The following is a 143,033-nucleotide window of genomic DNA, read 5'->3' as shown; positions in this document are numbered from 1 at the left end:
TGTGGGCTATGTCCTATGGAGGGGTGGAATGCTGTGTCCTCCATGGCAGAAAGCAGAAGGCCAAGTGAGCTGAACACTACAGGAAGTCTTTCTCTCTCTCTCTCTCTCTTTTTTTTGAGACAGAGTTTTGCTCTTGTTGCTCAGGCTGGCGTGTAGTGTCAATCTCGGCTCACTGCAACCTCCACCTCTGGTGTTCAAGGGATTCTCCTACCTCAACCTCCGAAGTAGCTGGGATTACATGCATTCGCTGCCAAGCCCGGCTAATTTTCTATTTTTAGTAGAGACGGGGTTTCCATGTTGATCAGGCTGGTCTATGAACTCCTGACCTCTCAGCCTCCCAAAGTGCTGGGATTACAGGTGCCAGGCCCAGGAAGCCTCTTTGATAAGAGTCATAATCCCACCCACAAGGGAGGAGCCCTCATGGCCTAACCACTTCTCAAAGGCCCCACTTCCTAATATTACCATGTCCGTCATTAGGTTTTCACACCTGAATTTTGGAGAGTATACGTTCAAACCATAGCAATCAGTATTTTTAATTTTAGACACTGTAAGAGGTGTAGCGGTGTCTCATTTTAGTTTTAATTTGCATTTCCTTAATGGCTAATGAGGTTGAGCAGATTTTCACATGCACATTTACCATTTGTATTTCTTCATTGGTGAAATTGTTGTTCAAATCCTTCATTCATTTTAAACATTTGAGTTTCAATTTTCTTTTTGAGAGTTCTTTATATATTTTGACTATAGGTCCTTTATCAGATATGATTTGCTAATGTTTTCTCCCAGTCTGTGGCATATCTTTTTTTTCTTTAAAAATGTCTTTCAACAAGCAGAAATTCTAACTTTTTATGAACACCAATTTATCATTTTTTAAATGGATCCTGCATTTGATGTTACAGTTAAGAAATCCTTTCCTAACCCAAGGTAAGTGCATTAATTTCTTAGAGCTATCTGTAACAAAGAACCATAAATCAGGTGGTTTAAAGCAATAGAAATTAATTCTCTCATGGTTCTGGAGGCTCTAAGGGAGAAACTGCTCCATAACTCTCTCTTGGCTCCGATGGTTACTCCAATCCTTGCCATTGCTTGGCTTATACACCTATGACTCCAATCTCTGACTCTATATTCATGTGGCATTCCCCCTGTGTGTCTTGTGTCTCTTCTTATAAGGACGTCAGCCATATTGGATTAAGCGCCCAATCTACTCCAGTACGATTTCTTGTTAATTTAACTAATCATATCTGCAATGGCCCTGTATCAAGTAAAGTCACATTCTGAAGTTCTGAGAAGAACGTGATTTTGGGGAGTACACTACTCAATCCAATACAGTAAGAAACAAAAATGTTCTTCTATGTTTTCTTCCAGAAATTGTATAGTCTTAGGCTTTATTTTTAGGTCTACCGTTCACTTTGAGTTAATTTTGGTATACTGTATGAGGTATGGATTGAAATTCATCACTTTATATATATATATATAATTGTTCCAGGAACATTTGCTGAAAAGGTGACCCTTTCTCTACCAAATTGTCTCTGGACTTTTGTCAAAAATCAATTAACCGTATACGGGTACCAGTTTCTGGGCTTTCAGTTTCATTGATTTGTCTGTCTTTATATCAGTATCACTGTTGTGATTGCTATAGCTTTGTAAATGTTGAAGTCAGGTAGTGTAAGTTCTCTAACTTTGTTCTTCATTTAAAAAGTTGTTTTTGGCCAGGCGCGGTGGCTCATGCCTCTGATCCCAGCACTTTGGGGGGCCGAGGTGGCTGGATCACGAGGTCAGGAGTTCAAGACCAGTATGGCCAACATGGTGAAACACAGTCTTTACTAAAAATACAAAAGTTAGCTGGGCATGGTGACATGTGCCTGTAATCCCAGCTAATCAGGAGGCTGAGGCAGGAGAATTGCTTGAACCCAGGAGGCGGAGGTTGCAGTGAGCTGAGATCGTGTCATTGCACTCCAGCCTGGGTAACAAGAGCAAGATTCTATGTCAAAGAAAAAAAAAAAAAAAAGCTGTTTTGCTATTCTAGGTACTTTGTATTTCCATATGAATTTTAGAGTAAGCCTGTCAATTTGTACATATATATATATGAGATTTTTGACTAGGGTTGAGTTGAACCTGCAGATCAGTTTTTGGGAAAATTGTCATGTTAACAATATGGAGTCTTCTGATATACAAACATGGTACAGCTTTCTTTTTTTTAGATCTTTAGTTTCTCTTGGCAATGCTTACATTGTGTGAATCTTATACTTTTTTTGGTCAAGTTTGTCTTTATTTCATATTTTGTTATATTGTAATAGTAATTTTTAAAATTCAATTTCTTGAGCTGGGTGCAGTAGCTCACACATGTAATTCCAGCACTTTGGGAAGCCAAGGCAGGTGGATTACTTGAGCCTAGGAAATTGAGATCAGCCTGGGAAACATGGAGAGACCCTGACTCTACAAAAATACAAAAAAAAACAAAACAAACAAACAAACAAAAATCATTAGGCCACACTTGGTGGGTTGCATCTATAATATCAGCACTTTGGGAGGCTGAGGTGGACAAATTGCTTGAGTCTAGGAGATCAACACCAGCTTGGGCAATGTGGAGAAACCCTCTCACTACCAAAAAAAAAATCTATTTCTCACAGTTGATTGCTAATATATAGAACTGATTTTTGTATATTGATCTTGTATTCTGCAACCTTGATAAATTCATTAGTTCTATAGCTTTTTGGTAGAAAAAACTTTTTTGGTTAAAAATCCATGGGATTTTCTACTTAAACAATCATGGTATTTGTCAATAAAGACAGTTTTAATTCTTCCTGTCCAATCTGACCCCCATTATTATTTTTAGCCTTATTGCACTGGCTAGAACAATATTGAGTAGAAGTGATGAGAGTAGACTTACTTGTCTTATTTGTGGTATTATCAGAAAAAAAAATGTATCCTTTCTTTTTTTCTTTCTTTCTTTCTTTTGTTTTTAAGATACAAGCACTTACTCTGTTGCCCAGACTGAAGTGCAGTTGCTCAATCATGGCTCACTGGAGCCTGGAACTCTTGGGCTGAAGCAGTTCACCCCTCTGAGTGGCTGAGATTACAGGTGTGCACCATCACACCCAGTCCTACCTTTTCATCACTGAGTATCATATTTGCTGAAGGCTTTTTTTTTTTTTAAACCTAGATGGAATATTATTAGACACACAGTGGTCTAAATTGCTTTACAATAAAGAAAAATCTCAGACTAATGCATATTTGTGTAGGGGACGTAGAACAATAACATAGTCACTTTGTGCTGACTTTGTTTAAAATTCTAAAACTTTAAAAACTAACATAAAATACACATGAGATTGCATCTGGGAAAACTGAATCAAATTAGTTTTCAGCTTTCTGTGCTTGCAGGGGTGGGTAACTGAATAAATAAAATCCATAGATCACACAAACAGAAAGAAATCTAGTTTAAAACAAGTATACCCTCTTCTAAAGCCTTCTGTCTGCGAAATTTGCAAATGTACTGATTTCAGTTTTAACTTGCTGAAGGTTTTTCACTAGATGCTCTTTTATCTGGTTGAGAACTGATACAATTTGACTGTGTCCCTGTCCAAGTCTCATCTTGAATTATGATCTCCATAATCCCTACGTTTTATGGGAGGGACCCAATGGGAGATAATTGAATCATGGGGGCAGTTTCCCCCATGCTGTTGCCGTGATGGTGAGTGGGTTCTCATGAGATCTGATGGTTTTATTAGTGTCTGGCATTTCCCCTGTTGACACTCATTCTCCCTCCTGCCCCCTGTGAAGAGGTGCCTTCAGCCATGATTATAAGTTTCCTAAGGTCTCCCCAGCCATGTGGAACTGTGAGTCAATTTAACCTCGTTTCTCTATAAATTATCCAGTCTCAGGCATTTCTTCATAGCAGCATGGGAACAGACTTATACAAGGACATTCTCACTTATTCCTAATTTCCTGAATTTTTTTTTAAATCAGAAATGGATGTTAGGCTGAAACAGATGGTAGGTGACAGCTCCCAAATTCTAGGACTTTGGGAGGCTGAAGTGGGAGGATCGCTTAAGCCCAGGAGTTCAAGCCAGGCTGGCCAACATAGTGAGATCCCATCTCTTAAAAAAAAAAAAAAAGATAAAAGAAACAGATGTTAGATTTTGTCAAATACTTTTTTCTGTATCCATTGAGATGGTCATATGGTTTTCTTTTTTAGTTTATTAACTTGGTGAAGTACACTGATTGATTTTTTCATGTTAAACTAATCTTGCTTTCATGATTAGTCATGATCTATTTACCAATTTTTATATGAATGGATCCAATTTACTAACATTTTATTTAAAATTTTTGCAACTATGTTTCTGAGGCATGTTGGTCTATAGCTTTATTTTTTCATTTTTTTTGAGATATTTCTTCTTTTCTAATATAGGTGTTAATCCTATAAATTCCTAAGTACTACTTTATAGCCATCCTAGTGGGCATGAAGTGGTATCTTATTGTGATTTTAGAATCTCGTGTATATTTTGCCACTTAAATTTATCCCACAGTTCTCTAACACTCTGTTCATGTGTAAAAGGTATTTTTTTTTCTGTGTTTCATTTTAGATAGTTTCTATTGCTATTTCATTAAGTTCATTAATCTTCTCTACTGTCTAATCTGCTGAGTTTCATTTGATGTTCTTTTTATCTCTGATATTATAGTTTTCATCTTCAGAAATTTTGTTTTTTTAAAGAAATTTTTTATCTACTTAACATATTCACTTTTTCCTCTATCTTCTAGAACACATGGAATATAGTTATAGTGACCATTTAAAAATTTTTAGCCGCTAATTCTATCCCCTATGTCATTTCTGGGTCAGGTTTGATTGATTTTCTCATTATTTTTCTTTCTTTCTTTTTTTTTTTTTTTTTTTTGAGATGGAGTCTCACTCTATTTTGTTACCCAGGTTGGAATACAGTGGCAGGATCTCAGCTCACTGCAACCTCTACCTCCCGGGTTCAATTTTCTCGTGATTTTTCTGCTTTTACATGTGTTGTTATTTTTTTTAATTGAATGCTGGATATTTTAAATTTTAACTTGAATTGTGCTGGACATTGTTGTATTCCTTCAATAAATAAAAAATAAATATAATAAATAGAGATAATTTTAATTTCATATGTGCTATGGCCTGAATTGTATCCCCCTAAAATTCATATGTTGAAATACCCCCAAAGTGGTAGTTATTTGGAGGTAAGAATCTGGGGAGCAGATTAGGTTATGGGGCAGAGCCCTCATGAATGGGATTAGTGCCCTTATAATAGTGATCTCCGAGAGCTAGCTAGCCCTTCCACCATGTGAGGACACAGCAAGAAAGTGCCATCTCTGAACCGGAAAGCAGGTCCTCACCCGACTCCGAATCTGCTGATGCCTTGATCTTGGACTTCCCTGCCTCCAGAGCTATGAGAAATAAATGTCTGTTGTTTATAAGCTACCTGGAGTATGGTATTTTGTTATAGCAGCTCAAATGAACTAAGACAGCATACTTACAATCAGAAATGTAGAATGTATATCTTTCTTTAACTTTTACACATTTAGCGCATCCACTTAAACATTTTATCTGGCCAGGTCACAGTTTATATTTCTCAAGTATATTGAGAATTTTCGGGGGAATGTTTGATCATTTCAGGGTTTCCTTTTAAGTTTCATTAGTCATGATCAGAGCAGCATTTAGTCTAGTGTTAATTTTTCCCACCTAATTGGTATTACAGGACTCATAGTGGTCTTCTGAACTGATAAATTAGGAGCGTTTTCCACTCTGGCTGTTGGGAACAGGCACTATTGCTAGTTCTGTGTGAACTCTGAGCAATGTTTCCTCTAATTCTTTCAGGTGGTTCTTTCCCTGGCCTCGGTGGCTTCCCCATGCATGGATCAGTAAGCTGAATAATTGTGAGTGGCCTTTTGCAGAGTTCCTGAGTTCTCTGTTAAGCTCTCTTCTTTCTGGTGCTCTGCCCTACAAACTCTGGCTGCCTTGACTTCTTTGGACACCCAGTTCTGTATCCTCAACTCAAGGCGCATTCTGGGCTCTTCCTGTATTCCCTGAGTCAGCAGTGAGGACTGAAAACTTTCGCCAGGAAGCATGCTGGGATGATCAAGAGGCTTGCCTCATTTGCTTCCCATCTCTCAAGGATCACTGTCCTTTGTTGACTCATGTCCGATGTCTTGGGAACTATTGTTGAGTGTTTCAGTTGTTCCGGGAGGGAGAGTACATACAATCCCTATTCTTTCAGTTTAGCCAGAAGTAAAAATCCTCTGATTCAATTTCCTTACCTACGAGTTGTGAATAGTAATAGTACTTAGTGCCTTATAGGATTGTTGCAAGGATTAAGTAAGTTAATATTTGTAAATCCCTTACACAATATCTAGGATATGGTAATTGCTCAATAAGTAGAAGCTTCCATTGTTGTTACTGACGTTATTGTTCTTGTTGTTATTGTTATTATTGTCAGCAAACAACTTCGGATCTATGGGTGGGTTTCTGGGACTCCAGAATTTGCAGTCCCCAGCACAGTGCCTAATGCTTCACTGGTGTTCAATATTTGTACCTTAACTCCTCCATAGCCAACCCCTTCAGCAGATAATCACTTGCCTTTCTACTTTGGAGAGAGCTAGGAATGACCTTTGAGATCTTTAACAGCCATAATTTCTATGCCTCAGAGATCTAATTGATATGCTAATCAAGCAAATTAGCATTTGCAGCAAACATCTTTCACTCCAGATTTATTATGCTCCCTAAATTAATATAACAAGGGTATCCTGAAGACCAAACCAGAGTTTAATTCATATGAATCCTGAGGCTGGTCTGTAGATCTGCTGAGGGAATTCAGGGCAGAAAAGAGAGCTTATCCCTTTTCCTAGGCTAACCATCTGCCCAAATAGGACAGAGAACTCAGCTCTCTAATGAAAGAAAGAACGAAACCCATCTGAAATATGTATTGAAAAGAAATAAATGGTGGCCTTAGTCCCTCAATCCTCTTGATTTCCTACTCTTGCCTTCAGACATCTTCTCTCAGCATGGATGTCATTGGGATCAGATGGCCATCACTCTTTGTGGTCCAGACATCCGCCTGGGTTCTCCTAAAGGCCTGGGGAAAGCCAGTAGTTTGAGGCTTACAGTGTCACCTGAACATGCAGGTTGTGCTCCATGGCAGCCTCCCACAAAGTCTACACCTCAGCTTCCTTATCTTTTCCTTCTCTCAACTTCTGTCAACAGAAATAGGGTCTGCTTCCCAATGGTTCATCTCTGCCCAGATGGTACAAGGACTCAGTCTCAGAGGCTTACTAATGTTGCTAACACTGTCATTGGAAGCAGGGGCCTACTTGTGTTTATTCAACTGCTTTATCTTGTTTGAGAGAAGTACTTTTATTGTCATAAAGAACTTTTTTTTTTTTTTGAGACAGGGTCTTACTTTGTCACTCAGGCTGGAGTGCAGTGGCGAGATCTTGGTTCGCTGCAACCTCCACCTCCTAGGCTCAAGCAATCCTCCTGCCTCAGCCTCCTGAGTAGCTGGGACCACAGGTGCCTGCCACCATGGCCAGCTATTTTTCTTTTTTTTAATTTTTAGTAGAGATGAGGTCTTGATATGATGCCTAGGCTGGTCTCAAACTCCTGAGCTTAAGCAATCCTAATGCTTCAGCCTCCCAAAGTGCTTAGATTACAGGAATGAGCCACCATGCCCAGCGTTTTCTTTTTCTTTTTTATTTTTTTGTAGAGACAAGGTCTGACTGTGTTACCCAGGCTGTTCTTGAATCTTTGGCCTCAGGCAATTTTCCACCTTGACCTCCCAAGGTGCTGGGATTACAGGTGAAGAACAAAAAGTTTTACAATCGAATCAGCAGCAGCCACTTGGACACTGGTTTCTCATAATAGCACTTGAAGTTCATTAACAACTGACATTTTCTCTTGTTTCATCTCTGAAATCAAGATCACCACCAACAGAATTTTCACAAATATCTATACACTGAAAAGAACTAAGTCTAATCCTAAAGGGTATATTAAGGTTGATCAGATATGAAAGGATTCATGACAGGCAGGGAGCATGTCTGTGTTCAAACCCAGGGCCGTAATTTAAGGCCTGAATGAATTATTTTATTCAACAGTATTTTTTTTTTTTTTGAGACAGGGTCTCACTCAGTCACCCAGGCTGGAGTATAGTGGTACGATCACGGCTCACTGTAGCCTTGACCTCATGGGCTCAGGTAATTCTCCCACCTCAGCCTCCTGAGTAGCTGGCACTACAGGTGCATGCCACTACCACACCCGGCTAACCTGTACATTTTTTGTAGTGATGGGGTCTCACCATGTCACCCAGGCTGGTCTCAAACTCCTGGAATCCAGCAGTCTGTCTGCCTCAGCTTCCCAAAGTGTTGAAATTACAGGCATGAGCCATGGCACCTAGCCTATTCAACAGTTATTAAGAAAAGATCCAAAATATAATCTAATCTCAAATGGCTGCAGTTAAACAGGGGATATAAAACAAGGCTGGAAATAATTGAAATTCAGGGCAGAAAATGCTAGAAGCTAGGAAGTGGTATCACATAGTGATGGAGATTTACAACTTTGGAGTCACTTCTGGGCTTGTCTACTGGTGTTGACCTTGACTAGCTGTGTTTCCCAAGTCTTGGCTTCCTCATTTGTGAAGTGGAGCTATGAGAGCAGTTGTGTGAATTAAGTGACACATGATTGCACTCAATACATGGCTCCGAGTCAGCACTCAATCTGTGTTAGCTATTGTTATTGTTTTTCCCGTCCAGAGGAGAAGATCTTAGTTGGTCTCCCAGGGAGGGTTGGAAGTGAACAACTTGGCGGCTCCCTGGGCCAGGGAGAGGGTGGGCTTCGGAACCTGGCACATTCTGCTTCTACTTCCTGCAGGTGAAAGTTTTCGACGAAAATTTGAAATGGTTCTGCTTTCATCTCTCTGGTGACCTGAGCCGCTGCGGTGTGGGGCACACGGAGCTCTGTGGTCCATTGCTTGTCTTACCTTACGCTTCTTGACTATCACAGTCACCCCTGTAGTTTGAGCTCTGACGTGAGATGCCAAGATTTCATATTTCTAGACAACACAGCAATTCCAGCTGCTTCTCTCTCTCTAACTGCAAGCTCAATTATGAATGGCATCATATTTCCAGGGACTGAAGCCGGAATCTTACAGACATCCTTAAGGTCTCCGCTTCCTCCTTTCCTTCACTGCACATCTTTCCCCATTATGCTTCCTCCCTCATTCTGTTCTCGTACCATCCATCAAGTCTTGTCAGTTTGACCTGCTATGTCCTGAATCCATCAGCAGAGCCACCACCCTGTGCAGGCCATCATCTGCAGGTCATCATCCACGGGCCATCGTCATCTCTCCCTGATGGGCTGCAGCAGCCCCCAGCTGCTCCCTCTGCTTCTGCCTTGCTCCTTGTCAAACCTCTATCAGCAGAGAGGATGATTGAAATCCACCTGTGGTCTGCCATTCATAGCTTCCTATCCCACTTTCTTTCTATTCACCTTATATCCAATCTCTCCTTTTTATTCTAGTAGATTTCCAATTTTGCTTAGGGCAGTGAGATGCAGGCAGAAATCTACAGTCTGGGGCTTCTTGGGAGGCTATGATTTTCCTGATTGAAAAGGGATGGACTCAACTGGAACAAAGCACCTTTTGTGGGTCCCTCTTTCTGTCTGGCACACAGATTGATACTTGGAGAAGAAGTCATCTTGACACCAGGAAATGGAAAGTCATGCATTAAGCTTGGTGGAACAGTAAGCTAGAAGGACCCCCGCTTTTTTGAGGACTTCCTGGAGCAGCCACAGTAACCTAGAACTGTCTAGCCCCACACTTCTTGTTATGCGGGGAAAGGAAACCTCGATCTCATTAAGTAATTGCGTCTCAGTTTCTGCTACTGAAGTCACACACAGTCTTAATTGATACACTCTCCCTGCAAACCTCGAGGAGCATCCGAACCACCTGGGGGCACTTAATGCAAATTCAGACCTGTGACCCCACCCCACCAGATCCTCTCCTAAGTGGGTTTGCAGCGGGGTCCCCTGACTGGTATTGTTTAAAAGCCCATTGTAGAGCCCATTACAGGTGGTCCACGGAGGACAATTGGAGAAACACAAAAATTCTGGATTTACATATACTTTTATTTTTATTTATTTTTATTTTTTTTGAGACAAGGTCTCACTCCGTTTTCAGGCTGGAGTGCAGTGGTGTAATCATAGTGCGGCGCCCCAAGTGGCGTAATCATAGTTCACTGTAATCCTGTACGTCCAGGCTGACTCAATCTTCCTGCCTTAGCCTCCTCAGTAGCTGGGACTGGAGGTGTGCACCACCACCACCGGCTGATTTTTTTTTTTTTTTTGAGACAGATTCTCACTCTGTCACTCAGGCTGGGGTGCAGTGGCATAATCTTGGCTCACTGCATTTCTGCCTCCTGGGTTCAAGCAATTCTCGTCCTCAGCCTCCCACGTATCTGGGATTACAGGCATTTGCCACTATGCCTGGAAAATTTTTGTATTTTTAATAGAGACAGGCTTTTGCCATATTGGCCAGGCTGGTTTTGAACTCCTGACCTCAAGTGATCCACCTGCCCCAGCCTCCCAAAGTACTAGGATTATAGGTGTGAGCTACTATGCCCAGCCACCCCCTCCCCCACCCCCAGCTAATTTTTATATTTTTTGTAGAGACGAGGTCTTTCTATGTTGCCCAGGCTGATCTCGAACTCCTGGCTAGCAATCCTCCTACCTCAGCATCCCAAAGCATGGGGATTACAGGCATGAGCCACGGTGCCCAGCTTACAAGGAATTTCATAATTGACTGCTGTAACTTCTTCATCCTCAACTATGACCATTTTCACTGCCTACATTTGCCCACAACTGGTGACTTTACTCATGCTGAGATTCCATGTCCAGAGTCCTTTTCATCTTTCTGTACCGGGGTCCTTCCCAGTCTACAAGATCTAGCTTAGGCATCACCTCATCTGGAGAGACTTCCATGAACCCCCAAGACATGTTTGTTGTCAATCATTGAAAAGCTGTTGGAAAGTTCTGGATGAAGGAAAAGTTCTAGGAGATGGGGAAGGGAGGGGGAATAGGTATGTGTGGTCAGATTTGCATGTCTACCTGCTCCCACTATTTCAGATTGGATGGAGATGGGAAGGTGGAGAAGAAGGCTTTGGGGGAATTTTAAATTTTATTGATTTTTGTTTCAGTCATTCTTTTATAATAACTCCCAGCTTTGGAATCTGCAGCCACAGTAGAATGTCAGCTCCAGAAATTTATTATTTTTAGTTGGCTGTTTTTTCCTTTTCATTTTTCATTTACATTTCAAGAGTTAGAATCAACACCAGACATAAGGGAAGCAATCAGAGAGGCTCCAGTAGAAACCAGGGACATCTCATTAAATCCTTATATTCGCAGGTCTAGCTCTTAAGGGAGGAAAAAACATTGACCAGTTTGATATTTATGGAACTCATTCATTCATTTGATCATTCATTCACTCATTTATTTACTCCCTCATTCTGCACTGATAAGATTCTCTTGGTTATAAGTGAAAGAAATACAACTCAATCTGTCTTAAGTCAGAGAAAGGAGAAATTGACTTATGCAGCTGGAAAGTCCAGGAGTTGAACTGGCTCCCCACATTGGGGGCTTAAATTATGCCTTGGACTGTTTCTAGTACCCCTCCTCCTGTTCCTCCTCTTCTTTCCTCTCTTCCACCTTTCCCTCCTCCTCTTTCTCCCTTTTTCTTTTTCCCTTCTCCCACCTCTCATCTTCCCATCCTCATTCAGACTTTCTGCTTGCGGCAGGTAAAAGAGCCTCCAGTAGCCTTAAACAAGTCTCCTAGCAGTTAACCAACCCAGGCAGGAGAGGTTGTTTGCTGCTGGCGCCAGCCAAAAAGTAGGGAGGACTCTGGTCTGGCTTGCTTGCATGTCCTGGACTAAAACCAATTTCTGTGGCCAGAAGTTTTGGATAGTCTGATTATCTTGGCCTGAGACATATGGCCAGGGTGAAGTGTGAGAGGTCAAGTTCAGCCCCACATATTCACAGGAAATGTGTAATCCTTAAGAAAGAAGAATTCTATTCCCAGAAGAGGGGGAAAGGATACCAAAGAAACATAACAACATAACTAACAGATTTCACTGTTCCATTCATCCATTCATCCTCCCACAGATTCATTTATCTATCTATCCATTCACCTATTTATCCGTTCATCTTTCTACCCATCCATCCGTCTTTCTATCCATCCATCCATCTTTCTATCCATCCGTCCATCCATCTTTCTATCCATCCATCCATCTTTCTATCCATCCATCCATGTTTCTTTCCATCTATCCATCCATCTTTCTATCCATCGCCCCTACATTCAACCTCTCACAGATCCATTCATCTGACTATCCAATCATCTATTCATCCATCCAGCCTTCCAGCCACCCATTCGTTCATCCACTATAAGTTGCCTAAGGCTGCTGCTTTAAGGAGAATCCACAGCATATGAAAAATTGAAAGCACTGTTTTAAAATAATTGGTTTTGTACAGTCAATTGCTGTAGACATCCATGGATTTGCATGCTATAAAGGCAAAGTTATTTGTTTTTAATTATTTTGCAGCATTTGGATTTGTGGTTTAGTGCAATCCCAGCTGCAGGGAAAACACTTGGCTTATGTCACTGCCGTGCCTCACATAGAGCAAGAGATCAGGGTACTCAGGGGGATCCCTATGGCAGAACCATGGAGCCAGCATTGGGATTTGGGTCTTGGAGGAGTAAGTCCCAGGGACAACAGGCATTCACCCTTGTAGCAGGTTGTATAGGGACCCCCAGAATCTATGTTCACCTGGAACCTCAGAAGATGGCCTTATTTGGAAATAGAGTCTTTACAGATATAATTAGTTTAAGACCTAGAGATGAAATCATCCTGGATTTAAGGTAGGTCATAAATCCAGTCACTGGTGTCTTTATAAGAAGAGGGCAGGACACACACAGAGACACAGGAAAGATGGCCGTGTGAAGATTGATGCAGAGATGAGAGGGATGCAGCTGCAAGCCAAGGGAAGCCGAGGATTGCCAGGAGCTACCAGCTGGGGAAGACGCAAGGAGGGATTCTTCCCTAGAGCCTTCAGAGGAAGCGTTCTCTTGCTGACACCTTGATTTCGGACTTGCAGCATTCAGAAGTGTGAGAGAATAAGTGTCTTTTGTGTTAAGTGGCCGAGTTTGTGGTGATTTGTTGCAGGAGTCCTAGGAAATTAACACAACCCTCAGCTTCTACAAAGGATTAAAGGAATGGCATTCCAGTGAAGTTACAAACCAGGGACCAGGCAAGTTAGAGCTACGGACTTGGAAGCTGAGAAATTGCAAAAAAGCAGCAAATGACTAGTGATCCCCAATGTGGTCCCTCCCAACTTTTCACTAAATCGTTATGACTAGGCAGAAAAAAAGAGAAAAAAAGAAAATTTCCATTAATGTAGGAAACTAAGATGAACTCTCAAGTTAACTCCAGAATCTAAGAGAGACTGATTGTAATTCAAGGCCGCCGATACAAGTGGGTTGGGGAAAAAAAAAAAAACCCTGCCCAGGCTTATGTGCAAGGCATACTCTCCTTCTGGTTCAGGCTCAAGAGAGAAGAGCTTTTCAAACTTGAATGCATACAAATCACTTGTGGACTTTGTTCAAATGCAGTTTCTGATTCAGTAGATCTGGGGTGGGGCTGAGAGTCTGCATTTCTCCAGCGATCCCAGGTGAGGCTGCTGCTGCTGGACCATGCCTTGAGCAACAAAACCTCAGAGTACTTTCGAATCAGGCACTGGCCATAGGAGGAAGCTCCAGCTACAGCTGAGCACATAGATGTTCACCAGGTGAAGGCCTGTTTGAATCTGGGGGCGGAATTGAAGTTGTGGTTGACTGTTCTGTACTTACCATTCATAATATTGGAGGCTCCTTTATGGAAGAGAATAATATTCTCCTGCCTATTGACAGCAGGGCTTAGCCCCCTAACTTACTCTGACCAAGTGGATGTGGGTGGTGTCACTTCTGATGGACACTTGCAGAACAGTGCCTGGTTCATCACACTCCCCTTCCCTCTGCCATATGGCTAGCTCTGTCCACTCTTCTATATTCTACTCTGCCATGCTGAGGTTCTTTTGTCCAGTGCTCCCTTTGGTTTTGCCATTAGTGAGCATGGCGGGAGGCCGCAAGCAAAGGAGGGGGGAGAAGAGTCTTGCTCACTCCTGTTTGCCTGCCGATCCTCTCAGTGTTTCCATAGCAACAGCCCTTCCTCCTGGCACTAGGAGTTGGTTCCAGTTTCCAGCCCTCCCAAAGCGAGCCTTATTGCACCACCTGTGAGGTGCCGGTACCAGTTGAGCAGCTCCCCCCTCTTCAGAGATCTGGGTACCAGCTCTGTGTGGCCAGCCCTGCCTCTAAGTTGCTAGGCTCTGATCATCCCAATTTCCCTTCATTCCCCCAAATCCAGGGGTGGTCTTTGCTTAGGATTGATCTTTCCTTCCTGCAGTTAACCCTTAGTGTTCCCTGACCATTCTCATTTGACTTTTCAGTCCTCTAGTGTTCATGAAAACAATTTCCTATATTAAATTCTCTCTGTTAAAGTCATAGTGTGGTTTCTGTTTTCCTGATGCTAATTGCCCAGATGGGAGTGCCAATGGGAGCCTGGGTTTTGGAGTAATGGTGCAGGGCAGAGTCTTAGCCAACCTGTAATGGATGTGTAGTCTGAGTGAGAAATAAATCTTTGTGGGGTGACCCACCAAGATTTCTGGGGTCATTTTTTTTTTTTTTTTTTTTTTTAGTGCTCTACACATTCAGAGAAACTTCTCTAGTAACAAACTATAGAAATGATCCCTGAAAGTATAGTCTTCGGGTCACTTTTTTTTAAATGTAGCATAATCTAGCGTATTTTGATTAATACAGAAGTCACAAATGTCACATTCCCTACCTGGGGCCCTAAGGAGAGGATTCTCGCCCTATACCAGTAGGCAGAGAGTGGTATCCAGGGCAAGTCATACTCTGACAATTTTACAAATATTCCAAAGTCTGGACGCATTTTGCTGTGTTTGAGATTGCATAAAAGAAGAAAAGAGCCTAGGGCTTAGGTGTGAGTATTTTTATTATGTAAAGAGTTCTTGTAAGTAAATAAAAGACAAACACTGTTGTAGAAAAATTAACAAAGGTATGTATGGAAAAATGCTCAATTTTTTCAGTAATCAAAAAACATTTTTTTTAAGAGTCAGGGTCTCACTATATTACCAGACTGGCCTCAAACTCCTGGGCTCAAGTGATCCTCCCACCTCAGCCTCCTGAGTAGCTGGGACACAAAACAAATATTGAAGTCATGCAATACCAATATTAGGATTGAACTGTATCTTCCTTCGCCAAAGAAAGTGAAAAAGATATGCTGAAATCCTAACCCCCAGTACCTTAGAATGTAACCTTATTTGGAAATATGCAAATAGGGTCATTGCAGATGCAGCTAAGATGAGATCATACTGGAGTAGAGCTGGCTCCTAATTCAACATACTGGCTTTATTTTTTTTTTTTTCATATGCAGTTTTGCTCTTGTTGCCCAGGCTGGAATGCAGTGGCACAATCTCAGCTCACTGCAACCTCTGCCTCCCAGGTTCAAGAGATTCTCCTGCCTCAGCCTCCCAAGTAGCTGGAATTACAGGCATGTGCCACCACACTTGGCTAATTTTTGTATTTTGAGTAGAGATGGGGTTTCACCATGTTGGTCAGCCTGGTCTCGAACTCCTGACCTCAGGTGATCCACCCGCCTTGGCCTCCCAAAGTGCTGGGATTATAGGTATGAGCCACCGCACCCGGCCAATGAGTGTCTTATAAGAAGCTGGCCTTGTGAAGATAGGTACACTCAGGGAGGAAGCCGAATGACATGAAGGCAGAGATTGGAGTAAGGCAGCTGCAAGCCAAGGCTCGCCAAAGATTACCAGCAAGCCACCAGAGGCTAGGAAGACACAAAGTATTATTTCTATGCAGATTTCAGAGGCAGGATGGCCCTGCTGCTACCTTGCATTTCGAATTCTAGCCTCCAGAACTGTGAATAAATTTCTGTTATTTTCAGTACACAGTTCATGGTACTTTGTTAACGGTAGCCTTAGGAAACACACGCAACTATTTTTTCTTTCTTTGCTTTTCAAATTGGAAAATAATAAAAAGAATAAGTTCCCCAGGGCTTAGCAGAATGTTCATGACAAGTGGGTATAGGCGGCACTCTCATATCCTCCTGGAGGGAGACTCTACCTGTGAAGTGTTTTTGATGGGTATTGGCAGAAAGTATCAATAAGAGCCTTTAAAAAAGAATAGACTTGGTGAGCTGTTATGTTTCTGTGAATTTATCCGAAGGGTTAAGAAGACAGAAGACTGTTAGAGCTATGTTGACAATAAGAGAAAGTTAAAATATTGAAATGTCCAAAAACACTATCATGATTATCATGATTGCTTAAAGAAATCATGATACATAATATATCGTCATTAAGAATGATATAGATGAATTTGCATTGCCATAGAAGAAGAGTGACCACATATTGTTGATATGGCAGAGACGTTCAAACTATATATAATATATATAATGATAATATCTTTTATGTAGGGAAAGATGTATATATTTACATGCCTACATATGTAAAAAAAAAAAGTCCCCAGGGTTTGGTAAAGTACTTAGCAATTGACACCCAATAAACTGTTGCTGAATGTGTATAGAAAAAAATGAACTGTTCTTTATATTCACAGTTAACACTCCTGTGGCCCCAGATATGTGAGGATTTTCCCTACACAGACAGCTACTATACAATTACATTCTGACACTATCTGTGTAGAGTTAGCACACACCCACAGGTTAAGGGTGCAGTCCTGCACGACTGCCACTCACTTCAGACACCAGTCACACGTCCACATCATCACCTGCGCTTCCAACCAAGCAGCTGTAAATCGGAGGTTCCTACAACCTTCTCCTCGGTTTTTATCTTTGCCAGAGCTGCTTACAGAACTTAGGGAAACACGTACTTATGCTTACCGGTGTTTTATGAAGGATGTTACAAAGGTTACAAACAAACAGCAGAGGGAGAGGTACGCAAGTCAAGGTGTGTGGGCAAGGGTGGCAGCACTTCCGCATCTTCTCTGGACTTGCCACCTTTCCAGAACCTTCGTGTGTTCAGCAACCTGGAAGCTCTCTGGACCCCATGGTTCAGGGATGTTTATGGAGGTTTTATCACATGGTAGATTATTAAATCAGTCTCCAGCTCCTCTTCCCTTCCTGGGGGACGGGGGTAGGTGGCGTGAGGCCTAAAGTTCTGAGCTTCTAATCACGGTTTCATCTTTCTGGTGACCACCTCTATTCAGAAACCCACCAAGAGTTGCCTCATTAGAACAAAATATGCTTCCATCATCCAGGAAATTCTAAGGGATTAGCAGCTCCGTGTCAGGAACTGTGGTCAAAGACCAAAAAATATATTTCTTATTCTAAATCACAGTATCACACTGAATAAATGAATGAATAATTACATAAATAAAAGCTATACATCCAACATGTTTGCATCCATTTTCCATAGTAAGGGGAATTAGGAGTGATGTTTTTCAAAGAAAAAATGTTTTTTTATTCTTTTTGCATCTATTTACATCTATTTTCAAATGTTTATACAATAAGCACACATTACTTCTATAATAATAAGAAAAAAAGAAACGGAATTCTGTCAAACTCTACCATCAACTTATTTTCTGACCTAGGACACCACAACTCCCCTATCTTGCCTTAGAGTCCCCAGCAAGAAATGGAGATTTGGTTGGATGATCCCCCAGGAATCCTCCTCCCCTGGCCAGGTGGAGTGGAGGAGAGGGCAGAGCCAAGGAAGGCTCTACAGCAGAGGAAACAGGAACAAAACGGAACTGGGAACAGAAAGATTCCCCAAGAGCCAGCGAAAGTGTGCAGGGGAGGGACTGCAGTACGTCAGTCTTGTCAGGGCCTCGGAGCCTAAAGGGAGGAATAGACAGAGCTGCCCCAAAACTGTGAGTTTTCCTGGGCCTGAAGCCACATCGCATCTCAGTGCTGGCTGGTAAAAAGCTGACAAAGAAAGAAAAACATCAATAACAACAAAGAAGAAACTAAAAGTCACACAAGCACGTGTTAGATTAAAAGGCCTCAAAAGGTTGACTCTTGAAGGCTCTAAACTCTAAGGCTTATTGCAGCCATTTTGGAAACCAGTCTAGCAGTTCTCCAAATTGTTAACCATACAAGTATCTACGGTTAACAAAGGTTAAACAGCTTGGCAGTTCTACTCCTAGGTGTATAACTAAGAGGAATGAAAACATTTGTCTGCACAAGAACTTATACATTAATATTCATAGCAGCATTATTCATAGTAGCCAAAAGGCGAAAACAACCCAGATGTCCATCAAGTGATGAAGAGATAAACAAAATGTGGCAAAGACCTATGATGGAATATTATTCAGCCGTGGAAAGGAATCAAGTTCCGATACATACTACAACATAGATGAACCTTGAAGACACTACGCTAAGTGAAAGAAGCCAGTCACAGCTGGGTGTAGTGGCTCATGCCTGTAATTCCAGCACTTAGGGATCGCTTGAGGTCAGGAGTTAGAGACCAGCCTGGCCAATATGGTGAAACCCCATCTGTAATTAAAAAAAAAAAAAAAATTACAAAAATTAGCCGATGTGGTGGCAGGTGCCTGTAATCCCAGCTACATAGGAGGCTGAGGCAGGAGAATGGCTTGAATCTGGGAGGCAGAGGTTACAGTGAGCCTAGAATATGCCACTGCACTCCAGCCAGGGCTACAAAGCAAGACTCCATCTCAAAACAAATAAACAACAGAAAAAAAAAAGCCAGTCACAGTAGGCCACATATTGAATGACTCCATTTGTATGAAATGTCCAGAATAAGCAGATCTCTAGAGACAAGAAGTAAGTGGCATTTTAGGCGTGGGGCATTGATTATGGGGGATGATGGCTAGAAGGTATGGAGCTTCTTTTTGGGGTGATGAAAATGTTCTAAAATTGCACAACTGTGAATATATCGAAAAACCACAGAACTATATACTTTAAGTGAGTAAATTGTATGGTACATGAATAATACTCCAATAAAGCTGTTACAAAGAAAAGAAAAGCAATTGAAGTTTCCCTTTTTCTAATTCATGTTATCAGTTCATCCTGCAGAAAGTGTGATTCCAGCTCCCATTTATTCAAGGCATCTCCTATCTTCCAGGCAAAAGTGTTAACTGTGACATGGAATTGGATGACAAGGGATGTGTGGGCCAGTTGCTCCTGTAGCCCCAGCCAATTGCCAGAGAACTGACAGGCAAGTGAGTAAGGGCCTCCTAGATCATTGAGCTCCCAGCTGAGCCTCCAACTGACTGCGGACCCATGAAAGAGCCCAGCTGGCCCACAGAAGTGTGAGCTAAACCAGTGATGGTTGTTGAAGACACTGCTTTTTGGGATGGTTTGTTACATAGCAGAAACCAATGGACCCATGTCTGGTACAAATGTGTAAGAGTTTCCTCCAGGAAATATACCAAGATACAGAGCTGCCAGGTCTAGAGTTGGCATTTTTCAAGTCTACTAGATACTGCCAAGCAGCTCTCCACAGCGGTCGTGCCAATTTCCACTCCCACCTGCCCCATAAGCACATTCTTTTTGCACCACAGCCTTGCCAATACTTGGTAATGTCAGTTATTTTGATTCTGCCAGTCTGGTATGTGCGAAATGGTATCTCAATGTTGTTTTAACTTGCAACTCTCTGATCACAAGTGAGGCTGAGTATTGTTTCCGAGGTTTATTGGTTGAATAAGGTTACTGCCAGAAAAAAAGTGACCTTGGTCAGATCTGTGTTTCTCCCCCTTCTTGAACTGGCACACTCCCAGACGTGTGTTAGTCTTCACTTCTGGAGTCCCCTTCCCAGCTCTTTTACCTGCCTTGTCCTTAAGACTCAGTGCAGGCATTCACTCCTCCAGGAAGCCTTCCTGACTTCCAGCCTCTTTGTTGGGTCAGGTGCCCCCTCCCTGCCCCATCTGCCTTCCTCTATTGGAGCACCCACCTCGTTCTATTGCAGTTGCCTAACTGTCCTTTTAGAGCAGGGATATTCAATAAAAGTTTGTTGTATGAATGGATGAAACTCAAGTTTTGCCTTTTAAAAGCTTAGCCTCCCAGCCTCAGTTTCCTCATCTGTTGAACGGGGATGATACAGAAATCTTGGAGAACTGATATAAGTCTTAAACAAAGAAAGGAACATAATGTATATGATAAAGTAAGCGCTCAATTAATTGAAGCAAGTGTTATTTAGAATAAGGAGGTCTTAATGTTTTTGGTCATGGACTACAGAATTTAGAAAAATGAAACATTGATATGCACACATGTACAAATATGGTGCATAATTTCTGAGACTTTACAGATGCTCTGAAGCCATAAGCCCCACATTAAGAACCTGCAATCTGGCCAGGTGTGGTGGCTCACGCCTGTAATCCCAGCACTTTGGGAGGCCAAGGTGGGTGGATCACGAGGTCAGGAGATCGAGATCATCCTGGTAACATGGTGAAACCCGGTCTCTAAAAAAAAATTTTAAAAAAAGGACGCGCAATCTATTAGATATTTATAAATGCCAATTATTTTTACTTTTATGCCCACTATTAACACCTAATAAATGTTCAATAAGACAGTGCTGATGAAGGAGTTAATTTTGAAAATGGATCAGCAGCCACCCTCGCCCCATGAAATTCCCGCATCTCAGTCCATGGTCAGGCTTTCGTTGTCCATCACTTAGAAAGAAAGAGGACTCCCTGCCAGTGAAGTGACCTTGGCTTTTTTTGACAAGCAAAAAACAGTGGCACAAAGCCTTTGCCACATGACCAGCAAAAGCTTCCACAGTCTCCCTGGGCCGGCCACCCTTCCTAACCTCCCCACAGTCCAGTAAAAAAATCCTCATTTTCTCCAACTCCAAAATCAGAGGAATGTGATTCTGAAATGCAACTGCCATCGCCTTCTTGCTACAGTGCCTTTTAATTAGACAACAAAAAGCCCTGGAGATCATACTGCTCCCTTGTAATGGTGTGTTCCAGAAAATTACTGCCACTGGATTACATTAGAGAAAGATTATTCAAGTGATTGCTTAGGCACGTTCCAACAGCGTTAGGATAGCCCCAGGGCTGTTGTTGCTGTTTTTGTTATTTATTTATTTTTTTGTCATTTACAGAGCAAGGAGCAAATGCATGTCCTTCCGGAAGGTTTTCGATGACACAAACTAGTTTGCATAGAATAAACAGGATGGGAGTGCCTGAGAAGTCATGGCTGGAATTGGGACATAAAGATTTTCACAAATTGGGGGTAGAGGAGGAAGCATCTAACGTTAGTTGGGAATATACATACTATTATAAGCTGAATTATGTCCTGTCTTACCTCATATTCATACGTGGAAGTCCTAACCCCCAGGGTCTCAGAATGTAACTGTATTTGGAGATAAGGGCTTTAAAGAGGTAATTATGATGTTTTAGGGTGAGCCTTAATCCAATGTGACTTATAAGAAGAGAAAATTTGGGCACAGACATGGGCACATAAACAGGCAAAAGACCATGTGAAGACGCAGAGAGAAGGCTGTCTACAAACCAAGGAGAGGGGGCTCAGAAGAAACCAACCCTGCTGACACCTTGATCTTGGACTTCAAGCCTCTAGATTTGTGAAAAAATAAATGTCTGCGTTTAAGTCACCCAGGTGGTGGCATTTCATTACGGCAGCCCAGTAGGGTATGGATCTGTGTCCCCACCCAAGTCTCATGTTCAGTTGTAATCCCCAGTGTTGGAGGCGGGGTCCGGTGGGAGGTGATTGGATCATCTGAGTGAATCTTTCACGGATGGTTTAGTACCGTCCCTTTGGTGCTGTTCTGATGATAAGAGTTCTCGTGAGATCTGGGTGTTTAGAAGTGTGTAGCACCTTCCCCCGTCTCTCCCTCCTGCTCTAGCCATGTAAGATGTGCCTGTTTTCTCTATGCCTTCCACCATGATTGTAAATTTCCTGAGGCCTTCCCAGAAGGCCTGTACAGCCTGCAGAACCATGAGCCAATTAAATCTCTTTGCTTTATAAATTAGTCTCAGGTATTTCTTTTTAATTTTTTTATTTTTATTTTTATAAAGACAGGGTTTCACCATGTTGCCCAGGCTGGTCTTGAACCCCCAAGGTCAGGCAATCTGCCTCATTGGCCTCCTAAAGTGCTGGGATTACAGGTGTGAGCCACCATGCCCCGCCTCAGGTATTTCTTTATAGCAGTGCAAGAATGGACTAATACACAGCCCTAGCAAACTAACACATATGCTGTATGCCAAATGAGTACTTGGCATATATAACTGTATTTCCTCTTCACTGCATCCTCTATTATCTTCATTGAATGGCTGAGGAAATAGAGCCAGAGGGGTCAGTCATTCAAGGTCTTTCAAGCCAGTAAGTGGCAGAACCAGGATTTGAACCCTAGGCTGTCTGAGTCTGTTGTCTGCCACACCTGCCAACCTGCATCAAACTGCGGTGAGGAGAAAAGGCAGTCATTGGCCTATGTGGATTTTGACAGCCTCTTCCAGCATAAACAGTCTGTGTCTTGGTACGCTGTGGTGGCTCCGACATATTTTTAGCAAGCTCTGATGTCTATCAGACTCCTGAAGGAGTGCCACTGTCACTGTGGATCTTTATGGAGTACAAGTGCATCTATAAATCTTTCAGAGCTGTTAGAGAAGGTGCCTGATACTCCCTCAGGAAAAATCAGAACCTGCACCTGCCAATGGATGGTTCTCTGTTGCTCTTAGGATAAGATGAAAATTGCTTAGCCCAGCATTCCATGTCTGTCATAATCCGCCCCTCTGCAGTCAAATCTCTGGCCATGTGTTTGCTACATCTGGTTACGCTGGACTTTCTTCATTTCCTGAACTTACTGCATTCTTTTTTGCCTCTATGTCATTGTTCATGCTGTTTCTCTGCCTAGAGTGTCCTCCCCACTTTGCCCACCTGGTGACCCTTTACTCACTCAAGTGTTCCCTCTTTCGGGAAGTCCTTTTTTTTTTTTTTTTTTTTTTTTTTTTGTGACAGAGTTTCACTCTTGTCACCCAGGTGGAGTGCAGAGGTGAGATCTTGGCTCACTGCAACCTCCACCTCCCAGATTCAAGCGATTCTCCTGCCTCAGCCTCCTGAGTAGCTGAGATTACAGATGCCCACCACCATGCCTGGCTAAGTTTTGTACTTTAAGTAGAGACCGGGTTTCACCATGTTGGCCAGACTGACTTCAGGTGATCCACCTGCCTCACCCTCCCAATGTGCTGGAATTACAGGCGTGAGCCACTGGGCCAGGCCTCAGGAAGTCTTTTTGACCTCACCTGGAAGAATCTGTTGCTTCTTCCTCTGGGCACTTGCTATACTTGGACATTTTCTGTGTGATAGACACACAAAAAATGTGTGTCTGTGACATTTTCTGCATGATAGACACACCCTAAGGGGACCCCCAGCCCAGTGAGTCACACCCATGTATGTTCTCCTCCCCTTCAGTGTAGGCAGACAGGCTTCTAACCCATAGAATGCGGTAAAGGTGATACGAAGGCCCTCCCTTGCTTAGGTTACTTTATGTGGCAAAGACAATGGGATGTTGTTCCTGTGATTGCAGGATGTTGTATAAGGTATTATCTTAGCAGACTAGAGAGAGAGACCCCCTTGTACCTTTCAAGGAGTCAACTAACATGTGCGGACCACATGGCAAAACATTGTGAATAACTTCTTGGAATAGAGAGTGGCCTCCAGCCAACATCCGGGAAAAAGGTGAGCCCTCAGTCATACTGTCACAGAGATGGACTCTGCCATCGAATGCATGAGCTTGGAAGTGGATCATCCCCAAGTGAAGATTTCAGATGAGAACCTAGCCCTGCCAACACCTTGATTGCAGCCCTGCGAGATCCTGAGCAGAGGAAGCAGCTAACCCATGCCCTGACTCCTAACTCATGGAAACTGTGATGTAATAAATGCATATCGTTTAGGCAGTCAAGTGAGTAACAATTTGTTACATAGCTTTAGGTGACTGATACACTGTATTACAGCACATAGCCAGTATTGTTCTTTATATGTTACTACCACTTAGACGAGAGCCATGAGAACAAGAACTAGAGTTCAGCTCTTTCAGCCCACACACAGTGCCTGGCACATAGTAGGCACTTGATAAACTGTTTGTTGAATGAAAAAGGTGAATAGATCTTTAAGGTTCCACCTGGCTTTAAAAAAAGACTATAATTTTAGGATGCTGAAACTCCATTTACTGTGACCTTCACAGAAGGTCAATGAGAGTATTATATTTCCAAGGAATAAAGAAGAATGCAGACAGAAAGCATTCTTCTGTAACAGTTATAGATTCTTTGACACAATTTGCCAAGTAGTTGGGCAAGCTGGGCCCTGTAAATGTAATAGCAATGTCTGCTGAGTGTCTTTGAAGATGGTCAAAGTCAAAAGCAAAAATCACAAAGCTGGCTGAAAGGCAGCTCGGACCATTAGCTGCTATTTGGAACCCAGAGACAAAGAGACATTAGGAGCTCCAAACCAGTCAGAGGAAGAGTCATCAGTCAGCTGTGGAGCCAGGGACAGAATTCTCTATTTGCATCAGCCCAGAACTCCCAGAAAATGTTTCACACCCCACCACTCCACCCCCTGTCCCTCTCTTCTTCCTTTCCCCTACCTCCTCCTCTGCTACAGAAACAAAAACATAATCCTTAGCTAGAGAGGGCTGCAGACCACCACCTCCAATCCCCTCATTGTGCAAATGGAAAGACAGGCTGGAGAGAAGGAACTTGACCAACAGTATCCAGAGGGTCCCACATTACATTTTCACAATGCCCTGAAGACTAAAGTTAAAAACAAAACCAAGCAAAAAGCTTCCTTAAGGAGCAGTGAGAAAATGAGGCAATTCCACGGAAAGTGAGACACCTCACTATTAAATAAAAAGCTTGATGGGAGCTATATAGATAGGCAAAGCAAAGGAGCAAATTTTTCAACGTATTGTACTTATAACCAGCCCAGAGCTGCCCCTTGTTCCATCTTTCTGTTTCCATTGCACAGTTCCAAGCCACTGTACAATGTGCTTTACATGAGTTCTCTTCACTAAACTTCCAGCCACTCCCCACCTGCTTTTTTTTTTTGAGACAGAGTCTCGCTCTGTCACCAGGCTGGAGGGCAATGGAGCAATCTTGGCTCACTGCAACCTCCAACCCCCTGATTCAAGCGATTCTCCTGCCTCAGCCTCTTGAGTAGCTGGGATTTCAGGCACATGCCACCACGCCCGGCTAATTTTCTTATTTTTAGTAGAGACAGGATTTCACCATTTTGCTGTTTTTTTTAATAGATGAAAAAACTGAGGCTCAGAGAGATGATGTGATTCCTCCAATGTTAGTAAGCAGGGATTATTTGACCAAGTCCATCTGCAGTACTGACCATGGTGCTCTGATGCTGAAATGGGTGGGAAGCTGAGGCTCAGATTAGAGGATGCCAGCTGGGAAGCCTTGCCTGGAACCCTCACCTCACACCTCACAATGCTTGCATCCAGCCACTCATCATCACATTTGATGCACACAATGAGACAGCTCCTGACCGTCAGCTCCAGGAGGGCAGGGACCATGGTGGTCTTGCTCCTCCTGCTGAATCCCCGGAATGTAGTCTGGCAGAGCAGAAGGACCTAAGTACCTTCTGAATGAATGAATGGAGTGAGTGCATGAATGGATGCTTCAGTGAACCATGCTGATGTGTACATGGCAAGAATGATTTTGCTAAGGGCATCTCTAATCAGAACCGAGCTGGTGTTGGTGTGAGTGTCCCAGTGTAACCAATACCTAATCCCCTGATTTAAGAAGCTCTTAACAGACTTCGTAGCAATCGGATTACAGCACAGCATGCATGATAATGTCGCCTCCACTGTTCTGCCTCTTTCCAGCCCACAAATCAGCTCCCTGCAATTTAGTTTTGCTATCATAATAGTCTGCTATTCCTTCCAAAGCTGTATAAGAGAAATTGGCATCGATTCTACCTGTGTTACCATAAGATGCAGTCAGAGAATAGACTTTTGAGAACCAACTCATAGCTTGGACACTCAGTTTCCTCATCTGTATAGTGGAGGAAACAATAGTATTTTCAAAGGATCCTGGGGATTAAGAGCAACAATGCCTATAGAGCGCTTAGCTCACTGCAATCACTCAATATATTTTCCTTTAGGAAAAAGCCTGGGACAGGCACCACGGTCTACTGGCAGTGCTATGGGCAAGACAGCAACCTTCTCTGGCCCCTGCGTGTCCCATGTGTAACACAAGAGTGGGAGAGGGAGGAGTCTAAGGAACCATTCAGCAAATTATTATTGAGCATCTACTGTGTGCTCATCCTTGGGCTGAGCACTGGACACAGAGAGATAAAGGAGCCATGGCCTTGCCCTTGAGGTGCTCTCACGTGCTAAGAGCTTTGAGATGTATGTCAAGCATTGTAGGAGCACCTAATATGTGCAAGGCATATTGAAAAACACTTTGTATATAAGAGCACAATCGATATTTGCAGTAACACAGATGACAGCACCATTGTCCTTGTTTTAGAGGTAAGGGAGCTCAGGTACAAAAGCCCTCCATGATTTGCCCAAGGTCACAAAGGTCGTGAATAGCAGAGATGGGATTTGAACCTGGAGATCAACTCTGTGCTCTAACTCCCTTTCTTGCATAAATATCATACGATTCTCCGTGATGATGAAACAGACTCAGGAGATTACACGTAGGCTAAGATAAATACCGGTATCTCTCCTCTTTTTGCGATGTTTTTGTGTTCTTTTTCTTGCCTCTCTTTTATCTCCCTGCACTTCCATCAATATTGTCTGCATTATCTACCACTCATAGGAGTGACTGCTTCTCTTTTCATTGCCGATACCACTGCCACTGACATTGCAGGGAAGAGAAACGTTGTGGTCCTGGAGCAGAAGTGGTAACTCCAGTTGCTAAGGTCCTTTCTCCAGGGATCCCAGAGCTGGAAAATATTCCTCATGACACTCAGCATCAGATAACCTTGAGCCTCTTACTCCTCCTGCAATCAGGCTGAGAACGCTGGGGGTCCCCAGATCCTCTCCATCTCCATCTCTCCCAATGACATCTTCTTGACTAAACCCCTGTTCGTTCCTGTCGCCACAAAATGTCAGCTTACGAAACAGGAATTGTTTGCATGTAGCTTGTTTTAACCTTTGATGTTCCCAGACACATTTTTTTCTTTCTTTTCTTTTCTTTTTTTTGAGATGGATTCTCACTCTGTCGCCCAGGCTGGAGTCTAGTGGCATGATCTCAGCTCACTGCAACCTCCGCCTCCTGGGTTCAAATGATTCTTCTGCCTCAGCCTCCCAAGTAGCTGGGATTACAGGCATGCACCACAATGCCCAGCTAATTTTTGTATTTTTAGTAGAGACGGGGTTTCACCATCTTGGCCAGGCTGGTCTTGAACTCCTGACCTCGTGATCCACCCACCTCAGCCTCCCAAAGTGCTGGGATTACAGGCGTGAGCCACCACACTCAGCCCCAGTTACATTTTCTAGAGAAAGTGTGACCCTCATACCATTCCCATCCATGGGAAAATGTGGTCCTCATACCAACCCCAGCAGAGATACTGAGACAGTTCAGCATTTCTGAGCCAAACACTGGGGGGACCACACAGCACAGGGGTTCAAAATAGGAGCTCTGCAGCCAGAGTGTTTGGGTTCAAATTCCAACACTTCCATTCACGACTTCTATAAACTTGGGTATGGTTATTTCTCTATGTCTCAATGTCCTGTCTATTTTACCAGGAGCATGATGATGATGATGGTGGTGATGGTGATGGTATCTCCCTTACAGAGTAGTGGGAGGATAGAATGAGTTAAAATACAAGTGTTTAAAACAGTTTGACACTCAATAAACATTAGCTTTATTTTTCTGTATGTCCCATTTCAAATCCATCTCCATTGCTTTTAATGGTACATTCCAGAGGATAAAAGGAAAAGAGAGACACCGCCAGTGACTATGAAATACGTAATAGCAAAAGGCTTTTTAAGATTGCCGTAAGGAAGAGGAAAATCACTCACACTATATGGTACTCTGTGAGTTGCAGCATGTTTCCATTTGTTGCACAGAATATGAAACATACAGGTCACAGTTGTCTTGTGGGGAGGCAGGAGGTTTGGGGACCTCATTTTACAGATCAAAGGTGAAGTCCCTTTGCCACATAACTAGTTGAAGGGAAGCTCTGAGACTGGATTCATGATTTTCTGCCTGGTATCCAGAGTGCAGCTCAACTTCTTGGTTAAAACTAACACATAGGAACTAAACCACAGTTCAGGCCTGCCATGGTGACTCGCACCTGTTATCCTAGCACTCTGGGAGGCTGATGTGGATGGATTGCTTGAGTCCAGGAGTTCGAGACCAGTCAGGGCACCATGGCAAAATTTTGTCTCTACAAAAAATTAGCCGGGTATAGGAGTGCCAGCTAACCAGGAGGCTGAGATGGAGGATTACTGTGCCTGGTGGTGGAAGCTGCAGTGAGCCATGATCATGCCACTGCACTTTAGCCTGGGTGACAGAATGAGACCCTGTCTAGAGAAAGAAAGAGAGAGAGAGGGAGAGATGGAAGGAAGGAAGGAAGGAAGGAAGGAAGGAAGGAAGGAAGGAAGGCAGGCAGGCAGGCAGGCAGGCAGGAAGGAAAAATGTCCAACACAAGTTACTCTTCTTCCCTCTGTCTTTTCAACTGCTCCAGTGTGTTCAAGTTTCCAGGAACATTCCTAAGGGAAGGGCATTAATTGGCCAGCGCTGGGGAATATTCATGAACAGTTAAAACTGCCTTTGGTGAAGAAAGCAAACGGAAGCCTGCTGCACGCATGGGAGAATAATATTTTCCCTCTGAAGAGGGCAGTATGCAACCAAGGCCAAGTTGTGTACTCAGGGTTTTTCCAGGTCTTGCAGTGCGGCAGCCCTCAGAAGCCGGGGCATTTGGGTTTCCAAGAGCTTATTTCTGAATGACAAACATATCTTCACACATAAAATAGGATTCTGGAGGTCTGAGCATAGTTACACACTTCCTCTCACCTGAGGGGACACACTGCAAAATGATACTAAGGTGGTTATGCAAGATAGATGGAAGAAACTCCAACGATTTCTTTTTCTATCATCTGCCCTCCCAAACCATCCTCTATGAAACTAAACAATAGCATAGCATCTCAGATGGTCTCTGATGTTTGCAGAAGAAAGTGTTTCTTTTTATACTAAGATTGCATGGAGCCTAGTTTCTGCTGCCTGAAGCAAAACACCTTCTCGAAAACATCCTTTGCACAGAAATAAAACGTTGGGACTGGGGATCTTAGCTCCTGGGATGCATTTATCAAGCCAATCACAGTAATTATAATTAAAACACAAACTAAGTGAAAGCTGAGCATGAAATACATTAGCGGGAAACCTGAACGGCATACAATCAAGCCCTACTTGGTGGTGTTTTGAGGTATATCATTAATACATCTTTGGGGTGGAGAAGATTGATTTTTTTTTTTTCTTAAACATCTTGGTTTAGTCGCATGAAAGGCTTCAACATCAGTTACCAAGGAGGAATAAGGATATCCACTATTAACTGCTAAACTTAGAGCTGTAAGACGGATGTCCAAAGGTAGCCTAATTGGCTACTTTAAAAAAATCTTCCTCAGACACACTGTTAAATCTGTTTATTGAGTATTAATTTAACCCATGTCTGTTTTAGGGAAGTAAAAATTCGAAGATCTTTAGGGAAAATACAGCTTCCGTTCCTAGCCTCAATGCATTAAGTCAACAGCGTTGAGAATCTTTCCGTTCTTGTTAGGGGTTCGTCATTCAGGTATCACCTCTTCCATGAAGTCCTTACCATATTCTCCTCTCCTAAACCTGGGTTCCCACAGCCATTACAACACTTATCACACTGTTTTTCAACCTATTTATTTGATCTTTCTCCCCTGGGTCCCCAGCACCTAGCACATGACTCAGCACAGAACAGATGCTTTAAAAACATTGAATGAAGAGTAACCAAATAAATAAATAAATAAATAAACAAACGAATGAATAAAGGAATGCTCTATCCTTCTGGGTCCAGCACAAACCAACTCCTCCAGGTGATCCTCCGTCTTGCCCTACCCTGGATGGAAGTCAGCTGGCTCTGCAATGGAAATTCTGGAAGAGTTTTAGGAAAAATATATAGGAGAGTAGTTTAGGAGAGGGAGTTCATGTTGGAAGGGATGTGTGTGAGGTAGGGGTGTGTGTGTGTGTGCGTGTGTGTGTGTGTGTGTGTGTGTGTAGCACTGTGAAGCTCCCCCTTTGAATAAAAGCACAGAGCTTTTACTTAGATCGTTTCTGGGGGATTGGGTGGGTGACAACAGACTCCAGGTCACGCCTGGGTATATTTTCCCATTTTGCCTAGGGATAGGAGAGCATAGAAGAGTTTTTTTTCTCCAAGCCACTTCAAATATGTTTATTTTAAATTTCTATTTTGAGACTGTAGATCCAAATGCAGTTGTAAGAAATAATACACAGACATCCCATGTTTCCCTTCACCGAGTTTCCCCCGATGTTGAGACGATGACATTGACATTGATACAATCCACCCACCTTACTCAGATTTCAGCAGTTTTGTATGCACCCATTTGTATGTGTGCGCGCGCGAGCGTGGGGTGCACACTTTATATAATATTTCTGAAAGTGGCTTTTCCCTCGCACTGGAGACTGGGAAGACGGCCAGTCTGACCCGTCCCCGCCACGGAGTTGGCGGACAGCAGTCTGCGCTTGTATTCGTCTCTTGCACACAGTAGGTGGCCGACGACCGTCCACCTAAACCCCTGAACTTGTCGTGGCAGTGCGCGTGCAGGAGGGGGGCGCCACATTGTAAGGAAGAAAACCGAGACCGAGGTGCCCAATATTTTAGAAGCAAAAACCAAACAAACACAAACTTGGCGGTGTCCCCCTAATTGTGAATTAGCGAGCTAATTGCTCCAAAGCCATCCCGGTGCCGGCGCTCGCTGCCACCGCCGAAAAGCGCTGTTTTTTTGAGCCCCGCTCCCCGCTCTGCCCGTGGGATCGGGGACGCGGGGGCTCCTCCCGCCCCTACCCCGGCGTTCGCCCCTTTCTTCCCTGGGGCTGGACTGTTTCACCCCGTCTCCAGGCAACGGCCAGGCGCACCAGGCGGGACGTCATTTCCTGAGGAGCCCGGGGGGAGGGGGCGGGCAGGAGGCGGGGCGGGGGCGGGGCCCGGCCGGGCGCGCGGCGCGGCGGCGTCGGAACTCGCTGGAATACTCGGCCCGGCGGCTCAACAGTTCGCAAAGTCTCGGCTCGCGGCCGCTCGGCTGTGTCTGCGCCCGGGCGGTGCAGGGGCGCGGAGGCCCCCGGGCGGCTGTAACCCGGGGCTGCCCCGGACATGCCGCGCACCCCTTGCCGGACGCCCGCGCGGCTCCACCGCCTACGACTCCCCGGACTGCTCTGGGACTAGAGCGCCCCCCGCCCCAACTTCTGACTTTGGGGTCCCCCAGCCCGTGAGGAACGGGCGGCCCGGCTGGGGGAGCCCCGGGCATGGTGTGACGGGGCGGTCAGGTCAGCTTGGCGGCGCCCCCCGACTCCAGCCACCCGTGGTCTCCGTGCCCTCCGGGATGTAGCTGCTGACTCCGCGCCCCCCGGACTCCAGCCGCAGTCTCCGCGACCTCCGGGCCCCAGCAGCCAACTGCCGCGTGGCCCAGGAACCCGCCGACGTCTGCGCGTTCCCCAGCAGATTCCAGGTTCGCGACCCCCGCCGTCTTCGCGCCTCCGGACTCTAGCAGCGGTCTCCGCGATCCCCTAGGATCCAGCCACTGTGCCCGTGCTCCCCAAACCCGGGCTCCAGCCGTCGTCTCCGCGCTCCCGGGGATCCAGCTGTCGTGCCGGTGCCCGCGAGGGCAGCGCCACCCTCCTCCCCCCGGCGCGCGCCCCGAGCCTGGCCGGGCCTCAGCGGGGAGATGAACGCGCCGCTGGACGGCCTGTCGGTGAGCTCGTCCTCCACCGGCTCGCTGGGCTCGGCGGCCGGGGCGGGCGGCGGCGGGGGCGCGGGGCTGCGGCTGCTGTCTGCCAACGTGCGCCAGCTGCACCAGGCGCTGACCGCGCTGCTGAGCGAGGCGGAGCGGGAGCAGTTCACGCACTGCCTGAACGCGTACCACGCGCGCCGCAACGTCTTCGACCTGGTGCGCACCCTGCGCGTGCTGCTGGACAGCCCCGTCAAGCGGCGCCTGCTGCCCATGCTGCGTCTGGTCATCCCGCGCTCCGACCAGCTGCTCTTCGACCAGTACACGGCCGAGGGCCTCTACCTGCCCGCCACCACCCCCTACAGGCAGCCAGCCTGGGGTGGCCCCGACGGCGCTGGGCCCGGGGAGGTGCGCCTGGTGAGTTTGCGGCGTGCCAAGGCCCACGAGGGCTTGGGCTTCAGCATCCGTGGGGGCTCGGAGCACGGCGTGGGCATCTACGTGTCGCTCGTGGAACCAGAATCTCTAGCTGAGAAGGAAGGATTGCGTGTCGGGGACCAGATTCTGCGCGTCAACGACAAATCCCTGGCCCGGGTGACCCACGCAGAGGCCGTCAAGGTAAGGCTGTGGTTTGGAGAGGAGTATGGGCAGAGTATGGACAGGGTGGCACAGCTTCTTCAGTAACTACGTGCTGTGTGTCCTTAGGCAAATCACTTGGCCTTTCTGGGCTGTGGAGAACATTTGTTTCTTTTTTTTCTTTTTTTTTTTTTTTTTTTAATACTTTAAAACAGGAATATATAGCTTGCAGAGCAAATAGCTGTCAGGCACTGGGAATGTAGTGATGCACAACAGACATGGCCCTTGCCTTCGTGAGGCTTAAAGGCTACTGCTGGTGATAGTATGAAATACTTGAGCAAATGTATGGTTACAGTGTGTGAAAAGGGCTGTGGATTCGTGTGAGCATTAAAAGAGAGAAAAGGTCTGCGTGGCATCATTAGGTGGCCTTTGCTGCTGCCATTCTGTAGGTTTTTTCCCCTGAAAGAAAGTTTTGTTAGCTCTTAAGTGGCCTGAAGAGGCCGTTTGTGTGATCCACAGCGCTCTGGCTTGACCCCGCTGTTTGTGGACCGGGCTGTGTATCCTGGAACAAGTCACTTGCCCTCTCAGGACCCCTTGTTCTCCACTTGGAAGATGGTGCCACTGGACCAGATAAGTGCTCCCTAACCTTTTTGAAAATGAGATTCCTGCCTGAATGTCAAAAATAAATTCTCCAGCCCCTGAGATTATTTGTCCTCTCTGCGGTCTGTTAATTGAGAAAAATAACCTCATCACAAGCTTCCAGGGATTTAATCATGCTTTTTAAAGGAGTGTTTGTGCTTTCGGATCTCACAGCCCAGGGCTACTGAAAACCAGTTGGAGTATGATGGGTAGTGTTGGGTCCAGGGTGGATTCCAGGATCCCTTGAAGGCATTTTCCCCCCTTTCCTCTTCCCCCACCCCCTTTATGTGCAAGAAGTAAAGAGTTTGGGGAAAAGGGATAATAACACCTGCTCTGCTTCTGCAGAGAAGTGCTTCTCAGGGGTTGGATTGGCCTGTAAACCCCCTACTCCCCGCCCAGTGTAGGTGTTTTGAACTCCTGCTGAGGGCCTGCTGGCTACTGGGGAGCTCCTAGGCAGCACAGGCCACGGTTACATCCTCCTGAGTGTCGTTCAGTGACCTGTCTCCAGGTGAGTCTTGAGCTGGCGCTCTGGCTGTGCACCTGATGTTGGCTTCCCTCATTTGCTTCCCAGCCCATCAACCCCTTGAGGCTTTCGGAAACTTCCTTGCAGCTTCTGGAAAAAGGCCAATCGGTTTATACTGCTCCAGGGTGCAGTGGGTGAAGCTCATTTTGAGTTTCCATGCAACAATTCCTCTTCCCCCATGTCAGCCTTTTCCCTTTGTTGAGCATTCCATGTATGTATGCAGAAGTAGTCCATTAGCCTTGGCCCAAAAAGATCTGGAGTTCCCAGATGATAAATTTATGCACTAAAGATACTTGATGCAAATGGTCATTTATAAATGTGGATTCAATTTAAGTGGCAATTTAAAAAGACTTGGGTAACTTAACAGTCGCAGGGTGATAAGGTGATAGGCTTTAGAAAGGCTGTAAGTTACCTTGGGCCCACAAAACACAGACTGTCCCTTCAATTTGCACCCCTGACTCAGCCGTGCCATAAGGGTCAAGCTGCTTGGCTGTGAGTTTCAGTTTACCAGCAGTGCTCCCCGCCTGCCACCCCTGCCTCCACCCCTCCACCACTTCGTTGATCCGGCTCCAGATCTTCTCTCTGAACCTCCCTCAACAATACCATGGTGCTGTTAAACTGTGGCTCAGAGCAGCACTGGCCTTTAGCTCGTTTATTTACTCTTGCTGCTTCCAGAGTAAAACCGAAACTCTCCATGTGATAGTTTTTGAAGCCTGAGAATGAGCCCATGCTGGCAAGGGAGAGGTCGATAGGAGCAGGGCTGTCCTTGAAGTGTGGGAGCCTGTGGCGCAGGAGGCTGTGCGAGCCCAGCGGCTCTATGTCTGACTGTCATTTTCCCATCAGAGGTGGCTGCACTGGCAAAATGAGCTCTTGCCCCAGGGTCACCCTTCTTCAAGCCATGATGGGACACATAACCTGCCTGCCATGGACCCCTTTGGACCCTTCAGAAACAACAGGCAACATGGACAGCTGCTTTGTGTTACATTAACACTCCACGGGGAAAGAGGACAGACTTTTCTTTGGTGGGTGGAATTTAAAACGGAGGAGGCGGAACTTAGTCCCTGAGGCCAGGGCACTCCAGGGCACTCCTTGTGTAGTTTCAGGGACAGTTTAAAAGACCGCCTGGAGAACCGTTGACACATTTCCACAACATTAAGAGCGAAAAGTCCCTTAAGTGAAAGCCAAAAGAGGCCTCAGCTTTTCTACTAGGCAGAGACTGCGCTTAACCAGGATTTCTCTACGGGGATCCGTTATTTGTAAACTGCAGTGCTGCAAGTCACCGTGTCGGGGATTTTATGGTAAAGGTACATTACCGTTAACTGGACTTCAGACTTTATTCAAATTTCACCAGTTTTTCTGCCTACATCCTTATTTTGTTCTAAGATACCACACTGCATTTAGTAGATGTGTTTTTAATCTTAACAATCTTTGTTTTCCTGCGATGGAAGGTGGGATGAGGGGGAGGAGATCTTCTGGGCTTCCCAAACAGAGAGATTGAGAGAGAGTGAGTGAGTGAGTGTGTGTTAAAAATTAAATTTTTAGGAATCAAGTTACCTAAAAGTTTATGAAAAGGGAGTGTTGCAGCTTTTAAAGAGTGGGTCGAGCAAAGTTTTTTCCACTTCTCTTTCTGATAAATCAAGCATCCATTATTACCTGAAGCAGTTCAGTGAGGATTTGATCCTATATCCATTGGGGCCTCCATCCCTCTCTTGAAACCCATTTGTGAAATCAGCAGTGACAGGTCCAGATAAGGCAAACCCATTTACTATTTGAAATTATGTTGAAATGTTTGATTTTTGAAAAAAAAAAATCGGTATCTTGAATGAACAGGAGCCAGACTCATAATAATAAAAAAGTAGATCTTTCAAAGGTTTTCAGCCAGATGTGCTTGATAAGTTGGCCAAAGAGTCCACAGACCAGGGATGCTGCCTTAGGCCCTGCAGCACACTTGCTATGTGACCTTGGGCAAGTCATTGCCCGTCTCTGTATTCCAGGATGGATGGGCCAGGAGCTGTCCAAATCCCTTCCAGCTTAGATGTGATTTGCTTGGTATGTGCTACACAGAGGCATTTAGAATGTCTAATCTGATGTTTTCTTGTTCTTTTGAAATTGCTTTCATTTAAGGCAGAATCAGGAAAGTTGGCTAAGGATTGGGAGATGAGAATCTTGGCACTCTTGTGTGGCAGCCTACTAAATCAGGAAATTGATGGGTTATACACCGTACTGACGGGAGCTTGACTGCTGTCTCTTGACCCATGAACACCAACCCTGGTGCTATTCCAGAGCAAATGAGGAAACAATAGGATTCTGGCACAAATAGCGCTGCCCTGGGAGCATTCAAAATCAAATTCACTTGCTCACTTGCTTTCTGAATCCCCTGGTTGTGTGGGTAGCAGAACACAGGGTATCCAGGTACTGCTGGGATATGCGTATGTGTGTGTGTTTTATCTCAATAAAAAATAAATAGCTTCCTTATGGCCTCAGCACCCCCATGGGCAAATTCAAGGAGCATATTAGAATTTGAAATATTCCAGAAGTTAAAAAATGTTGCTGGTACTTTAATTAGAATGATCACACCCTCCCTCCCTTTGCATAATAGCCTGAAAAGAATCTGTCCATATTAATAAAAGACATTATATTTGGTCCAGTACGTTCTGAACGACACAATTGTCCTTTTTCCATTGTGCATGGTTAGCTGAAGCCATTACAAATTATTACCACTTCCAACTCTGTGTCTGAAATGTCGGTTCTCCCCCTGGTCTCGTTCCTGTGTTCCAATTTGGAAACCATGGCACCACGGCGTGCGCAGACTTTCCCCTGGCCCTGCTTTCACGCTTGGGTCCTGTGAGTCCTGCCAGCAGTGACATGTGGAATAGCTCACTTATTAATAAGCCCATTATTGAGTAGATTCGCGGCCGCTGCATATCCAGAGTGTGATGCAGTACATTGAGAGACTCCGTTTCTTGTGTATTTAGCTGGCTCAAGCTGACACTCAAGGTTTTAGAAAATGATGATGCCTAGGTAGGACTAAATCCTTTTTCATCTGTTTAAATCAAAAAAGCATTTTGTAGGGTGGAAGAGAATGCCCTTTAAAAATAAAAAAGAATCAGTGTTTTTATAGAAGACTCTTTCCTCCTGACTTGAAGCTGGACATGAAAGAGATAGAGAACCACACCAGCACTAGTGTCTTGTTTTCCTGTCATTTCCCTCTGCTGATAAACCCAGTGTTGTTTATTACTTGCCATTGATTCATCATTTGGATGGAGCTGCAAAGATAAGTGTGATCCTTTAACCCTTCCCCCTGCACCAACCAATGGGATTGTGTGTGTGCCTGCTGTCAGCCGCACCCGCAGTACACAGCCGGCCCGCACCTGTGAGTAGCTGCAGCCCCTCGCTCGTGTGCCTGTCTGCTCAAGCTTGAAGCACATGTACAGTCTCCTCAGAGTCATAATCCCCCCTCCATCCTGCACAGGGCTTTGCACTGAAGCAGGCGTTCTTAGGAGATTAGGCTCCAACTGGTGATTTCTAGCAAGGCTCTTTTATGACCTGGAAGAGAAGCTTTGAGTTTACACTTCTCAGGGACCCCAGAGTAATCCTCAGCCAGGACCAGAGAATCTGATTTGAAAGAATGACCTTAAATGGCTGGGGGTAGCTGGAGGCTGAAATGCAGATCTTTCAAAACTGACCTTTTTTCTTTTTTAAACTGCTGAGGAAGAATCTGATATTAACTCTTAACTCACACAGACTTCTAATTGTGCCCCAAGGTAGGGGTGATTTTTAAGATTTTTGTGCTGCTAACATTGGCCTTTTACTTTTAAAGCCTGGCAAGCGGAAGGGTACTGAGAATAGGAATCAAATGCTCTCTCCATTCTTTTTCCGTGCGTTCCTGGTGTCAGCTGCAGGAAGCAGCACCATGGGGCCAGTGCACTTGTGGTTATTTATTTATTTTTCAATAGACTGTCTTTTTTAGAGCGGTTTTAGGTTCACAGCAAAATTGAGCAGAAGATACAGAGATTTCCCAAACGCTAGACACATGCTAGCCTCCCCCATTATCAACAATTGATGATCCTGCGTTGACACATCATTGTCACCTAAAGTATGTCATTTACATTGCACTTGCACTGTAACCTTGCTTTAGTGGAAGCCTGTTGGGAACAGGGGAGACTGCCATTAATGAGTACCTACTATGTGCTGGGTGCTCTGTCCTTCCTCTTCCCTTTCCTCTTCCCCAGGGGAGGCAGGCAGGTAAGAAGGGTCATGCTCAAGGACATGGAACAGGGGAGCTCAAGGTCCGCATTGGAATTGGGAACCAAGTGGCCTCCCTGCCTGGAACCCAGCCCAAAGGTTTTGTAGTCAGTCTCCTGGAAGAGAACACCAGCCAGTCCCCCTACTAGAAAGCATGGCAGATGTCACATGTTGTGTTTGACATTTGGGGGCCTTTTAACCACCCCGAGGCCGGGCACGGTGGCTCACGCCTGTAATCCCAGGACTTTGGGAGGCCAAGGCGGGCAGATCACAAGGTCAAAAGTTCGAGACCAGCCTGACCAACATGGTGAAACCCTGTCTCTATTAAAAATACAAAAATTAGCTGGACGTGGTGGCCCACACCTGTAATCCCAGCACTTTGGGAGGCCAAGGTGGGCGGATCATGAGGTCAAGAGATCGTGACCATCCTGACCAACATGGTGAAACCCTGTCTCTACTAAAAAAAATACAAAAATTAGCCAGGCGTGGTGGCATGTGCCTGTAGTCCCAGCTACTTGGGAGGCTGAGGTGGAAGAATCACTTGAACTGGGAGGCAGAGGTTGCAGTGAGCAGAGATTGTGCCACTGCACTTCAGCCTGGTGTCAGAGTGAGATTCTATCTCAAAAAAACAAAAAAGAAAGAAAGAAAGAAAAAGAACCACCCAGAAACTTCTCTTTACTAGGTGAAGGAGTCTGAGACTTACATATCAAGGGAGAGTGGTGTATTTCAGCCTGTTCCATCATTGGGTAGAGCCATGCGACCACACATTCTCTGAGCAGTGCTTACCACACACAGCCCTGTGGCTGATACTTGGACATCAGAGATGAACAGGACGTGACCTCTGTCCTTGGGGGATATAGACCCATCCGTGGCCACAGGTCACCCAGCATTTAAAGCGCAATGACGTTCTCATACTTCTGCATCCCTGCCACCCTCTGTGAGGTAGCACCCCACCTGCCCACTCCTCTATCCTTTGACCTGGCTTTAATTGCCTGCAGCCCATTTGTCTCTACTAAAAGGACATTTCTTTATGTCTGTTTATGGTCTGCCTCCCCCATTACAGGTTTGCTTCAGGATAACCAAGATTTGACCTGCCTTGCTCATTCACATATCCCCAGCTCTTGGCACACAGTAGGTGCTTTAATAAGTAAATGAATATTTGCCAAATAAATGGAATGATCTTGCTCCTAATCCAGCATTAGTGAGTTCAGAATTCCCCAGCTTCTGAGAGGGGGATCTGAAGGAAGTCGGCGTGGTGTGTGGCAACGTTGTGGGTGCTAGATAAAAACATTGAAAAAAGCCACAGACTGCAGTATTTGCGTTACCACCACGCTGTGTGGCCATGGGCAGTTCACATGACATCTCTGAACCTCAGTCTCTGGAGCTGTGAAATGGGCATAGCTACCTCCCACCTGCCTCCTTCCTGGGTGGCTGTGGGGGTCAAATGACTACTAGATGTGACTACATTTAGAACTCTCTGCTATTTGAGTGTAAGGCCTTTAAAAAAAAAAGTGGTCTGTGCCTGGATACTCAGTGGCTTTTCTCATCCCCTGAAGCCCAGATCCATGGTACAAAACCCTTTCAGCTGGTTCATTTGTCACTTTGCTCTTAATTTTCAAACCACATCCCCAGAAGTGGGTTATTTCAGCAGCCTGATTGTGTCAGTGATTCCAAAATAGAATCATTTATGCATTCTGAAGCAATCAATGAACCAATTTTGGGTGAGATATATCTTCTGGCTTTTGGGTCTCTTTCTTTCTTTCTTTTGAAAAAACAAAAACCGTTCAGGTTTCTAGAAGCCCAGCATTTTGGGTGAAGGCCAAGTTTCCAGTAGCCGCATGTATTCTTAAAAGCTGCTTTATTCTCTGGGTATGCATAAATGGATTTATTTTTTCTTCCTTTTTTAATCCCAGCACCTTTGCTTCCTTCCCCAATTGAGAATTTGTGTTCCTTTTGCTAAACTGGCTGTGGCTTTGCTTCAGTTAGCAACCAATTTCATCGTGATTTTTTCTCTCTACCTGAGTTTCCTAATATTAGCATCCTCTCAACTTTGAATGCAAAGCAAATATATCAGCCTTCCACAAACAAGTCCCCAAATGTCCTCTTTCCTGGATTCTAAAGCTGTAGGCTGCAGGGAAGTACAGAGTAAAATGGTATTTAAAAAAAAAAAAAAGATGTTTGCAAATACCCAGGTGTTGGAGCCTTAGAAGTGTAATTTACAATGTTAGCTTGCTTAAGAATTAACAAGCTCCCCAGGCAAGCCTTAATCCTGCTAAGGTTTGGGAAGCACTGTCTTCCTTTAGGATTCCTCTACCCCCAACACTGTTTATGCCCATAAAGACTTGACCAGAGAGGTGGACCCTTCTTGTCCCTGTCCTTAACTATTTTGTAGCAAGATTCCACTTCTGCAAGGTCAGCTGAGTAAGGGAGGTATGTACCCAAGAGGTTAGAGATGGATTTTGGAGATGGACGTGGGTTCATCTGACAGTGTAACTTGGTTGTGACCTTGGGCAGGTCCCTTTACCTTTCTGTTACTCAGATGTCCCACCACCAAACCTGGCTCATAGTCCTCACAAACAGGTCATTGTTGATGTCGAACATCAAAAGTCTGGAAAACCTGGCAGTGGAGGTCCCCCTGCAAGCATTGTAATGAAAAATGGTATGGACTGCATTCACTTATCTTTGAAAGTCTTCTGTTATGCCTACTTAGATTTTTTTTTGTTTGTTTGGTTGGATTTTTTTTTAGGCACTATTGGAAGAAAATACTGAACTCAGGGCCCTTGTGATCCACTGTAGCTGTTTGAATTGCAGAGTCATTTACTAAATGTAGTCAATATCCCCATGTAGACAGAGTTTCTTTAAAAATGTAATTGCTCCTATTTGGCTTTTGGCATTGGCATTTTTGCTTTATAGCAGTAATAAAGCCCAGTGGTTGAATAGAACTCTGTCCCTCTCCCCCCACCATCCCTTCTGATTATCTGTGGGTGGCACACCAGACAGTTGCATGACCCAGTGTGTGACAGCTTGTCCTCTGGATCAGCTGCATCCGTAACTTTGTTCCCCAGCAGCCTTCCCTGATGGCCTCCCCAGGGGCCCTGATGAGGAGGGAAAGGAGGTGGCTGTTTTTAGAGCCCATTAAAGCAATTAATGCAGGTGAAATTGGTGATTTGATAACATGGGCTTCTGCACTTAAAAAAAAAAACCCTGTAATTTATTTGAACTACATCTGAAAAGGTATACTAAGTCTCATTAAGAGGTTTCTGATTAAGAAAAGAAACGTGATCCAGCTTTCAGAAACTAACCTCCCACGTAGATTGGAAAACTTCAGAAGTCAGGGAGGAGATTTTCCTTCTGCCACATCCATTCTCCTGTCCCTACACGGAGGGGTGGCATCCTTTGTACTGTTTGGACCTAGTGTACCCTTTTCCTTTTCTTCGTCTGTCTCCTTCTGCCCCCTCCTCTTTCTCTTTAGGAAGCCAGACATTTCTCCCAAATTTTCCCCGACTCTCTTGAGCCCTCCTCCCTGCAGGTCCTTCCTATCCTGAGATTTTTAAGTCTACTTCAAAGGTCAACATACATGTACATCTCTCCCTCAGATTCTTCTTTCTCCAAATGTCTGCATCTCCACCCATCCTCCAGCCTTGTCTCTGCACAGGATCTGTGCCTCCTTTTAGTGTGTTCATCTATCTTTTAATTGCTTTCTCATGGTACCTTCTCTCATCCTTAAACTCATGGACAGTTCCCAAGTTAGTAGCCTTCGCCTTCTCCTCTTCCCCACTTTCTCCTACCTGAGTGTTGTACCAGCCCCAGGGAGGCTGGACTCTCCAGGCTTTACTTCTCTCCCGCATTTTGCAGACCACACCTCTCTTCCCCATCATCACCATCGCCACCGGCACTGCCCAATGGTAGCAGCCTCCTGAGCGGCCTTTCTGTCTCCTGTCTTGCTCATCAGCCCCCTGGTCTGATGTCCATCCTGGTGACAGGGCGCACTCTCTAACTATGTATATCATCAAACTGAGCCCCGCCTACAACCCTGCTCTTGAGCTGGGAGCCTGCAGGGCAGAGGCCAAGCTCTTCAACCTGGTGTTTGGGCTGCCCATGCTCTGATCTTTACCTGCAGGCAGCCCTGTTCCCCAAGTTGTGTCTACTCTTGGCCAAGCAAGCAACATACTCCCCTCTGAAGCGGGCTTTGACTCTGCACCTGTTAAGACCCACTGATCCTGTCAGGTTCAGCCTCAGTGCACTCTCTCCAGAGGACCTGCCTGCTCACCTCGCCGCTGTCCCCATCCCCAGGAGCCTGCTCTTCCCTCCTGAACCACCCGCAGTGCAGTGTCGTGGCCTGTCTCACTTCTCTCATGACACAGATAATGCATTTCTTGGTGTTTTCTTTTCTTCGTGGCTCATTGTATGATAATAACCTTTGATAGAGGGCTTAGAGTGAGCCAGGCACTGTCCTCAGTGTGTGTATAAACTCAAACCTCGTGACAACCCTGTGAAGCGCAAGGTAGGTATCATTTTTATCACTTTGTTTTCCAAAATTGCCAAGAGTTTGTCACTTGCCAGTCATCACAAAGGTGGAAAGGGACAGAGCCAGGATTTACACCTAGGTTTTGTAGACTTGAGGGAGTGCGTCTTTGCCCCAACAGCAAAGAGAAGGGATGCCCCACCGTGCTCTATTCTGAGGTCCGAAGCCCTAGGTTTCCAAGCCTGGCTCTGCCACTTTGTGGCTGTGGGGCCTTGAACCAGCTTCCCAACCTCTCTGATTCTCAGATTCCTCTTCAATGAAATTGTGATGGGAATAATAGTAAAATAGCAGACAAGTTACTTAGCCTTCTCTGTTCAAGTTTCCTCGTCTCTAAAATAAGGATACTGATGGTTGTGCAGATAATGTATTAAAGCTCTGGGTGTATCTGTTGGTCTGAACGTTTGATGGTAGTTTTCCACGTTCAAACTGCTGTGTTGGGATCTGTTTCCTACCGGATGCTGCTGCTCTTCCTGACACTGTAGAAGGTACAAAACAGATAACACACAAGATGCTTACAGTACTTAGCGCACTAAAAAATATCACCACCATTGGGAATCGTCTGTGACATCACAAGCTCTGTGTGGGTTTCACCTAAATCCCCCACTGACATCTCACATACCCGCCTGGGAGAAGACACTGAGCATTGGAAGAGGAGGTGACCCATCACAGGCACACAGTCAGAGGTGGCAGGACCAGGATTTGAACACAGGTATTCTGGTCTCCAGAATTGCCTGCTCATTGTCAGGGCTCTTGGCTGCTTCTAACAGAGAAGCACAGCATACGGCCCAGCCTGGTGCTGGCAAGAGCAGTTCAGTAAATGTCCATTTCCTCCCTGAGTTCTTTCCTTGTGGAAATGGCTTTGCAGCTATTTGATGAGAAAACCTAGGCCGCGGCCGCCCTGTTCTCTCCTGGGCACGCCGTATGCATTTTGTTGACTAGACTTCAGGAACAGAGGTGGCGTTGGGCACTTCTTCCTTTTTATTTTTCTTCTTTTTCCTCTCTCTTATCTCTCTCGCCATGCCCTGACCTTTGTCAGGTTTTTATTTTGTGCGTTGTCTGTGGAAATTCCCTGATAGAAAACTGTAACCTAATTGTAACCCCCATTAGAATAAACTGGTGACTTGTGAAATTATCTCATTGAATGGTGGAGTCTCTGAATTCGTCTACACTGCCAGATCAGCACACTTCAAGGATGAGAGCAGGGTCTCTCTCCTGGGCCTCATGTAAAATGCTTGTGGTCATCAACGCTGCTGTCACAGACTGGGCAAGTTAAAAGGGGCATTTTGTTTGGTCATGGGAAACTTGTGGAATAGAGGAATTTGTCTAGGTTCTTAAAATGTGTTTCCTTCCCCTTCTTCTTTTTTTTAAAGAGATAGGGTCTTATTCTGGTGGCCAGGCTGGAGTGCAGTGCCGTGATAATTGCTGCAGCTTTGAACTCCTGGGCTCAACTGGTCTGCTTGCCTCAGCCTCCCAAGTAGCTGGGACTACAGGTGTGCGCCACCACATCTGGCTAATTTTATTTATTTTTGGTAGAGATGAGGTCTCACTGTGTTGCCCAGGCTGGTCTCAAACTCCTGGGCCCAAGTAATTCTCCTACCTCGGCCTCTCAAAACACTGGGATTACAGGTGTAAGCCACTGTGCCCACCCTCTTTAATTACCTAACATGTATGTACTCAATTGTTTTTCTTTTTCTGAGACAGGGCCTTGCTCTGTCACCCAGGCTGGCGTGCTTGGGTGCGATCCTGGCTCACTGCCTCAACTTTCCAGGGACTACAGGCTCATACCACCATGCCCAGCGTGGTGTGTGTGTGTGTGTGTGTTTGTGTGTGTGTGTGTGTGTGTGTGTATATATATATATATATATATATATATATATATATATAGTGTGTGTGTGTGTGTGTATGTGTCTGTGTGTATTTTTCTTTTGTAGAGATGGGGTTTCACCGTGTTGCCCAGGCTGGTCTCGAGCTCTTGGGCTCAAGCAATCCACCCATCTCTGACACATCTCTGCCACCCAAAGTGCTGGGACTGCAGGTTCAGCCACCACACTGGGCCTGGACTTAATTTTTAGAACTTGAAAACCTCAGAAAAACACCAAAGAAAACCTCCCCAAATCAATAATAATTGTACCCACTCACCTACCCAGAAATAATCACTGTTGACAGTTAGAGGACCCTGTGTGTCTGCGTGTGCATTTACATTGGGAACTCTCCTCCAAGCTGCCATTCTGAGCATCAATATCTAGCCTACTTGTTACTCCAAGCGATGTATCATGACTGTGTTCCCACCTTGATAAATGTTTCTACAGTGTGATTTTTAATGATTGCATAATATAGCACAGTGAAGAGGTCCATGATTTATTTAACTAATTTCTTCTTGTTAGACAGTTTGTTTTTTTAATATTATCCATATTGCTGCTTTGAACATCCTTGCACATTAATCTTTAAGCACATTTCTAGTAATTCCTTGGGCTGTCTTTCTAGAGGTGGCATTGGCTCGGGGGAGAGGCATCATTTTAAAGCTTCTGATTAACTGTTGCCAAACTGCTCCTGGGAAGGAATTTGTTTTTTCTATTTCCTCCCACCAGCGTTTAACAGTACTTGATGTTCTTCATTTTTCTCCAGCCATGCCAACACTGGGTATTAGATTTCTTTTCCATTTTTGCCAATCTGATAGACAAAAAGGTATCCAGTTTTAATTTACATAACTAAAATAGTGACGTTAAACTCCGTTTTGTTTTTCAAATTACAAAGCTATTTTTTTTTTTTGAGATGGGAGTCTTGCTCTGTCACCCAGGTTGGAGTGCAGTGGCATGATCTCAGCTCACTGCAACCTCTACCTCCCTGGTTCAAGTGATTCTTCTGCCTCAGCCTCCTAAGCTGGGATTACAGGTGCGCGCCACCATGCATAGCTAATTTTTTGTATTTTTAGTAGAGGCAGGGTTTTGCCATGTTGGTTGGCCAGGCTGGTCTTGAACTCCTGACCTCAGGTGATCCACCAACCTCGGCCTCCCAAAGTGTTGGGATTACAGGTGTCAGCCATTGTGCCCGGCCAAAAGCTGCCTTTAGTATTTTGGGGTAGGCCCCACAGGAATAAAAAAACACTGGGTAGGGGTAACCCTGTCACCCCTGAGAGTGACCCAGGGGGAGAGAGGCCACCTGAGGGGAAGGAAGTCCAAAAGGGACCCGCCGTAGACTCAGGGCAAAGGAAGCCATCAGGGCTGGGACCTGTGGGCCCCGCAGGAGGAGACGTGGGTGTGGTGGGACTGGCTCCAGGCACTCAGGTGAAGGGCAAGAGGGTTGGACACGAAGCACAAAGCTGCTTGGGTTCCTGCTGCTTCTTGTTTGCCTCTTTCTGCTTGTGCTGCATCATCTCCAAGTCCCTCTGCTTGCAGGCAGCAGCAGAAAGCCCATCATCTGGGTGCTTTCCTTTACCCAAGGCATGCTCTGCTTTTTCATACTCTTCTGACGGGTTCCCTTTCTAGTTACCACAGGTCATGGTGATGGCAGCGTCTCTGACCTGCCTCCATTGCATCCCCTCATTCTGTCCCACGTTGCAGTGAAGTTAAACTCTTTTACATGTTTATTGTTTGTGTGTGTGCTCATGTATTTACACGTATATATTTCATGCATAACTGATTGATATCCTATCGCAAGAGTTTTATATTTCAGTATCATCAAATCTATCGTTATTTTCCAGACATCAGCTGAGAAGGTTTTTAGGAATTGGTTGATTCATCCACCTTGAATTCAGATTTTTCACCTGAGGCTGAATTACATTGGAAGGCCATCACCTTTTCAACTGAGAATTGTCAGAAAGTGATGAGGGACGGGGATATCAAGAGTCTGGGAGGAGGCTAAATCCCGTCAGCGTATCTACTCGTGGACTGAGAGAATGATAGGGACATAAACAGATATTCCTGATGGATCTCTGCTTTGGACATGGATTCCAGACAGCAAAATCCTCCACTGCAAACCCCTCGGGGGTCATCTTGAGTGAATATATATATGACTCTTGAGAATCTTGATCTTCCTTAAAGAAGAAAAAGAATAAATAGACAAAACTTAAAAGAACATTTATAAAGCAATTTACTTAAATTATAAGAGACTGAAAGCCAGGCTTTGAGGATAATTGAAGAATTGCATTAAAAAGGAATCAATATCTTTCTGGAATCTGTCCTCTCCTCATCTTATGAGTTGTTTTGCAAAGGGGTGGACAGTCTATCTGTCACTTTCTTGTGGATTTCTTGTAGCATTATCCCCAAGGTCAGGATTTTATCCCTCTCTTTGAAGGTTTATGTTTTTTCTTTTCACACAGCCTTAACTCACCAAGACATTTAGAAGCAATGACAGAGGAGAGCAGGGACTTTAAAATGTCAGGTCTTTCTTCCAGCTTCTGAGATCACGGCATGCCCAGCATGGGAGCAAAGGTATCCTTCTGCATCCTCACACTGAACCCTTGGAGAAGGTCAAACTCTTCAAGAAAAGAGGGTGGAAGGAATGAACAGTTGGTTTTTATATCTTTTTTAAAAAAACTTTTTCTTTAAATGTTCTTCTTTCCTTAAATACTCTCCTATCCAGCCGTTGGTTTTTAAAAACCTGCTTCGTGAGGCCCAAATTAAAGGCATATTTAAATAGCATTAAAGAAAACCAGAAAAGGGGAGCAGACACCCACGTTCCCATTCTCCTAACTGGACATCATGCATTTCTCTGCCATCTCCCGTGGCCTTTATCCCTGTGCATTCACATTTCCTCAATTGTCAAATCACCTGCTTCCTTGCATTGCTGTTTTGACGTTTGTTGTCATTCTGTTTCATGATCCTTATGTGGAGCTGCATTTCGGGGCTGGGACTTGGATGGTTTCACACCATTGGTCTGTGGTCCACTGGATTTACCCTGGGATGCAGCAGCTAAAGGAAGTGAGGTAGCTGCACAGAGCCAAAGCAGATGGGCCACGTTGTGGCGTGGCTGTGTCGCAGGTCGTGGCCCCTGATGAGCACACAGATGTTGAGGATGCTACTGGGAAGCTATAGTTCTTCGAGAAACACTAAATTCTTACCACACCACTGCCCAGTTATATCATCATTCCTAAATAGTATAATACTTTTTGGGCTTTTGTTTAAGAGAATGTTTACAAATGACATGTGTTCTTAGACCACACTAGTAGCTGCCGAGCCTTTCTATAGAGTGGAGGGAGGTAGGAGGAGAAAGCAGAATGATTGCCCAGGCATCTGTAAAAAGGATCTCCATTGCCAGTTGCATAGAAGAGGTGTCTAATTCTAGAAATGTGCTTAGATTTTAGTGTTTATTCACTCACTTGGCAATGGTTTTATTGAGTATCTACCATGTGAATGGTGTAGTTTAACACCCATTTAAAACTCTACATGTTATTTTATTTGCTAATATGTTTATGATTAGGATTCTTTAGTCAAAAGTAAGTTGAGTGAGTTAATCTGAAAAGCACTTCATTTAAAAGGTAGAGGAATCAGAAGTGATCTTGGAAGGTGCCTTTGATGGGAACAGTATTTAATACTGAAATTGAATTCTGAGCCCTCTAGCAACCAAGAGAAATTATTGGATTATTTCCATTTTACTAGAGAAATCATAGGTAACTTCAGGAGAGGTAAACTTCTTTATTGGTGTTCAATTGCAAGAGGAAAGCATCCTTGCATTTCTTCACTGTCTCTTTCCGTGGAGTCTCTCACCATCTACGGTGTTTTCTAGTTTTTGGTACATCTGTGATCAAGCCAGAACAATTTCTCACCTTCCTGGTCAACTGAGAGCGGTGTAGATAATAAAATAATCATTTGCATAAGTAAGTATGTTGAGATGTGTACTTTCAGGGACAGAGCATCACGTGCAAAGGCCTGAAGTGGAAAAGAGCTTGGAGTACTTGATCCCGTAAGAAAGCTCAGGTGGCAGGGCAGGAGATGAGGCTGGTCAGGCATCTGGGCCAGCCGTACAGGCCCGAGATGCACTGTGGGGAGTTTTATAGCAGAAGCAATGAGGAGAGTTTGGAGAAGGGAACGGCCAGAGTCCACTTATATTTTATAAGCATCCTCTGGCTGCTCTGCAGTGACTGGGATGAGAGAGGAGGCTGGGAAGCTGCTGCAGTTAGTGGTCCCTGTAAGAGGTAATTAACACAGATAAAAACGGTACAGATGGAAGGAGCTTGGAAGACAGAGTGCTAATTAGGGTTTTACTTTTTCATGACATTAAAATATGCTACTGGGGCAGAGTCCGCATCACCAGTTTCTGTCCTCCCTCAAAGCAGGGCTAAATGGGAAGGGACTTTCCAGTCCATGTGGCTGGACCCAGCACCTGCTCGGGGTTTAAGACTCTAACAGACTTTCTCTTGTTTGCATCCTCTAAGGCCCGTGTCCTCTTTAAAAACCCTCCCGCCTGTCTTAGGCCAAGATGTGGGATTGGCCTGGTGTTATCCGAACCCCCTTAAACTGCTGGGGAGAGGGCCATGGAGACAAGCAGAGAGAGGGTCATGAATATGGAAAGATCAGGATCTAGAGCCAAGCCCTGCCTTTCATCCTCTTTGTGACCATGCATAGGCCCTTCACCACCTAGAATCTTTCCTCCTCTGTGCAGTGGGAAGAATAAAACGTGGCATCATTGCTGTAATTTTGCTGTTACTAATGCCAACCCCTACTTGCCGAGCACCTCCTGTGCGCCCTGCCCAGTGCAAGATGCTTTGTGCACATCTTCTCCTTGGTCCTCATTCAGTTTGCATGACAGCTCCATGAGCAGAGGCGTTATGGCCCCTTTTAATAGGTGGGAACACTGAGGCCAGAGAGGTTAAGTAACTTGTCTAAAGTCTCATTAAGCTAGGAAGGGGTTGAACACTGTTTGAGCATGGCTTTCTAGCAACTGTGCCTTCCACTGGGAAACCCTTTGAAGGGGTCCACACCCTAAGACACTACCAGGTTACCCTTTTCATTTCGGTGCTTTGCAGTGCTTTAAGGCCCAAGATTTAGTCCCCAGATGATTGGAAGACAGAGCCAAGATTTGCCTAAACTGGAAGCTTTTTGGAGCCTGTGGAAGAAAGCACGAAGGAGGGTGGATCTCTGTACCAGAGCGGTCACTGCCTTGGGAGAAGGACGATGCGAAGCCTCCACCCAGCCCCATCCACTTTGTCAGGGGAATTCAGGGCCTCTGTGGGCCCAGAGGGCATAGTGCTTCCCCCTGCAGGTAGATATAGGAACTACAAAAGGGATAGAGGCATGCCCCAGGGGACACCCTGGCCAAGAACCATGATTGTCCGTGAATAAAGACACACTGCCTATGGCTTCAGGAATTCCATTTTTCTCTAGTCTAGGGAATAGTCTTAGATGAATGTGTGCTCCAAGATGGCACGTACAAGGATGTTCATCGCAGGTGATGGTGCTAGCAAAAAACGAGAAGCAGCCTAACTGTCCACTGATAGGAGAGAGTTCAGTGGTGGTGAGTCCCTTCCAGGGAATGAGTTGTAGTGTGGGAAGAGATCAGCTTCATGTCATTGAACTGACAAGAAAAGATCTTCAGAGTACATTTTTAGCAGGAAAAAAGATGGCGCAGAAAATGTTGAGTTGCGAGTTGATTTATGTAATCAGATGATAAGCTGGTGTATGTATACAGACATGTTTATGAAGTACAAGAGCAAGTCAGGAAGGGTGGACACCACTGTGCATCAGTGGTTACCATGGTGGTGGGTGGAGACTTCCACTCTGGGTACTGGGTTCTCTCCAGGAATAATACCTCACTTTTTTGTATCTCTTACCTATGTTCCAGTTGCTAAACATTTTTTTTTTTTTTTTTTTTTGAGACAGAGTTTCACTCTGTTATCCAGGCTGGAGTGCAGTGGTACAATCTCGGCTCACTGTAACCTCCGCCTCCCGAATTCAAGTGATTCTCCTGCCTCAGCCTCCCAAGTAGCTGGGATTACAGGTGCCTGCCACCATGCTCAGCTAATTTTTGTAGTTTTTAGTAGAGACGGGGTTTCACCATGTTGGCTGGCTGGTCCTGAACTTCTGACCTCAGGTGATCCACCTGCCTCGGCCTCCCAAAGTGCTGTGATTACAGGCGTAAGCCACAGCGCCCAGCCGCTAAAACATTAACTAATTTAATCATCAGAACTGCCCTGTAGATAATACCTTTGTTAGCTCATGTTTTTTTTTTTTTTCCCTGGGAATCTGGGGACACAGATTGCTTAAGTAACTTGCCCAAGGTTACTGTTGGCAGGTGGCAGAGCTAGGATGGAATTCCTGCAGCCTGACTGCAGGGCTGTGGCTCTTAACCATACTTTCTTCGCTTGTCTCTCCACATTCCATGTGTATCTAAGGTGTTTATGCTCACATTAAGGTGGGGAAGTGTGGTCTGCCTGACTACTGGTCTGAAAGGGAACTGCTGTTTCTGTGCCCTAATCTGAACAGATTCCTGGGGGCTATCTGGCATATAGAAAGCTCATTCAATATCTTGTTCAATGAATGAATGAATGGATGATTGGCTAAACAAATGAAGAGGAGCAGGGAGAGGTTCTAAAGGAAACAGAACATGTAATGTGCCTCAAGGACCTTGTCTTGTAAAGATAAGATCACGAATGTGACTCAGAGCCTGTGGTATAGATGGCAGCACAATCACAGAAGTGCGCTGGATGCTCCTGGAGGACGGAATCAGCCACAATCTGGGAAGCCTCTCTGGAGGTCGCGGGAAAGGAGCTGAGTGTTGAAGGCAGAGCAGATATGAGGAAATGTGGATTATAGAAGGATGTTCATTAAAAAGAGGAAAGTTGGGGGACACATGTATTTGTGTCCATATAGATTCAAGGTTTAGAGAATTTCTGGGGCTTCTGTTTGGGAAAAGGAGCTCAGAAAGGGAATTAGGATGCATTTAGTACCTACTGTGTACCAAGTACTGTATAAGCAGTTTACAGAGTCTTAAATCCTCACAACCGTTGCTTTTATTTTATTATTGAGACAGAATCTTGCCGTGTTGCCCAGGCTGGAGTGCAGTGGCTCGATCATAGCTCACTGTAGTCTCGAACTCTTGGGCTCAAGCAAACTTCCCACCTCAGCCTCCTAAGTAGCTAGGACTACAGGTGTACAACATTATGCCTGTGTACTTTAATTTGTTTTGCAGAGGTAAGGTTTCACCATGTTGCCCAGGCTGTTCTTGAACTCCTGGCCTCAAATCATCCTCCTGCCTCTGTCCTGCAAAGTGCTGTGTTTGCAGGCGTGAGCTGCCGTGCCCAGGCAACTGTTGCTTTTTAAATGTAGAAACAGGCACAGTGGATTTAGGTAATTTGCTCAGTGTCACACAGCAAGTCATCTGCAGAGCCAACCCCTGAACACACAAAGCCCCAGCTAGGCAACGTGGGGCTGGGAAGAGCAGGCATGCATCATTTTTTCCTCCCTTCCGGGTCACTAACCTGGGTCTTAGACCAGTTCTCCTTCCTGTTGTTCAGTCTCTGTTTCCAAAAAGAGAAGACCTTGGCCTTTGAGGTCTGCACCCTGAAATAAGTTGGGTGACTCACCATTATATGTCCTCACTTGAGACTTTTCTGGAACACCTCAGCACAGCGATCTGACAGTCTGATGACCTTGAGTCCACCCCATGCTTGCCTTTGAACACAGGAGCGTATGTGTGTCTGCCGTGTTAACACATCCCATTAGTCCCCTACACCGTGACCCTCTCCAGTCTGTTTCTCACTCCTCTGCTAAGCAGAGAATCATGTCAGCCTGGCCTATGATTTTGGGGTTTCAGAGTTGTCTCCAAAGAGCTGAGTGAAGCATATTTGCCTCCTGAGAGCATTTGTCCAAGTAGCAAGTTATTAAGTTTGAAGACATACACATATAATTTATGTTTCCATAATCATAACATTCTGCCGGAATAGTCATCTGGTGATGGATAGTATCTTAGTCATGCCATCTGCTGGGTCAGATCGAGATTTCTCTGTGATCTGAGTTGGAATGCCCCAGGGTCAAGCTTCACCAGTAAACGTGATAATGAGCATGGGAACACAGCACTGTGATGACCATTCCAGCAGGCGGTGGGCTCCCCCCGGGTCTCGCAATTTTTTGTTTCAGCCGTAGCTCATTGAATTCTTCAGTGACGGGCATTGTGCTAATAGGGCTCCCCTACATAAAGAGAAAGGAGAATGATGGGCTTCATTTTGCAGGAGAGAAAACAGATGAACAGAGACGTTTGGTAACTTGTGTGAGATGGCACAGCTAATAGGCCATTGATTCAGGAAGACTGGTGGATCCTGCAGAACTGTCATGGCTGGAAAGGGGTGTGGTTGATGGAGAGTCACCAGTGTGCCGATGGATGTGTTGGATGTGACTTACCACCTGCAGGCAGCTTCCACAGCCATGGCCTCGTCACAGGGGCAGCCCTCTGGCCTTCAAGTCCTTTCAGAGGTCTCCTGCTGCTGCTGATAGTGCGGAGTTGGGTGTGCATCCTTCCGTAACTGAGATGCTCCAATTGTCCTTCTGATGTTTTCTTAAACTCTGTGGAACCTCAGAGCCCCTGGGCTCTGGCTCTGGTTCCGTGACCTGGTAGCACCACCAGCCAGCACAGTTCAAGTGCTCACTCCTGGGATGGGCGAAGCTGAGGACAGTTTTCCAGGCCCAGAAGTCAGGTGCCCACTAGGCCCAACCCTCAGCCTGCCTGGCGTCTATCCCTGGGTGTCCCAGAGCCCCTGATCTCTCTACTCTAATGACCTGTGACCACCGCGAAAGCAAATATAGTCTTTCCTTCTATTCTAAATCCAGCCCTGAACCAGAAAGACATAGAAGTCTAACTTGGAACAGGATCTTAGCAAACAGGCAAGACCAAGGCCTAGCAAGGGGAGAAGCAACCCTAGTAACCACCAGCAAGCTGGTGGCACGACAGGGACCTGCTGGGTCTCTGTCTCACAGGCTCAAGCTCTGCTGGCTCAGGCTACTTGCTCTGTAGGCTGCTCCGGTGAGGGAAGTAAAACGATGGTCTTGTGCCCCTAACCATGGGTGAGGACCTTGCGCCCCCTCGGGTGGCCTGAGCCTCAGGGATCAAGGTAGCAATGGTGGGTAAGTTTGAAAGGCTGGCAGAGTGGCTACAGGGAGAAGGCATTACCAGCTTCGTTTAGGAAATAACTCTTCTGTTTAATGATGCCCTTTAAATAAGCAAGCAATGGTTTGTAGAAATGGAGACAAGAAGACAGTAGGAGCAGAGACCGTCCCTCTCCCCTTCCCTGCCTGACCCACACACACTTCAGTGGCATTAAGCAGCGATGGGTGGAGCTGCTCCTGCAGGATTCTCATGGCCACTGCACCAAAACCATATCCCCAGAGCCTGCATAGATGTTGACAATCTGTCTCAGGAATCTTGTTTATCAGTTTTGCCAGAAACATGAAAAAGCAGCAGAGGATGGTGATATTCTTGCTGTCCAAGACCCGTAAAAATCCCATGTTTATTCCCAAAGAATAATTATCAGAGATAGAGAAATGGTCTACGCTTGAGTGGCTGTCCGAGTTTCTAATCCCCATCCCTGTAATGGGGAAACTGAGGCAGAGAGGGGAAGGAGGCACAGGGCTGGCCTCCTGCATCCTGGGCCGTGCCTCTTGTACTCCTGTACCTTATGTGCCCCTTCCCTTCTTAGGGCTTCAGGGTCCCCTTCTGTAAAATATCGGGGACAGGCAGCACGTGGGAGACTCAGTGTCTCGGCCCAGGCCCTCTCCAGTGCTAGCTCTCCATGGTGTTCTCATCAAGGGCATTAACCTCCTCCCCGTTCTCAAGGTTGCTACTGGCCTATTTATAGAACTGACCAAGAGGATTCTAATGTTGCCGGCGGTAAAGAATACAAATGATGCTCTGCGCATTGTTCTTTATTCTTTCCTTCGCTTTTTTTTTTTTTTAAACTCCTTGGTCAACGTTTTTCTACCGCATGGTTTCCCATCTCCATGCAGACGTTCTGGGGGAGCGGGGAGTGGGCTTTGCCATTTGCTGAGCTCCTACTGTGTGGCAGGAAGGCTCTGAACTTCATGCACCTCGTCTCATTTAGCCCACGCTGCCCTGGGAGGTGAGCATTGTCCTTCTCCCCAGTTCCCACAGGCCGCTTTGCAAGGGGAAGCAGCTGGCCCAAGGACTCTCCACCGGCAAGCCGTGGAAGTGCGGCTGGAATCCCGTTTTCTCTGTCTCCACGATCCATATGTGGTTTTCCATTTGCACCCTTCTGTTCCTGAGCCGAGCATACCCTTCCAGACTAGATGTGGGTGCAGGAGAATGCCTGTGGATGTTAATTGTTTCTTTTGAGGGTGATATGTACTTTCTTAACCAATCAGGTAGTCTTTTTTCAGGACCTACTGTGTGCTGGATGGTACTTTTATCTCTCACCAGGCTGTGAGCATCATTGAGGACCTACTGTGCACCAGACGATGCCTTGTATCTCACCAGGCATGTGTTGTGAAGACCTTCTATGGACTTGGCTATGCTTTGTTCTTCACCACACACAAGTGTCATAGGACCTACTGTGCGTAGGACAATGCTATGCCCCTCACCAGGCTCAAGTGTCATAAGGACCTACTATGTGTCAGGCAATGCCTTGTCTCACCAGGTGTGTGTCATGAAAACCTATTGTGTACCAGCCAATGCCTTGTCTCTCATGAGGCTTAAGTGTCCTGAGGACCTACAGTGTGCCAGGTGATGCCTTGTCCCTCCCCAGGCATACGTGTCATGAGGACCTGATGTGTGCTGGGTGATGCCTTGTTTCTCACCAGGCTGCAAACTGTCATGAGGATAGGCCTAATTTGTTTCCTCTAGGCTTGGCACACAGTAGGTGCTGGGTCAGCCCTTGTTGAATGAAAGCTGTGGTGTAGTCCTGAAGAGGAGCAGAGAAGGCAGGCCAGTGGAACAGCACTGGAGCAGAGACCTGTGCCCTCATGGAAGAGGGAGCAGTGGGCAGAGAGGAGAGGAAGAGGAAAGAGGGGTCAGGAAGATGGCCACGGAGGATGTGGCGGCCTCAGAGGCTTCTGCCGACGTCTCCTGTGCCCTGAGCCACTTTCCGCTTTGCTCTGGGAGAAGCCACTTGGTCTCAGGCTTTCTCCATCCTGCATCTTCACCTTAGCAGGGACGTGATTTTCCCGAGTGTTCTGCCAGGGGAGCCCTGGGGAATGATAAAAGAGTACTGTAAATCTTACCCCACTCATCTTTGCAAAAATCTTTTCTAAAAGCAGAATTTTGGGGAGACGCCATCTTCTCATGATCCCTCCACTGGCGACTGGCATTTAGCTGTGGAGCTGAGGACCTGGGTGCCCCCTGGCTCGCCCTTCTCTGCTGAGAGAGACTCAAATGTCAGAGAGTTGCCTCTTCCCGCAGGCCTTGCCTGGCCAGAGCCCCCTCCTGTCTTTGAAAGCTCAGCCCAGGGTCTGGTTTGTCTACTGAGAGTGTTGGGGAGTCGGTAGAGCTGTATGTGCAAATCGGGGCAAGCTTGGGGGACACAGAGAGCTAAGTGTCCACTCCCCTTCTTAGGCATATCATATATTTCTCCAATGTTGAAAGCAATGTGACCTCCTTGTGGAACATTTGGAAAATATTGAGAAAGAGGAAGAGCAAAATAATAATCATCTGTAACCCTCTCACCAGAGAGCAGCACTGCCAGCATCTCGGCACATTATTCTTAGCTTTGTTTCATTTTGTTTTTCCAGTATGATTTTTCTCTTAACATAACTGACTTCATACTGTAAGGCATGATTTATGGCCTTTTAACCCCACTTAACAGTAAAATATATCACATTTCCATGGCATTACAACCTTTGTAAATATGATTTCAATGGCAGCATAAAATTTCAGTATCTGTGAATCCATCATTTATTCAAACAGCCAGATGGTGCTGCTATAACAAAATACCATAGCCTGGCTGGCTTTAGCAAGGCGCCTTTGTCCTCAGGTTCTGGTGAGGGCTCACTTTCAGACTTGAAAACTTCCATCTTCTCATTGTGTCCCAAATGGAAGAGAGACCAGAACTCTCTCCCTCTTCCTGCAAAGCCACTGATCCCATCATGAGGTTCCCACCCTCACGGCCTCATCTAACTCCAGTTCCCCTGCAAGGCCTCATCTCCAAAGTACCGTCACATTGAGGGTAGGGCTTTGGTGTACGGATCTGGAGGGAAACCGTTCAGTCCCTGACACAGGCTGTGTTGATTAATCCTAGTACTTAGTGACTGTCCGTTTGGGTAAATGTCTTCATCTCAGCTGCAGGTGCCTTGTGGTAAAGCAATATAGCAGACCTCAGCTTCCACCCCAGGCTGTAGAGTTTGGGCTTGCCCCTCCACACAGTGGTTCCATCTGAAGACCGGGAAATGTACAATAAAGGTGTTGTCCACACTCAGAATTAGTTGCTATGAAAAAGAAACTTTTTTTTTTTTTTTTGAGATGAAGCCTCACTCTGTCACCCAGGCTGGAGTGCAGTGGTGCAATCTCAGCTCACTGCAACCTCCGCCTCCAGGGTTCCAGTGATTCTCCTGCCTCAGCCTCCCAAGTAGCTGGGATTACAGGTGCCCACCACCATGCCCAGCTAATTTTTATATTTTTAGTAGAGATAGGGTTTTGCCATGTTGGCCAGGCTGTTCTGGAACTCCTGGCCTCAGGTGATCTGCCTGCCTCGGCCTCCCAGAGTGCTGGGATTGTAAGTGTGAGCCACTGCACTTGGCTGAGAAAGGAACTTCTTACTCACTGTGTGGGCAGGCAGTTTCCCTCCTTTTCTTCATCTGACGAACAAGATCCCCCTTTCCCTCTGTAATCCCCCTCCCCCATTGGATTTCATGAAATCATGCCTATCAGGTGCAGTGCAGCGCGGCTGACACGTACAGGCCCTTTATAAATGTCAAGCGATAGCTATAACCATTGTTTTTATCTGTCGACTCTCCGGCCTGGTATTTCATCAGGGTCCCCAGGACCACACCCGGGTTCAGTGATTCTCTGGGAAGGCTAACAGCGTTCAGCATATGGTTGTACCTGTGGCTCGGGTTTATTACAGCCAAAGGATAGTGAGCAGAGTGAGCAGGAGGGAAAGGTGTGTTGGGCCAAGTACAGAGGAGACCAGGCACAGGCTTCCACAGGTCCCCTCCCTGTGAGTTCCACAGTACATGCTCATTCCTCCACTGCCCAGTGGTGACAGAGGTGTGGAATGTTGTCTGTGAGGGGAGGTCATTAGAGAGCACCCATGGTTTTTATTGGGAGCTGGTGACATAGACCCTGTCTGCTCGGACCTACCTTCCAGACTCCCAGGGGGAAAGCGGCTTGAGCATAAACCACACCGTTTATAGACAGTCTAAGCACACGAACCACATTTCTCAGTTAGGGAATAGTGGGGACACTCGAAATCCAAGGTCCCAGATGCCAGCCCAAGGCCGGCCCTGCACACGAGCCTGCCTGAGGATAGCCGTCTCAGGCCCGCGACTCAAACCCCTCTACAGAGGTATCCTAAGGGATCCTATTTCTTGTATTTGGACCACTCCAGGATAGGGGTGGGACAGATGCTCTTGTTTTCATGGGACAAAACTGAGGGCTAGAGAAGGAAAGGGACTTAGGGGCTGTCCTCTTCTTCCACATGGGGCTCCTGAGAAAAACCAAGGCCTGGGTCAGGGGAGGGTGTTTCTCAACAGCCCCAGCACCTGCCTTCCTCTAACCTGTGTGTCCCTCTCTCCCCAGGCTCTGAAGGGCTCCAAGAAGCTGGTGCTGTCTGTGTACTCAGCAGGGCGCATCCCCGGGGGCTACGTCACCAACCACATCTATACCTGGGTGGACCCGCAGGGCCGCTGCATCTCCCCGCCCTCGGGCCTGCCCCAGTCCCACGGCGGCACCCTGAGGCAGCAGGAGGGTGACCGGAGGAGCACCCTGCACCTCCTGCAAGGTGGGGATGAGAAAAAGGTGAGTGGGGCAGGAAAAGGAGGCTCCTTCGTTCCAAACCCAGAGCAGCAAAGCTGGCTGGAGGCGCCAGGAAGAAGCTGGTTCTCTGTCCAGGCTGCCTTCCCGTGCGTCTGTACTGAAGGGTGGTAGTTTTGCTTTTCTTTTCTTTTTGACCTATGTGGTATCTGTTAGGATACAGGCTAAGCTGCCACAATAAAAGAGCTCAGATGCTGTGATTTCTTTATATATTGGTTTATTATTTTTTTTGAGACAGAGTCTCACTCTCTTGCCCAGGCTGGAGTGCAGTCGCGCAGTCTTGGCTCACTGCAACCTCTGCCGCCAGGCACAAGCGATTCTTGTGCCTCAGCCTCCTGAGTAACTGGGATTACAGGCCTGCAGCACCATGCCTGACCAAATACTGTGATTTAAATGAGAGGGGTTTTTTTTCTTTCTCCGTCATGTAACCGAATAGAGGGACACTGTCATCTAGGGGACAGTTTTGCTCCAGGCCTTATACTGGGACCCAGATTCCCTCCATCTTCCATCCCCCAGGGTGTTGCCTGTTCTTGTGGTTGAAGCTGGGCCACATCAAGTCCCTATTCTAGCTCCCTGGAAAGGGGAGGAGGGGCATCTCTTTAAATTCAAGATCACCCAACTTCCCACTGGCCCAGACCCAGGTGCATGGCCACATGTGGCTGCCAGGATTGTGGCCAGGATTGCTGTTCCACAGGGAATCTTGTGCAGTGTAGATCTTGGGTGTAAGGAACAGAAACCAGCCCTGGCCATTTCACGGAGCAGGGATGTACTGGAAGGAGGGGGCCTGTCCCAGAATTGAAGCTGAGAATCTCAGGGTGCAGCCTGTAAGAGGAGGATGTCCACAATTCCGTTCTCAGTGTCCTTCCCCTGAAGATTCCCAACAAGGGAGCACCTCACGGCTGGCAGGGATGTCTGGGGACTTTGATTGATAGGACCACCAAGACTGTAGCCGGTGGGGGAGGGGTGGTTGCTCAAAGCACCATGGAGTGTTCTAACTTGCAGAAGGGGGCAAGGACACCAATGGATGTCCCTGGTGGAGCCCCTTCTCCCCCAGACCTGCACTGTTTCTTGAAACACAAGAAGACTGGATTGTTCCCCGATGTCTAACCCTTCTCTCTGCGTGCTGTTTGCATTCGCCCCTTGGTTACTCCTGGAACCAAGAATGTGGCTGCTGCAGGCGGCTCCCTGGCATGTAGGACCTTGACACTGACGGCCGGGAGGCCTCATGGCTTGGGCTCCCAGCCAAGTGCCTTCCCTCTGGAGACTCTTTCTCAGCTCTCCTTTTCCTGCCGATAAGACCGTAACATTTATTTAATGTGTTTCGTGTTCTTTGCTCAAACGTCAATATGCAGGACGCCGCAGACATCACAGCAGCTTCTACCGGAGGCGAGCGGCAGTGAGTGGCTCGTTGGTATGCAATGCGGCAGCCCGGACCGCGTCAAGGTTGCCAGGGCTGGGTGGGCTCGTACGCCCTCCCCACCAGGGAACGTGTTCTCTGGCAGTCTTGAGAGAATGCTGCCAGTGGGACTGAGTCACGTTCAAGGGCAGCCGTCTAGTGTTGGGCACCGACCTTGCTTTACCTTTTTTGGTCGTTTTCCTGTACAGGGCATGGGGTGAGTTGAGCTTATCATTGATAGAGCTTGTGTGCCCAGCCCTGTGCTCACAGCGTCTTCCTGAGTCCCCCTCAAAGCCACCTCGATGGGGGTAGGTGTTGTCATCCCCATTTTACAGATGAGGAACCTGAGGCTCAGCACTGTGGCCACCACGACCCAGCCAGCAAGTCTCCCAGTGTTTACTGAGCACCTGGGTGCCTGGCAGTGTTCTGGGAGGTGAGAATGAAGCAGTGAACCAGAGCGCTGAGGCCCTGCTCTGGGGAAGCGTCCAGAGAGTTTGGAGGTGGTGGGAAGCGTGAGACGGTAATCCAGAAATGAGCACTAGCGAACAAGATAAGATAATGAAGATAGTGCAAACTGATGGGAGGCAGTGAAACCAGGAGCAGGGTAGAGTGCAGGGAGGGAGGGGCTGTTTGGGGCGAGGTGGTCAGAGAGGACTTCTCTGAGGGGATGGCTTCTGAGCTGAGACCTAGAGAGGGAGAGGGACCTGCTGTATACCATTCAGGGACTGAAAATCCCAGGCAGCAAGGACAGTGTGTGCAAAGGCCCTGAGGTAGGACTGAGGCCAGCGTCTGCAAGGATTGAGCAGATGGGAGGGTGGGGGCTGGGTTAACTGCCTCTGGGAGTCTCAGAGTAACTCGTATAAGATCATGGGACCGGGCACAGTGGCTCACACCTGTAATCCCAGCTCTTTGGGAGGCTGAGGTAGGAGGATTGCTTGAGCCCAGGAGTTCAAGATCAGCCTGCACAACACAGTGAGGACCCGTCTCTACAAGTCATTTAAAAAAAATATAGCCAGATGTGATGGCATGCGTCTGTGGTCCCAGCTACTTAGGAGGCTGAGCTGGGAGGAACACCTGAGCCCAGGAGGTCCAGGCTGCAGTGAGCTGTGATTGCCCCACTTCACTCTAGCCTGAGCGACAGAGTAAGCTTCTGCCTCAAAAATTAAAAAAAAAAAAAAAAATGCAGAGGTGGAGGCTGCATGAATCGTACTCCAGGGAGGTCTCAGAGACCACAGGAGGCAGGAGACACCCTGAACCATGCCAGAGAGGCCTTCCCAGATTCTGCAGCCCCAGACTGGCGCACCCACCCTCCTCTTTGCTCCTCCTCTTCCTGGTGCAGTGTGGAAAGCCCATTTCCTATTGGGAAGAGGCATGGGCTGATGTCTCTGGATCCCTGGCTGCTGGATCTGGAGTAAGGGGCCTGGTGGGCTCTGATTCTCTTCTCTCCAGCAGCCTGGTCCCATCTTCTGATGGTCTAAAAAGCCATGACCAGACTCTTGGACCTGTAAACATAACCTCCACAGAGGAGGTGCCTCTCTCAGGATGTGGATTCTCAGGGCAATAGTGACATAAAAATCACACATGTAGCCAGGTTACCCCTGAAAATCCTTATGCCATCCACTGAAGCTGGTTATGCTTTATAGCTCTTTTCAGGAGCGTCCTCCTCTGTGCCATTGTATGAGAACTGTCCTGTGATGCTGGAGACAAAGAACAGAGGGAAGAACAAATGTGGTGCTCGGGGAGTCAGACCCGGCTACTCTGAAATCACTGTCAAATCCTCAGACGTGAATGGGGCAGGTGCAGAGCGCTCAGGGTACAGCTTCCCGTGTCGTACTAACCCGCGGCCTCTACAGCTCTCATAAACTGGAATGGATTTGTCGTGGGGGGTTAAGTGGGATAGCGTCAGCGTGGCAGGGATGGTAAGACCTTGGGTCCCAGGCGGCCTGAGTTCAAACCTTGGTTCTACCTCTTGCTTTTAGTTTTTTTGGATATATACGCCCAAGTGGAATTGCTGGACCATATGGCGGTTGTATTTTTAATTTTTCGAGGACCCCACATGATGTCTTCCCTGGTGTCTGCTCCACGTTCCGTTCCCACCAGGGGTGCACAGCGTTCCACTTCCTCCGCATCCTGGCCAGCACTTGTTATTCTGTTGTTTTGATGGTAGCTGTCCTCGTGGGTATGAGGTAGTGTGAGTTTTTTCCTGATGTGTCTTCGCTTTGGGCCTTTATGTGATGCCTTAGCAACGTGATGACAGTGCTGAGGGTCCCAGCAGGGACTTGGTGGTGTTCAGGGGCAAGGTCAATTCTGCCTCTTTTTAAGCTGTTGATCCTAACCATTCCCCTGTTTCTCCTCCCCAGTGTGAGGAAGCAGGTTTGTGGCGCAGGACTTGTTCTGGCACATTCCATGAGGTATAAATGTGATACATGTCCTCTGAAAGGGACAGTGAGAGTGCTGTGGTATGTAGAGGAGGGAGATCCTGCCCACCAGAGAAATTGGGTAAGGCTTCCTGGAAGAGGCAGCATTTTAGGTTTGGACATGTGGCAGTAGAAGGGAAGGATGATCCAGACAGAGGGAATAGCATGACAATGTCCAGAGGTTAGAGAGCACAAAACGGGTCCGAAGCGATTCCTTTGGCTGTGGAACAAGGTTGGAGAAGTAGAATATGGAGTTGGCTCCTGCAGGCTGAGATGCTGGGCTGGGAATGTGTGGGTGGGGGACAGTTTATTTCTGTAGACAACAGAGACTCGCTGGGCATTCTCTTAAATGGTGAGGGAAGAAGGGCAAAATCAATTCCAGGTTTGCAAAGACCTTTAGCAAGACCATGAAAAAGAAGGTGTGCAAAGCTCATTTTCAAGAGGGGTGAGAGTGTCTAAGTATAAACACAAAGAACTTCTGGAGCCGGTGGTGATGTTTCTTGTTTTAATCAAGGTGAGCTTCCAAGGGGGAAAATGAACCTCGGGGGAAGGTGCCAGCACTCCCTCCCGTGCGCATATTCAGGATGAGATTGTTCTTGAGTTGAAGTGGAGTGAACTCATTTCTTTGAAATGGAGGATGGTTTGAATCCGCTTACAGAACTGGGATGGCAGGAGAGAAGGAAGGAAGACCTAGGGGAGGAGGCTGCATCAGGATGGGAGAGTGAGGGTGTTGCTTTGGGGTCTTTGGGGTGGAGGGAACAAGCATGTTTCCAGACCCTGCTCTGAGGCCGGCGCCCTCCCTTCTCCTCCGTGCCTCCCACAAGCTTGGGAATGTGGTCTGAGCTGCAGGACCGATCACCTGTTCTTGGGTTCTGACTGTGAAAGTGTGGGTGCTCAGCCTGGGGCCATTGCAGAGCATGCAACAGAAAGTCACAGATGGGCGTTCAGAAGAAGGCTTGCTTCTCCTGCCTCTGCTGCTTCCACTCACCACACTTACACTTCTGTCACGCATATTTTTTGGAGATGGGGTTGTTAACCTGGTGATGACACAGCATCAGAGTGATGGAACCACAGCTTCCCAGGGCTTTATCTCTGCACTGCAGTTTTCAGATTTCACCGAAAACTGGTTTTGTAGAGTCATTTGACTGACAAGCCAGTCCTATAAAATACCTACAGATAGTATCATTACTCCCATTTTCCAGATAAGAAAATGGAGGCCTGGAGAGCCTGCATGAATCATCCAGGTCATACAGCTAGAGAGCGGCTGGGACAGGTCATGCTCACATTCTCAGGCTTAACGCCTGGGCCCTTCAGTGTCCCCTGGCTCTGGCCCTTTGGGTCCGGCCCGTGCACAGCTGCAGTGGTGGCTTGGCTCCCTCCGGGTGGAGAGACCACAGAGGCCGCCTGCCACAGCACCAGTCATCTTGGTCAGCATCTGGAATCTGCTCTGGGAGTGATGGGGGGCAGGAATAGCTATTTGTAGAACTCAGATGCCCCTCTCACCCCTGCCCGGTCATTTGCCCATGAACTGTATTGAGAACCTCCTAAGTCTTGTTCCTCTGCAGTGTCCCTGTCCCACAGCCCTTGACTCTGCAATGAGCAGTGAGAACCTGCTGCAGCAGACGCAGCCACTCCGCCAAGCCCATGTGTCTCCAGCAGCCACAGAAACAAAATGGAACCTGCCCTTCAGCTCAGGCTGCTTCAAGCCTGGAACCCAAGGAGAGGGGGCTTTGGGCTCAGCAGCACTGGGTGTGAAGCCTGTTTCTGAAACTTCCTGACTGTGTGACCTTGGGCAAGCCACTTAACCTTGAATGAGTCACTTAAGCTTTCCCATCCTTGATTGGAGGATGGTCACACCAGCCATGGGAGGCTGTTTCATGGATTAATAATCAAGGCTCATAAGCACAGAGCACAGCGCCTGGATATAGCGATGAATTCCAGCAACAGCCATCAGTCACTGAATGCTGTCTAGGTATAGTCTCTTTCCCCCAAAGCGTGTACGTTTGAGTGCTCTGTGTACTGGCGCTACAGCAGTGCTGTGTACGCTAAGAGTGCTCTGCATACCGGGGATACATCAGTGAACAGACAAAGAACAGACCACACCTTGGCCACTGTCAAGGGCTGACACTCCAGTGTGTTGTGGGGGGACCATGAGGGGCATGAGAAGAAACAGTATAGAGTTTATTGTAAAATGGGGGAACTAAGCAAGGAAAAGGCATGGGGGCATGAGAGGGTGGTGTATGCATGGGGCAGTGTTAGAGAAGGGGCAGGGAAGGCCTCACTAAGAAGGTGACAAAAGAAAGGGTTTGGGCCAGGCGCGGTGGCCCACACTTGTAATCTCAGCACTCTGGGAGGTCGAGGCGGGTGGATCATGAGGTCAGGAGTTTGTGACCAGCCTGGCTAACATGATGATATGCTGTCTCTACTAAAAGTACAAAAATTAGCTGGGCTCGGTGGCACACGCCTATAATCCCAGCTACTTGGGAGGCTGAGGCAGAAGAATCGCTTGAACCTGGGAGGCAGAGGTTGCAGTAAGCCGAGAGTGTGCCACTGCACCCCAGCCTGGGTGATACAGCAAGACTCCATCTTTAAAAAAAAAAAAAAAAAAAAAAAGAAAGGATCTGGAGCTAATGAGGAAGTGATTGTACATGGATCCGGCCCATCTGGGCAGAGTGCCCCAGGCGGCTGGAGGCCTCAGGCAGGAGAGCAGGGCCTCCGGAGGAACAGCGGCAAGACCTATGGGATTACAGAGGAGTGAGGCAGCAGGCACAGGCAGCCAGACTCTGAGTGAGATGGTGCCATGGCAGAGCTTTGAGCAGAGGAGGGATCTGGTGCAGATGAGGGTCCAGCCAGACTGCCCAGCTGCTGGATGGAGGGTAGATGGCAAGAGCAAGGGTGGAAGTGGGGAGCCCTGGCATCCTCATCTTTACAACAGCCCTGTACGGTGCTATGAGTTAGGGGTGCTTTTGGCTGGGGATCACAGAAGGCCTGTATTGCAGGAGCACACACATTCACGTGTTCACTGCTCTCTTCGGAAGCGTAGGGCTGGGCAGCCCCAGCTGTGGTTTGCCAGGGAGTGAGTCTCTCCTTGCTCCTGTTGTTAGCTCTTGCCTTGGGCGTGTTGCTTCACAGCTGCAAGATGGCAGCCACTGCTCCTGCCATCACAGCCTTTCACAGCTGTGCCCAAAGCAGAGTGGGTGGAGGGAACAGGAGGCCCTTCTCTTCCTGTATTTCTGTCTTTTCAGAGTGGGGGACCTTACCCAAAATCCCCTAGCAGACATCCCCCACCACCCCTCTTGGCTAAAACTGGCCTAGAACTACCTGCATGTATTCCAGTCCCTGGTAGAGGGGAACGGATGACCTAGACTGGTGTCATCGCCTGGAGCTGCTCCGGTTGCCTCTGGACATAGTTGAGGCTCCATGTCAAGGCAGGAAGGGAGATGGCTACTAACTTGGCCATGGGCAGTGCTGGCCCCAGGCAGATGGTACAATTCTCATTTTATAGATTGGGCAACTGAAGATCTGAGAAGCAACAGGCTTATCCTAAGGGTGCCCAAAAGTAGGGGCAGAATCAGGACTTAAACTCAGGCCCGTGAGAAGCAGTGTGGTGCCTTGGTTACATGCCCAGGCACTGCAGGCAGGCCACGCTGCTGGCTGTGTGAATCTCAGACCCATCATTTCACCCCCCAGTGAGAGTCGAGCCTCAGTTTCCTCCTCTGGAAAGTGGGAATAACAACAAAACCATAGAGGAGGAGTGAGGATTCAATGAGGTAATTTGTGTAAAGTGCTTAGCACGGCGCCTGGGACATAGGAAGCACTCAGTACATTTAGTGATCAATTTCATGAGTTATTATTCTATTAATATTATTAGCAGTAGTGTTGTTGGTTTCACTGGGCCAGGCTGCGTCTCACAGTGTCGTTTGCTTTCCCACAGATGAATTCCGTTTCGTGCCAAATGCTGGTTGAATTTTCAGCAAGTGATTGAGGCAGATTACCCTGTGCGTGATAGAACTGTCATTACAGTTCTGTGATAAGGACTCATTTTATTCTGATGTAAAGAATTTATGGGGAGGTGGCGGGGAGGTGGGGAGGTTTGTTTTCATCCTTGGTATTCAGAGGAGGCTGCTGCAGACATGGGCTGCCATCTGTGTGTTCCTGGGCTTGGCTGCAAAGACACCCAAGCTCCTCTCGGCTCTCTCCCTACCGAGATCTTCATGTCCTGGAGCTGCAAGGGACCTAGGTTGGGGTGGCGGGGTGGAGTGGGGTGGAGGACTGACTGCAGGTCACCCAAGGAGCTGGGATCCTGGGTGCGTAGACCTCAGGCCAGGCCTGGCTTGTGCCAAGCCCTTAAGGTACAGCATGGAGGAGGGGGCCCTTCTGGGCGTGGCAGGAGTGGGGGTCAGGGCAGGAGCTGCCTACTGTGTCCTCAGCCAGCCTCTCTGCTCTGTCCCTGGTCTGAACCTCACCTTTCTCCCACATCACCACATCGTAAGACACACCTCCTCTCATGGGGGAGCTCCAGATCCCCTCTCCTGCTCCCTGTCCCCAGGAGTCTCCCCGCAGTCCACAATGGAGTCTGTCACTGCCCTGCCCGCTCACAGCCCAGCCTCTTAGCCTGGCTCATGGCACCCTCACCAGCCAGGTGAATTCAGTCATTTTCCCTGCTCTCCTGGCACACTCTGGCCATATAGGACCCAAGTGGTGACTCCAGAGGGCTGCGTGCTGTCCTATGTGTGGGCTTAGCACGTGTCGGTCCTGGGGCGGCACATTCCCTCCTCTGGCCCTGGGTGCCCCCCCACACCGCCCAGCCTTCAAGGCTCAGTGGTCATATTTCTGGGGAACTCTGCCTTTGGCTGGGCTCCTGGGAATAGACTCTGAGACCAAGATTTGCCTGAAAAAGGTTTGTAGGAGTATCCTCAAGTTTGAAGATGTCCACCTCCTCCTCCCTGGAACCTGTGAGTGGAACCTTATATAGCAAAAGGGGTGTTACAGATGTGAGTGAGTGACGGTCTTGACATGGGGGATTGTCCAGGTGGGCCCAGTGTCATCACAAGCGTCCTTGTAAGACAGAGTCAGGAGGTCAGAGAAAGAGAGATGTGATGATAAAAGCAGAGAGCGACTGATTAGAAGGTGCCGTGCTGCCAGCCTTGAAGGTGGAGGATGGGGCCGTGAACCGAGGAATGCAGGTGGCCTCTAGAAGCTGGAAGAGGCAAGGAAGCCGGTTCTCCTCCAGAGCCTCTAAGAGGAGTGGGGTCCTGTTGGCACACTTTATACTTCAGCCTCCCAAGTGGTCAGATAAGAAATCTGTGTTGCTCTTAGGCTCTGACTGTGGTGATTTGTGGCAACAGTGCCCTGGGGTCAGTGCTGGCAAAGGAGTGAGGGACACAGGACGGGGCTGTGGTGCCCTCTCAACATGGGTCTCGGCAGGTCCCACAGGGAGCTCTGGAGCTGGGATGGCCCTGCAGAGGTGTCCAGAATTGAGGCAGGGGCCGGCTTTTACCCAGCCCCATCAGCCGCTAGCCACAGAGCTGCTTCCGGGGAGAGGTATGATCCTGGTGAGGTGCTCCCTTGGCCTAGGACAGTTCTTGAGGAGGGACTCGCTGCCCTGGGGAAAAGCGCCTTGGTCCTGGAGGGGTGCACTGTCCCTTCCTGGGTGGCCTTGATCTTTCCTATCAGCATTCTCTTACCACCTGGTGACTCCTGAGCCTCTGGAGGGACCCAGCACAAGGCCTAGCACAGACTCCCGGCTCGGAGGTGTTTGGATGGAAGTCCAGCCTGGCTCATGTCCACGTGGTCATCCCGGCCTGTGCAGCAACCCACCGTCATCGTCCCCCATGAGGAAGGCTGTGGCACGTTTTCCACGTCGCACCTGTTGGCTTGGCCAAGATGCCACTGTGAGGATAGCCACAGACACTGTTTCCTAGTGCCTTCCTGTGCCAGCCACGACTCGACACAATCTACATAAATGGACCCACTCATCCCTCACAGCAGCCAGGAGAAGTGGGCATGACTGGTTTCTCCGTTTTCTAGATGAGGAAACTGAGGCACAGAGAAGAGGTGAAGCAGCTTGGCCGGGGTCACACACCTAGCAAGTTGGCAGTCTGGCTCTGGAGCCCGAACATGTATTAACCACCATTCTGTGTCGCCTCCCAAATACACAGAGCTGCCTGTGACAAGGGACCAGGGTGGGCCTTGAACCCAAGTCCCCTCAGATCTGCTCAGGCCTTGGAGCTGGCACTGCACTGGGGCAGGACGAGTCAGATCATGGGCGCTAGGTCACTGTTCCCAAGTCTGACCTCCAGTGTCCGCAGAGCCTGCTGTTTCTAGAACATCTGTCGAACCAGCGGCCGCCTGTGGGTCTCCTGCTTGCTCCCTGCCGAGCTCCATGGGCCTCACCAGGGCCCGCCTTATTAACGCGGCCATTCTGTCTGAGGAGCAAACTAGAGCTGGTCCCACAGACCTGGGATTATCCCGGGCATTACCCCACGAGCTAGACCACCCTGCCATACTGCGGAGTCTGCCGTCCTGGAACCAAACCCTGGAGAGTCACTGTCTGTTGGGCTCTTTCCTGACGTCGGTCGGCAGCCAACAGGAGCAGAGCCACTGCTTTTGTTTCCAAGCGGTGGTCATCAGAGAGAAGCAGTGCATTAAAGGGTTCTGGGTTCCCAAGGTGGGCAGAACCCAGGTCTGACTTGGTCACGAGTCAGCTGCGACTGTGTGACATTGTCCGGTTTCCTAGCAGGACTTATGTGTACAACCGAACCAACAGTAGCTGATATTTATTGAGCATCTACTAGGGTCCAGAGACCGGCCACAAGCTCTGACTTGTCTTTTAATCCTCTTCCTGGTAACCTTATAAGACAGGCAGATATTATTGTCATCCTCATTTTTAGGGGAGGAGGCTGAGGCACAGAGAGGTTAAGTAACTTGCTTAAGGTCACACAGCTGTGCCCACCCCTGGAACGTTGGGACTTGAGTCTGTATTCTTCACCACCTCTCCCCTGAGACAACATGTTTAAAGGGCACAGAATGCTTAACTCTTGGATGACTAACTTCCGAAATAGAAATCTGGCTGGATGGCCTTCCCTACTGCAATGAGCTGTTTCCTGGTGCCTGAAGATCCCCACCGTCCCTGTCCTGTGGGCAGTCACACTGCTCTCTCTGGACCCCTCGCATGTCACCGGGTCTTGTTGCCACGTGTGTCTGTCCTCTTTGGGCTGGGTTTCAGCTATTCTGGTCCCCTGCTTGCTTTTCCTTGAATCCACCATTTACACCCAAGGTACACTTAACCTGCACATTCCTGCCGCCTCCCTCATGGATTAGGACCCCTTCCGGAATCTATCTGCAGCCCCCACTGCCTGTCCTCCCGAGCCCCACCCTGGCCCCCAGCACTCCCTGCTCTGGCCACAGCGACTCACCTCCTCCCGGGCGGTGCTTGCTCTCCTAACTGAGCACTGACATGAGCCATCTCATATCCCTGGAATGCTCCATTCCCCTTCCCCACCCCCTGTCTGACTCTCGCTCACCCTGCCATCTCATCAGAGACACGCCACTGTCTCCAGGAAGCACCCCCCACCCCAGTCAGGACCATTGCCCCTTCTCTGCACCCTGTGGCCCTCGAGGTGCTTTGTCACACGCTGATCACGCTGCCCATGAAGGTCAGTTGACTGTCTGTACCACTAGACTGTGGGCCCCTCGTGAGCAGGACTGTGTCTATCTCATCTCCGAGCCCCAGCTCTGGGGCTGCATTTAGTGGGCAAACCCTATGTATGTAGAGCTAGGGACCGTCATGGTCCTTTAGGACGGATGGCAGAGCAGAAGACCCTAGGGAGGCAGAAGACCCCCAGGGAAACAGCAGACATCAGGAGAGGTAGACTCCTGAGGTGACAGGAGACCCCTGAGGTGACGGGAGGCCCCTGAGATGATGGGAAACCCCTGAGGTGACGGGAAACCCCTGGGGAGGCAGGGTAGTGGCTGCTCTGATTCTGGCCTGAACCTTGATCCTAAGGAGGGAAGATGTCACCTAATTGAGACCCCGGGGTGTGAACAGTCACCCCCTGACTGGAGCCTTAGTGAACGTGGCCACTGTGACTTGAGGAAGGTGTGGAGTGTCTGAGAAGTCTCGGATGTTAGCCCTGAGGGGACGCTGGAGGTCATCCCTCTCAGCACCTTCTTCCCACTGCAGTTGCAGCTGTGACCCAGAGAGGGTGAGGGGCTTCCTCAAGGTCACCCATCAAGTCAGAGCGGAGCTGGGGCAGGAAGTGGAATGTTCTAGGGTATCTTCCAGGACTTGGCTTGGACCTCCTTGCCAGCCAGATAAGCTGTGCTCTTCAAGGTACAAGAGGAGGCTCTGCAGCCTGCTGTCTCCTGAAGGTATGGCTGCCCCAGTCCCTCTGATGTTCTCCTCTCCCTCTTACAGGTGAACCTGGTGCTGGGGGACGGCCGGTCACTGGGCCTCACGATCCGTGGGGGAGCTGAGTACGGCCTTGGCATTTACATCACTGGCGTGGACCCAGGCTCTGAAGCAGAAGGCAGCGGGCTCAAGGTGAGGGGAGGGTGTGAGGGAGGGCAGGCTCTGTGTGTGGAGCTCTTTGCTGCTGATTTTAATCAGACTTCCAGCAAAGCAATCAGCACCCCACCTTGAGGACTGGTCCCAGCTGGGGAGCCCTCCCTGGCTGCTGTACATTTAAATTCACAGCTCACAGCAACAGCGGGTTGGCCGCCTACGTGGCGTGGGCAGCAGGCCAGCCTGAACTTGTCGTGCTACTGTTTTGCAAACACTGCTGATGGCCTGTGACGGCCCATGATGGCCCTGGCTTCAGGGTTTGTTAGGATGTGTTGACATGGAAGAGGAGAGAAACTGATGTGCAGGGTTGGGGTTCCCTGGGCAGCACTAGCAGTTGTTGAAATGATATTATCGGCTCCCGTTTTATTTATTTTTATTATTTATTATTATTATTTTTTTGAGAGATGAGATCTCGCTATGTTGCCCAGGCTAGAGTGCAGCTGCGATCCCACTACTGATCAGCACAGGAGTTTTGACCTGCTCTGTTTCCAACCTGGGCCAGTTCACCCCTCCTTAGGCAACCTGGTGGTCCCCTGCTTCTGGGAGGTCACTATATTGATGCTGAACTTGGTGCGGATACCCAGTCGACATAGCGCACTGCAGCCCAGAACTCCTGGGCTCAAGCGATCCTCCAGCCTCAGCCTCCCGAGTAGCGGGGACTACAGGCATGCGCCACCGCACCTGGCTGTTAGCTCGCATTTTAAGAGGCCTAACTCTGTGCCCAGCATTTGTGATCCACTTTGCACATATCATCTCATTGACTCCTCGAGCTGCCCTGAGGGATAGGGTATTACTACTCACATTTTCCAGTTGGGGAAACTGAGGCATAGAGCGGTTAAACTGACTTGTCCAAGGCCACACAACTGGTGGGTTGCACAGCAGAATTTGAAGTTAGGCAGTCTGAATTTCAAAGCCCTCACTTAGCACCCTGCTGGGGAGCCCGGGAACTCGCTCAGAGAGGCAAAAGGAGGATGCCGGACCCAGGACACCAGTCACCAAATTAAAGAGCACAGTGCGTTTGGGCTAAATTCTGATGCTGGGGATGCCACAGCAGCAGCGATGGGTAGTGGTGACCATGGCACAGGTGGCATTTGAGCCAGGCCATGGGGAGTGTGAGAGAGAGGGATGGGTAAAGGGGAAAGATGGGAGCAGCTGGCCAGAGGACCACGCGTCTGAGTGTTGGTGACTCACTGCATGGATGCCTAGTCTGTGTGCAAAGTCAGGGGAACACAGCACATGATGAGGCTGTCTTTGTAACAAAGGGCCTTCCTGTCATGCCCCGATATCACGAGATTTCATGCTTCATGCAGACAAGAAGAAAAGGTCACATGTGGCCACCAAACCACATCATGGCAGACAGGCTAGAGTACAGAGACGATGCGTCCGTCATGTTCTCTTAGGAAACAGGCATCGTGGGAAGAGCTCTGGGTTTGCCGTAGGGGAGACTGGGTTCAAGTCCCAGTTTTGTTGCTTTTGCTGTCACAGCTGTGTGACCTTGGAGAGTCCCTCCACCTGTCTGGTATTCCCTTTCCTGTATAGTAATACTAAGTAAGTCCTCTCCAGACACTGAACCTGCTGGCATCTTGATCTTTGACTTCCAAAACTGTGGGACATACATTTCTGTTGTTTATAAGCCACCTAGTCTCTGGTACTTTGATATAGCAGCCCAAAGGGACAAAGGCAGACATCATCATCATCATCACTGACGTAATCACTAACATCTGTCATGTCTCCCCTTTCCCAGTTACTCTTCCAAGTGCTTTACATCATTAACTTGCTTCACCTTGCTTCCCTTTCCTACATAATAATAACAGATAACATTCGTTTCTCAGGATTATTGCAAAGATCACATGGGGGAATTATTTAGTATAGTAAACATCACCATTGATTGTGTTCCTCCAAAATTCATGCATTGAAATCCTTACCCACAAGGTGATAGTATTAGGAGGTGGGGCCTTTGGGAGGTGATTAGGTCATGAGGGTGGAGCCCCCTGAATGGGATTAGTGCCCTTATAAAAAATGCTGCAGGGGCTGCCTCACCCCTTCCACCATGTGAGAACACAGCAAGAAGGCACAGTCTATGAACCAGCAGATGGGTCCTCACCAGCCAGTGAACCTGCTGATGTCTTGATCGTGGACTTCCAACCTCTAAAACTGTGAGATGTGAATTCCTGTTGCTTGTAAGCCACCCAGTCTGTGGTACTTCGTTATAGCAGTCCAAATGGACTCAGACAAACATCATCATCATCGTCATTATCGACGTGGTACTTTACACTGATCATGTGTCTTTTCTCCCAGGTGCTCTTCCGGGTGCTTTACGTCGTTAACTTGTTTAACCTCATGCTACTCTCGTGAAAGTAGGTTCTGTTGTGAGCACCATTTTTATTAGTTTTAATTTTTGTGGGTACATAGTAGGTGTATACATTTGGGGGATACATGAAATGTTTGAATTTGGGCATGCAGTGTGTAATAATCGCATCGTGGAGAATGGGGTATCCATCCCCTCGAGCATTCACCCTTTGGTGAGCACCATTTTACAGGCTCAGTAGGTGAGACTCAGAGAGTTGCACAGCTAATGAGAGGGAAAGCCAGGATTCCCATCCAGGAATGAGGAGTCTGATTCTAGAACTGTGCCCATAACCAGGCCAGCCAGATGGGTAGGAGGTGTTCCGCAGTGTCGGTTGGGTCTAGTTGATTCTGAAATGTGTTGGATCTAGGTACTTGCTTTGCTTTTAGCGGGTAGGAGTGAAGCCTTGTTGGGACTCCAGGAGGAAATAATCTTATAATATTCTGTATGCAATTTTTGTTTAATAAATGTATGTCGGAATAATTTTAGACTTGGTGAAAAGTTGCAGAGAATTCCTGTTTATCCTTCACCCAGCTTCCTCTAATGTTGGCATCATGTATAACTGTGGTATATTTGTCAAGACCGAGAAACTAACATCAGTACAATATCGTTAAACACACTATAGGCTTTATTCACAGTTTCTCAGCTCATGTATTTTTTCTGTTCTAGGACCCAGCCTATTCCAGCATACTACATTGCATTTAGTCTGTATGAAGTTTAAAAGCCATTTATTTCCCCCCCAAAAAAACTTAAACAAAAGTTAGAGGCAGTTTCTAAACACAGAGGAAAGATTTGAATAAGTGGAGGAGATTGGGGAGGAGGAAAATGGTGCAGAGAAAAAGAGATGAAGCCCGGATGAGTGATTTCCCAGAGCACCTGCTGTGTGGGGCTTCAGACCCCGGTACAGGCAGGGCACAGACTTGGCTCCGAGCTTCCTGGCAGCCAGCACAAAGAGTGAAGCAGGTCAGTAATGTCTGTAAGAGGAAAACAGACCAGCTGTGTTTGACATGTCCAGTTATTACTCCTTCTGAGGCCTCAGAACAGTTTTCCTCTGGTCCTTCCTTGAGAGAACATTGTGTGGTGCCATAGTGTCCTTAGTGACATAAATGCATGAACAGCTTACATACCTTGTTGGTAGTGAATACCCCTGATTAAATCCACGTTAAGAGAAAGGGAGAGCGGGAGCATTCCAGAGACACAGCATGTTAGGTCTTGGCCTGAGAGCACTAAGCATCTCTCCTCCTCTCTGATTACTGATGAGTGGTGTCTTTTATTATCACGTTACTTTTTTATTGAGCAATTTCTCTGTCAGGAACTGTGCTATTCTCATTCATTATTACATAATTTTTGCAATGATATGTTTAAAGAAATAATGTTCTTCTTGCCAATTTATAGATAAGAGATTCAGGAACAATGTTAAGTGACTTGTCCAAGACCACCCAGCTAAGTGCTAGAGCTGAGATTTTAACACACGCCAGCAAACTCCAAGTCCACGTTCTTAACCAAGATAATATAGCACCTCCCAGCCCTCGGTTTACAGCTGAAGAAACCAAGACTTATAGACTTAAGCTGAGTTGCCCAAGATCAAATTCTTTCTGTTGTCAGAGCTGTTATTTAAACCCAGGCTTGACAGAGCCTGGGGTTGCCTTGTGCAGAGAAGGACAGGAGCCCTGGGACCTCCACGACAAGCTGTGTGAAGGTGGGCCTGCCCTTCCCCTCCCCGGGCCACAGTCTCCCTGCTTGACACTTGGGCTAGATGATCTCTGAGGTCTTCTCCTAGATCTGCACATTTTCCTGGCCTGAAAAGTTACAGAGAGTTCTCTTTACACAGAGTAAAAATTTTAAGTGAGTGGAAGAAATTGGGGAGAAGGAAAATGGGGGACAGGGAAACAGATGAAGCCTGAATGAGCGATATTCCAGAACAGTTGCCGTGTAAGGCTGCAGCTACAGGCAGAACACAGACTTGGCCCTGAGCTTCCTGGCAGCCAGCACAAAGAGGGTGCCCAGACGCCAGGAATGTACTCCATTCTTTCACCTGTAGTTTTCATATTCACGAAGAGATGTCAACATCAGTAACCAGCTGATAGATCCCTCTTTTGTGTGGAAGGATGTGGACAGTCCATGTAGGCAAGTGTCTGTGGCTGTCTCTTGCTTTACCTCTTTCCATTTAGTCTGTGAGTACAAATACTAACGATTCTTGTAAGCTAACACTGTACTTTGCAGCTTCTGAGCTGAGCAAGACGGACACAGTCTCTAACCTCCTCAGTTTATATTCTAGTAAGAAAAACAAAAACAAATTGTACAACTGTGTATTTAGTTACAACTGTGACAAATACCAAGATGGCAAAGCACATGGAACCAATTGTGTGTATAATAGGGGAGACCAGCCCTGGTCTTGGATATCTGGGAAGGCTTCCTGGAGGAGGAAGCATTTCGGTTGAAATTTAAAAGAGAACAAAACTAGTTATGTGAAAGAGGAAATGAGAATTCCAGGCAGCAAGAACAGCAAATGGCAAGTCCCTGAAGTGGAAAGAAATGTCCCAGCATGCAGAGGAAGGCCCGTGTGGCTGAATGCAGAGAGCCAGGTGGGGAGAAGATGCCTGGCGATGCTGCTGAGGAAACAACCAGGTCACACAGGAGCTGTAATTCACCCAGGACTGTACAGCTGTGAAAGATGATGGTCAAGGTCTGCAGTGATTAATGTGGCAGGATGTTTGTGGGGTGTTGTTAAGTGAGAAATGCGGACGGCAGAAGCACATAGCTAACAGGATTTCATCTGTATTCTGCACGAATGCAAGACTATGCATAGAGAAGCATCTGTGCTGGACGCACAGCACAGTGTCAACAGTGGTTATCTCAGGTGGTAAGATTAGGGATGATTTTCACTTTGTTCTTTATGTCCTTAGGCCGCATCTGAATGGGGCAAGTATTCCTTTTATGGCCTTAAAAACAGCAATAAAGTGATTTCCATTTGGAAACAAGGCAGAGAAAGAATATTCCGTAGAAGTTCTCCACTCACTTTAGTTTGCCTCTCAGTTGCAGGCAATCAAAGGCTTTATTTGCTCATAAAATGCCCGCCTTCAGTAAAGTCCTTTCTATCTTCAGTGCCCTCTGCAGGAAAGCATTTTATATTCCTTCCATTATTGTACTTTCCCCTCCAAGGCCCTTTGGATATGCTAACACCTGCCTACACTCACTTGGGCATCCAGGACTGATTAATTCTTTGTATTGCCAATGCACTTTCGGTGGAATTAGGCCTATTGAAATGGAATAAGGGGGCTTGGCTATGTGGGCAGTGGAGCCAAGAAAAGGCTTTATTTGTAAATAGGGCTCCTTGCTGCCATGCAGAGCTTCCCTGGAGAGAAAATGTGCCTTTTGCTTGGCTTCCAGCTGCTCAGCCCACTTAGCTCCTGAGGGCCTGGCTTGAGTCCAGGGGAGGGTCAGGACGGCACTGCCCTAAGTGGAGAAGCACTTAGGGGGGTCAGGCAGGTTCCCAGCATTTGCCCTGGGGAGGCCCCACGGAACTTGGCACCTTTCCATCCCCCCCAGTGGGGGCTAACACCCCTTTCAGAGTTTATCTTTGGATCTCTCTTATTCCTTTGCACCTGCCCCCAGCTTTAAACCCCGCCAGAGAATGGACCACAGAACCTTCTTTGTTCCTTTAAGGACGACTGAGATTGACTGGCATTTAAAATTAACCATAGTGATAGCAGTTGCCATTTATTAACCAGTCATTATGAATCAGGCACTGTACTCACACATTAGATACACTTTTATTTTGTCCTCCTGGTAGCCGTGTGGGGGACATTAATAACATTATTTAATACGTGAACAACTGAGGCTCAGAGAGGTGCAGTGTTCCCTGGAATTACACAGGGATCTAGAATCTGGCCTTTTAAGGCCCTCCAAAGGTCATACACTATGCTCTGCCACCTTCCAAGTACCCTGACTTGATCAAATATCAAAAGACTGCAGAGAGAGGAAATAAAGGACATTGAGTCTTCTTAGAAATCACCAAGCTCCCCAAGCCCAGCGTGGTTCCTGGATCTTGCCTGGCCCACGTCCTTCACACCTGAGGTTACCCAGGGGTGGGAGCACATTTCATCTCTGCTAAGGGAGGCAGATGCCATCCTGACTGAGGCTCCTTAGAACAGAATCTCTGTTCCCATGAATGTCTCATTCTTGGGGTCACTGTGATGCTGCCTGTGGCCACAGGGCCAGGCCCATCAAGTGTCTGCTGCAGGAACAGTGTTTCAGTGACGGTGGGGATGACCTGCAGCTCTGCAGGTCTATCACGGATGCTGGGCTTTGCCAGGAGCCTGACCATATTGGCTTCATAGGTGAAGCCAACCGAGCTGGGACTGTCCCCTCCACAGACTGGCTTCTGCCAGGGTCTGTTCTCCGCACCCGCCCTCTCTGGACAGCATCCCATGCTAAGTACACACCAAGCAGCAGGTGATCGATAGGTGTCATCTCTCTCTACCCAGCTCTAGGAGGTAGGAACTCTTTTTTTTTTTTTTTTTTTTCAGATGGAATCTTGTTCTGTTGCCCAGGCTGGAGTGCAGTGGCGTGATCTCAGCTCACTGCAACCTTTGCCTCCCAGGTTCAAGCAATTCTCCTGCCTCAGCTTCCTGAGTAGCTGCGATTACAGGTGCCAGCTGCCCTAATATGCCCGGCTAATTTTGCGCGCGCGCGCGCACGCGTGTGTGTGTGTGTGTGTGTGTGTGTGTGTGTGTGTGTGTGTGTGTGTTAGTAGACACAGGGTTTCACCATGTTGGCCAGGCTGGTCTCAAACTCCTGACCTCAAGTGATCAACCCACGTCAGCCTCCCAAATTGCTGGGATTACAGGTGTGAGCCACCACACCTGGCTGAAATTCTTAGCCCATCTGTAAATTGAATTGAGTGCTTGTTTAATGAATGTCTCTTCTTCTAGATCATGGCTACATTGGGTAAAGAATGAGTATTCTTTATACATCGTATCCCTTCCCAAGACAGCACCTGGCACATATTAGGTATTCAGGAAATTGTTCTTGTCTTAAAGTGACTGTGGAGAAGGCAGGCTCTGAGCTAGGTGCCTTTGACTACAAACCGTCTATCTTGAGCACTGTCTCCTTTGCATCCTGGCCTGAACACAGCACAGAGCAGGCATTTTTGTTTGAGAAGTGTGACTGGTTTTTCCACTCACCTGGGTTGTGAATTGAGCAATCAGACCCTGTCTCTCAGAGACGCTTGCCTTTGGGGTAAAGGAAACTGAGTAGCAGCCTGGCCCACAGTGAGGTTTGCTCGTCACAGGTGCTCTCTGGACATTAGGTGCCATCTTCAGCTCTTCCCTGATGGAGGGCAGATGGCAGGAATCAGTCTACACTCACAGATCTCAGCTGCCAACCCTCCATTTTACACATGGGAATGCTGAAGGCCAGAGGGGAGGAAAGGACTGGCTGAGAGAAGGGCCCAGAGCTCTGGGCCGCCAGCATAGAGCCCCCTTGCCATCAGGCAGTTTGGTTTTGTCTGCTGATTCTGTCCTGATGCTTCTGTTGGGAGGTGAGAGCAAGCCCAACAGACTCTCCATGCCTGCTTCCTGTGTCTTCATGAAGGAAGGGGTGTGGTTACTGTGTTTGTTTTGCATTGCTATAAAGGAATACCTGAGGCTGTGTAATTTATAAAGAGGTTTATCATGACTCACAGTTCTGTAGACTGTACAAAAAGCAAGGTGCTGGCATCTGCTTCTGGTGAGACCTCAGGATGCTTCTACTCATGGCAGATGGTGAAATGGGAGCAGATGTGTCACAAGGTGAGAGAGCGAGCAAGAGAGGTCCCGGGCTCTTTTAAACAACCAGTTCTCACATGAACTAGTAGAGCGAGAACTTATTACCTCTGGGAGAGCACCAAACCCCCATGACCCAAACACATCCCAGCAGGCCCCACCTCCAACATTGGGGACAAACATCCAGACCACATCAGTTCCTATATAATATTTGTTTAATAAGGATCTTTTAAATGTATTTCATTCTGTGATTATGGCTGATCTTACGACAATCCTAATGAAGATGACAAAAATAATGTCTTAATATTTATATAATTCCTGACAGTTTAAAAAAACCTCAGATAATAAGGGTTTCTTACAAGCAACTCTCTGCCTTTAAATTCCACAACTTGGATGAATGGACCAATTTCTTGAAAGACCCAAACTACTAACACTCAAGAAAGAAAAATAGGTAACCTATAGATATTCTATATACTACATGTCAAAAAGAAATGAAGTTTATAGTTAAATTTAAAAAAAAAAATCAAACCCAGACAGTTTTATGAATGACTTCTGTCAAGCAGTTAAAGAAGAAATACTGTATTTTCTCGTACTGAAAATAAGACATGAGAGAATACTTCCCAACTCGTTTTATGAAGCTGGTATTATACAATACTAAGACTAGATACATTATAAGAAAAGAAAACCCAACCACTATCCTTCACAAACACAGATGGAAATATTCTCCACAAAACATTAGCAAATCAAATCCAGCAATCTCTTTGAGGGATAATTCACCCCAACCAAGTGGGTTTTATACAAGGAATGCAACGCTGATTTGAAAATCAATGTAATTAACAAATTAAAAGAAAAAAGCCATGTGATCAGAGAACATACTTAAAAAAATTCAACATCTATTCATGATAAAGACTCTAAACAAACTAAGAATCAAATCTGAGGAAGAGTATCCACAGAAAACTCACAGCTAACATATTTCATGGTGAAAAATTAATGCTTTCCTTTAAGATTGAAAGAAGGCAAAATTTTTCTCTCAATTGTTCTACTCAGTATCATACTAGACATTGTATTCAGTGTAATAAGTCAAGAAAAAGAAATAAAAGGCGTACAGATCCAAAAAGAACAAATAAAACTCTGACCGTCTGCATAGAAAATTTCAAAGATTCGGCCAGGCATGGCGGCTCATGCCTGTAATTCCAGCACTTTGGGAGGCTGAGGTGGGCGGATCACCTGAGTTTGGGAGTTTGAAACCAGCCTGACCAACATGGAGAAGCCCCGTCTCTACTAAAAATGCAGAATTAGCTGGCCATGGTGGCGCACGCCTGTAATCCCAGCTACTCAAGAGGCTGTGGCAGGAGAATCACTTGAACCTGGGAGGTGGAGGTTGCAGTGAGCTGAGATCGTGCCATTGCACTCCAGCCTGGGTGACAGAGCAAGACTCCCATCTCAAAAAAAACAAAAAACAAAAACAAGAAAAAAAGAAAAAGAAAATCTCAAAGACTCGCAAAAGACACAAAAGTCAAAGTACAAAAATCAACTGTATTTCTAGCAATGAACAGCTGGAATCCAAGTTAGTAACAATACCATTTATAATAGTACTAAAATACTTAGGTATACATAGCCAACAAAATATGTGTCGTTTCTGTATGCTGACAATTACAGAACAAAAAAACCAAAACCTAAATAAATGGAGAGACCTGTGTTCATTGATTGGAAGACTAAATATGTTGAATCTTCTAATTTGATCTAGATTCAACATAATTCCAATTCCAACCCCAGGAAGCTTTTTTTTTTTTTTTTTTTTTTTTTTTTTTTTTTTTATTTATAAGCTGGTTCTAATTTTTTTATGGAAATACAAAGAAACCAGAGGAGCCAAAACAATTCTGAAATAAGAGCAAGTTGGAGGACTCTGTACCTGACTTCCAGACTGACTGTAAAACGAAGGTAAACAAGATAGTGTAGTGTCAGTGAAAGGCGGGGTACATAGATCCGTGGAACAGAACAGGGTCCAGAAATAAACCCACACAAATATACCCAAGTGATTTTTGGCAAAAGTGCAAAGGCAATTCACTGGAGAAAGAGTAGTCCTTTCAGCAGATGGTGCTGGAACAATTGGCTGTCTATATGCAAACAAGTGAACCTCAGCCTCACACCTTATACGAAAATCAACTCAAAATAAATCATAGACTAAAATGTAAAATGTAAAACTATAATACTTTCAGAGGAATTTATAATACAAAATTTGTGTGACCTTGGGTTAGGCAAAGTATGACCAATAAAAGATTGACACAACAGACTTTATTAAAATGAAAAATTCTTGCTCTGCAAAAGATATTCTTTTTTTTTTTTTTTCCCCCTCACTCCCATTGCCCAGGCCTGAGTGCAGTGGTTAGATCTAGGCTCACTGCAGCCTCGACTTCCAAAGCTCAGGTGATCCTTCCACCTCAGCCTCCCAAGTAGACTATAGACATGTACCACCATGCCTGAAAAGGTACTTTTAAGAGAATGAAGAGATAAGTTACAGAATTAAAATATTTTCCAGCCAGGCATAGTGGCTCATGCCTATAATCCCAGCACTTTGGGAGGCCAAGGTGGGCAGACTGCTTGAGCCCAGGAGTTCAAAACCAGCCTGGGCAACATAACAAAACTCTTTCTCTACCAAAAGATACAAAAAAAAATTACCCACTTATGGTGGTGCATACCTGTCGTTTCAGCTAGTAGAGAGGCTGAGGTGAGAGGATCACTTGAGCCCAGGAGGTCAAGGCTCCAGTAAGCTTTGATCGTGCCACTGCATTCCAGCCTGGGCAACAGAGCAAGACCCTATCTCAAAAAAAAAAAAAAAAAAAAAAGGAAGAGAAAAGAAAAAGAAGAAAAGGAAAATAAAATATTTTCCAATCACATTTCTAACATAGAACTTGAAAAGATGGTCCTCAACTTATGATGGTTTTATATCTCAATAAACCTATAGTAAGTTGAAAATATTGTAAATCAAAAATCCATTTAGTACACCTAATTACCAAACATCACAGCTTAGCCTAGTCTGCCTTAAATGAGCAGAGCACTTACGTTAGTCTACAGTTGGGCAAAATCACCTAACACAAAGCCTATTTCTTAATGAAGTATTGAATATCCCATATAATTTATTGAATACTATATTGAAAGTGAAAAACAGAATGGTTGTATAGGTGCTTGAAGTATGATTTCTACTGAATGCATGAAGTTGAAAAATCGTAAGTGGACCCACTATAAGTCAGAGACTGTATCAAGAATGTGTGAAAAACTCTCAAAAACCAAATGGGCAAAATATCCAGGAAACTTTTGTGTTAGAACTGCAGTGGTGGATGCATGACTCTGCATTTGTCAAATTCATAGAACTGTACAGCACAGAGTGACTTTACTGTGTACACATTTGTAGAACTCAGCCAGGATGGGCGTGGGAGAGGGCACCGCGTGGACAGGGAGAGGAAGATAGAATGCAGACTGAGATGAATGAAGACAACACAACTGTTACGAATGATTTCCATAACCACACTGCAAGGGGATAGAGAAGGAAGGAACTGACCTAAGTAGCTCGGAAGCATTGGTATTATAAGACAGAAACCAAGAAGAGCCATATACCAACACTGTACTTCAGTTGAAATCCCCCTGCCCCAAAAGTATATGGATTAGGGGCCGGGTGTGGTGGCTCATGTCTGTAATCCCAGCACTTTGAGAGGCTGAGGTGGGCAGATTACCTGAGGTCGGGAGTTCGAGACCAGCTTGACCAACATGGAGAAACCCCGTCTCTACTAAAAATACAAAAAATTAGCTGGGCATGGTGGCACATGCCTGTAATCCCAGCTACGGGAGGCTGAGGCAGGAGAATTGCGTGAACCCAGGATGCAGAGGTTGCCGTGAGCCGAGATCGTGCCACTGCACTCCAGCCTGGTCAACAAGAACAGAACTCTGTCTCAAAAAAAAAAAAAAAAAAAGCAAAATTGGGGAAGCATATACACAGAGATGAATAGATACAGAAATAGATGTGGATATGTGCACCTGTATGAATTATTATACGTATTTATTGTTCCTCACTCTATCCATTGAGAAGGGACTGTAGCCTGGGTCACCCCAAAAAAATAGGTACACCTAGCACCTGGATCTTGGTTTCTAAATACTGTTCTTCAAATAAGAGGAACCAGGGCTCTTTGTAGGAATGGTAGATTCCAGGTCTAGGGCAGGGAAAATGAACAGCATGAATCTGGGATTTCTTGTGACAGAAAGTAAAGACGTGCTGTAAAGTAAACAAGCAAGTAAATGCATGAGCATATCAAATGTGCACAGAAGCCAACCTAAACGCACTCTCTGTAGCCAGAGGAGAATAAAATAAGCATCCATGAGCCCATACTAATGCCATTACATAAATAACTGAATAAATAGATAAATGAGGGAGAAGGGATGATTCTTCCTGAAGGAAAAATGGCAATTTTCCTTTCCCGTTAATAAACGTAGAAGAAACATGGGAATAGAAAATCACCCTTAGAACATTACGTTTGGTAATCATTTCCATGGCAAGAATCATGAATAGATGCTAAAAAGTAGGCATGAGTTAGCTAGGCGTGGGGGCTCACACCTGTAATCCCAATACTTTGGGAGGCTGAGGTGGGTGGATCACTTGAGATCAGGAGTTCAAGACCAGCCTGGAAAACATGGTGAAACCTCGTATCTACTAAAAATACAAAAATTAGTCAGGAATGGTGGTAAGCATCTGTAATCCTAGCTACTCGGGAGGCTGAGGCAGGAGGATCGCTTGAACTTGGAAAGCAGAGGTTGCAGCAGGCCAAGATCACATCACTGCACTCCAGCCTGGGCGACAGAACCAGACTCCATTTCAAAAAAAAACAAAAAAAGTGGGTATGAGCTTAAGCAGAAAAAAGATTTTCTGTGTGGTTTCAAAATATCTCTATCAATGTACTTCATAATTATAAAGGGAAAACAGTAAGTTTACAGTGGAGGATTCTGGTAGTCACCCTTAGCAGAGTGTAATACATATTTTTAAAATCTTTACTATGTTTTCCAATGCAGAAATAATACTTGCCAGTTGTAGAAAAGAGAAACAATTTACCAGGATGTGACAGCATGTGGCACGTCCTTTCAGATCTCTTTTGGTCTGACCTACTATACACCGTGACTTGGGACCCTTCTTGTTTGTTTGTTCCTTTTAATTTCAACCATGAACTTCGTAGATAGTTGCTTCCCTTCTTCTTCAAAACCTGACATCTCTAATTTACAAGATTTTGATTAAGCTGTTGCCATTTCAGAGTATTGAGATGGGCCTCCTTAAAAGTAGAAGCACAGAAATGTGGCAAATGTGTATTTTTGCAGGCTTAGCATTATCATTCTTTCCTATTGTGATTTAAAATCTATAATGTTGCCTCTTCTGCCGTCAGAGAGAGAAAAAAAAAATGCAGGAAGGAGAAACTGCAGAATGTCTCCAGAGCATGCTTGTGTTAGGTTTTCCTTGAGCAGCGGGGTTTGGAGAGAGCTGTTTCCGGCAGCAGAGGGGGTGGCCTTGTCCCTCCCTGGGTGCCTCAGGCCCCAATGAGCGTTTCTTGTTGTTGGAGCACTGCAGGCACTTGGGTGGGCACCAGGTACTGACAGCCCATGGACAGAGCAAGATGCGTGACCCAGCACCTAGATTTGTGTCTGTAGCACGCTCTGCATAGAAATGGCATTGACTGGGGAGGATGGGAGGGGGAGGCAGAAAGCAGCAAAGACTCCTGGTGCCCCAGGTGCTGTGCTGGCAGAGCGCTGGTGAGAGAAATGGTGGCAGCCAGCATCCACAGAGTGATTATTCTAGGCTGGGCACCCCGCTAAGCGCTTTTTAGGTTCCACTGTAGTGAATCCCTAAACAGTCTCCGCGGTAGGTACCATACCATCCTTCATTGAAAGATGTGTAAACTGAGGCTCAGAGAGGGCATCACTTGCTCAAGGTCACACAGCAGGGAGCTGGAGCCAGGATGGGGATCTGCTGGAGCCAGGATGGGGATCTGGCTCCAGAGCCTCCCTTGTTAGCCCTATAACTCTGAATTTGCGTGATGGATACTCAGGCCGATGCCCCTTGGCAGCCGGGCGGCCAGCTCTCCCCACTTCTGCCCGGTTCTCTGCCGTCAGCACATTGGTGACACCTACCTGATGTTTCTGCACAGTCTGCTTTTAGATTTGGAACCTGGAGGATTCTTCTGGCCCTTTGGGATACGTTTTAGTAAGAGCATGGTGAAAATTGCAGAAGATACAGTAGTGTGAGGGTAGTGGTGATAACAGAAAACGCTAATAATATATTTTTAAATTTTTATTCTTTACCTTTCCTGTGTTGCTGAAGGAATAGTAATGACAGAAATAAGTCATTAGGGCAGAGCAGTCTTCTAGTTATTTCTAACATGCAGTAATGATGACAGCAATTGCCAGCGTTTGAGGAATCTGCCCTCTGTCCCACCCATGGTGCTTACTGAGTGCTGTGCCTACAGTGAGTGATTTGATCCTCCCAGTACCCCTGCAAGGGGGCTCTGGTATGATCCCCATTTTAGAGTGGGCAGCTGAAGCCCAGAGAGTTTAAGTAACTTGCCCAAGGTCACACAGTTAATAGGAAGATGAGGTGGGATTCAAATGCAAGTAGGTCCAGCACTTACTCACAGAAGTCCCATTCTCGTACCCTCCCTCTCCTCACAACTTCTCCGGTGAACCCCAGAGGCTCCTACAGAACTTAGATGGGCCACCTCTTTGTGAAGCGGTTCTCAGGCAGAATGAGGGAGGAACACAGGGCAGGGCCTTCCCTGTAGCAGCTTGAACTTACTGCTTCCTGAGAATGAGGGAGGAGCGAATGATCTTTACTTCGGGTTTTCCTGTGTGTGCGGTGTGTGTGTTCAGGCACACATCCCCCTACAGTGATATTTCTGATGTCTCCGTAATAACGATGGCACCAAAGCAACTATTTCTTGCCCATCTGCTGCGGGCCCAGCCTCATCCAGGTGTATGCTCGGAATCATCTTGCTCTGTCCTCTTGGTATCCCCAAAAGGATCTCCTGAGTTTCATCACGCCCATTTGACTGATCAAGAACCCGAGACTCAAAGAGATTAAGCAACTTGCCCCAAAACCTATTTTTAGTTGGCAGAGAAGCTGCGATTCAAAGGCCACATGCCTCACCTCTGTACTGATGCCAACAGGGACGGCTGAGTACAAAGTCACACTGCCTTGGACTGGCAAAGGACTTCCTATTTTACCTTGGGAAGGTTTCGTCCATGTTTCTCTGACCCAAAATCCAGTGCTTTTTCCACTCCCAAGGGCAGCAAGCCATCAATCACTTCCATGCCAATGCCCTTTCATCAGTGCGCCTGTACACGTGTTTGTACCTGTGTGGTTACAGCCGGACTCTGCAAGAAGGGATAGTTAGCTAATGCTAAGAGTTGCTTAGTGCTGTGTCTGCCATGGTGCAGAAAAGGGGGACCTGTGGCCCAGATGATTCAATGTCTGTCACCCCCACGTGAGAGCATGGGCCTAGCTCAACTTTTATAATTATTTAAGAATTTATGACTAAAGCTGTATCTCAGCCAGAAAGTATTTTTTTGGGGGAATAACTAATAATAATGACAACAGCAGCTGCTTCTGACACCTACTGTGTGCCAGGAGCAGTGATGACATTCGTGGCGGGGGGGGTGTTGCAGGGTGGGTAAAACCTGTCTTGTCACTTTATCACCCCGAGACTCAGTTTCCTCATTTGTAAAGCTGGGGTAATAATATCTCTTGGAACATGGTGAAGATGTAGCCAGAGAATCTCTAGCAAGCCCTTGATGCAGATAAAAGTATTTTTTAAAAATTAGCTTTAAAATATTATTTCTGATTTTCAGTATAACCCTGTAAGGTAACCACATGAGTCTTGCTTGAAGCTGAGAAAGTGGAAGTGATTTGCCCAAGGTCACTTGCCAGGCAGAGGCTGCCCACCGTTGCAGGCTTGGCTCTGTCCTCAAACACCAGGTCAGCACAGTTTCCGCAGTGGGGCCTGCCTCCCGGGTAGGGGACAGTCTTGCGTTGTCCCTCTGGGGTGGAACGAAGCCGAGGCTGATCCTGCCTGTCCCTCTCTGGCACTCCAGCCCAGGCCCCACACAGCCCCTGCTTTTGAGGACTCAGTGGCAGAGCAGGAGCCTCTCCAGCACCTGGTTGCTTTGGGGCCTCAAAAAATCCCCAGGCTTTTTTAGCAGGAGGTGGGATGACAAATTCCTTGTCTTTGCTGAATGATGTCCAGCTCAGATAACTGGGCTTCTCCTCCCCACCAACACCTCTTGCTGGAGTGGATTCTTTTCTAATGAGCCATGCCCTTGGAACTGCCTGTCCCTGAGGTGCAGTGGCCACCTCTCATCCCTGGGCAGGGGTCCACAAGTCCTAAGCCTCAGGATTGGCCCTTGCTTCCCTTCCTAGAGGCCATAGAGGGGTGGTGCTTCCCAGGCTCCTGCAGATTCCAGTTTCTGTTAATAATACTAATAATAGCACCACCTATATCCTAGGTACTATCTTGTCAAGACAAAATGAGCTAATGCATATAAAGCCCCTAGCCCAGTGCCTGGCACAGGATAAGCAACCAAAGAAAAAAATGGTAGCTGTAATTGTCTAAGTGATTTGCCGATGGCAAGATTGATCTGCAGTGGCATCTGAGATGCTCAGATAACTGATGAATTGACATTGATGAACGTCTTTCCCAAGGAGCCAGAAGGTGATTTATTTCCCAAGAAGCTGCCACAGGCTGAGTGACTGCTGTGGCCTCTGTCCCCTACCTGCCCCTGGCTGTGCCACCTTCTCAGTCCTTCCTTATGATACTCTTAGTTGGATTTTTGAAATGGCCTCTCTGAATGAGTGTGTAATCAATCGCAGAAGTTCCAGGCGCTTAGTCCTCCAGCCTGGTCTTTACAGCGGCCCTTGCTAGAGTGGTACTTGCTTCAAGGCAGGCCGCCACCAAAAAGACTTAATTTCTCTGGGCAGGCCCATTAGAGCAGAGCTCACTTGCAGCTAGGCCACAGGAAACGGTGAGATCATTCGTTTGTGCACTCAGGGTCCCTGTGACCCATTCTACCCACCAGAGAGAGGCCACTGGCTGGGGCTGGCTATGGGCTTTCCTTCTCATCTCATTCCCAAGTGGCTGAGCAAAGGTCCTGGCATAGGGTAGGGGCTTGAAGAGCTGACTGGCTCCAGGAATGTCATTAGTTGCCCTTCTGGCTTCACCTGTGGCCATGCTAAATTAAATGCCTGCTTGTGGGTACGTGTGGTTTACTGAATCTGAGGTCAGCATGGTCCCCTCCTTCATAAGGGAAATGATCACAGTGAGCATTTCCTCAGCCTCTGCTGTGGGATAGGGCACATGTGAAGGGCTTTGGGACAGGTAGATGGCTATATTAGGCAATGCTTTGGGCACTTGACCATGCATACGGATTGCCAAGGGACCGTTTCAAGTACCAATTATGATTCAGCAAATGTGGTTCTTATGGCCGTGTAACCACTGCAGAACTTAGGGATGTGCAGAACCACGAGCTGTGCTCCCAGACACTGTGGGTGAGGAAGTGACAGGGCACAGCAGGGGCGGCGTGTCTCTGCTCCATGATGTCTGCAGCCACAGCTGGAACACTCAACATCTGGGTGCTGGAATCATCTGGAAGCCTATTTCCCCCTGTGCCTGGAAGTTGATGTTGGCTGTGGGCTGGAGGCCCCAGTTCTTCCTGCACAGGCCCCTCCCTGTCATCTTTCCAAAGTGCTAGTTTGGGCTGCTGCTAAGTATGGCAGTTTAGGGGGATTTCCAGGGGATGGTTACGGGGAGAGAGGTGGGTAGAGGCCGTATTCTTTTGATGACACAGTCTCAGAAGACATGGAGTATTCCTCAGCTGGGCTGTCTTCTTTTGAGCTGTCACAAATCCATGCAGGTTCAAGGGGAGGGGGACTAGGCCCTTCTTCCTATGTGAGTGTCCTAGGGCTGCTGTACCAAATGGCCACAAACTGGGTGGCTTAAAACAACAGAAATGTATTCGGTCATGGGGCCAGAAGTCCAGAGTCAAGGTGGCAGCAGGATCACTCATCCCTCCAACCGCCCTTCTGGTTTCTGGTGGTTCCTGGAGGCCTTTGGCTCATGGCAGTGCCACTCCAGTCTCTGCCCCTGCCTTCCTGTGGTCTTCCCTGCCTGTCTCTCTGTGGCTCAGGTCTCCCTCTTCATTCTCTTATAGGGACAGAAGTCATTGAATTTAGAATCCTCCCTAAATCCAAGATGATCTCTTCTTGAGATCCATAATGACACCTGCAAAGACCTCATTTCCAAATATGGTCTCACATGCACAGGTGCTGGGGGGTTAGAACTTGGATGTATTTTTGGGGAAACACGATTTGACCTACTCCTTATGATGGGGTGACAGGGTCCCAGGGAGCACATGAAACTCGGAATATTGCTGTGGCCATTTTTGGGAAAAAAGCCTGCCTCAGTAGATTAGGGATGGAGCCTGAGATTTTGCATTTCTCACTGGCTCCTGGGTTTTGCTGTTAGTACACATCTTAGTCCATTTTAGCAGCTCTAACAGAGTACCTGAGATTGGGCAGTTTATAATGAACGTACATTTGTTAGCTCGCAGTTCTAGAGCTGGGGGAGAGAGAAAGAGAGAGAAAGTGTGTGTGTGTATGAGAGAGAGAGAGAGAAAGTGAGTGAGGGAGAAAGTGGGTGAGGGAGAAAGAGAGAAAGGTGGAAAGGTGGAGTCCTTGTGGCCAGATCACCTTTGAAGTGTTTCATCTCTTCATACTGCCTGCGTTTTAGTGGACACACATTCAAAGCACAGCACTGTGGGTCCATGGACAACGCACGGGGTCCTGCTTTCAAATTGCTGACAGTCTAGTGAGGAGGAAATAGCAACCTGTAATAAAGTCAGACCCGTAAGAAGTACCGTGCTTTCATACTTGGATAACAATTAACATCTACGATGTGCAGGGAGCATTCTGGGCAGTTTGTATCAGTCCTATTACCCTCACAGCAACCCTATGGTGAGAGTGCTTATACCTTGCTTACTGATGTGAGGCTCAGAGAGGTTAAATGACTTACCAAGGTGACACAGCCAGGACATGGTGGAGCCAGGCAGGCTGCTTCTGCGTCTCTGTGGCCACTACACGGCCCTTCCTGTGCTGGGACCTCAGGTGGGTGCAGTCAGTCCAGATGAGGGGGGCCGGTTGTGGCTGCAGAGAGGACGTGGATCTCGAGCTGGCCTTCTCTTGCTTAGCAGGCTCTTGCTGAGCCTCTCTATGTGCCTGACAAGCAAGCATGAGCCAGAAAACACATGATTTTTACCCTCGTGAAGAGTGTGGTCTGCTCGGGGCATTGAATGTGGAAGATTATTGCCAGGCAGACAAATGAAGGAAGAGCTCTTCCAGGAAGAATTAGGAGGACAGACATAGAGGCATGGGGGTCAGGGACGGGCAGGTGGGCTGAGAGGGACCAAGGGGCTAACAGAGAGGAGAGGTGGGGAGGGAGGGGGGAAGGGATCAGGAAGGAGACATAGCTCCAACAGCGTTTCCAAGACCTTGCAACTGGCTAGACGAACCTAGGGATGCACGTGGCACTGGAGTGAGTGAGAGTATTAATTCCAAAGTCAAGGAGCTGTGAGTTAAGGCGGGTGGGAGGAGGCCAGAGCCTCCAGAGTTTGGGATGTCCAGAGAGCTGAGTGGTGCTGCGCACAGAGCTTTTGGCCCAAACCCTTTGTTTGTTTTTAGTTTTATTTTTCCAGCTACTGAAGTAAAAAGTTCAATACAGAATACGCACACAGACACAAGCAGAGAGTGGAAGGACCCCGAGATTCTGCCTTTTAAAGCCAGCCTTTATTATCATCATTTGTTTGTTTGAGATAGAATTCATATGCTGTAAAAGTCACCCTTTTAAAGTATACAAATCAGCAGTTTTAGTATATTCACAGGGCTGTGCATGCATTACTGCTATCTAATTTCAGAACATTTTTATCACCCCTGGAAAACTGTCTGTACTCATGAAGACACCACGCCCCACTCCTCCCTCTCTTCACTCCCTGAAAACTACTAATCTGCTTTCTGTCTCTCTCGATAGGCCTGTTTTGGAGATTTTATATCAATGAATCATAGAATATGTGGCCTTTGTGTCTGCCTTCTGTTACTTAGCATAATGTTGGAGCATCTACCAGGAAATTCCTTCTTATGACTGGATAGTATTCTGGTGTCTGGTGATATTGCATTTGTTTATCCATTCATCAGCTGATGGACATTTGGGTTGTTTCCATCTATTGGCGTCTTGATACAGCTCCTGTCATTCCTTTCTCTGTATTCTTTGACATGCTTTCTATCATATACATTGTTTTGCATTTCACATTCTCACCTGCATTTTCCCATGTAAATAAAAACTCACGAGTACAACTTATAATAGTTGCATAATCATATTACATCTTGGGGCTAAATTATAATTTACCTAACCGTTCCCTTGAAGTCAGGCATTTAGCCGTTTCTAATTGAAATCAGGTTTTAAAAGGAGCAACAAATGAGAGAAACCTCAGAGGACCCTTCCAGAGGAGATTAAACCGCCTCCAAGCCTATCTATGCTAGCAGGCTTCAGTGCCCAGTGTGGGGCAGAAATAATGTATCCCAGATTACTCAGAGGCAGGGAATGGACCAGGTGAGATAAAGAAGATTCTTCTCCAGCGTGGCATGGCACGTCTGCCGAGGGCCTAGACCCAGTCTTCCCCAGACCCCCCGACATCAAGGGAGATGTTAGAGAAGGCTGGGGAGATGATCATGGCCTGTGCGATGGTTTGTCTTCTCACAATTTTTTCATTTATTGTTGGAATTTTTTTTTCTTTCTACACTTGGCAGTATGGTCTTTGCATACAATTTGGAGAAGTGCAGAAAATGAATAAAGAGCTTGGAATTAACATTGCCTGGAATTGATCACTTGGAGGCAACGCCTGTGAACATTTGGCATATTTCTTCCCAGTCCCTTGACCACAGTTAAAGACCACGTCTTTATCTTATAACATTTGAGGCTGGGTGCGGTGGCTCACACCTATAGTCCCAGCACTCTGGGAGGCCAAGGCAGGCGAATCCCCTGAGGTCAGGAGTTCAAGACCAGCCTGGGCAACATGGCGAAACCCCATGTCTACTAAAAATACAAAAATTAGCCGGGCATGGTGGTGCATGCCTGTAATCCCAGCTACTTGGAAGGCTGAGGCACAAGAATCGCTTGAACCCAAGAGGCAGAGGTTGCAGTGAGCCAAGTTCACACCACTGTACTCCAGCCTGGCTAACAGAGTGAGACTCTGTCTAAAAATAATAATAATAACATTAGGAAACCTGAATTCAAAAGTAAAGGATGTTCACTGCAGAAGACAGAGAAGAGTCTACACTTAGGGAAAGTAGTGCAACCATTTTGTTGTATAACCTTTCAGTGTGTTATGCCTACAAGGAATATAATATGGATAAAAATATTTCAGCAAAACTGGGATCAGACTATTTTCTTTCCCCCACCTTCCATAACATTTTAGTATTATCCTGCCAGAGGTGTGCCATATATATACACACACACACAAACACTCACACACACACACACACACACACACACACACACACACACAAAACATTGGGATCCTTCATGTCAGAAAGACCTTTGCAAAATATTAAGTGAAAACAAGCAAGTTACAGCATATGGTTATGTGATCCCATTTTTGTTTTTTTTAAAAAGAGGAATATATTTATTTGTAGATACTTGTATATGTGAAGAGAACCCCTGAGAAAATGCCTGAGAAACTGATTGTGGGGCCTTAGATTCCAGGAACAGAGATGGGTTTAAGAGAAAGCGGTTTCGGAGGGGAGATTTTTATAGTTTGTGTATAACCCCTTTTTTTACTGTTTGACTATTTGCACAATGTAATTATATCAGTTTTGTAATTTTTTAGAAGTTTAATTGGAAAAAATAATTACATGTGATTAAATATTATACAATGTCATTTTTAATGGCAGTAAAATAATTACTGTATGGATATACCATGCAGCATTTGACTAACCACTAATTCTTAGACATTTTGGAGGGGGTCCAAGTTCTTTTTGTAAATTGAAGTTTTGTATAACCATGGTTATTTGGTTGGGGTTAATTCCTGGAAGTGAAATTGCAAAAGCTTTTCCACCATTTTGTCAAATGTTTCTTAGCAAGTTTTTTTAAATTTTTCTATTTTTATTTTAATTTTTTCCCTTGTAAAGAATGCTTTCTAATATTTCTTCGCAAGCTTCAACCAAGTTGTGCTCCAGCTGGTGAAGTGCCAGATGCCCCAGTAGCCCTTCCTCACTTAGATGGGGTAGGGGGACTGATATGGTTTGGCTGTTTCCCCACCCACATCTCACATTGAATTATGCTCCCATGATGCCCACATGCTGTGGGAGTGACCCAGTGGGAGATAATTGAATCGTGGGAGCAGTTTCCCCATACTGTCCTTGTGGTAGTGAATAAGTCTCATGAGATCTGATGATTGCATAAGGGGTTTCCCCTTTTGCTTGGTTCTCATTTCTCTCTTGCCTGCTGCCATGTAAGATGTGCCTTTCACCTTCCTCCATGATTGTGAGGCCTGCCCAGCCACATGGAACTGCGAGTCCATTAAACCTTTTTTTTCTTTATAAATTACCCAGTCTTGGGTATGTCTTTCTCAGCAGTATGAAAATGGGCTAGTATAGGGATCTTTTGGTGTTCTGTTTTCTTTGGCTATTCATGAATACCCACCATGTTTTTGTTACCATAAATATGGTAGGCAGAATAATGGGCCCTCCAAAATGTCTACATCCAAATCCTCAGAACCTATGACTCTGTTAGGTTACATGGCAGAGGGAATAAAAGTTCCTATTCAGTTGGCCTTGAGGTAGGAAGATGATCCTGGATTATCCTGGTGGGCCCTGTGTCATCACAAGGGTTGTTAAAGTAGAGATGGGAATCAGAAGGAGCGAACCAGAGAGGTGGCTATGTGAGAATGCCTTTTTGGCCTGAGGATGTTGGCTTTGAAGATCGAGGAAGGAGCCACCAATATAGGAATGTAGGAGGCGTCTAGTAGCTTGGAAAGGGCGAAGAATTGGATAGTCCCCCAGACTGCCCAAAAAGGAACTCGGTTCTGCTGACATCTTGATTTTAGCCCAGTGAGATCTATATTGGACTTCTGATCCAAGAACTGTAAGATAATAAATTTGTGTTATTTTAAACCACTGAATTTGTGATGACTGGTCCCAGCAGTGTTAGATACTCATATGATGTAATATCACCAATACCTATTATAGCTCTTCCCCTTGGGAAGCACGTGGCTCTTGTCTAACATTCTTCCATTGTCTGGTGCTGGTCTCGGTGGTACTGCTTCTTCTTGGTAGGAATTGGAGGACTCTATTGTATTTGGAAGAGGCAGGCCAGTTTCCTTATTTATGACTGTGAAGCACAGAAATGGAAACGCACTCTAGTCTCTGATGTCTGATGCTCCCCATAAAGGACTGGACCTAGAATTTTTTTTGTTTTTGTTTTTATTTTGTTCCGTTTAAGTCATTTTATTTTGAAATAATTTCAAGAATACCGCAAAGAACTCGTTTATACTCTTGTATCTGTGCATTTTGCGTTGCCCTAAAGGAATACCCAAACCTGGGTAATTTATAAAGAAGAGAGATTTGTTAGGCTCACAGTCTGCAGGCTGTTTCGGCATCTGCTTTAGGTGAGGACCTCAGGCATCTTCCACTCATGGCAGAAGGCAAAGGAGAGCAGGCTTATCGCACAGTAAGAGAGGGAGCAAGAGAGAGAGGAGGGAGGTCCCAGACTCTTTTCGACAACTAGATCTGGTAACTCATTACCGTGGGGAGGGCACCAAGCCCTTCGTGAGGGATCCGCCCCATGATCCGGACACCTCCCACTAGGCCCACCTGCAACACTGGGAATCGCGAGATTTGTAGGGGACGAATATCCAAACTATATCAGCCCTTCACCTAGACTCACTAGTTTTTCATGTTTTGCCACATTTGCTTTATCTTTCTATTTTTCTCTCCTTCCCTCTAAAGCATCGGAATTGTCCATCTCATGCCTCTTTATTCCTAAACACTTCAGCATTTTTTTCTCTAAGAACAAGGACATTCACTTAATTTAATCACAGAACAGTGATCACAGTCAGGAAATTTAGCATCACTACAATGCTATTATCCTATCTACATAGCCCCAGTGTTTGCCATTTGTTCCAGTGATGTCCTTCTATAGCAGTTCTTTCTGCTCCCAGTCCAGGAGCCAACCCAGGATCACATGTCGCATTTGGTTTTTATGATTGTTTAGTTTCATTTAATTTCGAACAGTTCCTCAGCCTTTCTTTATCTTCCTATGACATTGATGTTTTTGAAAAATTCTGGCTCATTATTTTGTAGAAAAGTCTCTCTATGTGGGATGTCTGATGGTTCCTATGATTGGATCAGGTTATACATTTTGGCAGGATCATGCTAGCCCTGATGCCAGGTCCTTGGTGGGTCCCATGATGTCAGTTTGGCCCATTGTTAGTGAGGGTAACCCTGATTACTTGGGTAAGTCATGTCTGCCAGGTTTCTGTACTGTTTTTCCTTTTATAATGAATAACTTATTTGCAGGTGCTGTTTTATTCTGTTCTGTGTCAAACTTTTACTTACTAGTTTTGCCTGATTCCATTGTTTTGCAAAATTTTTAAAAACTCACTTGGTATTTTACTGTAGAGAGGAGCTTTGTCCTCTTATTTATTTATTTAATATAAATATGGATTCATGCATTCTTTCTTTATTTGTTAATATTGGCATTATTTACTTTGATGCTCAGAGTGTCCCAGATTTGAGTATGGCAGAACCTTCAGTCTGGCTTCTGTGACTATTTGACATGCATTTGTCATTCTTAGAGAACTTCCTTACTTTCTGGCTCAAGAAGATGGTTCAGGCTCATCTGGTACTTTTCCTGCCCAGTCTTGGAACCAGCCATTCTCCGCTAGACCATAATTTCGCTCAGTGGGGAATGGATTTAGATACCAAGATCTGGGGGCTAGATGGGCTTGTTGCTACTGAGGTGTCATTACTTACAGGCCTTTTAGTGGACAAAGCTAGGAATTGTACATGTCTGCCTTTGTATGCACAATCACCCCTTAAACAATGCAGGGCTTAGAGGTGCCAACCCTCCTCCCACACAGTTGAAATTCATGTATAAGTTTTGATTCTCCAAAAACTTAACTACCAATAGCCTACTATTGACCTGAAGCCTTAGCAATAAACAGTTAACACATATTTTGTATGTTATATATTTGTATACCATATTCTTACAATAAAATAAGATAGTAAAAGACAATGTTACTAAGACAATCATAAGGAAGAGAAAATACATTTGTTGTACCTTACTGAATTTATTGATTTTGTAAGTTTACGTCATCTGTTTACAAGATGAATTGTCTGTCTGAAATGGTGGCCAAGTGCAGATGCAGACCTCATCTATGGCACATATTAAGAAATTCAACTTTTTCTTAAATGTTAGGACTTTCTTTGCTTCTTGGGAGCACTTCCAGCATCACTAGTGGCACTTCATAGGGGTCCCGTGGTGTTATTCACGCTTTATGGTATTGCATGAAATATGTTGAAAAATAGACGAGAGTCATGAGAGACCACTTTTTACTGTGGTATGCAATTTACCATAGAAACAAACTGCTCACGCAGAGATGATGAGCAGCACACCGTGTTTTAAGCCGATGCTTTCAAAATTTGAGCACACTGAACTAGCAACAGAAGGTAGCCATGAAATTATTACAGTAGTACCATGTGAGCTATTGTAAATTTTATGCAGTTGTGATTTAATATCACATCTTTATGTTTGCTTATATTTCTCTTGACTGCGAATGGTGCCACGTCTTATCTGCAAGTGTTTGTATGTGTAAGTTTTGATAAGTTTTAACTTTTTTGGTCGGCCAGGGTGGTTTACGCCTGTAATCCCAGCAGTCTGGGAGGCTGAAATGGGCGAATCTTCTGAGGTTGGGAGTTTGAGACCAGCCTGGCGAATATGGTGAAACCCCATATCTAAAAAATACAGGAAAATTAGCTGGGCGTGGTGGCACACATGTGTAGTCCCAGCTACTCGAGAGGCTAAGGCAGAAGAATCACTTGAACCCAGGAGGCAGAGGTTTCAGTGAGCCAGGATTGAACCACTGCACTCCAGCTGGGCAACATTATGAGACTCCATCTCAAAAACATTTTTTTCTTTTTAACTTTTAAAAATGATAGATTTGTGGCTGGGTGCGGTGGCTCACACCTGTGATCCCAGCACTTTGGGAGGCCAAGGCAGGCGGATCACTTGAGGTCAGGAGTTCAAGACCAGCCTGGCCAACATGGTAAAACCCTGTCTCTACTAAAAATACAAAAATTAGTAGGGCATGGTGGCGCATGCCTATGGTCCCCGCTAGTTGGGAGGCTGAGGCAGGAGAATCACTTGAACCCGGGAGGTGGAGGTCGCAGTGAGCCAAGATCGCACCACTGCACTGGAGCCTGGGTGACAGAGAGACTCCATCTCAAAAAAAACTAAAACTAAAAATAAAAAGTAAAATAAATATAATAGATTTGTGTGTATTTTATGATCGTAAATGATAAAGTAGATTACATATATTTTATGCATTCATGACATTCCTTTTTCTTAATTTTCTCAATATTTCTAGGCTATGTGGCTCATCTGTACATTTTTTCAAATTGTCACAAATCTCCAAAAATTCCAATATATTTAATTTTAAGAATCTGCATATAAATATACCCACACAGTTTAACCCATATTGTTCAGGGGTCAACTATACATGTAATACACACTCATATTCATACATGAGTATACACGCATACATGCAGATATACATGAAATAGAGATATTTCAATATTTGTCTAAAATCATGAGTTCGTTCATACTGATACCTCCTCTTCTAGGCCAACAATACAGAGTTCTTCCTAGCTTTTCAGATTTCTTCAACAGTGAGAACTCAAGATCCTACCTTAAATGTTTACCCATTTGCCCAATTTTATAAGACACAAAAGTAGTTTCAGAATTGCCATGTGCCTACCACTGTGAAGTAGAGCTTCTGATTTGCTTGCAGTGTGTTTTGTCCTTAAACTGAGGGTTTACAAAGTACTCTGTTCCTTGGGTTAGTTATTTTGTTTTCCACTTCAGCTGAATTATGTTACTCGTATGAACCAGGTTCCTTTGTTTTTGCTGGTATTGAATAGGGTTCCCCCACCCCCGTCTTTATTGATTTAATTTTACTTTCTGAGTCCTAAAACATCAAAACTATACAAAAAGGTACACTCAGAGTTCCACGTCCCTTCTACCCATTCTCACCTGCTCCTTAAAGGCAACCAAATAAATGTTTGGTTTATTCTTCTTGTTCCTTTTTGCAAAAATTAGCAGATTTATGTTTACTTTCTGTCTTCTATAAAAGATAGCAAGCTGTAGACATCCTTTTGCACTCCATTTTCTTAACTTCACAATATCCTGAAAACCCGGTTCTGTCAGTGCAGAGAGGCCATTGTCATTCTTGTGATGGGCCGTGTGTACTCTGCTGTGCAGCTGTACCATACTTTATCCAACCATTCTCCTCTGTATGGACTTTTAGGTTATTTTCAGTGTTTTACAATCACAAACAGTGCTTCAGTGAGTAACTGTGTGCCTATGTATTTTATTACTTTGGGAAGTATATCTTCAGGGTAAGTTTTTAAAAGTGGGATTCCCTAAGTGTTGGACTATTCTGAATTCCCACCAGCTACGTAAAAGTGTACCCATTTCCCCATAGCTGACAGCCACTGTCAAGTTTTTAATTTTTTTCCTCAGTCTGATAGGTGAGAAATGGTATCTTGATGTAGCTTTATTTTGCAATTTTTTTCCTTTTTGAGACAGGATCTCTCTCTGTCACCCAGGCTGGAGTGCAGTGGCACAACCTCTGCTCACTGCAGCCTTCACCTCCCAGGCTAAAATGACCCTCCCACCTCAGCCTCCTTAAGTAACTGGGACTACAGGCATACACCATCACACCTGGCCAACTTTTTGTATTTTTTGTAGAGATGGGGTTTCACCATATTGCCCAGGCTGGGCAATTTTCTTATTATGGGTGAAGTTGAACATCTTTTCATATATTGAATGGTCATTTATAGTGTCTTTTTTTGTAAATTGTTCATGTCTTTTATTATCCTTTGGCTCTCAGGATTTTGGATCTTTTTTCCCCTAAAACCAAGAATTGCTTAAATATTAGAGCTAACTGGCCCTTTATCTGTGATATATATTACAAGTGTTCTCTCCATGTATCTTAGCTTAGGCTGACTGAAATACCGAAGACAAGATGGCTTAAACAATAGGAATTTCTTTCCTCACATTTCTGTAGGCTGGGAAGGCCAGGGTCAGCGTGTTGGCCAGTTCACTTCCTGGTAAGGGCTGTGTACATGGCTTACCTTCTTACCATGTCCTCACATGGACAAGAGAGAACCCTGGCATCTCTTCTTCATCTTCTTTTTTTTTTTTTGAGACGGAGTTTCCCTCTTGTTACCCAGGCTGGAGTGCAATGGCGCGATCTCGGCTCACCGCAACCTCCGCCTCCCGGGTTCAGGCAATTCTCCTGCCTCAGCCTCCTGAGTAGCTGGGATTACAGGCACGCGCCACCATGCCCAGCTAATTTTTTGTATTTTTAGTAGAGACGGGGTTTCACCATGTTGACCAGGATGGTCTCCATCTCTTGACCTCGTGATCCACCCGCCTCGGCCTCTCAAAGTGCTGGGATTACATCTTCATCTTCTTATAAGGGCACCAACCCTATTGGATTAGGACCCCACCATTGGATTAGAAGGTAACTGTATTTACCTCCTTACAGGACCTATCTTCAAATACAGCAGATTCAGGGTTAGGGTAGGAATTCAGCCCATAACATGCTGGTTGTCATTTTCTTTTGACTTTGCTTATAGAGTCTTTTTCACTGCAAAACTTTTATACATTTCAGATCTAATTTAATTATTAATCCTTTCTTTTGTTGAATTTGAGTCTGGTTAGATGTTTCCTTATCCCCGGGGTATAGATGAACTTACCTGTTTTTTTCTCTTAATGCTTCTAAATACATTTTTCCTTTAGACCTCTGATCTGTTTGGCATTTAGTTTTATGAAGGGCATGGTATATTTTATCTTTTTCCAAATAGTTACTCATTTATCCTAGTACTACGTATTAAAACGTCTATCTTTGTCACAGTGATTTGTAGTGCCACCTTTATATACTAAAATTTCGTGTGTCCTTGGGCCTGTTTCTAGTCTGCCCCACTGTCTGTCTGTCTACGCATGAGTCAGTGCTGCCCTGCTGTAATTGCGGAGGATTTAGGGCAGGCCTTAGTATCTGGTAGCTCCTCTAGTGGCTCTTCTGTATCAGAATTTTTCATAGCCGTTCTTGCATTTTATACTTTTAGATTTTAAAACAATTGTTTTTACTCTTAAATAACAAAAAGTTTTTTATTTTTATTTAATAAAATTATTTTATATTTTAAAATTAACTTGTTTGTTTGTTTGTTTGTTTAGAGACAGAGTCTCATTCTGTCTCCTAGGCTGGAGTGCAGTGGCACAGTCTCGGCTGACTGCCACCTCTGCCTCCCGGGTTCTAAGTGATTCTCCTGCCTCAGCCTCCTAAGTAGCTGTGATTACAGGCACCCAGCACCAGGCCTGGCTAATTTTTGTGTATTTGGTAGAGGCTGGGCTTCACAGTGTTGGCCGGGCTGGTCTCAAACTCCTGATCTCAGATGATCTTCCCACCTCAGCCTCCCAAAGTGCTGAGATTATAGGCATGAGCCACCATGCCTGGCCAACAGATTTATTTTTTAGAGCCTTAGATTCTAAAATAAAATAAATTGGGGCCTTAGCTTCCCAAACCATCTCACACCCCCCTCCCCCACCGGTTTTTTTCCAATCCAACCATACCTGCCATACCTGCCCCTAAAATAAAAAAATAAATTTTATTTTTTAATTTTTTATTTTTTATTTATTTTAATTTTTTAATCTTTTATTTTTAGGTTTACAGAAAAATTAGGAACTACAGAGTTCCCATTATACCTCCTCTGCCCCAACCCTTCCCAAACATATTTTCCCCTATTATTAACATCTCATAGTTAGTGTGCAAGGGGTACATTTATTACAATTGATGAGCCAATGTGGATAATATTTTTATTAAGTCAATACTTTATATAAGGGTTCACAGTTCAATGGATTTTGATCTATACATGTCATGTGTCCAACATGATAGTGTCATACAGAAGAGTGTCACCCCTCTAAAAGTCCTCTGCTCTCTGCTTCTCATCCTTCCCTGAGCCTCAGGTAACCACCGATCTTTACTGTGTCTCTGTCAGTTTGCCTGTTCCAGAATATCACATAGTTGGGATCATGCAGTGTGTGGCCTTTTCAGACTGGCTTCTTCCCCTTAGCAGTATGCATCTAAGGTTCTTCTACGTGCATTTTAATTTTTTCCCATGAATTTTTACTAACTTGTCAAACGAAAGCTTGTTGATGTTTTTGTTGGGATAATGTTAAATATGTAAGTGAGCTGAGAGAGAGCTGATGTCTGGAGGATGCTGAACCCTTTCCAAGAAAAGGGGATTTTTTATTTGTTGAGTCATTTTGAGTGTTTTAGGAGTGTGTGAAATTTTCTTCATATAGGTGTTGCACGTTTCTTGTTAAGTTTATTCCTTGGTAGTTTTTTCTCTTCTCTTGCTGTTATAATTGAGGTTTCCCCTTCCTTCCATCCTGTCTTCCAACTGGTCACTGTTTGTGTCTATGAAAGCTGTGGACTTGAGCTTGAGAACTTGATTCTTGCAGGTCTGCAGAGCAGCATGAAGCAGGTGGAAGACTGGGTTCTGGGTCAGCTTTGCCTCAACTGCCCAGGAAGCCTTGAACCTGTGACACTTCTCCTCTTCCTCTCACCCCACTTTTCTTTCTTCCAGAATAAGGGGCTGGATTAAATGTATACCATTTCCCAGAATGTGATTCCAGCAGAAACAAAACAAAATCAGTGGGTGATTTGCGTTTTTACCTCTTTGTCTTCCCTTTGATTGTAGAAGCCGAATGCTCCTTTCCTGCTGCAGTCTGTAGAGCTGGGCTGCATGTACCCAGCCTCCCTACATGCCCTGACCTTGTCAAACTCAACCTTACATAAATGGAAAATGTCTCCAGCCTGTCTGCAGGAACAGAACGGGCAAGGACTAGCATGCTTGTATGCCTGCTCGTCCATTTATTTAATTGTTTATTCATTTGTTCATGGATTCTGTCAGGCATTTGTCAGATGTTTCCAATGTGCCATTCAAGGGGGGTGCAGCACACTGACTTTGAACTCTATGCCTGTAGTCTAGTACCATGTCGAACGTGGGGAGTGCTGCAGGGTGCCCTGGGCGAGGGGGCTTAGTGATATCTGCCTTGGAGCTGGAGAAGGCTTCTTGGAGGAGGTGTCATTTGAGCCAAGACCTGAACATTCAGTAGGCGTTATCCAGGTGAGGAATGAAGGGAAATACGTTTTGGACAGAGGAACAGTGTGCGCCAAGGTCCAGCGTGGGGAAAGGGCTCCATCTGTCGAGCGAACTGAGAGATGGCAGGTATGGTTGGATTGGAAAAAAACCGGTGGGGGAGGGAGGTGTGAGATGGTTTGGGAAGCTAAGGCCCCTCTCAGGCTAGGTAGAGGAGCTTGGAAGCTACCGGGGGATTTTAAAGGAGGGTGTGACAAGATCAGGTTTGCAGTTTAAACGAATCTATCTTCTACATAAGGAAAGTATTGGGCAGGGTGGTAAGGGTGGCGGCAGGGAGGCCACGTAAGAGGCCGTGGTAATGATCCAGGTGAGATACGAGACGGGCGGAATCCGAGTGGAGTGAGTGAAGATGGAGGGTCCTTTTGGAAGCGAAGGTAGAATCCACTGGGCTTGATGATGGAGCCAGTGGGTTTGGAATTTTAGGACTGAGCAATGAGATGAGGAGCCCTGGAGAAGAACCAGGCTTGGAGGGAGGAATAGGAGGTCAGGGGTTTGATCTGGGGCTGTGTGTAGGCCTGTTTGGGATGGTGAACATTAGTCACATGTGGTTATTGAAGTGGAACTTGTTTGACTGGGGGAGTGAATTTTTAGTCTTATTATAATTAAAACTTAAATAATAGTTGCTAATCTCTTGGATAACCTAGTTATGGAACATTTCCATTATTGCAAGTCTGGGTCTCAGAATAGTGATTGGTTTGGCTTCAGATCCTGCTCTGCTGCTTGCTTGCTGGGTGTCCTTGGGCAAGTCACTTCACCTCTCTGAGCCTCACTGCTGTCATCTACGAAACTCGGAACCTTCCATGCCTCAGGTGGTGCCTATTAAGTTCAGAGCTAAACTATACAAGGTAGCTGGCCTACATGAGTCTCTTGGGGGTTGGTAGTTGTTATTCTTTCTGTGCTTGGCCCCTGTGATTTCTCTAAGTTTACTTTGGAAGCCAGAATTTCCTGTGGGAAGAACTCAGGTCTGGCCTCTCAGGCCTAGCTCTGACCTTGACTCAGAGTATGACCTTGGGCAAGTTCTTTCCCCATTCTGTCCTGTTTTGGTTGATGGCTGGGTTAGAGCAGGCCTTCACCAAGGGCTGCCTGTGTTGTGCATAGAGAAGCACGTGCTGACAACGGACCTGCCAATGTCGGAAGAGGGAACGGGAAGGAAGCATGGGCCACACTGGGAGTCAGTGTGTTAGCCTTGCCGGGCCCACTCACAGCGTTTCTGGTTAGGCTTCCTGCCTCGTGAGAGCTCTAAACCAGAGAGGGTTGGGTGGAGAGCTCCCCCAGACCCAGCCCATACCCTGAGCTTACTCCAAGAACCTTCTAAGCAATTCCCTAGATCTTTTTCTTTTTCAAAACATGGACAAGGTTTACTGACTTCTGAACTGTTGGGAAAAGCTAATGTTGTCTCATTAAAACTGCATTGTTCACTTGTAATGAAAGAAAAAAAACAGCCCATTAAAGTTTTATACCTGACATGGAAAACTATTAAAGATTCATAATTGCAATAAAACTCCTTAATAGAATTTGAATTTTTCTCGTGATAATGGTGCAATCAACAGGGTCCTCCCTTGAAGCCACAAGATCCATTTTAATACAGGCTTGGGATGGTGCTGAAGGCAACTCTGAAATGGGCTTCTTTCCGTCCCTTCCCAGTGTGGCTGGTGCAGGTGCATGCGGCCAGAGAGGATGGATTCCCATCTCCCAGCTCAGCCCGGGATCGGGTTGTTGGCAGGCTTCTCTCCTAACAACTTCTGGCAAGGGAGCTTGAAGCTACTGCCATACCGCCACAGGTTCTTCCTGCTAGTTCCCTTCATCGGGCATGAATACAGCACCTACTGAGTGCATGGCATAAAGCCCAGGGCTGGGAGGGGTAAGAAGCGGAGGAAGGGCAGGCTGGCTTTTCTTAAAGGAGAGGGTGGTATCGATTCATGCAGGGACTTTGCTGGCTGGTAGAATGAAGGCCAAATCCCAGCTGTTACGACTCCACTTCCTGTCCTCAGCTTCCACATCTGTGAAACAGGGATAACAGTATGAACTTCATGGGTGTGATCATGGAAGCCAGAGGCAGCGAAAACCAGAGGCAGGGCCCTGGGGGAGGTAGGTGGAAAGGTAGGGGGTGGCACTGAGAGACGTCCTGGAGGTAGAATTGCTAGATTTGGTTGGTGAGTGATCAAGGGGTGACTTCAGGGATAACCATGGCTTTCCAAAGTGCATTTATTGAGCACTTACTGTATATTAGCTACTCGTTTATGTGTTTTATACATGTTCATTCAGTAAATATTTGTTGAGAACCTACTAGGTGCCACACCCTGTTTTAAGTGCTGGGGATACACTGGGGAATGTATTAACTCATGTATGAGCCAGGTACTGATATTATCTCCATTTTCCAGAGGAGATAACTGAGGAGGCACAGAGAAGTAAAGTCAATTACCCAAGGTCACACAGCAAGTAAGTGGCAGAGTATGGACTTAGAGACTCCTGGGCCTGTGCTCAGAAACACACATAAGATGGCCACTGGTATACCTTGCACAACAAACTAGCTGTTGGTGGTCTTGTTCCCATTTTGGGAAGGAAGGTTCAGAACAATAAAATGATTTTCCTCAGGTCTTTTAGAGAGTAAGAAGGGGCTGTTAACCAAGTGAGGTCCACTGAGTGTTTCTGCTGTTCCAAGGGCCTCCTCTCCTCCTGGGGCTCCTGTGCCTGCCCAGACCTAAGGGAAGTGAGTTCCCTGTTTCCTGGTAGTTGGCCAATTTCAGGGAAATCAGTATCCTGTCCTTATCGAAGCCCTGCCGTGTTCTTCTCAGAGCATCTGAACAAGAGCCAGTCACTCAGTGGGCTGTGGATGATGGAGGAGTCTTTCCTCTGGCTTAAAATGAAGGGCATTCTGTGGCCCACCCTCCAGTCCTCCATCAGTGGTGACAAATGGAATGCCTAGGGTGACAAATAAAATAAAGCTGCTTTTATTCGTTTATCCTTCCACGTCCTCCCCATCAGTGCCGTGCAAGCAAGCTGAGCAATATTAGACACTCGATCACACTTGGCACCTGTCCATCCTATCTCCAGCACGTCCCGTCCCAGGGAGCCCAGGTGGAGGAATGTGAGTGTTTCCACACTTAGCTGCGGGGTCTGGGCTTTGCCATGGCCTCGCTTTGTGGCCCGAGACACATCCCTGTCCTTTCTGGACCTCAGTCTCTGCATCTGTAAGAGACTCCTTGGAAGGGCCTGATGGACACAGCATCATTGCCTCTATTTTCTGCTTTCTTTTCCTGTACCATCTAACTCTGAATTGGCTTCGGTGGATAGGAAAAAGCCACATTGCAATGAACAAACAAACAGAGCCCTTAGTTTTCTTACACATTTTTTTTTTTTTTTTTTTTTTTTTGAGACAGAGTCTTACTCTGTCACCAGGCTAGAGTGCAGTGGTGCAATCTGGCTCACTGCAGCCTCCGCCTCCCAGGTTCAAGCAATTCTTCTGCCTCAGCCTTCCAAGTAGCAGGGACTACAGGCATACACCACCACACCGAGCTAATTTTCGTATTTTTAGTAGAGATGGGGTTTCACCATTTTGGCCAGGATGGTCTCGATCTCTTGACCTCGTGATCTGCCCACCTCAGCCTCCCAAAGTGCTGGGATTACAGGTGTGAGCCACCGCGCCCAGCCGAGCTCTTAGTTTTCTTTGAGAAAGAGTAAAAGTAAGACCTTTAAACATGTTGCCTCCAAATTCACATCACACAAACCGAAGGGAAGGGGGAAGCAAGCAGAAGTGAGACTAAGAGAGCAGGAAGGCCAGGTCCCCCCATCCGTTCATCACTTACTAAGCATCTCCCACATGCCAGTGCTGTGCTGAGATGAAGGGCGCATAGGGTGATAGGGAGATGAGAAGCGTGGGCTCAAAGGCTCCTTCATTTGTTTACTTCCTGTACGGCCAGTGACCTTGAGCAACTCGCTCGGCATCTCTGAACCTATGTCCTCCGTTTGGAAGAGAAGCGCATGAGAAGCTATGGAAAGCCTCACGTGTCTCAGGCTCTATGCAGGGTGGTCCCATTGGATTCTCACAGCTACCTGGGAACTGTTGGTAGTATCATGCCCATCTTACAGATGAGAAAACTGAGGCTCAGATTGCACTTGAGAGCGGTGCATGCAGGGCCACGCAGCTACTATGTCATGGTTGCCTGGCTTTAAAACTAGAGGCTGCAGTATAGGGATGGGACTCCACACTCCACTGGCCACACGGGGTGACATTAGGACGCTAGCAGCAGGGGAGACGCCAGACTTGGTTGAAAGTGATTTGCGGACTCTAAATCACAGTGAGCGTGTAGACAACTGCTCTGACAGGGCTCCTAGACCTGGGGAAGCTTTCCAGCAAGTAGAGGGAAGGGAAGAGAGCTGGACACGGAAAAATGGGAGTCACTCAGAACCAACTCGGATGCTGCGGAGGCCCGGTGGAGACGCTGAAGCCAATCCTGCCTAGCACTTTGGCTTGAACACAGGCCCTGGAGGAAGAAGAGACAGGAGAGGATTGAAAAGAGATTGGGAAGATGGGCTCACGTGCCCCTAGTAAGTCAGGGTTTCCCAAGCGTGACTCGCATTTCACAGCCGTTCCCCAGTCGGACTGCACAGGAATCCACGCCGTCTTTTCAAATCTGGTAGGGATATATTTACTTAACAGGCATGAGGACAGTGTGACTAGCACAGCCAACCTGGGATTTCACAGATATTAACGCCTAGGATGAGGCTGAAGTAAGTGGGATGCTGGGTAATTCCCGGACTCAGGCTGCGTCAGTGCCAGGCACCAGGCTCAGGGTGAGGGAAGTGACCTAAGTTTGGAAGCTACAACACTAAATCAGCCCCCATAAGAGTCACTAGCTTTTGAGGTGACTGACACCTCCACCCCAGGGTGGCTGGATTTTCAGTAATAAAAATACAGGATGCCCATTTAAATTTGAGTGCAGATAAACGATGAATACATTTTTTAGTATATGTGTGCCCTATGCAATATTTGGGACATACATATATTTTTAAAGCATTCATTTATCTGAAATTCAAGTTTAACTGGGCATCCTATATTTTATCTGTCAGTCTTCCCCCAGCCTCATAGAAGGCCGGGTCAATGCCCATGGAATTGAGTTGTTCCCTCCCCTCGCTGCCCCGCTGGCCTGGCCCCGTAGGGAGAGGCCTGCACACAGAAGGATGCCCTTACATAGCTGGTCTCTTGGATGCCAGTTCCTTTAATTAAACTGCATGGATGAAATAAAGTGCGTTAAAGGGAAGATTAAAATTGATTCCCTTAGCGTGACAACAGCGAAAGCTATTGACGGTGATACTTAAGGAAACAAGGCACTTCAGCAATGAAGAGTGCAGGCAGCTCCAGCGCAGAGCAGCGGGGGGAAGCGGAGAAGACTCCTGCCCGGCAGAGATGAGAGGTGGAGCTGCCACACGGGGAGGCGGTTTAGGGGTTTGTGCGCCAGTGAGCCCAGCAGGGATGAGTTTCTCCTCCGCTCTCAGTAAGGCCTGAGTGCCTGGGAGAGCTGCATCAGAGAAAGCCAGCTGGGAGAGAGAGGGCGCTGCAGAGACGAGATAGGGATGCTCAGTATCCACACCTGCATGCATAAGCACTGATGGAGGGCTTGCTGGTTCCAAGCCCTGAGCCAGGTATTGGGTCTCATCTCAAGCTCTTTATAGGGAGACCAGCTGGGGCTGCCTAAGTTCCCAGGGGCCCGCGCTTCTCAACCAGGGAGCTCAGAGACATAGAAAGGGAGAAAGAGAATTGCAGTTACTGCTGGGGGCAGGGTGAAAGCATGTGGCATTGAGATGCTGTTGACTATAGATACTTGGAGAATGACAATCCTAGGCTAGGACTCCCTTTTTACTCCCAATGAAAGTGAGGTTTTGTGGGGTCACGTGGCGTGGAAGTGGCAGAGGGAATGATTGGAACCTGCGTCTGATCGTCTTTGAAACCCTTAGCCTTAGTGCTTTGCTTCCTCCTGGGTTACGAGGGGTCACAGGAGGTGGTTAAGCAGAGAGAGATGTCAGCAAAGCAAAAAGTTGATGAAATTAATCTGACACTAGCCAGGCACGGTGGCTTATGTCTGTAATCCCAGCTCTTTGGGAGGCCAGGGAGGGTGGATCACCTGAGCTAAGGAGTTTGAGACCAATCTGGGCAACTTGGCAAAACCTACTATGCCTACTAAAATAGAAAAAGTTAGCTGGGCATAGTGGTGCGCGCCTGTAGTCCCAGCTACTCAGGAAGCTGAGGCATGAGAATTCTTGAACCCAGGAGGCGGAGGTTGCAGTGAGCAGAGATCACGCCACTGCACTCTAGCCTGGGCAACAGAGGGAGACTCAGCCTCCAAGAAAAAAAAAAAGAAATTAATCCGGTACTATGTCTGTGGCCAGTTTAGATGTAAATGTACGGTGAGGAGGTTGCTGGCTTGGGAACGTGGGAGGAGGCAGGTAGGGACCCAGGTCAGGGGGCCAGTGGGGGTGGAGGATGGGATTTGCTGAAGGATCTACTCAGAAGGGTGAAGGCAGAGTTTATGATAGGGTGAGGTTTTCAGATCTGGCTGCTGCAGGCAGGATCAGGGAAAATAAGGCAGGACAGTAGCTTTGGACGCGCTGGATTTGAAGTACTATCACGTGATTCCCAAACAGAGCTCCTGACAGAAGCCTACTAATAGAAAGCAGAGGGGCCTTGGGGCTGGCCTGACCTGGGTGTGCAAACCAGCACTCCTTTACACTAGCTCTGTGACCATACACTATGTGCTTTACCTCTCTTAGCCTGTTTCCTCTCTAGTGAAATGGAGAGCAATGATACCTACTGTGTAGGATGTTGGTGATACTAAGGAGAAAAACATGTAAAGGGACAAAGAAGGCTGGTGTGATGTGCATCTCTGAGCTGCAGCAGAGATGGTTCTGGAGTTGGGATGGATGGGAATGTGTGTCTTTTTATTTATCTGATGATTTTGTTGTTGCTCTGTCACCCAGCCAGGCTGGAGTGCAGTGATGCGATCTCAGCTTAATGCAATCTCTGCCTCCCAGATGCAAGCAATTCTCCTGCCTCAGCCTCCCGAGTAGCTGGGACTACAGCATGCCTCCACACCCAGCTAATTTCTGTACTTTTAGTAGAGATGGAGTTTTGCCATGTTGGGACAGGCTGGTCTCGAACTCCTGACTTTAAGTGATCCGCCCACCTCAGCCTCCCAAAGTGCTAGGGTTATAGGCGTGAGCCCACTATGCCTGGCCTCATCTAATGATTTTTTAATTGAATGTCTCCTGTGTGCTAGGCCTTGAGGATACAGTGTGGATAGGCTGATGGGGAAACCCAGTTATCACACAAAACTGAGATCACCCTCAACCGTGAGCTAAGTGGAGCAGGAGCAGGTTGTCCTGCTCAGTGCAGCATCCTAGCGCACAGTAGGCGTGCAGTAAATGGTGGTGAATGCTTGAAATGCAGCCCAGACCCCGCTCTGCTGGGGTCATGGAGGCACAGGCAGCAAGCCCCTCTCCTGAGCACGTCAAAGCCGGTGCAGAGGGGAGAGGTAGTGTCTGCCTTTGTAACCACTTTCTGGACTGGAAACTCCCAACTGGGGTGAGGCATTCGAGAAAAGGCAGGAAGCCCGGGAGCAGGGTTTTGGTTCTCAGCCTTGTCATCACATTTTTTCTCCCAGGCTCCCATGTGTCTCATCTTTTCCAAGTCTTGCTTTGAAAATTGCTGGGTAAACTACGGGAGTTGATCATGTGCTGTCAGCAGGCTGGGAAACTGGGGAGAAGAAAAACCAGCCAAGAATAAGCAGCGTTGTGAAGCTGCCCTTCGAGGCCTCAGTGGCATGTGGCCCTGAGCAGCCCTTTCCTATCCTTGGGCCTCAGTTGCCCATTTTTGAAAGGAACCCGAGTTTAAAGCTATGCCCCATCATACCCTGCAGCACCTTCCCTTTTAGCTGCTTCCATTTTTGTCACTTATTTGTTTTTATTGGAAGCCTAGTTTTATTTTTCCTCATTTTTAAATTGCTTCATTAAAAGTATTTTTTAAGAGACAGGATCTTGCTCAGTTGCCCCAGCTGGAGTATGGTGGTACAATCACAGTTCACAGCAGTCTCGAATTCCTGGGCTCAAGCAATCCTCCCACCTGAGATTCCCGAGTAGCTAAGGACTACAGGCACACAGCATCATGCCCAACTCATTTTATTATTATTATTTCTCTTTTTTCTTGAGACAAAGCCTCGCTCTGTCGCCAGGCTGAAGAGCAGTGGCTCACTGCAACCTCTTCCTCTAGGGTTCAAGCAGTTCTCCTGCCTCAGCCTCCTGAGTAGCTGGGACTAAAGGCATGTGCCACCAAGCCCAGCTAATTTTTATATTTTTAGTAGAGACAGGGTTTCACCATTTTGGCCAGGATGGTCTCGATCTCTTGACCTCGTGATCCACCCGCCTCAGCTTCCCAAAGTGCTGGGATGACAGGTGTGAGCCACTGCGCCCAGCCTATAATTACTTTTTTTAGAAATGGGGACTCACTGTATTGCCCAGGCTTGTCTGCAGCTATGGAGCTCCAGTGGTCCTCCCACCTCATTCTTCCAAAGCTTTAGGATTATAGCCATGAGCCACTGCACTTGCCAAAAACATTTTTTTTTAATTACAAAATAAAGCTGCCTGCTTGTAAAAATCTAAGCCATATGTACTGCTTTAACGGGAGGCTGGTTTTCTCATTTATTGCTGTTTCTTTTAGTAAATTAAAGTGTTGTTTATACTTTAATATAAGAATGCATGCTCGAGGTACAAATCGCAACAGTGTAGAAGTGTAGGAGGAAAGTTACGGATGTCCGCCTTCATGGCTTGCCTCATCCTACCCCAGTTTCACCCCCGCCTTAGCCCTGAGCTAACTGTCGTTTGAGATAAGGGGGCCCTTGGGAATGTCATTGTAGACCCATCCCTCAAAGCCATTGCTGGGTCATGGGAACATGCCCCCTTTTGATGAGAAGAGCATGGACTCTGGGTCAGGATCGGAAAGCCGCCTCTGCTGTTGACTTGCTGTGTGACCCTCAGGCATCCACGTATCCTCTCTGATCCTGGATGGCCTCCTTGGCAGGCTGGCCCAGAGGAGAATTGGGATCAGGGCTATGAAGCCCCTACTGTGACTCCTGCAAACAGCCTAGGTGACTGTGTTGTGTGGTGGTCTTGGCAGGTTGGGGACCAGATTCTGGAAGTGAATGGGTGGAGCTTTCTCAACATCCTACACGACGAGGCAGTCAGGCTGCTGAAGTCATCTCGGCACCTCATCCTGACGGTGAAGGACGTCGGGAGGCTGCCCCACGCCCGCACCACTGTGGACGAGACCAAGTGGATCGCCAGTTCCCGGATAGGGGAGACCGCGGCGAACTCGGCAGGGTCTGGCCGCTCTGCTCACTCTGATCTCCAGACCCCAGGGCCATTTCCAAATGCCAGTGATAGCTCTCCCATCCCTCCACCACCCTGGCTCTCCTGTCAGCCTGCAGTCCACACATCAGGACACCTCCATTGGCAGGGCATGACCTGGGGCACATCCCAGGTCATGGCCTCCTCTCTTGGCCTCAGTTTCCCCGTGGAAAGCTGACGTACACCATCCAGCTGTCTCATTCTGTATTTGCTTCCAGACAAATTACTTAACTCATTCTTCAGACCTTAGTTGCTTCATCTAAAAAGCGGGAACCATGACCCTGCTCCCATCCCAGATCTGTGCAGGTGAAAGAGGGGGAGGAAGGGAGAGAGAAAGCGATAGAGCCTCTGAGGTGTATTTGGCCAGGGGCCACCAGGCTGGATCCCATGAAGGAATTTGAGTGAGAGGGTCTTAAAGTCATAAAATGAGATCCAGTTGCCAGGTGGCTACATAGTTGCTAATAATGTAATGTGTCAACTTTTGATCTTCATGAGAAGTCTCAGCCCAGTGGCCCCTGGCCAGATATAGCTCAGAGGACCTCTCTCTCTCCCTCTCTCTCTCCCTCTCTCTGTGTCTCTCTCCCTGCTCCCTTCCTTTCACCTGCACAGTATTACACATTTTTAAAGTTACTTGCCGACATTTAAAAAGACACCAGGTTTTCTATAAAAAACTGGATTTTTGGATGCCTCTTAAAAATCAGGAAGTCTGGCAGCCTGAGCCCACGTGGGCTGGAGCTGAGCCGCACCTGCGCATTGCATCTGGGATCTACAGTTCACCCGCCCCTAAGCTCCTGGAAGGTTGGCCTGACCCTGAGGTTGCCTGTCAATCACCATTTCTTCCCTCCACTCCTTGTGTCACCTGCCTGGTCCTGTGGGGTTGGCAACGACTCAGGAGCCCACCTTGGGTGGTTTTGGAGGTGCCGCCTACATTGCTGATTGGGAGGCTGGAAGCTACCAGTCTGTCCGGAGTTTCATTTCCCCCTGAGTATTCCCCAGACAGAGCAGGCAGTGAGTGGAGGCCATGATGCATGCTTCTCTCAAAGCTGTGCCCTTCCTGCCCCCCGTCACCCTTTCCCTTGCCTACACCCATTTGATCTGCTCAGATCACAACTGGAGACATGTGTCTTTCCCCACAGGTTTCCTGGCGATTTCACAGCAGAAGGAATAAACAAGGTAGGGTGTCCTCTGTCTAAGGAGTGTCCTCCGCTTCCTCACAGCTGCCTGAGTGAGGAGCTCTGGCCAACCAGATGGTGCCGAGTGACTTACACGACCCAATTCCAGTTGGGCAGCCCCCTGTCTGGCCACCCCTGTCCCCCTTGTCTGTGACTGCCTGCTAGGTTCCAGGCACCAACCCTGGCACCAGGGTTAATGGCAGTGAATAAAACAGACCAGGTCCCTGCCCTCATGCAGGTTATACTCAGTGAAGGAGGCATAAAAACAAATTCTAATTAAGAAAGATACCCAGTACCATCAGGGCAAGGTGCTGGGGGTTGTGAGTGAGAGTAACAGATGAGACGCCACACTTAGACGGGGTGGGAGGTGCGAGGGGGCGTGGCCTGGCCATTTGGCTCCAGAGCAGCGCAGAATTCCTGGGCTTCTGTCTTTCTGTCTTGCAGCCAGGATTTTACAAGGGCCCAGCCGGCTCCCAGGTGACCCTGAGCAGCCTGGGGAACCAGACACGTGTGCTGCTGGAGGAGCAGGCTCGGCACCTGCTGAACGAGCAGGAGCGTGCCACCATGGCCTACTACCTGGATGAGTACCGCGGCGGCAGCGTCTCCGTGGAGGCCCTCGTCATGGCCCTGTTCGAGCTGCTCAACACCCACGCCAAGGTGATGTGCGCCCCGCCTCCGGTCTGGCTTCAGTGTTTCCAGGGCTCTGCATCCTGCCCTCCCCCACTCCTTTGCTGAGAACTTACAAGGGGTCAGGCCTGAACTGAACCCTGGGCAGAGACCTGGGACCAAAACAGCCTCCCGCCCCCCAGGAAGCTTGCAGACTCCTGGGAGAAACAGACATTTAAAGCACCCTGTGATTGGGGCCCTATCGCAGTGGCTTCCAGCTCTGAGTGCACATTTAGAATCACCTGGATTACTCTTAAAAGCAATGCTCCAGCCCCATCCCTGTCTGGTTTACTCATATCTGGGGATGGGAGCCAGCCGTCAGTCATCTTCACAAGCCCTCCAGGTGACTGTGCCATGCCACCAGCTTGGAGAGCTCTGGGCCAAGCTGTTTGAGGTCCAGAAACTGCACAAAGGAAGAAGTGGTGAAATCCATTGGGAGGGGTTATGTTTCGGAAGATGTAACAGAGGAAATAGGATTTGGAGATGAGTATTAGAAAAGGTATTCCGGGTGGAAGGGACAGCCAGCCAGAGGCTTCATGGTGTGAAATGTTGCAGTGTGTTCAGGGAGTCACAGCCACATGTGCATGCCGAGGAGGCAACAGGGAAGCAGGAGTCAGATAATGCTGGGCCTGGTGTCCAGGCAAAGGTGTTTGGCCTTTCTCTTGAGAGCACTGGGGAGCCAAAGAGAGTTAAGGAGGGGAGGCAGGGTCAAGTTTGCATGCCAGTCATTTGGGGGTAACGGGGACCTGTTCCACAGTCTGGTAGCGCTCCCTGCTGAGTGCCCCTTTTGTCCCCACCTCCAGTTCTCACTCCTCTCTGAGGTGAGAGGCACCATTTCCCCGCAAGACCTAGAACGCTTCGACCACCTGGTGCTGAGGCGTGAGATTGAGTCCATGAAGGCGCGGCAGCCTGCAGGCCCCGGGGCTGGGGACACCTACTCCATGGTCTCCTACAGTGACACAGGTTCATCCACAGGCAGCCATGGCACCTCCACCACCGTCAGCTCAGCCAGGGTGAGCCTCCCCTGCCTTGTCCTGGCTTAGTAGCCAGGGCAGAGTTAAGATGCTGGCTTTGGAGTGAGACCAGCCTGAGTTTGAATCCCAGCACCACCATGTACCAGCTGTGTGCCTTGCCCCTCTGAGCCTCAGTCTGTTCATCTGTCAAAACCCAGTAGTTGTTGAGTGTCTACTGCATGCCAGGCATGGGCTCTAGGGGATAACAGGTGAATAGGAAAGATGTGGCCTTGCCTCCTGGGAAGCTGGGGGAGAAAGGTTATCCTGGGAAGCTGGGGGAGAAAGGTTAAAAAAAGTAGGTAATCAGGCAAATAGGAAAAGATCATTAGAATCCTTGGGACGCCTCTGGCATGGTGCCCATTCCCGCTGGGCACTCAGTAGATGGTAGTGGGTCCGGTGACTTGGACTGTGATTTTTATTTTCCCCAAGAGGCCACCCTTTTGTCTCTGGAGCCCAAGCCCAGCTTGACCTTTTTTTTTTTTCCCTCGATATGGTGTCATGCTCTGTCACCCAGGCTGGAGTGTGGTGGCGTGATCTCTGCCCACTGCAACCTCCACCTCCCTAGTTCAAGCAACTCCCCCGCCCCACCCTCTCGATTAGCTGGGATTATAGGTGTCCTCCACCACGACCAGCTAATTTTTGTATTTTTTTGGTAGAGTTGGGGTTTTGCCACGTTGGCAAGGCTGGCCTCGAAATCCTGACGTCAGGTGATCCACCCACCTCGGCCTCCCGAAATGCTGGGCTTACGGGTGTAAGTCACCACACCCAGCCCCAGCTTGACTTTCTTGCAGACTCACCAGTCCCCCAGCGAAGCATCTGGCCATCTCAGGGTATGGTTCTGCCCCCTGGATGCTTGGATTCAAATAAATCCCAGAAGGCCTTTGCAAGGAAGGGGCAGGAGGACATGCCTTGTTGTCTGTCTTTGGTAACAGCTGGTCATTAAGGTCCATGCAGTGGAAGGGTCAGGGCTGGAGGTCAGGAGAGCTGGCCTGGCCCCACACTCTCCTCCGTGCCCTTGTTTCCCACCTTTGGGTCATTCATCACCACTCTTCTATGGAAAGGGAGGGGGAGAGTAATGTTTCTTAAGCACATAGTTGCTCCTAGATGCTGAAATGAGAGCTCTTTCTGGAGGAATCTCAGACTGGAGGCAGGGACAGCGTTACTGTTCCTGTTTAATGGGAGAACAGGAGCTCAGAGGGTACACTGACAGCCGTGGTTGCAGACACAGGTGGCTAATGCATGATGAGCTTACAGCTCCGAAGTGGCCCGGGAGCATGCACCTCTCTCTTGAGCAAACTCTAGCTCCTAGTGTGGCTTTTCCTTAGTTCTGGGGTTCTAGGGTGATTCCTTTACACTCTTTTACCCCATCCCTCCAGTCCTGACTTGTCATCATTTCCGAGAGTGCTCATCCCCTTCCTGGGATGTCCCCACAAATTGCCCTGCATTGCTCTAGGGCTGGACGTGGCTGCAGCAGAGGCAGTTTCATGTTCTGGGACAAGCAGATCACTTCTGGGGCAGGGAGGAGGCTGTCCCTCACCCCAGGCTCTGAGCACGTACTTTGATATGGCATTCAGGCGAGGATCTGGTTTAAGGGTACAGGTCCTTGGCCTGATGAGCATTTCTCTCTAAGATGGGCTCCGCTGAGATTGGCCTGGATAACGTTCACACGAGGCCTCAGTGGCCGTGAGCCACTGCTCTAAGACCTGGGAAATTACAGACTGTGCTTCTGTGCTGGTCCCTTTGGAATCAGAGATGAAATACCCAGTGAGTGGCGTGATGTGTTCTGGTCTGCGAGGCAGGAGATCTAGGTTTGAGCCCCGGCCTCTCTGGTCTTCAGTTTCCTCATGGATAAAATGGCCTAGGGTCCTTGCTGGCTCTGTCTATAGCAGCCCGAATCCCTGAGGGCAAATCCGGCTGGCATGCCAGGAGTCTGGTGACTGTCTTGCCTGGCAAGGGCTCTCGGCAGGGGTCAGGAGTCCCCAGCTCGGCACTTGCCCACAGCGACCTTATCCCAGCCCAGGAGGCTCTCTCTTACCTGAGAAGCACGGTCTGGAGCCAGCCAGTCCAGATCCCAGCTATGGAAGTTGACCCTGCCCTGCCAGAGAGGCTCTCACTGCAAATTGGGGCACCCTGTGGAAGGCAGACCTCAGAAAGGCCATAGGACGGTTTTATACAGGGAGTTTCTCAGGGACAGATGAAAAGGGTGGTCCTGAAGTTTCTCCCCAAGTTTCTGAGGTGGGAAGGACTCAGAATTTGTTGCTGTGAAAGTCCGTGGGCACTAGGTGACACATGCATGTCACGATTAGGACTCACCTAGACTGGAGGTGATGCTAAGAGAAAATTGTGCAAGCCGGAAAGGCAGCGTAGAAAGGGCACTTGAGCTCGCTGTGCCTCGGTTTCCTCTTTTGCAAAGGGGCAGTGATCCTGCTTCCCCAGCTTGTTAGAGGATTAAATGAGAGGATGCCTGTGGCCCCAGGGTGAGTGACCTACTAGTACCAACATCTCAGAAATGCCGGCCACACCCTGAGGGCAGGCGAAGCCTCTGTTCTTTCGGACCCAGCCCCCCCTGGCTGGGGAAAACTACCTGGAGATTGTACCCAGGGTCTTGTGGACTGTGGAGGCTCTGGAAAGAGCTAGGCTGAGGGACTGCCACTGCCCCTCCGACCTTCATCTGACCCGGGTACCCTCCGCAGGCACAGCCCAGAGCTCCCTCTCACAGTCGCAGCTTCTCTGACATCACAGGGCTTGGGCCTTCCTGAAATCCAGCCCTTTTCCAAACAGGGCCCTCCCTGAAGCCCTGCCTTTCATTAGCAGATGTGACCTCAGACAATTCACTTCCCTTCTCTGAGCTTACTTTTCTATCTGAAAGTAGGGATCCCAGCCCCGACCCAAAGTGAATGACTGTCTCCTGAGGGCCCCGTACCAGGGACAAATGTCATTTTCTCAGAGCAGTGGGGACTCCCCTGTTTGCTTCAAGGAAGAGGCAGAATGAAGGGGTGCTGCTCATAGCGGTGGGGTCTTTCCTTCCCATCTCTCCTGTATTCCTGCCCAGAGCATTCAAGGTAAATGGAAAAGGGGTTTGGAGAACATGCTGATTTTGCGTGTGTGTGTGTGTGTGTGTGTGTGTGTGTGCGCGCGCGCGCGCGTGCGCGTGTGTGTTGTGTGCACATTTGGGGAAGAGGTTGTTGCTGCACCCACCCATTCCCTAATATTTATTTGATGTATGTTTTCTTTTTGCCTTTTGCTCATCCTTCCTCCCCAGGAGCGGCTGCTGTGGCTTATAGACCTGATGGAGGTACCGTCCTTCCTGCCGGTGGGGACTGTGGGCATCCCTTAGCCAGGTGCTGCGGTAGGGAGCTGTGGCCTTTGCTGCCACCCCCTGACATCTGCACCCAGCCCTGGTGGGGACTAGGGGTTCTCTATGGTGCTGTCTTTCCAGGTCACCAGTTCATCAAGTTTCCTGGGCCCTGGGGTGACAGTCCCCTCCATTCAAATCCCAGCTCTGCCACTTTCTTGCTGTGAGACCTCAGGAAGTGGTTTCACCTCTCTGAGCTCAGTTTTAGGATCTGTAAAACAAGGATGATAATTCCTGTGCCGTGATGTGGCCAATTCCTTGGCCTTTGCGTTATGCCATATACTGTCTGTCTGGCATGTTCTCCTCCCCACTTCATATGACCTGTCTCCTATGTGTGCTTCAGCACTCATCTCAGAAGCCACCTCTTCCAGGAAGCTTCCCTGATCCTCCCAAGGGGGGTGACTTTCTGGCCATGGCTCCTCCTGTCCCCTGGGGCTTCCTTTGGCCACAGCTTTTGCCTCATGTCCCATTATAATAACCTGTACATGTCTCCCAGTTACCCACTGTGACTGCTGACTGTTTGAGGGCAGTGATCACGTGTGTGGTTACCATTGAGTCCCTATCCCTAGTGCTCAGCACAGACCCTAGCCCACAATCTGGGCCTTTATTAATTACAACAGTAGCTGAGATTTGTTGAGTGTTGTCTATGGCACTGTGGTAGTGCTTTCCATTAGTATCTTCTTCGACCATCCCAGGAGCTAGGAGTTGTGAGTACTGCTGTGATCCCCATTTTGCAAAGAAGAAAACCGAAGCTCAGAAAGGAGAAGCAACTTGCCCAAGGTTGCACAGCTAGTGAGTGATGGAGCCAGGATTCAAACCCAGGATTGCCGACTCTCAGCTCTGCTGTTAACCCCGCCCTCTGGCTGTGATTCTTCTGTGAAGGATCTCACCAGCTCCTTGTAAAGCATCATCTCGTCATCTGTCTGCCTCTTTCCTCCCCTTTTTCTTCCTCCTCCTTCCTTTTTGTTAACAAATATTGAGCACATGCTGTGTGCTATGTACAGTTTGAGATGCTGGGGACACAGTAGTGAACACCAAAGAAATCCTTTCCAAGATGGAGTTTAGCAGAGAGCAGGAATGACGGACAATACACAGGATATAGGTAACTGAAATACACAGTATGCTAAGTGATGACAAGTGCTAGGGAGAAAAATAAAACAAGCATGGGGAATCAGAGAGGGGTTGGGTGGTTAGGGAATGACCCTTGAGTCAAGACCTGCAGGCGGTGAGGGAGAGAGCCATGCCCACCTCTGGTAGAAGAGCATTTCCAACAGAACCGGCAGCATGTGCAAAGGCCCTGTGGTAAGAGCGTGCCTGGAGTGTCTGAGCAAAGTCCAGGTAGCCAATGAGGCTGGAGCAGAGGGAGTACAGGGGCAGACGTGCTGAGGATTTTGACTTTGAGTGACATAAGAGCCCTTGGCAGGTAACAGCAGGGAACTGATGTGGTCTGACTTAGATTTAACAGGATCTCCCTGATTATTGAGACTAGAAATGAGTGGGTTTGTACCAAGATGAACTGGTTCATTCCTAGGAACCAGCTACACCCAGAGGTCTGTGGGCCAAGAAGGGCCTGAGCAGGTCATGCAGCCTGAGCTGCTAAAGATGTGATGACGGGTTTTGCAGGAACCAGCTCTTCCTGCTGCCAGGTCAGCCCCTGCCCTGCTGTCTCCTGGGAACACTCTTCTCCCCACCCCGACACACAGCAGGCTGAGATTGGAGACCCTGCCTTTTGCTCACCCTTCCTCCTCAGGAGCGGCTGCTGTGGTTTATAGACCTGATGGAGGTACCCTCTTTCCTGCCGGTGGGGACCGTGGGAGTCCCTTAGTCATGTGCACCCATGTTACCTGCATGTGTGGCCACAGGACAGAAACCTCCTCCACCTGGAAGCCCTCCTGCAGAGCGCACAGGGACCTAGGAGTCTAGACCTCCACACCTGTGCTCCACTCTGTCTCTCCCAGGCAGCGTGCTCTCAAGAAAGCCCCTCACCCTTGGCCTCAGTCTCAACATCTGTACAACCACAGCAGACCCCCATGGCTCCTCCAGTTCTGAGAGGCTTCTCTGTGTCAGGAGGTGCTGGAAAATATTTGGGGGAGGCACAGCAAGGAATGGCAGCTCTGCGTTGCCACCCCTCCTGTGTGGATTTGAACAAGGACTGCAGCAGTCCTCCAGAGAGAGAAAGAGCTGGAAATAATCATCTTTCTTCACCACCAAGTGCCACTGTGTGGTCTGCAATGCCACATCTTAGTAAGCTTTTGCTGCAGTCATGCTGAGTCGTAACCCCAAAATGTGGACAACAACCCAAACATTTCTTTCTCACGGCCAAAATCCCCTCCCGCATAGAGCTCTCGTACTTCTCCTATCTCCGCTGAATCACCTGTCACTTGCTTTGACTTCTTCGTGGGTTTCCCTTCCCCAGTAAACAGGGAGAGCTGGCGCAAAGTGGAGGCCCGGGAAGTGTAGAGCAGAAACGGAAAGGAATTCACACTCTTCCCGGCCACCTGCAGGATGGTCTTCTACCATTTGGCCTTCTAAACATTCGCCTCCTGCTTCGTAGGAAAATGTTCTTCGTTACAGTGTTCAGATGGGCAAGGTGACATCACGTGGCTGGCTATCGATGACCGAGATGCCCCAGACACTGGCCCCAAATGGAGCCAGTTTCATTTAGCCTGAATTCCTCGGATCACGCTGTGTGGTTATTGATCCCGGGTTAAATGTGGCTCACTCTGCAGCCATTTCTCTCAAGCAGACACAGTCAATCAAAGGAAATCAGATCCAGCTCTCCCCTATTCACAAACTGTTTATTTTCCATTTGTCTAATAGAGAGCCAGCCCTGGGCATTTTTTGCTGCCTTCACACAATATCATTTCCCCCCATAAAGACGTTGGCCAGGAGAGCAGAGTGAAAGAAGAAAGGCCTGCCTGATATTTCTTGAATTTCTCATCTGGTGCCAGCATGGCTGTGGCAGAGGAGCTTCATTTCACAGACTTTGGAATCCTACCAGCCAGGTTCTGCTCTCCAGAGTAGTAGTTCTGTTACCTTGGGCAGGTGACCTGTGTCTTCTGGGCCTCCGTTTCTGCATCTGTGCAGTGGACTGATAAGACCAGCTGTCTGTGGGTTGTTCTGAAGATTCCGTGAGAACAGGAGTGGATGTGCGGGTGTGGACTATGGAGGAGCCCATTCTATTTCTACTCCACAGGTTGGAAAAGAGCCCTGTATTAATCCATTCTCACACTGCTATAAGAAACTACTGGAGACTGGGAAATTTATGAAGAGGCTTAATTGACTCACAGTTCTGTCAGCTGTACAGGGAGCATGGCTGGGGAAGCCTCAGGAAACTTAGAATTATGATGGAAGGTGAAGGGGAAGCAGGCACCTCTTACATGGCGGGAGGAGGTGGAAGAGAGAGAAGGGGGAGGTGCTACACACTTAACCAGATCTCATGAGAAGTCACTCGCATTCACAGGAACAGTAAAAGGGAAATCCACCCCCATGACCCAGTCATCTCCCACCAGGTTCCTCCCCCAGCACTGGGGATTACAGTTCAACATGAGATTTGGGTGGGGACACAGAGCCAATCCATCTCAGGGACTGCAGGGGATTGTAGAGAAAGGGGGATTGGAGAGGTCAAGGCCAGCCTTGTACTCACAGGGCAAATGCCATTGAGGTCAGGAGGCAGCAGCTGGGATACCCCCTGGACTTGACCTCAGGCTTTTTCCACCTGGATTTGAGGGATCTTGTGCTCCAGCCCTGTCATATGCCTGGAAGGAGGCTCCCAGCACCTGCCCTAGGATGCTGGGGACAGGATCCCTGCCCTAAGACCTTACTGTCATTCTTCCCTCCTCTTGTCCCTCGAAAAGAAGGCGGCCAGGGGGCAGTGGGCATGGCGGTCCGCACCTCGCTACGTTGGCCTCTTTCCATGGCCCCTGCGCCTCCCTCCTCGTCTGCAGCACGGTGGGCTGGGAGAAGCTCAGGCCTGTCTCAGGCCCCTCCAGCTGCAGGGACCCTCACTGTCAAGCCAGCTTTTTTCAGAAACAAGTAGCAAATGGTCAAAGAGCTTTATATCTCTCCCTGCATCCTGACTTTGGTCCAACCTGGATGGTTTAGAGAATCGTCCTCCATCCATGAGCGAGGCGAGAGAGGAACTCCATTTATTCCTTCACTCATGCATTCAGCCCCACCTTCCTGCATGCAGCAGCCTTTGTCCAGCACCTCCTGCCTGCAAGGTGCAGAGCCTGCCCTCTTGAAGTTGAGCAAGTCCAGTGGAGGAGGCCACCGCAACTCAGATCATTTCCATGACGCACGCTCTGATGAAGCAGGCCGAAGGGTGGTGTGAGAACATAAGTGGGCCCTGCCCAGTCCGGGGTACTGGCGGGGAGAGGTTCACGCTAAGATCTGAAGTTGTTGGCTTCAGCCAGGCAATGAATGACATGAGACAGCTGAGGAGCTGGGAGGGCATGTCCGAGGGCCCTGAGCAGAGAGGCACATGGCCACTCAGAAGAACGGAAGGAGACTAGTGTCAGGAGTGAAGGGCAGAGGGGCGAGGGTCAGGAGGAGGAGGCATTTGTGTTTAACCCTAAAACATGGGGCACCGTGAAGAATCTCTAGTAACAACATGATGTGATCCTGTTTGTACTGTTTTTTTTTTTAAGAGGTAGGGTTTCTGTTGGGGTGGCTCACTGCAGCCTTGGACTCCTGGGCTTAAATGGTCCTCCCACCACAGCGTCCTGAGTAGCTGGGGCTACAGGTGGACGTGCTCCCATGCACAGCTGATTTTTACATTTTTTGGTAGAGATAGGGTCTCACTATGTTGCCCAAGCTGGTCTCGAACTTCTGGCCTCAAGGGATCCTCCTGCCTTGGCCTCTCAAAGTGCTAAGATTACAGGCATGAGCCACCGCATCCAGCCCTCTGTTCACACTTTTTAAGCTGTCACCTCTGTGGAGAGAGCCCAGAGGTGCAGGGTGGATGCGGGTGACCAGGAGGGGCTGTTGCTGCTGTCCAGATGACCTCCTGTCTGCCACCCAGAAAGCTGCTGAGTACGGAGGATGGTGGGTGTCTTCTCCTTGAGTAGAAGCGCCTCCTCCATCCCAGGGAGGCCTCAGCATATGCCCCTGCACCTTCTAGAATCTTCAGCTTTCCCAGAGGCCTTAGTGCCGCTCGGCCTGACCGCAGCTTTACCTGGAGCCTGAGTAGGACCATTCCTCCCAGCCAGTGCTTTGCTGTCTCTACGACAGCTTAGGGAACACCTGCCTTCCCCTGTGATGAAGTGGGGTTGCTGGAAGCTGTTTCTATCAAGCGGAGTCAATTCCGCAGAGGTCAGAGCCTGTTTGAACATGGACTGGCCCCTGCTGCCCTCTGAGTGAGGACTTTCCCAGCTATCAAAGGGGGACGTGGACTAAGCCCTGACTTAGGACTGGGGGCCGTCCTCATTTCTGTGCTGCCGACCCCTCTGGCAGGCTGGGGAAGTCCTGAGGCCCCTTCTTAGAATAAAGCTTTAAAAGTTTAAAATAAAATACAATACATAGGATGACAGATCATATCAGGAAGGAAACCCCATCACAAAACGTGCCACTTTAGGACCGAAATAACAAGGTTGAACAGTGGGTCAGTAACTGCTGTCATGTGAAGCCAAGAGGTGCATAAGTGGGCTTTTGCGGACACCTGCAACAGCTGGAATCTGACGTGAAAGATTGGCGCTTTCTGTGGTGACCACGACCACTTCCACCGCGGCTTTGTTGCCTCCGCTTGTAATGAAAGGAAATGTGGCCTTTCAGTCAGAGGTTAATGAAAATGAAGCTGTAACAGCGCTCCCAGCCAAGGTCTCAGGTGCCTGCATCCCCTCCCGGGAGCCCTGGTTTCCAGCCTTATCCTCAAGGCTCTTCTTGCCTTAACCTTCTAGAGATTCTGGGTCACTCTCTTTTCCACTGCCGTCCTTTTCCTAAGACCACAGGGAGGGAGGGGCGGAGCGGGTTTCAGCTTAGCATGAAAGGAGGAAGCACGGTCTGTTCAGCAGCGCACAGGCCTCCTTGCGAGGCGGTGGTGACTCCTGCCCCATCTCAGGGGGGCGTCATGCAGAAGCTTCCCAGACAGCTCCCTACTGTTGTGAGCGGGTGGTCAAATGTGATAGCCGGAATAGACAAGCTGGTAGCAAAGCACAGTGCCGGCCCGTGTTGGGGCGCTCGTGATCTCAGCCACACAGCCGGTGTGGGGCCCAGTTAGCTGCTTTCAGGACTGTTTCTCTCCCATTCCACACCTCTGACCTTTCCCTTCGGCCCCCAGACTTCCACCCCTACCCTGTGTTTGGGAGGGGGGGTCTGATGATCCCCTGTTGCCACCAGCATAGTTGACACTTCCAGCGTCTTGTCCCACAAACCTCTGGCTCCCTGGCCCCTGCCGCTTCACTCTGGGGACCCCGCTGCCTCCCAGGAATGTCAGGACTTACTGCCTCTCCCCTGCTCACATCCCTGTCCCTCCATTTCCCTACCCCCGCCTTTTCCTGGGTCACAAGCTCCTCTGCTGAGCCCAGCCCCTGCTGTGCCCCCGGCCTCGCTCTTTTTGCTCTTTTCTTTCCCCCCCCCCCCCGTTTCTCTCCGTTACTTTCTGCCTCTGCCTTTCTGCTGAGTCTTCTGTTTTCTCTCTTTTCTCTTACTCTCCCTCTGATCTCCCCCTCCCTCTGTCTTTATCTCCCTTCCAGTCAGCAGCCCCTTCAGGCAACATCTAGGCACCCACTGGCAACCCTCCAGAGGCCTTTGTGACTCAGTGCCTCAGTTTCCCCACATACAGAATGAAGAAAGAGCCACCCAGCCTCCGGCCTCTGCTGCATTTTGGGGTGGGGGTTGGGGAAGCCTGTTGGCTTGACATCAGAGTACAGAAGCACGACCAACAAAGAGCTGAAAATAGCACCTTTATGTAAGAGCTCTCCCATTGTAATGAGGGGGAGGAGGCCTCGAAACCCGGAATTGGGCTGAGAGGAGGATAAGGGCTGGGAGGGAGGAGCCGCATTTTGCTGAGGTGGCCCGAGGTGCCCAGCTGGCCTCAGGCTTTGACGTCATGCAGGGGAGCCTCACCTGTCCCTAAGTCCACCGTGCAAAGGTCAGCATGGGGGTTGCCCTCTTCATGTTGTTTCATCCCCTGACATTTCCCCTAGACCGTACCTCTGTGATATCAGGGCCCTGATTGGTCAGCTCAGGAAATAAAGGGTTCTTTTCTCTGAAAAAAGGAATTTGCTGAACTGCCTCAGATTTGAGGAAGGAGATGGAAGAAAAATGGCAGCAGGTCATCTTGGCTCTCGTGGGAAGCAGGTTTCTGTCAGGGATGTGGAGTCAGGCTTTGAATAGGGTTCAGCTTTCTGCCCTGTCCTTGCTGTGTGACCTTGCACAGGTGACCTTCCCTCTCTGATCTTCAGTCACTTCAGCTGTAGAGTGGGCGAAGGGTCCCATCTGGCAGGATGAATGGAGCCGCCAGGCCTAAGCCCTCAGTGAGGCTCTGGCCTCAGTGGGTAGAAGGGGAGGGGCCCAGGTGGCTGTGACTACATGTGGGTGGTGGCGAAAGTGCACAGGCCCAGCTCCCGCATGAGCTCTGACCTTGAGCCTCCTCTGGAAGCCCGTTCTGCAGGCGTTTCTGCTGACGCATCCCCTGGGTCCTTAGCCGGCTGTCTGCAGCTATTTCAGATGCATAAGGAACATGGCTCGGGGACTTGGGACTCCTGAGTGTCTGGATTCAGCAGATGGAGTCTGGCAGGGCTGAGCTCCGACCCGTCTGCCGTTTGCTCCACTTCCGGCCTCCCCCACAGGGCTGGCTAGTCATCCCTCATCTACCCCTCACCCTCCCACCTTTCCACCTCCACCTGCCATGTCCCCAGGATGCAGTTACAGCAGGGAACGAGGCTGAGGCCAAGGCCGGCTATGGTTGCCTTCTCTCTCATTTCTGAGAGGGTCGTTCTTGGGGGCCTCTGGTTGCTAGGACATCAGGGCCCTGCCCATTTCTGGGGCTAGGATTGAGCGGCATGGGCTTTGGGGTGACCTAGACCTGGGCTAACAACCCGGTCTTCTGTAGAATGGTCAGATGACCTGGACAAGTCACTTCCCTCTGAACTTTAGGTGTAGTAATGTGACAAGGGACAATCCTAGTACCTGCCTCACAGGGTCATTGGGAGGATCAAATGAGATAAGTAAAACACCCAGCACAGGGCCTGGCACACAGTAGGTCCTTCCTAATTTGTAGTTCTCGAATACCCTTTCCAGGAGAAAGCCACGCCCGCCTCCCCCCCAGCTTCCCTGGAAAGCCATCATGGCTTCCTACGTGGCTGAAGGCGCAAACAGACTCCCACGGCATTGGTCCCACCATGTACTGTCATCTGAGCCCAACCCCAGCTTCCCCCAGGGTCAGCTGCAGGTTGAATTCCTGGGGCAGGGGGCAGTGGCTCCCCTTGTCTTTGCTGTAGATACCTCGAAGGCTCTGACCCCTCTCTGTGCCTCCTGCTGAAGCCGGGGCCGTGAATGTTGAGCCTGGGGAAGTGGCTGCGTATCAATCACTGCCTCACTGTTCACCTTAATGCGCCTGGCTGGACTACCAGGGAGCATCGGACTCATTATGGTCTAGGAGGAGGGAGGTGGTGGGAGAGGGCCGCCATTGCTTTCCATCCTGGTTGTCACATGGGCCAGGGCACCTCCTGCAGTTCATTCTCTGGCTGGGGCAGATTGCAAGGCCTCTCCATCTTCTGATGCACGTTACAGTCACCTCCCTCATATGCTGAGCCAGGCCCTGTTCTGAGTACTTTTTAAGTGTTAATATGTCCGCTGCATAAGGCAGGTATTGCTGTTACCCCATTTTACAGAGGAAGGATTTACCCTCCATCACTCAGCTGTAAGCGGCAGAACTGGGTGTGAACTCAAAGAAGCTTCAGAGGTGGCAAAGGCGAACCAGTGTCACTCATCAGTGGGCGAGAGAGCATCCCAATCACCCTCTCCATTTTCAAAGAATCCCCCAACCACCACATACCGTGCCTGCATCCCAGGGGCTGTCGGCAGCAGCTTCCCGGGAGGCAGTGAGCAGTGAACAGGTCAGGACCACGTAAGCCTCAACTTTGTAGGGAAATGGGGGCAGTTGCCCCTGTGTGACTGCCCCTGAGGCACCGTGGGACCAGATGAGGCGCTCTGGGTTTCCAAGGCTCTCACCCGGAAGGCCCGTGCGAGCATCTTTTGGGTGAGATGGGGATCTGTGTGGCATGACTCTGGCCTCTGTCTTAGGGGTATGGTGTCAGGAGTGCCTTCTGTCCCCACCTGCTGCCTTCACACTCACTCGAGCATTCATTACTGCTCACTGCAGGGACTGCAGCACCACCCCGCTCAATCCCTGCCTGCTCTGGCCGCCTCCAGTGATGGCTTGAGTGATTGATTGATTCATTCATGGATTCATCAGTTTGCTGAACAAATGTTTATCAAGCAGCCACTGTTCTGAACACTGAGGAGAGAGTGAGGACCAAGTAGTTCCAAGTCCTGCCTTCTCAGAGTTTACATCCTATTGGGAGAGACAGACAGTATGCAAAGAGTATAAAGTCAGATGGTGATAAGCATTACACAGAAAACCAACGCAGGAGCAGGGTGTGGGCCGGGACGGCGGTGGGACAGTGCTGTTTTAGACAGGGCTCTTCTGGGAGAGGCTCGCCGAGGTCTGAACTAAATGGAGTAAGGGAATGAACCACAAGTGTGGTGCAGAGAGAGTGCGGCAGTGCAAAGGCCCTGGGGCAGGATTGAACCCATGATGTTGAAGCAGCAGCAGGAAAGGGTCCAGTCATGCAGGCAGAGTGAGTGTAGGGTTTGGAACTTCCTCCAACTGAGATGAAGAGACCTTGGGGGTCCTGAGCTGCAGAGAGATCTGGCGTGTGTTTCCGGGTTGACCCTCTGGCTGCTGGGCAGAGATAGTGATCAGTGAGGAGAAAAATAAAGCAAGGTGGGTGGGGTGGGGAACTTATGTTGTAGCTGGGGTGGTGAGGGTAGACCTCGTGGCGGAGGTGACAAGTGGGGTAGGTCTTGAAGGAGGTGAGCAACACCACGCCTTGCGGATGGATAGCCAAGCAGAAGAGTTGGAGGCGGAGACAGCAGCCAGTGCGGAGGCCCTGGCGCATCCACGGTATTCCAGCCTGGCTGGAGAGGATGTGAGCAAAGGGGAGCTTTGTGGAAGGCAAACTTGACCACATCTCTGTGGCAACCCACTGCCCTCTGGCTCAGGCCCAGGAGCTCCATGCTTGACTTCTGTGGAGCGCTAGGAGCTGCTCAAACATCCTGTCTCCTTCCTGCTTTACACCCTTTCCTCTATCTGAAACACCTATCGTTCCCTTCTTTTCTCTGCTCACTCCCAAAACCTAGCTTTAAGTTGTGCCCCCTCCTCCAGGAAGCCTTCCTTGATAACCCCTGTCCCAGTTGCATTATATGCCTATGTTTGCCTACTCGATGCTCTCTCTGCAGTCTCGCTGTTGCTTGTTTGCGTGTCCACCGACCCCATTGTCTCTGAGCTACAAATGGCAGGGGTGGTGTCTCACCTCCTCTGTGTCCCCAGTCCTTTACAGCCTGGAGCTTCAGAGACTGCGCAGTATTCAGCACTGCACTTGAGACTTCAGCCAAGTGTTGATGTGGCCATCAGGGTTCTCCAGAGAAAGAGAAGCAATCAGATATACTATATTCATTGTGTGGGGCCGGCCCACGCAGTGATGGAGGTGGAGTCCCATGATCTGCCATCTGCAAGCTGGGGGCCCAGGAAAGCTGGTGATTTTGTCTTAGTCCAAGTCCAAAGGCCCAAGAACCAGAAGCTCCGGTGTCTGAGGGAGGAGATGGATGCCTCAGCTCTAGAAGAGCACGCAAATTTGCCCTTCCTCTGCCTTTGCTTTGTTCAGGCCCTTAGTGGATTGGATGAGGCCCACCCACACTGGGGAGGGCAAGCTTTGCCCAGTCCACCCGTCCAGATGCCGATCTCTCCTGGAAGCACCCTCACAGACACCCAGAGATAGTGTTTCACCAGCTGCTTCAGCATCCCTTTGCCCGGTCGAGTTGACACGCGAAGCGAATCATCACGGTGGTGGAAGCTCTTTGCCATTCTGGACTCTGGGGCAGAGAGAACTGGCTCCCTTAACCCTCAGGAGAGCCCAGCTCAGAGAGGAGCTCCAATTGGCCACCCATAGAGAGCTCACAAACAGCCTTTTGGTAGCTCAGTGTCACTTAAGGGGGCGTTGGGTTTCTTTTTGTGAACTGAGAAGGGAAAAAAGAAATAGATATTTTTTGCAAAATAAGGCCCATTTAAACCTAAAACCACCTTGAGATTAAAACCATTAGAATTTTAACAAGGGAGAGACTCTCCCCATCCACTTCTCTCTTGCCATTTTCACACCTTCCTGGGATTCATCAGCCAGCGGTGGAGGGAGGCCTTGGGTTTTGGAGGCATGACTGCAGAGCACAGCACTCCTGGCCAAACCCAGGAATTCCCAGGCCAGGCTGAAGATGCCCCAGCATCTCTGGTAGTTCAGAGGAAGCCTGAAAGTGATCAGAAAGTCCCAAAGAAAACTTCAAAGTGACCAGCAGCCAAATTGACCTTCATTTTAAGGGGCAGAGTAAATTTTGAGGAAGTGAGGTATGTCAGGGCTCACCCGAACCACATGAAGGTGTCCTAAGACTTCCAGATTTTGGTGTGCTGGAGAGCAAACCAGTTTTCCCTTCTCAGCTTCTGTTTGCTCACCTTGCTTTCTTGTTCATTTCTAGAACACTCTCGACCTGGAGGAAACTGGCGAGGCTGTCCAAGGCAATGTCAACGCCCTCCCGGATGTATCCGTGGTAAGGCCCTGGCTGGCCCCTTGGTTCTGCTCCCCGCCCCCGTCTGCTCAGGCCCTGGGGGCTCCCTCCTCTCCATGATGGCCACAGAGAAAGAACGGAGGGTGGCAAAGGAGACAGGCCTCTGCCATGAGCTCTCAGACCCAGCTACAGGTCTGTGCACAGGCGCACCGTTCTGCCATCTCTAGCTGGTGCCAAGATCACTTGCCTCTGGTGATTTCAGGCAAGGCCATCAGGCTGATTGGCCACAGTAGGACTTTGAGCAAGTTTCTTAGCCTCTCTGCGCCTCAGTTTTCCCATCTGTAAAGTTGGGATGATGATCATAGCATACCTACCCCATAAGTTTGTGGCAAGGAGGAAATTAATTAAGTAAACCCTTTAGGAGGGTGCCTGGAAGGCTGGTGGAGCTGTGCAGGTGTCTGCTGCGGACCTAGGCAGAGGGGAATGGTAGTCACAGTGTCCGCAGCTGCCCCTCACCATGTACCTGCTGTGACGCGGGCATTGTGCTAACGGTATCCACACGGCTTCTGACATCGCCACACCACCTCTTCTGGGTAGGTGTGCTTTTCCCCACTGCCAAGAGGTGTGCTCAGAGAGGTGCTGTGCCTTGCCCAGGGCCACACAGCACCCCAGCCTGTGGATCCATCTCCTCCCGTCCATTCTCTCTCCAGTTCTTTGACCCCTCATGCTTCTAGTACTTAATCCCCTAAAAAGAAAAGCCAAAGAAATGCATTTTTTAAAATATATTTTCATCCTCTCCATCCCGTCTCTAATGAAGTCTTTTATTCCCTGTGACAAGCTCTGGCTGATGCCAAGAATTTCAGTTCCCAAAGGTAATGATGCCGTCCCCAGAGACACCCGCCAAGATCCCAGCGCTCATCAGCTGCCGAGATACGGGGGAGAAGTTTTCCACTCGGGTGTTGCATTATTCAGGGCTGCGTGGCCAAGAGCAGTTAGAGTGGGGACAGAATTCCAGCCGGGCCTGGCACCGCTTGGCTGCTCGGCCTCCCCTCTTCCAGGCGCGATGGGTTCTGACTCCTTCTCCACCTGCTGGGTTTTTTGGCAGGATGATGTCAGATCCCCCTCCGAGGGGCTGTCAAGCTTCAAGCCACTGCCTCCCCCACCACCTCTGGCCCAAGGCAACGACCGCCCACTAGGCCAGCCCAGGAAGCTGGGGAGAGAGGACCTCCAGCCGCCTTCCTCCGTGTCTTCCCACTCGGGCACTGTCTTCTCGGCTCTACAGAATCGCAGCCCACCAGCAGGCACCGTGCCCACCCCAGGAACCTCCTCTGCACAGGACCCGCCCTCCTCCCCCATCTATGCCTCCGTCTCCCCTGCCAACCCCGGCTCCAAGAGGCCGCTGGACGCTCACCTGGCGCTGGTCAACCAACACCCCATCGGCCCCTTCCCTCGGGTCCAGTCACCCCCGCACCTGAAAAGCCCCTCTGCAGAGGCCACAGTGGCCGGTGGCTGCCTTTCGCCCCTGTCACCCTCCAGCCACCCAGACCAGACGGGCACAAACCAGCACTTTGTCCTGGTGGAGGTCCACCGTCCCGACAGTGAGCCAGACGTCAATGAAGTGAGGGCCCTGCCCCAGACGCGCAGTGAGTACAGCAAGGCCGAGCTCTGTGGTCCTTGGGGGATCCCGGTCCTCTCTGGTGATATGAAGGGTGGGAGCACTGCCTGTCGAGGGACCTGCTACCCCAGATGTTTCCTGGCTCAGGGCCAGAGTGGTAAAGGGAGTTGGAGACCCCAGTTTGAATCCCGGCTCTGCTGCTGACTAGCTGCGTGACTGTGGGCAACTGCTGTCTACACCTCGCTTTCCCCATCATAAAACGGAGATAACAGTAACAACCCTGCCAGGTTCCTTCGAGGGTGGGAGCATCTTCTCCAGTTCCCCCTGCCCTGGCCACCCCGCATTCGCCAGGAGGACCAAACTCGTGGAGGGCAGGGTGGCTCCTGTTCCTGTCCCCCAGGGCCTGGCCCAGAGGAGATGCTGAGGGGAAAGGTGGAACCTGAAGTGGCCGTCTCTGGACCCTGTCAGGTCCAGGGTCAGGGTGCAGGAAGAATCCTGGGGAAGCCAGCCGACGCTGCGCCCCAGCTTGCTAGAGGCCATGGGCTGAGGGAGTAGAGAGAAGGGTGGAGCCTGCTTTCCCCACCCTGAGAGCTGTGGAGCTCCCGCCTGAGTTTGGAACATTTTGTTGGATTCTGCTGCCATCTTGAGGCTACAGTGATGCATAGGACCCATAGGATGCCCCTGAGCACCTGTACAGACCAGGATGCAAAATGCAGGGCCCTGGCGCTCACAGCTTAGTGAGGGGAGGCCTCTTAGTGAGACTCAGGGCTGTCACAGATGGAGCACTGCTGCCTCTAGAGCTGGCACGGAGCTGGACCCATGGGGTAATAAGAGCTAACAGCCATACCAACAGTGAGCACTTTCTGTATGCCAGACAGTGTTAGAAGGGCCTTGCCTGTAGTATTAACTCATTTAATCCTCCCAGTAGCCCTATGAGGCTGGTACTACTATTATCCCCATTTTACAGACAAACAAACTGAGACATAGAAAGTAGCAATTTCTGGCCGAGCGCGATGGCTCACGCCTATAATCCCAGCACTTTGGGAGGCCGAGGTGGCGGGTCATTTGAGGTCGGGAGTTCAAGACCAGCCTAAGCAACAGGATGAGACTCCCATTTCTACTAAATATACAAAAATTAGCCAAGTGTGGTGGCGGGGACTTGTAGTTCCAGCTACTCAGAAGGCTGAGGTGAGAGGATCGCTTGAACCCAGGAGGCAGAGGTTGCAGTGAGCCAAGATTGCACCACTGTGCTCCAGGCTGGGTGACAGAAGAGTAAGCCTCTGTTGAGAGAAAAAGAGAGTGGGGGGGGGGGGGGGGAAGAGGAGGAGGGAGGGGAGGGGGAGAGAAAGAGGGAGGAAGAATTTCTAGCTTACTAGGAAAAAAAGAGAAATTCCGAGAGAGAATTTCCAGCTTACTAAGAAAAAAAGAGAAATTCTGAGAGAGAGAGAGAGAGAGAGAGAGAGAGAGAGAGAGAGAGAGAATTTCTAGCTAAGAAAAAAAATTCTGAGAGAGAGAGAAAGAAAAAGAAAAAGAAAGAAAATTTCTAGCTTACTAAGAAAAAAAGAGAAATTCCGGCACACCCATCCTGAAGCCCTGAATGACCCCTGCCTGAGTGGCGGGCACTGCCCTCCTGCCCACCAGTCAACCCAAGACACTTGACTCTCTGCGTAACAGCCTGGCCCCTGAGTTTGCAGCCCAGGTGAAGAGCGCACACGCTGGAGCCAGGCAGCGTAGCATAGGTCTGTTCCCTTGACTGCTCCATTCTGTACATCGTACCTCCGAGTTTTTACAATAACCCCAGTGATCAGGCACCATCGTTTCTGTATCGGAAGGAGAGTATAGGAGGCTTAGAGAGGCTATCCTGCTTGCCCATGCTGCACAGCTGCTCAGTGGGAATTCACACCTGACCCGCCAGACTCCGGAGTGTGTGTTCTTAACTTAGGGTCTGGAACTCAGGGGCCAGGCTGTTACACACACAGTGAAGCGGCTTGGGTTGACTGGTGGGCAGGAGAGCATGTGCCCGCCACTCGGCTCAGCAGGGGTCTTGCAGGGCTTCAGGTCAGGTGTAGCAGAATTTCTCTTTTATTCTTGGGAAGCTAGAAATTACTTATCATATGAAATCTTCTAATTTGAATGTGTTGGTTCATCATTAAAAATTGATAGCATTGGCCAGGCATGGTGGCTCACACCTGTAATCCCAACACTTTGGGAGGCCGAGGTGGGCGGATCACCTGAGGTTAGGAGTTCAAGAGCAGCCTGGCCAACAGAGTGAAACCCCGCCTCTACTAAAAATACAAAAATAAGCTGGGCATGGTGTTGCACACCTGTAAGTCCAGCTACTTGGGAGGCTGAGGCAGGAGAATCACTTGAACCCAGGTGGTGGAGGCTGCAGTGAGCTGAGATTTCGCCCTTGCACTCCAGCCTGGGCAACACAGCCAAACTCTGTCTCAAAAAAAAAAAAAAAAAAAAAAAAAGCATTATGTGAGTTTTAAAACAAAGAAAACCCCCACATCTGTGGGCTGGGTTTGCCTCCTGACCTCTGTTTTAATCATCATGCCAGTGGCTGAGAACTGAGAGATCAAAGCAGATGTCCTGGAAGTCACGGCCTTCAGGCCAGGTCTTGAGTCTGTGGAGAGGGTAGCAGGGAGTGGACCTGCCCTCCAGGCCCATGGTCTCTTCATTCCTTCCCCTATCTTTGCCTGGGGAATTCCCCCAGCCTTCCAGCCTCCATCTCCATCACTGCCTCCAGGCAGCCCTCCCTGCCCCCAGCTATATAAGCTGCTTCTCTGTTCCTTTTCTCCCCTCCCAGCAGCCTCTACGCTCTCCCAGCTCTCAGACAGTGGGCAGACTCTAAGCGAGGACAGTGGTGTGGACGCTGGCGAGGCAGAGGCCAGCGCCCCAGGCCGAGGCAGGCAGACGGCGTCCACCAGGAGCAGGAGTAGCAAGGAGCTGCCTGGGAGTGAGAGGCCCACGGACGGGGCCAGCAAACCGGTGAGCCGGGAGGAGGAGGATGCAGAGGGCGGAGAGGAACACAGGCCCCAGTGCACAGTGGGAGGTCCCTGGACCCGGGTTCAGCTTGGCAAGTGACCGCAAGGCGAGGCAGTGAGCTCCCCATCAGTGGAGGGATTTGGACGTCCTGGAGGAGCACCGTCCTTTGCCCTGACACTGGGGGCTGAGGCTGCAGGTCGGTCTTGGGAATCTTTACACTCCCCTCAGTTTTGACATGGCAGGTGGCTGAGACAGTCTTTGGAGTCAGGCCTGAATTCAAGTCCTCAGCCACTGCCAGGCAGCCTTAGGCAAGCTCCTTAGCCTCCCGAGCCTCAGGGGGATTTGGTGAGGATTAAAAAGAGCTGAGAACACAAGTGCTTGGCTTAGCATGTACCACCCCTGAGGCTCCCGACACAGGGCTGGAGCCTGAGCTCTGCTGACCCAGGGAGGTGTCATGGCCCAGCCCAGACCCCTGACCAGGCCTGCCAGCTGCCAAGGCCTCAGTAGTGTCCTTCCTCCCACCCACAGCCTGGACTCCTGGAGCCCACGTCCACTCTGGTCCGTGTGAAGAAAAGTGCAGCCACCCTGGGCATCGCCATCGAGGGTGGCGCCAACACCCGCCAGCCCCTGCCCAGGATTGTCACTATTCAGGTATGTCCCCAGGAGCTCCCCTGGCCATCTCTCCCCACCCCACAGGGCCCTTTCTCAGCATCTCCAGGGTTTTGCAACTCTCATGGGTAACATGGCACGCAAGGGCAGAGCCAAGCTATGTCACCTTTGTTCTTCTGGGCCTCAGTTTTCCTGCTCCAAGTGGTGGCCACCCAGATTGTAGCTACCTGCTTGGCAGTGTTGGGACTGGCCCAGTGGGTGGTCAAAGCCAGGCCCACCTAACCCTCGGGCACCCCTGTCCTGTGTCTCCTCCCTGCAGAGAGGCGGCTCAGCTCACAACTGTGGGCAGCTCAAGGTGGGCCACGTGATCCTGGAAGTGAATGGGCTGACGCTTCGGGGCAAGGAGCACCGGGAGGCTGCCCGCATCATCGCCGAGGCCTTCAAGACCAAGGACCGTGACTACATTGACTTTCTGGTCACTGAGTTCAATGCAATGCTCTAGAGGCCACTGCCTGAGGGCCTCCCACCACTGCCCAGCCCCTGGACCCGGTCCCTTCTCACTGTTGGCTTCATCAAGCTCCTTGCAGGGTTGGGGCTGCATGGCCAGGGTAGCAGGAAGATATCCCCCCTCCATCCCAGCCCACTGGACCAGAACTGGGAGAGGAAGGGAGCAAGGCAAACAGAAGGTCAGGTCAGGAACTGGTGCTGTACTGGGTACACAGTAGGCGCCCAAGACAAGGGGGCTGCAGGACAGGAAGAAAGGAAAAGGAAGGGCAGAGCGCTGGTTTCACTGCTGCCCCACTGTAGCTAGGACCCAGCCCATCCCCAGATGCCCAAGCCTTTGTCCAAAGTGAAGTCACTTGAGAATTCGTGGACACAGCCCCCAACCAGGGGGCATCTCACAGGACCTTTAGTGCCACAAATAAGCATCAAGCAACTCCCCATTCACACCCCCATTCCTCCTGGCTCCTATACCCCATGGTATTTATTTATTTCCCTCCCCATACCCCTGGGGACCCAAGACCCCAGCTTCCCTCTGTACCCCCAGCCTATCCCAGAGGCCTTGCAGGTGACCAGCAGTGTCATTGTATTTATATACAGAGCTTATGACTTTAATTTTTCAATAAAGAAATCTGAACAAGGTTAGAGGCCAGCGTGCTGTGTGGTCTACCTGTGTGGCTGGGGTTTCCATGCGGTGGGGGCATGGGCAGGACAGGTGGGGCAGTCAGTGCGTCACAGACCCCACTCTGCCTGCCCCCGTGGCTCCATGTGGGATACACGGTGGGGCGTGCAGGGGTGCTGGAGCCACGCTCACATCTTGGAGCTTCTTACTTGAAGACTTGAGGGCAAAACTGAAGTATTTACAGATGATATTTTTAGATTAAGACCCACAAGTATGTTATGAGGTGGAATGCACAATGTGCATGAATGTTTTAAATCTCAGATGTGGTCCGTCTTCGGTCCATTTCCAGAAGCTGCCTTGGAGATAAGGATGTATATGCAAGCAATCAGCAGGGAGTACCCTTAGGAAAGACCAGCAGGGAAGGGGAGGAAGCCAAGCAGGGGTGAGATTTCAGGCGGAGTCCGCAGAGGGCAGCTTCAGCCTGGTCCCAGGAGGACCCCACGGTGTACACTAGGTCTAGAGTTGTCTCCACTCAAGGCCAGAGGGCCGGGCTTTCATGCCTGTCAGTCTTTGGACAAGGCCCATGGGAAGAGGCTATAAATTCCCAGTCACTTCTCTCTACCTGTGTAGGCCAAGCTGTTCCAGTAGCCAAGGGCAGTGGGTGTCAGAGCAAAACCTATGGAGCGGGTGGGGAGGAAAAGGTAGCAAACGCAGTCTGTGGTACCGCCACGGTACCGCCTCTGTCCCAGCCCCAGGGTTCATTCCTTCCATCCTCAGTATTTGTCTGGAAGACGAAGAATTTGAGAAATCCTGCTTCGTCCAGTCCTGTGTCCAGAGTTCTGCCAGAGGTGGGTTAGGGATAGTTGGTTCCATGCTCTTGTCCCAGATCCTGTCCTTGGCTGTCCCTGTTCTCTTTCCAGCCTGGGCAGACCACCTGAGCCATAGATTCCCCTGAGGCAGCTGGTGTTTCTGAAGGCACCCCTGCCATTCCCCCTCAGGGCGCTGTGGCCCCTCTGCAGGGAATGATCCCCCACCTAGCTGCAGGAAGGCTTTGTCAGGCCTCTCATCTACTGGCATTCAACTCCAAAGTTTGTGTGGTCATGGGCAAGTAGTTTAACTCTCTGAGCCTCAAGTTCCCCATCTGTAAAATGGGTTTGGTAGGCTAAATAATGACTCCCAAATATACCCAGATCCCAACTCCTGGAACTTTGGAATGTTACTTCATATGGCAAAGGAGTTTTGCGGACATGATTAAGTTAAGGTCCTGAGATGGGGTGGGCCCAGTGTAATCATCAGGCTCTTATAAATGGGAAGCAGAGAAAGATGTAACAGAAAAGGAAAAGGTATGATCATGGAGGCAGAGGTTGTTGCAGTGATGAGCTTTGATGATGAAGGAAAGGACCACAAGCCAAGGAATGTAGGCAGCCAATAGAAGCAGAGAAAGGCAAGAAAGTGGATTCTCGCCTCAGAGCCTCCAGAAGGAAACGGTCCCACTATCACCTGGACCTGAGCCCAGTGAGACTGATTTCAGACTTCTGCCCTCTGTAAGAGAAGGCATTTGTGTTGTTTTAATTTATGACAACAGCCACAGGAAACTAACACAAGGATGCTGCTGCCCCCAGCAGCTGCCACTCACAGCCCCATGTCTGTACTTGGGAGGAGTAGGACAAGAATGAGTTTCTGGACTTGTTGCTTCTGTAATTCCTGGGCCTGACTCTGAGGCTGCAGCCCATTGGGTGCGAGAATTTTAAAAATTTCCTTTGCAATTGGACTTAGAAAGGTCCAGCTCGTTGTCCAAAGTCACACAGCTAGAGAGGACAAGTTTGGACCCACTGCTGCCTGAAGCCTGGGTCTGCTCTTCCCTGCACCTGTCCTGGTGTCGTTTTAAGTGTGGTGGGCTAAGGCAGCTTCAAGTACTGGGAGGGTGGGGGAAGGGTTGTCAGAGGTCCACCCTGGCCACATGTACCTGTGACCCTGGCATCTTTACTCATGATACCAAAGTGGGAGGTGTGTGTGGGGGGAATGATTGGAGAGTTGCAGGGTCTGCTTCTCCCTTCCTGGAGAATGCTGGGCAGGTTACAAAATGCACCAAACCTCAGTTTCCCCTTCTGTTCAAGAGTCAGACAGGACTGCCATGCTGCTTAGGAACCTAGGAACACAGTTCACTTCCATGACCTGTGTGGAAAAACACCTGGGGTTCGTCCTACCCTGACATTTCAGAGCCAGAGCCCAGAAGGATTAGCTAAAATGTTTGCCCCGGCACAGAGCTGGTCCTTAGTGGGTAGAAGCTGCTGCTAAACTTACTACTGGATGCGTGTCCAGGGAGTAACGGGCAACCTGGGGAACTGGCAAGTGCTTTCTACCAGGAGGAAAAACTTCAAAGCATTCAACTTTGGATGCAGCTGGATGAGGAACCTTGGGCAAGTCTCTTCTTCAACAGGACTTTATTAACCCTCTTGTGTTAATAGGGTCAGTCAAGGTGCTCTTTAAATCAGTACCACTGATTTATTTCTTACGGGCCTGCCATTATGTTTGTTTATTTACTCTCAGCAACTGTATAAGGTGTGGGTATGAATCCCATTTGCTTGAGGCTCACTGACAGCAGGTGGCAGAGCTGGGGCAAGAGCCCAGGTGAGTTGGACACTGTGCATCCCCGTCCTTTGGGGTGTTTGTGTGGTGGACAAGGGATGATGTCTGTGCTGCACTCACAGTAGGACCTTGGAAAAGTTCTTGTCCATCTCCGGGCTGGATTTCCATGCTTGCCTGATGGAGGGGGGTTGGACTAGAATATACTTAGGGGGAGATGATAATACCTACTACCTCACAGGAGACGACTGAGCAGCAGAAGAGCTTCCAACAGGTCTGACCTGTAATTAGTGATCAAGAAAAGTTTATTATTACTGTTACTAACCAGTCCGTTTCAGCCATGACAGTTTGTGATTTCCTCCTCACTGTGGCTCTCTGCGATTTTTTTTTTTTTTTTTTTTGAGATGGAGTCTCACTCTGTTGCCCAGGCTGGACTGCGGTGGCCCAATCTTGGCTCACTGCAACCCCCGCCTCCTAAGTTAAGCGATTCTCGTGCCTCAGCCTCCCAAGTAGCTGGGATTACAGATGTGTGCCACCATGCCCAGCTCATTTTCGTATTTTGAGTAGAGACGTGGTGGGAGGGGTTTCGCCATGTTGGCCAGCCTTGTCTCGAACTCCTGACCTCAGGTGATCCGCCCGACCTCCCAAAGTGCTGGGATTACAGGCGTGAGCCACTCTGTGCGATCTTGCATAAATGTCTTACCCTCCGCAGACCAGGCCTCCATCTCCAGGTCAGCGGTGGGGCTGATCGCGGTGAGGACGCACAGCCTCCCAGGTCCGACATTTTCATCTGGCAGCAGGGTTTGCGCTCCCCGCGTCCCAGTCCCTGGGGGCGGGCCGTGGAGGCCGCCTCTCTGCGATTGGTGCGCTCCCGGAGGCCCCGCCCCCCTGGGCCGCTCCCCGCCGTCATGGGCGGGGCTTGGGATTTTGCAAAGGAGCCACCGCCCCGCCCCGCGCCCGGATTGGAGGCCTTTGTTTGCCGCTCAACTCCAGGAAACCACCCGCGCGCGGCGGCTGCCAGCAGGTGAGGCGTGGGGAGGGGCTCGCAGTGCGTCCGGGGTGGTCCCGGCCCCTCGCTGGGACTCAGTTTCTCCGTCGGGAGAATGGGGAGGGAGAGTGGACAGCACCAATGGGCTCCGTTCCACTGTGACGGCGCTGCTTTCGGTCTTTTCCACGTGGAAACACCACGCGCACGCGAAGGAGACGCATCGCGGCTCCGGGAATGGGAGGGAGCCCTGGACGGGCGATCCGGGCCCCGGTCCAAACCCTGCCGGCCGCGGGGTTCCGCAGTCTCCACCCTCCGACCTCAGTCTCCACCTCTGCACAATGGGGGCGTTGGCCTTTTCTCGCTCCAGCTGGGGCTGGTGGCAGGGAGGGGAGGGGTCCTGGGGGAGCTCGGGGGTGGGCCTTGGCGGGGCCTCGGCCAGTGTTTGGGCTGGAGGCGTGGCCCGTGTTGCTGTGGTTACTGGAGAGGTGGGGCTCTTCTGTCTGGGATTTGTGTGAGATTCGTTCACCCAGCAACAATCCGCGCAGCCTGGCGGCCCTCGGAGCTGCGCGCCCTTCCCGGACGCCTAACGCAAGTTTCTTTTCCTCTTTTTGTCACGGGGTGGGAGGTAGAGCAAGGGCCAGTGTCGGGTAGGCAGCCTGACAATGGTAGGAACTGAACGAGCTGCAGAAATATGCCCAGTTCCCTCTTGGTACACATAGAGGAGGAGAATGAAGTCCAGAGAAGGGTCGTGATTGGCCCAAGGGCGCACAGCAGGGAGGTGCAGAGCTGGGCTCTCCCCAGTGTGATGGGGCTGGCACAGGCAGAGCCAGAGTTTGCTCGCTGCGTGACCTTGGGCGACACTTTCAAAGCTCCTTTCCCGGGCTTTTGTTGAAAGAAATGACGAATTGGAGCCCATCATTACCTATGTTTAAAAACCTGCTTCTGAGATAGTCGGAAGGGAAAAGTGCTGATAACAAATCCGGGCTATGTCGGAACAGAGGGAAGCTGAGACAGGCTGCAGTGAAAAGAGACATTGTTCCTGTCCTCTAGAACAGAAGGAGAAGAAATGGGCTGGAACTGAAGCATGAAAGACTGAACTTAGATACACACAGGGACTTCCCAAAAGACTTTTCCAGGAGCCTCCTCTGGAGTTGGTGGGTTTTATCTGGGGGCTGTTTTGTTAATAAAACAGAATGGCTACCCATCTGTTAGAGGGGGCTCAAGCCTGGTTTACTTACAGGGGAGTGGAACCTATAGTGTTTTGGGACTCTGGGTTTATTCCCAGGGACAGTCTCACAGTTCTTCTGCAGGAGGGAGACGATGCCCACATGGGGCCTTTGCCTCCTAAAGTCCAGCTGGTTTGCATTTAACACATGTGATTGGGGCTGTTTGTTGCAAGGGGATTTCATCAGCTCCCACCGTCCTGCAGACTCTGCCAGGGGCGCTAGGATCGGGGTTTCCAGAGAGACTGGGAATGGTCCCAGCACTGCAAGGCCGTCATGCTAGAGGGTATTTTGGAAATTGGTGCACAACATGGACATTTCAGTTTCCCCCCATGAGGCATGGAGAAGGAAGAGTATTTTTAAAGCATTCACATCCCCAGTCGAATGCCTGGCCCTTTTTATGTTTCCTAGGTCCTAGAAGGTGGGAATGATCTGGAGACCAGGAGTAAGAAGCACTGGGTTTAGATCCCCAGCCTGGCTTCAGTTCTGAGTGCCACAGTTTTCCCTTCCATAAAGTGAGGTTGGTAATGCCCACTTTACCACCATAGGCTCGAGTGAGGGGGCATCACTGAAAGCTTTTGCTCAGTCCACATTCTAAGTAAATGAGGAAACTGAGGCTCAAAGAAAGGAAGGAATAATGACAACAATAATACCATTGGTATTATTAGCTAATATTTATTGAGTGCTACATTCTAGCCACTGTGCCAGGGCTTTTACTGCAAGAAGTAAGGTTTAGGAGGGCAGAGGCTCGTATCTGTTTTGTCACCATTGTTATTCCCTCGTGCCTACCTAGTACAGAGCCCTACATATAGTAGGTGCTCAAGACATTGTTGTTGATCGTTTAGATTATGTCAGTTACCTGATGTTGAAGTGGGTGTTATTGCTGTCCCGTTGTACAGATAGAAAGCCTGAAGTTCAGAGAGGTTAAGCCACTTGACTAGAGTCACACAGCTTTTCACTGGTGTTAGCTCATTCTTACTTTGGGGTACGCAGGGTGTGTTGGTGTCAGCTCAGGAGAGCGGATTATGCCCATCTCTTCCCAGTGCTGCATGCAGTGATGTCAATAGCCTGAAATTGGTATGGTCAATTTCAGTAAGGGTGTTTAACACCATCAAAATTAGTAACACCACAAATCAGGGCTTTTTCTTACCTTCTTCTTCTTTTTTTTTTTTTTTTTTAAAGAGAGCTGCAGATGAAGGGTGGGGTGGTGGGAGATGGAAGGCCAGCCTTGCTTCTGCTTGGCAGCTTGGAGTTGGGGGCTTCTTGGCAGAGCCCAGCAGAGCCAGGCCAGAAGGGCTGCCCCCCACAGCAGCTCCCCGAAGTATGGGATTTGGGAAGAAAACCTTTGTGACATGGCTTTTGCAGCCTATGGTGTGAGTTATGCAGTGCAGCAGCCCCTGACTTGGGAGCAGGTTGGTATGAGCCTGAATCCCAGGCCAAAATGTCTGGCCTTTAACCTGAAAGTGACAGGAGCCACTGATGGTCATTAAGCAGGGGAAAAGCCCCACAGGATGGTGCCCTAAGATGGTTTATCCATTGTGCCAAGGGGTTGGGGGCTGAGTCAGGGTAGGTGATGGGGAAGAGGCGCTGCAGTTGACCAGGGGAGCCAGAAGGAGCTAACCCCTCGTTTCTGAGCATGTCCTGTGCGCAAACACGTTATCTTGTTACTTTACACATGCATGCCCGAGGGAAGGAAAAGCCTCTGTCTATAAATGAGGTTATCAGATAAGTTCTGAAACAAAACAGTGAAGGGCGGATCTACCAGAGGTGACCTAGGCTTCCTGCCCCCAAAATCTCACGTTCTCACTCCCCCGTCCCTCCTGCACCCCAGCTTGCAGTTCCATCTTGGCTCTGGGCTTCTTTGCCAAATGTCAGGAACTCCAGCTCCATTGCCAAGTGAGACCTTCTGTGCCCAGTGCCGCTCCCACACCAGCCCCTAAGTCCTTGCCAGCATTCTCCCTCCAATCCCCCCCTCCACCCTGCTCAGTTTATTCTGGGGAAGGAGCCTGGGATCAGGGCCA

At 48.2% G+C, this 143,033-nt stretch overlaps 1 protein-coding gene and 1 pseudogene across 5 annotated transcripts; one reads left to right on the top strand and one right to left on the bottom strand.

Annotated features, from left to right (window-relative positions):
- Window positions 1-14,782: 14,782 nt before the first annotated feature.
- LOC116545587 lies at window positions 14,783-14,859 on the bottom strand (annotated as a pseudogene).
- A 16,460-nt stretch (window positions 14,860-31,319) lies between these two features.
- On the top strand, window positions 31,320-136,245 carry LOC116545586 (whirlin). Of its 5 annotated transcripts, none has more exons than XM_032272122.1 (13): window positions 31,320-32,632; window positions 58,198-58,416; window positions 70,664-70,789; window positions 111,667-111,869; window positions 113,033-113,069; window positions 113,513-113,725; window positions 114,538-114,747; window positions 118,010-118,042; window positions 129,851-129,922; window positions 130,986-131,523; window positions 134,308-134,486; window positions 135,012-135,134; window positions 135,412-136,245. In XM_032272122.1, exons 1-13 carry the CDS (start codon window positions 32,015-32,017, stop codon window positions 135,592-135,594), a joined length of 2,754 nt encoding a protein of 917 aa, XP_032128013.1. In that variant the 5' UTR covers window positions 31,320-32,014; the 3' UTR covers window positions 135,595-136,245. The 5 variants fall into 5 exon arrangements, with proteins under 5 accessions (XP_032128013.1, XP_032128012.1, XP_032128015.1 ...); XM_032272121.1 differs by having other exon boundaries at window positions 134,305-134,486; XM_032272124.1 differs by lacking the exon at window positions 118,010-118,042.
- The last annotated feature ends 6,788 nt before the right edge of the window (window positions 136,246-143,033 follow it).

Source organism: Sapajus apella, unplaced genomic scaffold (genome assembly GCF_009761245.1).
Source record: "Sapajus apella isolate SASKATOON/1434 unplaced genomic scaffold, GSC_monkey_1.0 scaffold294, whole genome shotgun sequence".
NCBI lineage: Eukaryota > Metazoa > Chordata > Mammalia > Primates > Cebidae > Sapajus > Sapajus apella.
This window is presented reverse-complemented; position numbering and strand designations above follow the sequence as displayed.

What these genes read in the sequence shown, in the direction of transcription:
- LOC116545586 (XM_032272121.1), top strand. Translation starts at nt 32,015, where the DNA reads ATGAACGCGCCGCTGGACGGCCTGTCGGTGAGCTCGTCCTCCACCGGC. An exon ending in CCCACGCAGAGGCCGTCAAG is followed by an intron (nt 32,633 to 58,197) that starts GTAAGGCTGTGG and finishes CTCTCTCCCCAG; the next exon opens with GCTCTGAAGGGCTCCAAGAA. An exon ending in GGCCCTGCCCCAGACGCGCA is followed by an intron (nt 131,524 to 134,304) that starts GTGAGTACAGCA and finishes CTCCCCTCCCAG; the next exon opens with CAGCCTCTACGCTCTCCCAG.